The 141,120-nt window shown below is 40.8% G+C and overlaps 1 protein-coding gene across 1 annotated transcript; it reads right to left on the bottom strand.

The window, feature by feature from the left end:
* Positions 1–35,447: 35,447 nt before the first annotated feature.
* Positions 35,448–96,563, bottom strand: CNKSR3 (CNKSR family member 3). The gene is made up of 13 exons (XM_035538841.2): positions 96,387–96,563; positions 63,755–63,918; positions 56,958–57,160; positions 55,447–55,534; positions 52,857–52,898; positions 50,846–50,965; positions 49,525–49,584; positions 46,682–46,750; positions 45,797–45,943; positions 44,023–44,147; positions 41,360–41,568; positions 40,826–40,915; positions 35,448–39,360 (listed from the first exon to the last, which is right to left on the bottom strand). The coding sequence occupies exons 1-13, from the start codon at positions 96,436–96,438 to the stop codon at positions 39,062–39,064; spliced, it is 1,668 nt and encodes a 555-aa protein (XP_035394734.1). The 5' UTR covers positions 96,439–96,563; the 3' UTR covers positions 35,448–39,061.
* Between the last annotated feature and the right edge of the window lie 44,557 nt (positions 96,564–141,120).

Genomic DNA, 141,120 nt, shown 5'->3' with positions numbered 1-141,120 from the left:
TTACTACCCTATGAGCGGTGCTTTTGGGGCACACCAGCACGACCAGAAACACCTCAGCAAACTCACACAGCTCTGAGGGGAGCATATGAATGTGGAAGTCCTTTGAAACACCAGTAAACACCTTGTCTTTCTGGAGGAGATCCGTTACTGTCTGTTCCTTAACATCAAAAAGTATGCTCATTTTTTTCAGTGATGAGAATTACATTGAAGAAAGTCTAAATGTGACCATTGCACTTAGGTGGCTTTAGCACACCAAGATGACAAACTTAAATCCTATCAGCCAGTGCAAGAGTTTTATTATGAACTTTATAGAAAATTTCTCATCTTAAGTTATCATTAGTCCTATCTTGTACTTCTTTTCTATAGAGAATCTCAGAGAATACAATGTTCTCATTAAATAAAATACAAAAATAAAATAAATAAAATAAAATGGAATAAAATAAGCTTCCTGCCCTAAACAAGAAAACTTAAAAGACAAAATGCAACAAAGTTTGTTAAGAAAATATACGGCTTTGGAAAAAAGTCTTTCCTTCTTACAGTGAAAAAATTAGGGGAATTGTTTTATCTAAAAACACAGATAAGATAAATGATCTAATGACTAAACGACTAACTAGACAAAAATAATAATTTCACATTTATATTTTCTCACATGCGTATTTCCTTTTTTTTCCCCCCATTTATCTTTCCTTTTGTTGAAACCTGTACCCCAATATAAGGTGACAAAACACAAAGTGAAATCAAACCATATCATTACTAAAGCTCATTATGTCCTAGTTTAAAGATATTTATATTTCAAAATCTATTGCAGTCTTTACATTTAATTTTATAATTCACATACAGTTGAGCATTAATATGAAACACAGACAAACTCATAAGAAGGTTAGCACAAGAAACCCACCTCTCATGAAGTGGATAAAGTTTTGACCATCAATATGTGATTTGATGAGATTTAAGGAAGAAAAAATACATGTTCCTCCAAAATAAATAAATAAATTAACTACTCCAAAGAGAAGAACTTACTCTTTTTTTTTTTTTTAAAGTGTCTTCCACTTCAGGATTTAAACACCAGTTCTTAGCAGAAGAAAGCTAGCTGACCACAAATATTAGGATAAAGGAATGCTGAAAGGTTGAATTCAAGGTAGCCAAGGCTGAAACTCCACAGGGCTTTGTAAGGCAGGTCAGTAGGTCAAACAGCTGTTCAGACTGGATGTCAGTCAAGTTTTTGGCACATTTTGTAAAGCGTTGCATGTGTAGCCCATATTTTCATACTGTATGACTTCATTAAAAGTAAAAGAAGGGGTGAGAAACAGTGGAGAAATGGTACAGATTTTAACTGAGTGCCCAATGTCCTTGCACATCTACAGACAGCAATATAGGGCCCAAATATAATGCAACAGAATATAGCATAAAGCAGTGTAATGGACCAAAGTAGGAGCAAAGTTAAGCATGCTGAGTAGCTCTCTCTAAAGCTGTCCAAAGGTTTCCATCAGGAGACAAACAAGCTATCATGCAACCCCGATCTGAAAGCTGATCTCATCAGAAAACAACCATGTGGGGGAACTGCAGTAAATTCTATGGACTCAGGAATTAATTGACATAAGACCAAGATGTCTCTTCTGCAGTTACAGAAACCCAAGATCGGGGTCCCGTTGCTGTCATCCACTGTTCTAGAACCGCATCTCCACTACGCATCTTCACTGGCAACTCAGTTTATGCCAGGTACAAACAACATATCAGGAAGACAGACAGCTTATGGAGAATCTTGCATCCCCCTGCAACAGCACATGCTATGTGGCACTTTAGGGTATGTTTTCAATCTTAGCCTCTGCAGGAGGGAAAGTGTTTTAAGTGCACCGATTGTGCATTTGGGTGCAATCCACAAGATCCCAGGTGGAGACACAAGACAAAAATCACACCTGAAAAGAACCCCTCTAGTGCACTAAATTGCTAATACATAATCATAATAATAATACTTTCTGCTTCTCAATGCCACCCCCTTTCCTTCCCCTCTCAATTCCCTAATTGCTCTTAAACGAAGAGGTGTTCAACAACAAATTTTGGAAGTGCAGATTCCTGCTTGCTGCAAGAATCTTCACACTGTTGCTTTCTGAGAAAACCTGACGATTTGACATCATCTCCACTCTCCTTGAGCTTTGTGAGATCCACACAAATAATTTAGGTATTAGGGAGATATAGAAAGCTCAGACACTCAAGCAAGTTACTCTATGTTAGGTGAGACATACTAACTATGGAAGAGATTTGAGCTAAACTGAATTGCCTGGCAGTTGCATTTGCTTTAGATTAAGAGAAAATAAGCACAATTAATATGACTCAGCTGATGCGGTATTTGATGATGCTTGTACCCAGCAGCTATTCCTAGAAGAATCTCATAGACTTGGATATACCAAAGAGTAAGAGCATGAGTTCTCCTGAGACCTTGCAAGAAGGAATGAGGATAACAAAGCAGCTACACAATGTACCAAAGCAGAGAAATATGTAAAATGATTCACAGCTTTATCACACATAATAGTTATAGGAACTTTTCTGAAGTATTAGCAATGGAGATTGCAACTTATTTATTTCCATTGTAACACACCATGTGTGACGTACTGTAGGAACATAGAAAAAAAGAGAAGGTAACTCTGCTCCTGACAGCTTCCAGTTTAAGGCAGGTTACAGCAGGAGGATGTAGATGGGAAGCAGGACGCCAAGATAATGGTGAAACAGTCACCAGAATCATCTGTTGGGTCTCAGACAGCATCAAGGTTACTGTTAATGTCGTAGCAACTGACTTAGAAAAATAATGAAGCATTTTTAGGAAACTGTGAAACATATGAAAGTGTTATAAGAGAGAAAGGGAAGATGCCAGAGAATTCAAAATCGAAGTTAAAGCTCAGTTATGTTTGACGCTGCACAGAAGTGTAAATAGGCTGAGATTTCAACAAAACAGCAGGGTAAGAAAATTATCTTTCTAGTGATTGTCTGAATTGATTTGAGGAGGTGAAATTGCTTTTGTGAAGGCCAGAGAATTGGAGATTTCAATAACTGGGACATGAAATAATGACAACTTAGATGACAGTTTATTTGTGTGTATGGAGAATGAAGACATTTGAAAGCATGTGCAAAATATAAACATAGCTTGGAAGCAAAGATGTAGAAAATTGAAAAAGGCACTTGGACCACAGTTTAACTGTCAGTAGTGAGAGAAGATGACTTATGAAAGGCAGCAATTAATCTTGTTGAGTCCAGCTAAAGGCTGAGCCACAAAATATCAGAGATACAGGTCAAATCCTACATTTGGTCAGGAAAATAAATAGATAAATAAATAAATAAATAGGTAAACAAATAAATAAATAAATTCTGTGTTACAGGAGTAGATCTTCCCTTCGTAGATGGAGAAGCTAAACTGATGTTTGTGAATGAAATAATGCAGGCATGAAGTGTAGAGGAAAAATGAATCAGAGGACAGGATCTTTTGGTAGAGCAAAGACAGCATTTTGGGGTGTACCAGGATCTTCTGAAAGGCAATTTTTAAGTGTCTCAGAAAACAGGTGGAGAACCATTGGCAGACAGAATCACAGAAAATAAGATTTTAAGAAGAGATTTTCAGACAAAATCAAGGATTAAATTATGGCAGAGAGCAGAGGCTTTTGTTGATTTGTTGCATTCAACAGAAGAAAAAAAAATGCTAGTTGAGGAAAGGGAGAAAGACTAGAGGAGGATCTGGGGAAAAGGAAGGTAAGGAAGGTGAGCTCTACCCAGATGAGGAAGCTGTATCTGCAGGAGAAGCAGTTAAATCGCTTCGTTGATTTTTTCCCCTTGGAAGCAATCAGCAAGACCTGTTCGGAGATGAAAGAGACGAGCACAGGGATAACTGAAGGTATCTCCACAGAGAAAGCATGACTTGGCTATGCCAGAGGCAGGGGATGGAGCTCAAGGAGGGCAGACATACTCATCGTAGCTGAAGAATTCGGTTTATTCATGGGACTTATGCCAGAGATGCCCCACAGCAAAAGCAAAAGAAGCAGACACTGGAGGGCAGACAGGCTGAAACTTGATGATAGGAAAGAGAAGTGAACAATTAGAGGGTAGAGGAGGCTGCAGAAGGAAAATATTTTTAGAAATGCATGTCACTAAGGCATAAACACAGTACACACGCATATAGGTACTTTGAGAACAACAGCTAGATGAGCTATGCCTTTAATTGCGTGCATTGCTTTTCAGAAAAATCCTTAAAAGACAGAAATGTGTCCTAGCCAAGAGGGAAATTGAGATGCAGAAATAGGTAATAAATATTACTTCAGTGCCCGTCTCCCTGTTCAGTAATTGTGTAACCACACGCAGCATGATTTCATTAGCAGTAAGCGATGTGGCAGGCAGGGAGGGCCCATTCTCTAGGCCCATAAATAGTACCAGCCACATTGGCCCATAAATAGTACCAGCTACATTAGCAGATGGGTGAATGATCCTCTGAATACATCTCCACACACAAAAATGAAACAATTGAAAACTTATTCACCTGTCATGTAGCAGCACGGCCCCCCACGACATGCTCTGGGTGACTACTCCTATCTCCAGAGCCAACAGCAAGAGAGAATCTGCTCGGACCTCCACATGGCACACTGACTCACAGCTGGGTGGACGGCCATACCATTTAACAGAGGGAGCTGCCAACACTTCTGTCTGTACAGTTTCTTGGTGTGCTACCACTGTCTCTCTACCCAAACAAATCCTCACTTCATTCACTCACAACCATGCCACTATTTTTTTTAGTCAGAGCACATACAGTAGCATGAAGGAGATGGATTTGGGGGGCAGGTGGGAACACTTTGCTATCTGGAATTAACCAGGATGAAATAGAGCAGAGTATCTTAACCACCACTGAAGCTTTTCAGTCCTTGTCAGCTCAATGTGTTCCCCAGCAGCCTTGTGGCAAATGCACAAATGCAGGTGGAGAGCATGCCCTGAGCATGCAGCAGCAAGGTGCTGCACCCATTAGCGGAAACACATTCAACAGTGAGAAGCACATGCTGCTGTCTGGCCACTGGACAGCCCCACAAGAAGTCAGATCTCCCAGTATGCATGGGAACAAAGAGCAGACAGCTTGTACGAGAAGTTCATGAGAACATTAGCAGCCTGGCATAAATGGCTGTCACCCTATTTCTTCCAGCATCCCATGCTGATGCAGTCCTGGAGCACGCACTTGCTGACAGTATACACTTTAATGTGCCATTTCACCTTTCCCACCTATGAAATCAGGCTGACTTGCAAGTGGAAAGCAGCTGTTGGAGCACTGTGTGGGAGTACCTACTCCCCCTGCTTTAAGGAGTGAACTGCTCTCTCAGAGGTGGCAGTGAGGCAGCAAGTGGGCAAGGTCACAGGGATGAAGCATTTGAAAGCAGAAAGCTTCAAAATCCCTGACCTGAGGCACACAGCCCCAGAAATACCACGGGACGGGCACCTGCTCAAATGGTGTGCAGCTGTGTCACCAGTCAGCACCAAGAGAGTGGCACTGTGGAAGCCTCTCCTTCCCACAGAGGCAATTTTTATCTCCAAAAAGTGTAAAAATGTCACCACAGGGGAAGGTAGAGAAAGGATATTCATGCAAAGGAACCAAGCAATTTCTCTCCCCTTTAGGAATTGTCTCAAATCATTGAAGACTGGCATAACTAGCAGACAAGAAAATCCTATTGACCTGAATTGCAGTCCCTGAGCAGAGATAATGAGCCTTCCAAGAACTTCAATTAATATAACTGCCCCCAGTAAAGAAAGGTATTGCCCTACTGCCCAAAAAGGACTTACTGGAAGCAAGCGGGTAAGGAGATGATAAAACAAGCTGTTAATCTCAGCTTTCACTGGAAGAAAACTTGAGTCCAGAAATGTAGTCGGTGTTTTAAGTTTTGTATTTCAGGGCAAAGGACAGAAGATTCTAATTCCAGATGTCCTATTTTTCAAGGTGAGGATGGGCCCATTCACATTGTACTTTTGCTGTGTCTCTACCAATACAACTTCATGACTATGAGAAAAACATTAAAATTAATGTATTCCAAAATTTTCATATTAAAAACAGAAATCAGTCTGCCCAGTGCTGTCACCACAAGACATTACATTCTACCCCCATATTGCACATTAAATACTTTTTACATGATCCTAGATTTGTACACTTCCAAAACCCTAAATCAGTAAAGGAACTGCTTCTGTTTCCATATTACATGCCTCTCTTCACAAAGATCTGATTTACCCAATGCATGTACCTACACTGTCACCCTGTCCTTTGCTGGATCTTGCTGAAACATTGAACACATTGAAACATTGAATTGAACTTGTTCAGAATAGAAATTGTTCACATACATGCCGACACTTGTCCTCACTCCACAAACAAGCCTCATTATTTCTAATGAATTCATAATTTCTAAGTAACATATTTGCATTTTTTTAAACAAAATGGAGGAAAAAGGGAAGCATAAGATCTTTTACACTGTCATGTAGAAAAAAATAGCAGTTATGTGCCAGTGTGAACTTCCTTCACTGTACCAAGTGCCACTTCTCATCAATTAAAACCACTGTTTGCTTGTTTAAAAAAAAAAATGGAAAGAAAGAAAGTAGATATCACCAGACAGCAACACCTACATCTGTCACTTAAAAGGAAAGAAAGGAGCCACAGCCTTACCAGCACGGAATTTTGACGAAGAGCCACACTTGTCCTGTCAACTCCTATACCTCGCAGAGCAGAGAGGAAACTCTTACAGAAATTGGTTGCAAAGCTTAAATTGCCCAAGAGGAAACTGGTGTGTCTTTTACAAGTCATGACTATGCAAATCACAAGCCAGGCATCAAAGTGCTAAAAGCCATGCCTGCCAGAGCCATTAATACTGGAACCGAGCTAAGTAGAAATAGGATGAAGGATGGAAATAAAAAAATAGAAATATTCTCAGCTAGTTTTTTAATTTTTGTTTCACAAATGGAAAGTGGTTTAAAAAACTTGTATTGCGTAATTCTGAGAAAAGGCTCTGAGTGCATGGTGGGAGACAGGAGCAAACACAGTATAGGTGCCCTGCAACAAATCCCACTGCACAAGCCTCAGTATAGTCTCAGTTGCAGACCCACTCCCCAGGGTGCCCCTTCAGCCTTGGTCTCCTTGGTCCTCAAGGGTCCAACCGTGTACCTGGTGGTGCAGGAGGACTCCAGGCAGCCCAAGACCAGCCATGCTGAGTGAAGCCCTCGGGACAACAGGAAGGATGGGGCATGAAGCACAACCGGTTTGTTTTTTCTGGGTCACCTACAAGGTGTGTCCCAGGAAACAGCATCCCAAGCAGGGATGAGGCTGACAGCATGGTCTGCACCTTGGTCACATCAACAATCTTTATTTCCCATTTTTCCTTTTTGACTAACTGGTACACTGATAAATCAAAATCAACAGCCCTATTCAAAATATGAAATAGATGTTTTTATAAAGTTATATTTTTACTAAGTCTGGTAGACAAAAAAAGAAAAATAAATTGTATCTTTGTGTACTTTTTTTTGGCCTGTGCATTCAACAGTTTCATTCACAGGCATGTAGACTTTGAGAATGAATCAACAATTAACTACAGTATAAAAAAAAAAAAATATTTGCACTCTCTACACAATTCTTTACCTATTCCACATACTGCATAGAACAGACAGAGCGCACACTCTGATAAACCTCTCTCTTCTTCAAAGTGATGGACACTGTCAAAAATAAGGCACATTGTTTTGTGCTTTGAAGTGATTTTTCTTTTTACTCACTGGAATATTACAGACGTTTCTTCAAAGCAGCACGGAGTTGTGCTGTCTAGGGATGATCCTGTGTTTCCTCAGATCTCCCTCTGCTGTGGCAGGGAAATTCCAGGGTCCACAGGGAGGTACGGGAACCATCCAGAGATCTGACTGCTTTACTATGCATGACGCTGAAATTACAGTGCCACCTGTAGGACACCCGGAAGAAATTTAATTTGGGCTTTGCTGATGCCAGGAATGTCAGTTGTTATAATTATAAGGCTTTCTAGTAGTCTTGGCAGAAGCATAAGTACATAGAAAACAAATGAGTCATGTCAGCCTATAGGGAGTAACTTGAAAGCCTAGTTCACACTGAGCAACAAGGCATTGCTTTCAGTACATCAGTGCACCCAGATGAAGATATTTTGCTGTGAAAATGAATCTTTTGTGGGTTAAAGATGTACCAGAACAATGAACTCATTGACCATCCACCCTAGAGCTTGCACCTCTGTAGCCAGGAGAGAACCATCACATCCCCAACAGCATCCAGCCAATGCAGAGATCACCCTCAAGCACACAAATCTGAGGAAAACTACCATTATGGTTGCAAGACCTCTTTCTTTTTTTCATCTTCTTTAAGAATAATAAAAAAATAATAATAATAAATAATAATAATAAAGTATTAAACTTTACTTTTTAGCTGTCAATCATCTATGCATTACATTTTGGAGATTGGTATTTGCATTACGTGCATATGGTACTTTGCATCAGCATTAGGAAGCACTAGTAAATACTTCAGAACATAACAATAAACTTTTTTATGTTGTTTTCTCTCTTATTTTCCACCTTTTCTAACACATTACATCTAAGGTGATGATTGTAAAAATTTCTCTCCAATATATCATTTGAAGATACACGGTAAGACAAAGGTAAGTGCACGAACCTTTGTTGTTAGATTTCCATTAATAACATCTGAAGTGGAAAATACTCAACTGATTAACTTAATGGCTCTGTTGCTGCAAACATCAACATAAAAGAGAAGGTGTACAACATGTTCAAAGACAGCTTCTGCTTAATGTGCAGCTGTAGTCAAAAAAAAAAAAAAAGAACAGAATGTTCAGACAAATAAGGAAGGGAATAGTGAATAATATCATGGGGGTAAGAATGTTTTTGTGTGAATCGATGACACAGCTTTGTGTAGAATATTCTGTAAAATAATCATCACCAAGAAAGAATGGGAAGAACATTCTGAGACTAAATAATAGTGAAAAGTGAAGAGTGAGAAGACTGATCAAGAATTGCCAGGGGGAAAAAAAAATCTCTTGTATCAAAATAAATTAAAAAAATAACAATGTTTTGTAACATGGCATATCTGATAGGGGATTGTACATAAATTTGAACATAAATATTTAAAAATATGAGATAGGGGAATAAATCTCTCAGTCATATAAAACAAAAACTGGAGGAGGCAGGAGGAAGGAACAAATAATGAAAGGTGATGAACAAAACAGACAGAAGGAAGTGGATTTTAGCGTAGTATTTGGAACTCACTGCTGCAATAAATTGACTGCAAAAGTTTGGGCAGAACTGAAATTACTTTATGAAGCAGAGCAAATAGTGAATCACTGTGTACAGAGAGCAGTAAATAAAGTAATTTCCAGGAACATTAGGTTGAAATATACATGGCAAATTTCACAGCATAAGAAAATGATTTTGTTTCTAGCTTCTTCTCATGGCCACAGCAGTGCTGAGAAATAAGAGACCTTCACTAAGTTTTGAGGTAGATGATGATCATCACAGGAATAAAAAATCCAGTAGGGTGAGTGATGCAAGGAGTTAAAAAAAAATGATGCTGACAATTGTGCACATGCATATTGTAGAAATCCCTAGGCTTCCATCGGGGTAGAGGGGACAGGGGAGACTGGAGCAGAAGAGATTTCTGGAACCCATGGGACTTCCAAGTCCTTGACAGTTTGCCAATATGGCTATAAGGACACATGAAAATTTGGAAAAAAGAAAAAAAAAAAGTAGGAATTCTCAATTCCCATTCTGGCAAACTTCCTGTGAGGAAGCAGAGGACTGTAGAAGCCAAATAACCAACACAATATGTGCCGGGAACATGAGGGCAGCTCACAGAGATGAGCTATGTAAGACCTGGTGAAAGCAGGCACGTTAAACTACTTTTCCATTCTGTTCCTACAGCAAGCTTCAAATCTGTTGGATCAGGGTATCGTGCAGGGGAAAACATATCTGCCTGCCTGAGAATTTGAGACATAGTAGCTCTATTTTCTCATTGAGCAGACCAGCAGTTGTCACAGGAATCAGAAAAAAAAAAAAAAGTAAAAAAAAAAAAGTGCCCCAGGTCACAGATTATTTGCAATAGAATCTCATTAGATACCACATCTTTTTACTCAAATTTGCTCTGAGTTTGTTTTTTACCAGGTAGGAAAGTGAGGTATCGTTTTAGCCTTCCTTTGCCTATTCAGCCAAATAAGTAACTGATGAATGTACAAAAAGGTATGGGAAAGCCACTGAAAGCAGATTACTTATCGCTTATCAAAAAAAAATTCTGTTGGTTGTGTGATTTCTGCCACAGGCTGCAGAGACCGCAAGTGGGATGAGATGAGTCTCTGTCAACCAGTATGATTCATATTTGCCATACCCAACTGTTACATGCAAACCAGTAGTTGCTGGTACTTAACATTTATGATAGAAAGCTACCGACTCCCACTACCGAAAAGTTTTCCTCCGAAGCAGTAAAGATGTTCCAGCTTCCTATGAGGTTTGCTTTCTGTTTCAACTTGTTTCACAACACAGTGAGAGCAGTGAGCCAGCCCTCAAACACCCTCGTGTTGAGTGAGCAGAGGGATTTCATACACATCGCTTCAGCTTTGTGTCCCTCCCTCTCCGGGATCTAGTCAACATCACGGGGGTACAGTTTGCAAAATCACAGGGAAAATTAGCCTTATTTTTACCTCTTACATTGAGAATAAAATGCTGATGGCCTCCACAGGACTGGCTGCCTCTGAGGGGGAATGAGCCTTCGGAGGCTCCAGCCCCAGCTCTGGCACTCACTCACCTCTTGGTTTTTGACCCACCACTTCCACAGCTTTACTTTCACCCTTTTATAGGATGTACACAGTAACTACTCACATCAGAGGAAAATACAAAAATTCACTTATTAATACCTCTAAAGTGTCTGGAGTTCCCCAAAACAGTCATTTCACAGGAGGGCAGCATATTAGCCATCTTTTTAATGACAGTGTTATTGGCAAAGAAAAACAGAACATCTATAAAGTGAGCAGAGAATTGCCTAAGTGACTTGAAAACAAATGGTTGCCAAAGTTAAACATTAGACAGTGGTTTTATTGCAGCACTATACTAATCAAGGAGTTTAACATATGCACAGAATCCTAAATCCCACTATTTGCTTCAGTCATTTCTTGCACAACTTTATGCCACCACTTTCCTTTCATCTTTGATAAAAAGCCTTCTGCAGCTCCAGTTGTATTAATACTACAGATGTTTGTTGCAGCTGCATACATTCAAAAAGCACTGATCTGTCAGAGATCCTGCACTGACTTTCTACCATAACTTTCCACACAGACAATTTCGTCATTAACCAAATGACAGGAACTGGGTGTTCCTGATACACTGGAAGCCTCGTGGGTTTGTGAGAAGGCCATCAGCATCCTGGGCTGGTACTGATAGGAGCACAGCCAGGAGATTGAGGGACATGATTATCCCCCTTTGCTCAGTTTGAAATACATCTAAACATTGCATCCAGTTTGGGAGCCCCCCAAAATAGGAAAGGCATTAACAAACTGGAACAAGCTCAGGAGGGGCCACCATGATGGTTGAGTTGTCTTGCAAGAAGAAGCTGAGGGACTGGAATTTGTCCAGCCTGGGTGAGGAACAGCTTCAGGGGACACCTAAGAGCAGACCCCAAGCACCTAAGAGGGAGTCAGGAAGGTAATGGAGACAGATTCTTCACAGAGAGTACTGCAGGAGGAGGAGAGACTAAAGGCAAAACTTTAAAAAGGAGAGCTTCAGACAAAGAAAACTTCTTTCCCCATGAAAACATCAGGACAGCTACCCAGAGAGGTTGTGCAGTCTCCATCCTCAAAGTTGTGCAAGCCCTGACATGACAAAGTTGTGAGTAACCTGGTCTGAGCTCACAGCTGGAGTGAGACCTCCTGAGCTTCCCTGGTGGTGCAATGAGCCTGATGCCCTGATTGATCCAACCTACCTCTGACGAGCAGAGGTCATCACACAGATGGTGATCATCCACAGAACTGCAGTATAGATATTAAAAGAGAGAGAGACGTAGAAATACCCTGTGTATTTTCAAAGAGCAGGAGATAGATGAATAAAAATATACGTTTAGGAGTGCTTGTGTATTTGTGTACATTTGTAAAAATCTATGCTAAAATCCAACCACAAAATATCACTATGTGGGAGCTGGCAATTACCTGAGATTATACACCTTCAAAACTATATTCCTTCAGAAGTTTTCTTTTCTCATAGGCCAACACATCATCCTCTGTCATTCATACATTTCAGCTGTTTTTCCAAGTCATTCAAAATTAAAGTTTTTTAAAAATGTTTTCTCACAGACAGGAAAAGGAACACTGATCTTTATACAACTTTTCATATTAGAAAAAAAAAAAATGTTTGGGAGAAGAGGGGAGTTGCTGGTTGTAATGCTTTTATTGAAAAGCAAGAAAAAAAGGTAAATGGGAAAAACCAAACAATAAAACACACACCATATTTTTTGCATTCTCATTTGACAGTCTATTTCAAACAGGGTGATTCTGAAAAAAAAAAAAAAAAAGAAAGAAAATTTAAAAAAAAAATACTGGTACATATCTTGAGCTGGAAACATTTTTAAATGTTTTAAAGTCTTTTGAAAAAAAATATTTTCACATATCTCAAATTTATTTTTTCAAATAATTCTAAAGATGTTCTCTGAGCTTCCCAGGGCTAGCCCACCTAGTTACCTGTAAAGAACCCAGAAGGATGTCCTATCCCAAATGTAAGATAAATAAATAGATAAAAAGCTAATCCAGATGTATTGATTTGTATCATCAATATCAATAATCCATCAAAAATTGATGAATTGAATCATCATCAAAAAACAATGATTGCCTTATATGCAACTCACTTAGAGTGCACTGAATTTGGTCAACATTTAGAGTCACCTGAGTTGCATTTAAATTCAGATACTGTACCTTAAACAGCTATCTGAAACACAGAGCTTAATTATTGCCTTCAAAAATATTTAATTTTAAAAAGTCCATTTATGAAACAGCAGTAAGAAAAGGCTGACCTACTGCTGTCTTTTTGTTTGCACATCTATTTCTCAAGTAATGGCTTTTTAAAAGTGGTACCATCACCAGATGTATAGTCATCATATCTATCATTGAGTTTAATTGAATTTCCTCAAATCTAATTCCCTCCCAGCTTGCTTCCTTCGTGTGGGTGCTTTGGATGCAAGCAGCCAGCCGCTGAGCTCCCAGACCTCCAGGCAGAAGGGTTCATGTGGCAACGCCGATACGTTCACCGGGAAGAGCACAGACCTCATCTGCCTGCTTGTTGTTTCTCACCAGTGTTTTCTGCTGAGGTTGCAGAGCAGCCACGTTTGCTACTTCCTCTTTCTATCTTCTGCTCCCCCACAGCACTCATCCCCAGAACAGCAAGGCGTCTGTCAGCACAAGGAGGGTGAAGGATGCTCTCCAGTCACTCTTTCTACCTAGCTACGACTTGTACTTGTCCTCCACTCTCCCACCCTATTTGTATTTTGCATCATCAACAGTCAGCCATAAGGTGAGATAAGGGAATAAAAGTATTTTGTGAAACATCTTTTTAAACGTTTGAGTTAGTGTGGTCTAGTGGTTAAAATCTTTCTATTTCAAATAGGCTTCTATACTATTACCTAAGCACTAGGTTTCAAGAAATATAGGTGGGAGTCTGTTCTTTTTTACCAAGCCATTTTTCTCTAGGTTCACGTGTCCCTCAACATGGCACTTCACCTTGATATTACATCTCGAGATCTCCAAACATCTTGAGGAAGACAGCTCCGCGTTAAGCCAATTGTATAGATGAGGAAAGTGAAATGTTATGACTAGATTGTACCCCAGTTAAACAAAACAAGCAAGGAGGGGAAAAAAAAGAAAAAGAGAAAAAAAAAAAAAAAGAACTTGAATTACAACTCTCCCAACACTTCTTCATTGCTAATGATAGCAAGTCTGTGCAAAAGCACAGAAAGCTTCCTGTGCAAGCACACTGAGAATATCCCACTGGTTTTTGCTTAGGAATAGGGCACAACTGCTTAACCAGCTCTCAGAAAAGTCCTCCAAATCTTCCTTGATTAAAGGGACAATGTTATCTATGCTACAGCCAGCTCATTAACTTTCAAGCTTATCACCACTAGCAGAAGTTTATTTTCCTTTTAAACCAGAAGTGACCGTTCTTCGGGCAAGCTCCTCCAAAAGCAGCAACTCAAAACGCTGGAAATGAAGCGAGGAGCCCGCCCGCTGCTCTCCACCCCCACAGCCAGGGTGACTCAGTGGCGTTCCCATACACCAGCAGGGCTCAGAGCTCCCCCATCCCACCACCCCACTCCTACAGAGCTGTTCCACCACCATCAGCAGCTGCCGAGGCCCAAACACCTCCTTACACAAGGCTTTGGGCCTAGCAGCACTGCAGCAAACACTTCAGGCTCACAGTATATATTTTGGTTCCAGTAGCTCCTGTTGCATAGGAGTTTCTTGTCTAATCAGAAGAGAGATGCTGGGGACAAGAGCTGAATGATTATAGAAAAAGGGGAAATGGGAAAGCAAGAAACTATATATTAAACACATGATTAGACAAGCCCCTGGTACAGATTCCTGCTTTGCCACACGTCTTTTCTCCAGGAGCCTGCACCACTTCTTTGCTGAAGAGTTCAAAGGCTCTTTGAACCATAGAGGATCACAGTATCTCTTGAGGAGCTTTCCGTTGCCCCTTAGGCAGTCTCTGCTTGCCAGGACACCCTCGCACCTGGTGTGCCAAATTCAGCTCTGTATGTTTTCCCCAGTGCCATCATTTTAAAGTAATTCCTGTCTTGTGTATGTGCTGCCTGCTTCAAACAATTGTGACCCCAGCCACAAAGCCCCTCGTGCTCCTCACAGTCAGAAGGTACCCAGGTACCCTCTGGCTGTTCTTGTTCACCTTGGTCCTTGGACACAACAGCAGGACTCTGCACAGGGGATTACAGGCAGTGCAGGAAGGCAGAGAGGCCCTTGGACAAGTCTTTACAGCATCAGCAGGATCTCCACAATTAAAACAAGCTTCCTGGACCATTGCAAGATAATGCAATGTTGTTTGAGAAGAAGGTATGCATGCAGATTTCATTCTGAACACTTTCTGTCTCAGGTGCTTTGCCCAAGACTGCTAATGTAAAAAGAAGTATGGATAATCTGGGTGCCAGATGAAGAGGTGAAGTATCTGTATCTTTTATAACAAATTGAAGAAAATAGATCTTGTGGTGTTTTGTTTTCATGGGATGCATGTGTATGTTTTGTTGACATTGTTTTCTTCCTTCCTGAATTGCTTACATGCCAAGTTTGAAAGGGAAATAAAAATGGATTTTTTATTCAGTGTTCTGATTGAATCAAAATCAAAGTCATCCCAAACCCTGTCTCTGACAGTGGCCAACAGCAGGTGCCAAAGCAGAGAGCAAAGGAACACAGAAAATGCGAAGGGAGGACCTCTATGGGGACATTTGGCCTTCCACAGTTTGGGGACACCCTGAATGAAGTTTGGCACAGCTTCATTGTGCGTGTTAGCTCTCAACACCTACTCTTTCCACTAATTTTATCCTTTCTCTTTTTAAACAGATTTCTGCTTTTACCAAAACAAAATCCATATCAAGCCCCCCAATTTAATTGTGTGATGCATGAAAACGTACTTACTTTTTGTTCAAATTTTCTGTCTGGTCTTTTTTTTTTTTTTTTAATTGTATGGTGCATGTTATTTTTTGTATGTAAAAAAGCGAGCATTCATTGCCCTGTAATGATCTCTGTGCCAGTCATAACTGGCAGACCTTTATCACATTACCTCTCAGTCCTCTTTTTCAAACTGAGGAGTCCCAATGCACTGAAACTCTAGCTCCTCTTTTCCATATCTGGTTTCTGTCCTTTGTTCCCCATCTTTTAATTAGCTGCTATCCCATGAAAGACACTTCTCTTATCTTGTGGCTGCCAAGCCATCACAAGCCTTTGACACTGGCTCTGCCAAAAGATTTCTGGAAATCCAAGTCCACTGTGTTTATGTGTGCATAAGCAAGCAGGGCAATAGGCCAGTGAATCTGTAGAACGAAACAGGTGGTGCCAAGCATCTGATGAGTATTGCAGATGAGTAACCATAGTCTCATGGAGTAATTAGCACTGCACTCCTGCAGCACATCTGGTTTAATTTTATTCAAAGGACACTAATTTTGTGTGATATGGTATCGGTCTACTGTGTGAACCATCGCAAGGCAAGTGGGGATAATCAGATGATAAGATGACCAGATGCTTCATTAAGTGCACTCCTAATCCATATTAACCCACCTATGGCACCACATCCTCTGTCAACTGGATGCACCTTCACTTCACTCACAAATCCAAGGAATTCCAGGTTTGTGAAGAATGTCTTCTTTACTCCCCAAAAAACAACACTAGGATTACTCTCCCTTGATATGTGTAAATACAGCTGGTTATTAGTTTGCTACTTTCCATTCCTTTGGCACCCTGCAACTAATTAAGCAAATAAATTACATACCATAGTACATAATTTAGTATTTTCTTTTCCCACTTGATTTAGAACTCTGCATGAATGCTGCCAAGTCCTGGTGCTCCATCAGCCTTTTTTACTTCTGTTCTAAAAGATCCTCTGGTAATATTTCACTTTGAGACAGTTCCAGAGATTTCTCCCACACAAAAAGGCACTCCTCTAGAAAAAATTAGTACAAGGGCTCATTTAGCATTGTTTCTTATGGCCTTGTCATCTCTTTCCCCCCCACACCACCTTTTTAATTTTTTATTTTTTTTTTTACCTACTCAAACCGTATCAATATCTTTCTCTGTTTTTTGTTTCTAATGGTCTGACAGGATTTTGATTTTTTTTTCCTAGTCCATTTTTATGATTTTACCAATCAAACCAAAAAGACTTTGACTAAAAAACTTTATTTACTGGAATTTATGTTCTTTTCCATTTTACTCTAGTGAATATGATTTTCATTTTTGGAAGGTTGCCTTGTTATTTCTAATAGGCTCTTGTAATTTGCTGTTTACACACACAGTCTTTTTCATTTTATTATTGGCATTTTTTAAAATCTCCCTTGATATATGATAAGCATTTATTCTTAGCTTCTAATAATGGCATGTTTAAAGTCTTGATGCCACTTCAAGCAGTTTATCCTTTTAGCTCCTCTTCTTATTTTTCTCTCAAGAAACTTGTTCATATCATTTAGCTCCACTTCTTTAAAGTTACTTTATTTTCTTTCTTAACTACCAGATAGATAATGAATTTGGGGTTTCTATAGTTTGTATTAAAAATATGGTTCTTACATTTTATACCAACACCACACATTGTTCAGACTCCCCTGAAAACACATCATATGGGTTGCCTTCTTAATCATTTCAGGAAGGTGTCATTTATGGTGTCTACAGTAATAGATCCATACTTGTTTAACCCAATGAAGATGAGAGATGTGATGCTTTCTTTGGTATTCTCCCTAAACATCCTTTTTTGTTGTTGTTTCTGACATCTGGAATTCAAATGTTATCCAGGGTGTTTTCTTTCTTTTTGATAAGCACTTCTTCTTAAACTGTCCATATAAAATTGAGAGTGTCCTCAGAAGGAAAATCCCTATTGATTTAGTGCTGATGTTTGCTCTCTCAGAAATCTTCAACTGAACAATTAATAACAATAATAAACAAGAACAACAACATCCTGCAGCAGCAGGGCTCTGTCTGGGGCTGCCTGGCAGGAGAGGGCAGGGGAAGCAGCACCGTGCCCCAGCCGCACGCAGAACAGCTGCTTGCCTCTCCTGCTATGCAAAGCTCCTTGTTTATTAAAACGTATGCGTGCACATATTAAGCATACATTTGTGCAGCAGTGTTTTTACAAAAGTCTTTCCACCCCTTCCCTCAGGCTGTCTGCCAGAAATACTCAACTGCAGCAGTTGAAGATTTCTCTCTAGCCTAAGCCCACGTAAAAATGTTGAACCGGCATATGACCCAGCCTCCTCCAGCCATAGAGCATTTAACTATTAACTACTCTCTGGACCGTGGAAGATTTATAACAACAGCACACGTCCTGTTCTAGCCACTGTGTTATGGCTGGATGAAGTGCTACTTTAAAGGACATCAGTCCTAGGACATGACAGCTTGCAGAGTGACCTCCTGGAGCAGAGGAAGAGGGAGACCAGGGACCTATGCTTGCAAGCAGCGCTCGCGCTGTGGAAAGCTGAGGTTTCAGTGGGAGGCTCCCTTAAACCTCTGGTGCTCTGAGCAGAGATAAGGACAGGCACGGGCCTTAACAAGACATCTAGTTTCTGTGCACAAGTCCATCAGATCCATGTAACCGAAGCACAGTAGAAGCAGGTTATGGTGGAACAGTATTCAGTTGTGTAAAATGTTAGAGTTTATGGTTATACAAAGAATTCAAAAAAGCACTAGTTATAGACAGCTTTAAATCCCATGAACAGTAGTCAGATTAAATATTAAGATGTCTTTCCCCAATCCTGATCTATCATATACAGGGAAAAGCAAAAGGAACAACACCACACACAGCTAAAAGCCTTTTCAGAAATAAGAAGAAAGTTATTTTGAAAGAAGTGCCACATACAAGTCAAAGACCCTTCCAAAAGCTGTAGAAGACAAAGGGTTGTTTCAGTGATTACAAGCCAGAAGCCCTTTCCTGAGTCCTGCAGACTCAGCCTCTGCAGCAGCAGCAGATAGCTGTAAGCATATCTTGTCCTCAGAGAGACCATGCTCTATAGCCACGCAGTGGAAGCATCACAAACCACAAATATTGAACCTCTCTTTACACAACTTTTCTGTACCACAGATCAAACCATTTCTTTCCCCTTCTCCAGTAAGGGGAACTGAAAGCATTCTAATCCAGGAATTAAACAGAAATAAGATTTCGACCCTGACCATTTCTCTTACCACAGAAAGAAAATTGAATCACAAACACACTGAAATAGTGAATTAAAATCTTAGCAGAAAATTAGAAGTCATTCTGGACAGAGAAGTATCCAACCAAATGTTTTTGTGGTTTGTTTTGTTTTTTTCCTGTGTTAACTTGCAGACGTAAGTTTTTAGCGTTCTTCATTAAGTACAATTCTGATGAACTATCTGCAGGCATAGGAACCCCATCAAGCAAAGGTCATTTCAATGACCAAACAGCTGGCAGCTGCCACCACCACGTACTCCTGAATGAACATCAGCCACCGAACAGTTACTGGATTGACAGCAGGGAAGACAGCCCAGCTGTAGAAGAGCACTGGTTTAAGATTCAAGAGCTTCCATTCCCAAATTTGCTTTGCAGTGGTGAGCATCAGCTGGCCTCTATCTCAGTTCCCCATATCACCCAGGGAAAGCAACAGCAGTTCTCTCCTACACATGGAAACATTATGAGAAGAGCAGGCATAAAGCCACTAAACAGTATAAGGAACTCAGGCTCCCCAGCTGTTGGACAACAGCCCCCAGATACCACCCAAAGCAAGTATTTATTATTAGACCCCAGTCACAGTCAATCTACCTCATTAATAGCAGCAGTTAACATTTCAACTGGAGGAACTAAAAAGATGCAAAAACTAGTAATTGCTGACCAAACTCTCCTGATTTTAAGTTAGTAAAGCTCATGGCAATGCCACAGCTGCAATTAGACAGAATTCAGCTTCTGGTGTGAGACCAGAAGGCACTTTCTCACAGAAACCCCTCTGGTCCAGCTGCTTCCCGTGCTCCAGTTCCCAGGAGCTGCCATGTAACAACATTAATGCAGGCACATTCTTAACAGTCATTTCCTTAGGGTTTTATGCAGTGCCCACTTACAACCCCTGACAGCAGAGCCCAAGGACCGATCTAACCTTCCTAAACCTAGAGAATTCTTCCTCTTTAACAAGAGAGTTCTCCACACCAAGCCTCCAGCTTCCAAGCATTTACAGAATAATCTCCTCATGTTTCCTTTCCAGAGAAGCCAGGTGACACAGCCCAACCCTTGTGTTCAAATTCTAGTTTCACAACATGCTATCTCAAGAAAACACTTGCGTTTTTCCCACCACTACCACCCATTTAGCAATTTCAGGCACTGCTAGATAATAAGAGAGTTTCCCCAACTCACGTAGCGCTTTCCTTTCTTCTCTCCCCTTACATCCTCTGAGCTGATAAAGCAGAGGACACAGATGAAGCCCAAGAAGCCTGCATGAGGAAGAGCAGCGGTCCTCGCTCCATTCTCACCAGTTGTGTTGCAAAGCTCCCAGACCTGGCTGGGAGATGAGGTGAGAGCCAGACTTCCTCTACCGCCTGGGGATGCTCCGCACCAGAGGCGATTATACCTCTGCTCAGCAATTCTCTTCAGGGAGGCAGAAAGAAAAGACAACTCCAGACAGACAGAGAGAGACAGCGCTGTTCTTTCTCTCTTGAGACCTAGTGATGTGCCCTTTCCTACTCTTCAGTTTAAAGTATTGCGTTTTACCTGCTGTTCTTCCTCCAACTCCAGGAAATACTGGATCTGAGAAGCAACTGAGTGTCCCAGGCAGCCACTTTTTCTGAGCCCAGAGCAGTCCAGCAGCAGCCCAGTCCAAGTTGCAAGTGTAACAGATTAGCAGGGAGTTTGCACTAGGAGTTTGCTCTGGCATAGGCTAAGGGTGGGAGGACTGGAAGAGGACTGACGTACCAATGCCTGTATAAGGCCTTGTGACAACTAGCAGTTGTCTCGGTGGTTTTACAAGTATCAGTTGTATTTACTCTAGCTCAAGTGTTGCAGACTGCAATAGAAATTCAGGTTTCCTGTGACTGCTTCCCAATTCAGCATTCATCAAACAGCCAACACCCTCAGCCAGGATCAAGGCCTCATCATGGTAGATACTAGATAGATACAGAAGATGACATCATCCCAGCCCAAATACCTGGCGAAGATAAAGAGGGAGTTAGATGATCACAATGTGCCTGGAAGGGAGAAAAACAGACCCAACCATGCCCCCTCTCGGCCTCTATCAAAATAATGATTATGTGAAGGGGAATGCTTAAAGCCCTGAATGTGAGCATACATGTAAACAAAAATCAAGACTTAGAACCGGGAATACGTTTAGCTGAAGTCTCTAAGCTTCTGTCTATAATAATTATCCTGCCTTCTGATTAGAGCCAAGAAAATGGCTTAGCATTTTTCCTCTTCTCTAATCAAATGTTATTTGTAAATGCATTTTTCGTTCCTCCTATCTTTCCAGTTGGTTTTATTTAGGTAGACATGCCAGGGTGGTAAATTTCAGACCTATAATTTGTGGCTTCCTGACTTGTGGATCATTCCGAAGGAGTTCTCATGTGGCTGTTCCTCCAACTAAATATTTACACACATATACCGTGTACATAGCTTTTACTTATGTGCATGGGCAAAGGCTCTGCATAGTTCACATAATTTTTCAGAGTCTACATGTGTTTCCAATCATGACAGCACATTGAAAATATGTGCCTACAAAACACATTTTAAATGTACTTATACAAAACAGTATGTGCTTACCCTTGAGGTGTTTGCTATATATAGAAAAGCTGAAGCTTAGACTTCCTGTTCTCATTTTCTCCCTTCGCTTGGTATTCATTGTATCCAGACTTCCATTACGATTCAGCTGTACATTATTTTTCAATGGCAGTGAACCAACTCAGAGACGAATGCTGATAATACACATGTATGTGATAAAGCACAAGACTATCCCCTAAAGAGTCATCTGGACTCCCATATTTCACTCGGTTCAACAGCAATGGTGGTACAGGAGTGAGCTTCATTCTTCTGCTCAGTGTCTTACTGAGAGACCACACTTACATGTCTTCAATGTATCAAAAAGGTGCGTAGTTATAAACGGCTATCAAAGTTTGTTGTCGTCACATTTATTTTCTCATGCCATAAACACCTTTTTTTTTAAAAAAAAAAAAGAAAAAAAACCTATTGATTTAGATCTTATCTACTTAAGTGCTTTTAACAGTTGTTTAAGTCCAAAGCCTCTTTAACTTGGTTGTTTTAGTTTGTGGATGAGGCCAAAAATAATTATATGAATTATTCCTGATGGCAAGCCCAAAGATATTTCTTTATAAAGTTTCCTATCCCAACCCTGCAATAAGCTACACGCACCAGACTGTCTGTCAAAAGACAGTCAAGCTTTCAACCACAAACAGGAACATAAAGAGCCATGGCTAGTTCTCGACTGTTCCACAGTTTTGAAAGCATTAGTTCCCAGTTAACAGATACTCACCTCTGGGATAGCCTTCCCCTTCCTAGGAAATACAAAATACATATGACCACAGCCTGAAGACACCAACACATTAAACGTATTAAAAATAGATGAGATTTAATAAAATTACTTTGGATATAGCCTTTAGACTAATCTTACGAACTCTAGCAGTCCTCTAGAAGTCAACACTGCTATATAAATGTATTCACACGCTGAGAAACACTTCCAGGACTAGGGGCTTAAGGAGATTCCACAAGCCTTACTATTATCCAGATTGACAGATGATCTATTCAACTTCACATGGTTATGTTCCTTTTTCATTTTTATTACCATTTTTTTGTAGTGATTTGTATTGATGTGCATGACTGAAGAGTCTGTGTTTTGTATGAATGCATGCATTCATCCACAGGGGACAATAAGTCATCTTTCTCCCACTGTAGAAGTTTGTCAGGGAGCAGAGAGAGTCCCACCGAGCTTAGCCAGGCAGTCAAACACCACAAAAAACAAATAGAAAACAATAGAAGCAAACAGTTTCTGAAGGACTCGTAAACTAGGCCTTTCTGTATGAGCTGCTTGTTAAACAGTTACAAACAACAAGTCAATTTATAAGATTCGGAAACTTCATGCAATCTATTTGAGATAAAATACAAGAGGGCTGAGCAGACCAGCAAATCCAAGCAGCGCTGTCACCACATCCTAAAAAGCTGAACTAGCTCAATAATTGTTATTGTGCCTTCTTACAGCAGAGTTGTAGATAAAGCCCTAATTGCCCAACCGGTGAGACAGCAAACACCATCTGCTCACACAGTGATATTTGAAAAAAACTTAAACAACACAGCAACAAAATATTGTCAGAAATTCTGGATGAGGGATAGCTTCTTGCATGGATCTCTTTGAAATGAAGTTATAGGAAGTGAAATGAAAGTATGCTGTATAAGTAATACATGCTTAGGTGGTCACTTGCTGCATGCTCACATAATAACTCCCATCTTGGCCACAACCAACAGGGATTGACAGAGGGTTTCTGCCAGGGTTACAAACACAAGATGCTGCCATTTGCAGAAAAGCACTAGATCTTTCCGGGTGGACCTCCAACATCCTCATATGGTCTCCAAAGGGAGCAGGGAAAGGATGCTCCAGCAGGCAAGCACCAAAAGAGCATTGCATCCAACAGAAAGACCCTCCTCAGGCCTGCTGGGACTCCAGCCTAGCACCATGGGGCCTGAGGGCAGCAGTGCTGGGAAGATCACCCGGTGCTGATCTCAGAAGTGAGGAGGCGTGAGTTTCAACCACCACACTGCCGCGCTGGCTTTCACCTCACACGATGACAGTGCTGCGTGGATGAACTGTGCTGACATCAAACATGCTTTGCTGTGGGGTATCCTCCTCTTTCCTCTAATCTACTGCCCTCATCAGGGATCTTCAGCAACAGCCAGTGTTCCTGGCACAGCATCGCACCCAAGGTTACTGAATAACCCCACAAATGCTCCAGCTCCTCCCAGCCACAGCCCAGTCCCTACCATGGCAAAAAGCAGGGCCACAAAGATGATCAAGGGACTGGAGCACCTCTCCTTTGAGGTAATGCTGAGAGAGCTGGGAATTTTTAGCCTAGACAAGTGCAGGTTCAGGGGAATCTTATCAATGTATATAAATACCTGTAGGGAGGGTGCAATGAAGACAGAACCAGTCTCTTTTCAGTGGTGTCCAGTGCCAGAACAAGACACAGTGGACACAAACACAGGAAGTTCCCTCTGAACATGAGGAGGCACTTCTCAACTGTGCAGGAGGCTGAACACTGGCACAGGTTGCCCAGAGAGATTGTGGAGTCTCCCTCCTTGGAGATCTTCCAAAGCCACCTGGATGTGTTGCTGGGCAGCCTGCTTGGGGTGTCCTTGCTTGAGCTGGGGTTGGACCTCCAGAGGTCCCTGCCAACCTCAGCCAGTCTATGACCATTCCTGCTTCACCTCCACGCTTGCAACCAGGGCCTGGCAGCTGCTGCAGCCATTCGCCAGGGTTGGAGGACCCCAGCAAAGACCCATGGACATGGGAGGACAAGCAACTCGCTCAGGAGTTTTCCTATAGCCAAACTCTGAATGAGACCATCTCTTACCCACCAACTATCTCCCATGGCAGACCCAAACAAGGACCCATTTGGGGTAAGGGTTTTGTTCCCTTAAATATTTACGACGTCTGAGACTTGTTTTAAGCTTGGCATGGAAATTCAGAACACTGTTTTACCCAAGTTTTTATCAAAATCTGCAAATTCATAGGAAAAATAAACAGGAATTTTAAGTCAAGTTCGCTGCTAATAAATCTGAACACAGCTCTGTCTAGTTTAGCCCATTCTTGTAAACCCATAACTTGACTCACTCTGGTATTATAATTTTAATCCATAATCATCAACTTTTTCTATTCATTCTGATGAGGATTTCTTGAGAGGATAAATGGATCTTTCAGACAAAAGGAACTGAAATAAAACATTTTTTAAAAAGGTTAAGTGGCGCCTGATAGTCTACAATCTGTCAAGTTAAGCAAACAAGGGGGAAAAAAGAAACCCTACCTTGTAAATATGGCAATTACAAGTCTAGTTTCTACAATCTGGAACCAAGCCAGGACCTAAGTGTGAAGGATTGAGAGGAAAATTTGTTGTAAATTCCTTCAAGTGAAAGTTTTTATCTAAAAGGCAAAGAATATCAGTTTTAGAAAGGTCATGAAGTCACAACACTTTTTTTTGAAGCCCAACTTGAAACATCAATTTGACCGCTCTTTAAAAACAGAGACAGACACAGCTGCATTTGGTGTGCAAGCCTTACACTAGAAAAAGAATAGCAATGATTAACAAGATGTTTTGCACTGAACTTTGTGTAGACAGGCATGAAAAATATTATTTCAAAATTCCTAGCAGACATCATAATCTCAACAACTGAAAAAAATGTTGTACATTCTCAGTTTAAAGGGAGGAAAAATAAAAAGCAAGAGAAACAGACCTTTCATACAGGCATAAAGTTGCAAGTTACACATAAGCTGTATCAAGAGATTTCACTTGAGCCTGGCTTTTTTCCCTTTCTTGTTGAGGGGACTTGCTGCGATGACAGGGAAACATGGCAACTGGCAGACCTGTGCTTTGACTTTACAAGTCCAAGCTGTCTGGGAGGGGTTATAGAAAGGGTGAAACAGTGACGCAGAGACAGAGCCGACAAGTCCTGCAACTCCATCTCTGAGAAATCTTACAGAAGGGTAGTTTAAATTTGGGTAGGATTCAAAAACACATGGGTATACAAACATATACCCACAAACGTACACATGTAAATGCACTCATACAGAGCTCAGCAAGTTCCACTGAAACCAGGAAGCCGGACTGGAAGATTCACTTTATATCGATCCTTTGCATTTTATTCATAAATTAAATAGACTGTGGGCGTTGTGACTAACTAGCAGACAGTGGCTACACGGTGTTTATAAACCATGAGGCAAACTGTTCCTTCTCCTGATTTTTAATTGGAGGTTAACTGAACTCTGGCACGCTCTATTTTAAACAAGCTCTGGCACCAGAAACAAGAAGACTAAGAATAATTTCATTAATGTATTCCCGCAGTCCATTACACATTCATCACTTGCATTGCCCAGATATATTGTCGAAGGTGATGAACACACACGTATCAATAACAATATTCTGATGCTCTTCTCTATTCTCTGTCAGTGGTGCCTAATCCTGCTTTCCAAGGGAAGTAAAATGATAGGAACATTCAAGAACATCTAAGATCTAACCCTCCAAAGCTTCCTGAACATCTGCAGCATAATACAAATGCCTTGATTCTGGTCCTCCGTTTCTGCTCACCTAACACATAATTGTATACAGATGTAAAAGTGGCTGTGAATTTTATATAAAATAACTTGGCAATGTTTTACATGTATGCCCTACGTAGCACCAGAAGGCCTTGCGTCAAATGTCCTGTCTTTCTGTTACTCCCAGGCAGAAGGCTGACAGAGCATCCACAAAAAGACCTTGCAAGAAAGAAGGGTCCTGACAGAAAAGTGGTAGTAAATCCTAGCACAAAACCACTATGGCACCATAGGACATGTAGGTAGACTCAAACCAGCTGGCAAAGCTGCCCCATTTCAGGAAGTACATGTCTGAGCACCTCCAAGGTAGCCTGAGTTGTAGCATGGCTCAAATAGAGAGGAGAAGCCAAAAATATCCCATGTGGGGTTTTCTGCAGACTTTGAAAAATGGAGGTTGTTAGTTACTGCTGTGTTGTTTTGTTTTTAATTTATCAGATTATTATTTTCTTGTATTACTACCTTGCTATGTATATTACCCCCCCCCAAAAAAAAAAAAATTTAAATGCAACACCCTTAAATCAAAGCTTGTACCCACTAATAAGTTACCCATTTAATATATTTATATAGTTTCTTTTCCACAGTACAGGTCATGTTGAAATTGGTCTAATTAAAATACTTTCACTTATTTGCATGACTAATCAGCGTTTGTCAGTAACATGGCACCTCACAACTTCAAAGCAATTTAACTGCATATAAAATGGGTTATCTGAAAACTTGCCCAAGAACATATCTTGGAATCTGATGCATAAACTCAGGGAGCTATTGCTCCCTGAAATAACTGATGCCTTCCCATGTGCATCGGATCACAGTGAGGGTAATAGTCACTGGCCTGAAGAAGCATGCATGGTACTTATGGAAAAAATGAATGGTCCACAGAGAAGATGAAGACAGCATTCAGTGACACTGGAAAGCAGATGGCTCATTCCTTTGAGAGATAGATAAGACAGTCCATCCCATGCTTTTTGCTGAAGAGAGCTGTCGCACTCATGTGCAAATGAAGTCCCACATCTCTAAAATTGCTTGCAGGAGACTTGCCACCGTTCTTTCACTTCCTTCTCTTTGGAGCTTTTGACAGACTCGCATGCCAAAATATACAGGACATCTGGTGCTGCTTTCTGAAGACTCTGGCCATTGGTGTTTTGCACTGTACAGGGAATTCATTTCTCAGTATAACACCATCGCTGTGTCTCCCCACACATCCTGCACCCCTGAGCCACCCGTTGGCTGATAGAACATGAAAGTGATTGCTTCTCAGTTTGTTGGAACAAGGAACTTATCATACACAGAAACAAGCTACTTCCATAAGTGCTGAGCTATCTCTGTAACTCTGCAAGTTTTCTTTTCAAAAAATTAAGGATTAAAATAGCAATGGAAAAAATGTCATTTCAATTCTATCAAAGAAAGTGATGAAAAGAACAGATCTATAAAACCTATTATTTTATTTTTGTTCACTTTTAAAGATAAAAAAACTGTCAATATGCTCTTACTTGAAGAATACAGTCATCCATAATACTTTCATTTTGTTTAGGGTGTGGAGGGGGAAACAGTCTTTCAAATTAAATGGCTTTTTTAAAAATGATTGACAGGTGCCTTGACAGAAAGAACAACAGTGGCAATTGCAGAAGATTAAAATTTTATTCTAGAAAACTGCAAAAGTATTGATAATATATACAACTGTTTCCTGGCCTTTTTTCTTGTTGGTGCCACTGAGCTAAATCTTCAAATCACTATAACTATAGTAAGTTTTGAGGTTTAAAGGAGCACGAGGCAATGGAGCAACTGTATTTGAAGTGCACATGGTGGCTTTCACCTAGAATGACCAGAAAGTTCTTGATGAACTGTACCAGGATGCAATTACATAGAGCCAACTCATATCTCTGCAAATTCATAAGGCTGGAAAGAGACTTCAAGAGATCACTAAGTCTGTCCCTCCCATCAGGATCAATTAGATTTGGCTACTGCTGACAGAGGGCTGTCTAACCTGTTTTTAAAGACAACAAGCAATGGAGATGCCACAGCTTCCTTCAGCTCTCTAAACCAGTGCTTAACTCTCCTGGTAGACATTTTTCTACTAGCTTTTTGCTCCATGCTGTACTTTAAGCCTATTACCTCTTGTCCTATAAAAATCGGTCCCGTCATTTTTATTTACAGAAAACCTCATCATATTTGCTCTTATGACATCAAATCAGTTGCCCCTTCTTAAGACTATGCAACAGCCAGGAAAATCTCTGAGCAAAGCAGCTCTGACATTGCTTTTTCCGTTCCAAACCAAGACACTTAGTTCTGCCCTTTAGGTCTTTTGAATTATATTATTTAGTACCATAGTGCCTAGAAGCCAATTAAATCATGGACCCAGTGTGCTCTGGACATTACACCTTTAAAGGTATTGCTTGCTACAAAATGCATGTGATCTAAATAAGATACACAGAGCGTAAGAAAGGGTTAGAACATTAAAAAAAAAAAACAGCTTGCTTGCCAGTGCCAACAAAATATCCCACGAAAACTAGATGTATCCTATCAGTTGGAAAGCTAAAACTGTTTTATGAGTAGGATGGAGGGTGCCTGTAAATTACTGTCCCCCCCACCCTCCCCAAACCAACACAATTATCTGTGTTTTTATCTCGTTAATAATGTATGATCATTTCTCATTACTTTCTCCTATATTAAACAACCCTTCACTACCCCTGAGCTTAGATAGTAAACATTTATAATGCAGTATTAAGTTTATAGCATGGTCAGCATAAGGCAGAGGTCAAGCTTCCATTTCCTGGCTGGTGGCCGAGAAGCTCCAAATTTCCTGACTTTGAGAGGGGAGCAGGAGACAAAATCTATCCAGTCCAAAGCATCCCCAGCCCTAGCACAACTCCCATGTCCTCCCCAGGAAGCACTGCTTGAAACATAACCTGCACTAAGAAAATCGTGCCTGAAAAAAAATGTATAAAATCTTATTACTTTAAAACAAAAACACTTTATAACTTAGTTGTAACATACATTGCCTCTTCAATCCTCTGAATATAGTTTTAACTTACCACAAGTCTAGAGATGGCTCAGGAAAATCATAAAGTTTGCATGTATGAACGACAAGGGCTCCCCCCACCCCGGAGACTCCTTCCCCTCTTCCTTTTCTTACCACCCCCCCTCCAGCCGCCCCATGAATACAGGAAGAGAGATCACCAGCTGCCTGCTGAAGAAAAACAACCACCGAATAGTGTGCATCATTCAGATGACTTGGATGATTCAGTTTTTCCACGTGAACTTTGCTGAAGATGCACACAAACGGTGCCTTGTGCGTTTCTGAATCAAAATGGGTAATTAATAGTCCAAGTACGTATCAACAAAACTTCTATCTGAAGAACTTTTCGTCTGAAATGCAGCAGTGTCTGTTACCTTACAACACAGTTCCAGTTCTCAAGCCTATTAATAACTAGATCCACCTGTGCCTATACACTCCACTATCTCCAGGCTTTAAATATCCATTTAAAATTGTTCTCAAAAGTTGCATTGAACAGGGCAGTGAAAAGAGGATCTAGTGGCAAGCTCATCATTTTGAAAGCCACCTGATGTGATGTGCATTGGTTTTAGAGTGGGAGGGCTGGGAAGGAACAGAAAAGCCAGATGTTGCAAGCACCCTGCTCTCCCAGATTATCACAGCACAATAAGCAGCTGCTTGTTCTCAGGTGTTCCACAGGGTTAGCTGCAGCTACGTTTTGAAAGTTCAAGATGCTCTCACTGTCTAGTAACTTGTAGGAGAATTATATTTAAAAATTCCAGACAGTAGGCTAAGAGCAAAGGAACACACAAATGCAAAGTGCATACACGTTTACTTAGTGTATTTTTGTTTTAACAATGCCCAAAGATGAAGAAATAGCGCCTGTTTTTACTTCTCTAATTTCCTTTTCTCATTTGTTCAAAAAGTTCACTTGATTCCTCTTCATCAACAAGATCCTATTTTATTTCACCCCTACAGCCATAAGTCAAGAGCCAAACAGATTAAAAGTAAACCCATTAAACCAAACAGATTTGACACAAAAACTAAAAAGAAGATTCAGTCCTAATGCTGCCTTGGAAAGAACCTCCTGCCAGACCAGCCCTATTTATTTACCAGGAGAAACACTTACTTATCCTAGAGAACAAAAGCAGCACAAGCATGTTGAACACAACACTGCCTTCCACAGGGGCACAAGCGTGACAATGCAGGAACAGCCCCAGGGGCTCTGCAGGGGCAGCCAACTGAAGCCATCTAGGGGAGCACGCAATTGCTGCTGAGTGCACCCAGGAGTGCACGTGCAGCACCATGACACCGCACTTCAGCCAAGGGAGAAGGTGGCAACAGATCAAATGGACTGGTCATCACTGGAAGTAGCTCAAGACCCAGAAGAAAATAGCAGAAATGCTACTTGGCCTGGTGCTTTTATCAGCAAAAGGAAGCCTTTGGGGTCACCTCATTTGTCCCTTTCCACCAGGGCACCACATGGGATTCTGTCTTAGGGATGCAAGGTAGGTAAGAGTACCAGAAAGCCACCATAGAACCATGCTTAGGTAGCATCTGATAGCATCTTTTCTTCCACCAATGGGCTTGTAACCTACGCTTTTTTTTTCTTTATAACTGATTTTCACTTCATTTTAGGATGTAGATGTTAATGTGCATGCAACCTGAAGAGCTCGTGTCAAACTAGTCAGGCTGGTGCCACTCTCATTTTGCAGCTCCTGCCCTGAGTCAACACTGCCAGGCTCACCCACCCTCCCCCAAACATCTCTGATCTCACCCAGCTACGTGAGCAGCAAGCACTGTGTGAGACCAGAGGGTGCCCAAAATTTTGAAATTGTGTCAAACATTTCACTGGAAACTTGATGAGAAATTCACAGTCACAGGAACGAACTCAGGGAGATTTCACACATCAGTCACAAGAGCTGGTTCAGGATTTCTGAACTTCAGAATTCTGATAACTTTTTTTCCCCTGCCATTTCTTGGTAGTAACGGGAGTAACTTTTCATCATGGCTTCCCATCATACTCCCTCCTTTGGTCAACCACTAGGGAAATAAGCCATGATGTTGAAACTTGAGCCTCTTCCACATCCTACTAGAGGATTCCCCCACACAGACCATATCCATCAAAAGCACGACAGCAAACTTCAGTCAGAAGCAACTCAAGTGTTTTTCCTGTGGCCGGGTCCACCCCTATGTGAGTACCCCCGGTGTCTGCCTCATTTTGCAATGTCTCACTTATCCAATTCCAGCTTCCGTGTCTTCAATAAAGGCCTTTCTGCCTTTTCTTAAAACCTTTTGTATGACCCAGCTTATCACACCCATCTCTCCCCCTCTCTTACTGCTAGCAGGGCATGAGGCTCACCTTGCTGCCAGCTCACAAAACAGAAGCACCAGGGCAGGAAGGAAATACCCTACTTGACCACAGGGCAGCAGGAAGCTCTCAGAGCAGATGCTGCTAGTAAAAAGTCAAACTCATTCCTTAAAAAGCCACAGAGCTGCTTCACAGAGCAGCCCCTGCATGCCAGCAAAGAGAGCACCACCGAGCTCACCAGTGGCCTGCTGCTTCAAGGGTTAATGCCCAGCCACAGTCTGGCAGCATCCCAGGCAAGCATTCCCCACTGGGAAATAATTAGATGGGCTCGATCCTAAATGTTTGCGCTTCCTGTTTCTTCTGCAGCCGAAAGCTTTCTAGATTTGTATTTTGGGAGCTGAGCCAGGTCCATTGCTCAGCTGCTGAGCAGCAGAAGGAGAGAGGGGCTTGCTGCTGTAGCTGGTAGGCTCCTACTTGCCTTTTCTTCTCTCTCTGCTGCAAAGTAAATTAACAGGCAGCAGGGGAGGAACAGGCTGGAAAAGGGAGGGGGCCTGTGGGGCAGGTCCACACCCATCTTCCCAACAGGACCTGCAAATTCAGGGTTAAGAAATTCAGAGCTAGGAGAAAAAGCAGGCCTTTCTTACCGTCCAGCAGTAGAGAGCTGCGTGCTTGCAGTTCAAGAGCCAACTACTGCTTGGGGTGGTCTAAGCAGCTTCAAAGAGAAGCCGAAGTTGGCAGCTAAATAAGCAGAGAAAAATTCTTAGATGAACCAATAGCTTGCAGGCAGAGCTATTTTCACTGGAGAGCTTGGACAATGAAACAAGCTAGATCATGCTATAAATATTAAAAGTTTTATAGCTGTTTGTTCGTGCGATAAATTCCTGGAAAGTCCCTTGGCTTTAAGTTAGGGAGGAGAGGGCAAACAGGAAGATGGAAGGGAAACAAATTTTGGAGATTTGCTATCATCCTCAGTTAAACCACCTCCCACCAAAACACAAACCGTGAAGACCCATGCCAGAATATTTCAAAACTTCTGCAACTTCAATGGGATATTCAGGGGGCTTGGGACAGCCTCAGCTAGAGCCATGTTATGCCTAAGACTGTGTTCAAGTTCTGTGGAGGGACATTTAAAACCCCACAATTGCTCTGCAAGAATCTACCACATCCAAACCACTGGCCATTCAATAAAAACAAATAGTCATCCAAGACGCAGCCACTAATGTTTGGTTGATCATCTTCAGCAGGTCAAAGAGCCTTGGTTTCATTATTACTCATTATTCATGAAGTTATTATCCATAACAGAGAAAAAGGGGGTTCTTTGGGGTTGCTTTTTTCCCTGTTTACACATAAAGCTTTACACCCCATTTGTGACTATTATTAACTTTCATTGGAAACATGTGAGAACTTTTTAGAAATATTTGCACTGGAAACAGCTAATGGGAGATAGATGAGGGAAACATGTTAATAAGTAGCACTGAGAAGCATGCAGTTACTTGGAAAAGCCATTAAATGCACATATCAATTTAGACTACGGCATTTTCTGTCTCTTAGTAAGTATTTTCCAAACGAAAAAGCCTCTAAGGGCAGGTCACAAGGGTCTGAGGCTCATTACCTGCAAGGGCACTGCCAGAGTAGCTCCAAAGGCACTAGGCTGAGAGCCAGCAGCAAGCACGGCCTGCTGCCACCTTGGGCCTTCTTCAGGCTTCCTCCGCATGTTGGGCCCAGCAGTTCACCCTCTGACCCATCCATCCTGAGGGAGGGCTATGCTGACAGCATGAAAAATAAGCAAAACGGGTTATTTGCTTGTTACAGTGGCACTGTGCGCCGGAGCTGGTCATCTCCCCTTCCTTGGCGGCTGCCTAGCTGCCATCACGCCTGGGGAGCTCTCATCCTCACCAGAGGCCGAGGAGCAAGCAGGAATTTTAGTCATAAACCAACCTTGGGGATTTTCCCTGAAAATCAGCACTGTACCTCATTTCTCCTGTGGTTAATTCTTCCAATTCCAACCCCAGTTTAACAAAACATGTAGTACCTATAAGATAGCTTTGCCCTCTCCCAAAACAATACATTAGATTAATTCCACTTAAGGGGGAAAGTCAGTGGCTTACATTATCCTGAGCAATGACTGAGGTGGCCACACAAGGAGGTTTAAGAAATGTTTACATCCATTCCACATCGTGCTAAAACAAACACATCTCTCCCACCAGCAGGAACTGGAGGACACCCAAGGGTCTCATTTTTTCCTTCACAGAATATGTTATTCTCATTTTTCTTCCTACTGGCAAAGCACATGCAACAGACAACTCCTGCCTGTTTCATATTTAGTATGTATAAAACAAACAGCTCTTTAACTGATATCAGCCCGGCAATATGGTTTTCAAATTTGACTTCATACTTCTGGACTGACTCCAGAGAAACCCAAACTAGCTAATCTTTTGGACCATTATGTGAGGCCCAGCAAAAAGTGACACAAAGCTGCCAGCAGTCACTGACTATCACAGAAGAAAAAACTGTTGGCTACACATTTCCAAGGGACCTGGGCCCGCATTGTGTAGGTAAGAGGATAGACAAGGGTTACTATTTTAAACTAAAACAGCAGCAGCGTAGGCAGCAGAATTGGAGAAAATTATATTTTGACAGTGGCTCTTGACTGCTTATGTCATGCATCTTACAGCTTGAGCGCTGTGCATAGCTATATATATCTATGCTGAGTGACTGCCCTTGTTTCATACTCCACCACCACACAAATGCAGCAGTAGAAACAAATGGGCATGGAGCACTTGTGTGGGTTGTTTTCTCTGTGGAGCTACTGCCATGCTGCTGACAGGGTGTTTGACAAGAACATGGACCTACACATTCAGCTTAGCTTTGCTCCTTTCTTCATTCTCTAAACCTCATCTTTTTAGATTGCTCTTTCTACATTTTAGTTCAAGGCTTTAAGAGCTCTTGTCCTTTATAAAACCTTATTGCCCGCAAGACAGCAAAAGTATGTTTATGTGATGACCCAAATCTTAGGAACATGTGCTCCATATGCACAGCAAGTGCAAAGGAAAATTCAGACTAAAGAGAAGAAAAGTCACATTCTTCTCAGTTGTACAGCAGGACAAAATCAATTTACTCCAAAGGATCCAGTACTTCCTTCCATTTAAACATAAGCCTTTTTAAGTCATGCTCTGAGGTGGTGCACAAGGACTTATGGTGGAAACTGGAGGGGGGTATACTTGGCAAACTGCATAAATCACAAGCACAGGGAGCAAAGCCAGCACCCACCCTCTTGCATGACATCAATCCTGTGCTTGCAAAGACAGCTCTGCGTACAAGTTTTGCTGCCCAGATCACGCATAAGAAACTCAGAAAATCGATGAATGTTGAAAAACTCCTGAGAAAGTAAATCCTACAGAAAAAGTTTAAGCTGGATTTAGTATCAAGGTCTGAGTTACAGTCTGATGAGAAGTTTAACTTGGTCTATTCAGGATGTGACTACACGTACAGAGCAGTTTGTGAAGACTACCTGCTGTCAACCTGTGATAAAACAGGAAATAAGATTTAAACAAATTATTTTCATAAAATGAAAATTCTTTGCCCTCTCCATTGATAAAGCTAATCGACTTCACCCTCTGTTTCCTGGTTTGGAAAAGTTTTAATTTTTTTCTTCTTCTTTCAGCTCAATGTACACCCGGATTATGTAGAATGTTTTTAACTATTTATCTGCAAGCCATTAGTATTCATTTTTATATTTTATTTCCTCTTGAACATCAGTATCTAGAATAATATTTTCTTGCAATGTTTATATACGGAACACCCAAGATATTGGCTTGCAAGAACTCTGCAGGCTAAAATAGAAGCCCACACAATATTTTTGAGGTGTATGTTCCTGAAACATCACTATACATATATGCAAAAGTACCAATTAGTCATTTTCATTTCTGTGTCCTTTATGATCTTTTCCAACAAATCATGTCATTTGGCCACCAAGCTATAGCACTCAGACCAGAGTACTGTGGGGTAGTGTATGATGGCAGGATATCTGCATACTCACGTTGTGCTCATTAGGAAAGTCAACCTAGGCACAGCTTTTTTTTTTTTTTTTTAATATAGCAGATGCACGTACCTTCGATACCAAGAGACAAGCCAAGTTTCTGCACAGTAACAGTTCCTAACTTGTTGCCTACGTTTTTCTGAGATTAAGCCAGCAGTTATTCTTAGCTCTTTATCTTTTATTTTTCCCCTCCAAAACTACAGTGCACCCTCTATATTCACTATACAGAGTAAGAAGTTAAGTGATTGCCATCTTTCAAGTTTAATCTCTTGGACAAGGACAGTGCACTAGTCTTTTGGATTTGAGAGTTTTCAGATACTTCGCCTCACTTTTAAGTTAACATGGTACAAAGAGGGAGAGCAGAGCAAGTGGGTAGAAAAAAATATTTCACAAACAGAACAGATTTCACCTTCTCCATATGATATCAAAATGAAAAAGGAATTATTTGAAAAAGTTGAATTTTTAACATTTCTCAATACACTAGATCTTCTAATAGGAACCACTACTGTAAAGAAGAAAGATAATCACACTCAGGAACATTATGACAGTCACTGCCATGGGTCTTTGCTGCATTTTAAACCATTCTCTCAATCAACAGCAGCACTTCTATATGGTAATGGTAAATGATCTGTGCCATGTTGTTACATGAACAAGAACATCAACTCATTATTTCCTGTTGTGCACAAAAATAGAGAAGATTGGGTATTTTAATCTTTATTCTTTGCTATGGAAGACAGGTCACATAGGAAAGTAAACCATCTGAAGTAGTGCGTTTTTCATAGAATACTAAAACTTGCTCTTAAATATCTGCTTTCTACTAGTTCCTTGCTTTTTACTTTATTTGTCTTCCTACACTGGTACTTGTATTTTCCCTCTCATTTGGTAGTAAGGGGCTTCGATACCTCTTTGAAACAAAACACACGACTTGATTAGCTGACACTATGCATCTGAAGCGGCTTATTCAACTGTTTGAGTCATCATGCAGTGGCAACAACACACTGGTTCTCTTCACAACACCAACCGTCTTTGTATCACAGCCTGATTCCACCATCTACTTCCTCAGTTCTCTTGGAAAAAAAAAAACATTTCTGGTATTATGGTAATTTTGTAACAAATAAATAAAAGGAAATAAGAGCAACATGCTTCCTTCTTTGGTAAAGAAAATAATTTGGACACTATTTGTACATACCTGACTAAGAAACACCCTGGCTCAGCAGTCTCCTCTCAGAGACATATACAACCACCCCAAATAGTAAGAGACTCCACGAGATGGAGGAGAAAAGTTTTGGTGTGCCTTACATAGGCAGAGCAGCTGCCAGAAAGCCCTTCAAGAGTTTAAGTGAAGTTCCTTCTGCTATAGAACCTGCTATCAACTGTTGGACACCCTTGACGATTGACAAAAGATCACATTCAGTACTTTAACTCATCATGGTTATGACACTGGAGAGGACACCGGTTAGGTTTTTCTTTTCTGTTTGTTGCTATCCTTTAAGCTTGTATTTAAGGTAACAAGACATTTTGAAAAGTGTCACTCTACCTAAATATTTACAAATTCATCTTTCCTCATAGCTGAATTGATTGAAAGCTACCTGTTAAATTAGGGCAAGCTCCTTTCACTGCTCTTAGATCAAACTGCAAGAGAACTTAACTGAACAAAGGAATCAAACGTCTGAGTTTTCCCTGTCTTAAAAACATGCTGGCAGGACCTAAAGAAATCACGTAGAACTATGGTTTCTTCCACATCGACATGCACAAACACATATACCAAAGTATATCATTCCCCAGTCATTTTTAAACCATGGAGAACGCAACATTAAAGATGAGCAAAAAGTCAGTTTTAGAGCTTCATTTAGATAACATGCCTAAGTCACAGTTACTGAACTGAATGAGCATCACTTATTTCAAATGGTTCAGCCAATTTGGGGATGGACTTTGCTACAACACAGTGCCTACAACATGGCAGTTTGAGCCTTCTTTTCAGAGGCAGGACCAAACTGGTCTAGACACTGCAGCTGTGTTTGCCAATGTCTCTACTACCGATGCCAGGTCTGGGGAGTGGAGAAGACTTGCACGAGACAGACTTACTATAATCTGCTAGGATTAAAAAGGTCCATAACAGCCCCCACTTAAATCACCAACGAATAACAAGTAAATTTAATTAACTGAGAACTGAATTTAACACCATGTCGCTACAAGGGCTGTAGCACACTTCAAGAACCTGTTGCAGCAGAAAGGTTACATCTTCACAGCGAGAATTATGGTATGTTTTTAACACTCATGTTATCACATACAATTCCTGCCCCAGTTCAAAGTGCAAACTACTATTTCACCTCCCCCTTTCCCACAAACTATTAAATACAAGTTTGTTTTTCCTTTTCTTCAGAAAGACCAAAGGAGTAAAGGCTGTTGGCAACGCAACATTCATGAAAATAGTCTTAAAATTAGTGGGGAATATAAAAGACTTTGTTTTCATTTGACTAATTTGTGCCCAGTACCACAGACATGAAGGTACAAACTCCATCAGTTTAAGAGTGAAAAATATGTACAACTATATTTAACATTTAAATTACTTTAAACACAACTGTTTGCATACTAACAATCTTATGTACATTCAGTTTTAAACAATACCTCTTTAATATCTTCTTTTGTTAAACAAGTTTTATTTTCCTCCCAAAAAACCCAACGCTATTCTAAAATTCTGGAGGGGGCGGGGGGGGGGGGGAAATCGAGCTATATATAAAATAGCAAGATGTCTTACAATTGTAATGTATCATAGCACATATTTTTCATAAAAACAACACATCATTCAAAAACTGAACCACTGTAAAGTTCTCATAAGTCCTACAGGACTGTCTTTAAAAGATTACTTTGGTTAACAGCAAATCAATCCTAAACAATTAAGGAAAAAATATGTATTCTTTTATCACCTCTACAGATGCATTTCCTTGACATGTTGTAGCAATCCATACTTCTTTACGGATGAGCACTGCAGCCGTTCAATGCACTTTATTTGTGCTGTGATTTCAATAAAATAGATGATGAACCAGGTTGAATTGATTTATAATTAAATTAGTCCAACTTCCTAAAATCTCTGGATAAAAGATCTCTCTTCCTAAGATCTCTGGATATCAGAGAAAGAATGGAAATGCTACTTCACCCTCACAAGGTTGACCTCATGCAGTACTTGCAACAGTACCACTAACAGTTGCATCAAACTGCTGTTTCCCTGCTTGCCTTTCCTGATCAGGAGGGTAACAAAATTTTTGCTGATCCCTATGTATCCTGACACCCAGACAGTCACAACAGCCTCTGAGCATTTGGACAGATGAAGTGCCACTGGAATTTACTGTAATGCAAAGATTTCTTCTGAGTAGTTATGCAGATTTCAGGTCATGTGTGGTTTCTATATCACTTAAAGTTTACTCATTTTGATGGGAATAAATGCTCCCAACTTTCGGCCATTAAGAGGAACTTGATCTTTATCTTTCTTCCCTCCTTGCACTACAAAACCCTCTGACACATCAAAAAATCACAAACAAAAAGGCAAGAATAAAAGATTCTCCAGGAAAAGAACACTGCATTAGTCACTATGCGTCAGTTAAGCTGAAAAGCAGAGAAGTCTGACCGATGAACAAAGGCACTTGGTAACCATCCCGTGAACAACAGTCAATGAGTCAACAATTTAAGTCTCGTGATCCAACTGACCAGCAGCGAGGGCTCTGCAGAGGAAGATTTTGTGGATGATGTAACAGAAGATTTTTTAGCGCCTTCCTCTTGAAAAGGAATTGTTGCACTGTTGTGGAGGTCTGTATTCATAAAACACCTGCTGCCTCGAATATAATCCGTTCCCCTCACTAACTGTTTCTCAGACATTGGCCTTGAAAAGGGGTGTTGTGTGGAGGGACTTTCTTCAATGATCGGGGGTATCCTTTCATTACTGAAGTACCTGCAGAGGACATCTTCACCTGTAGGAGTGGAAGGAGGAAAATCCATTATTTCTGGTTTCAAAAAAAAATTTTGCCCCTCAGGACTGCTAACGGCACTTCCCAGATTCTGGTTACCTTTCATAACACACCTAGACATTAGCAGCTGTCAATAAATTTATGGCTTTTTGGCATCTTGTTTTTTTGAGTAGCAAAAGAACAATAAAGTAAATTCACACACACGGAGGATACTGTTTGACTGTTAAATTCCAAATTCTCACACATACAAACCAAAACAGCCAATGTAGACCATCTTCATGCAAATCATTACCATATGTCAGACCTAACACACATCCTTGTGATGTTTCATTCAAGCTGCTGTAGACCAGAGTTGAAACCATATTTATACACGTGTAACTCACGACTACCTTAAAAGCGCTACTCTGGACAAAAGAAATTAATTTTACAGATAAAAATGTAAGTATTTCCCTGGGTTTGATCGTTGATTTGTGATGCTTGCTCTTCTTTTATTCTTCCCCAGACAACTGAACGTGGCTGCTGCTAGAAACATCCTACCATGCTAGATGGACATTTATTCTGATCCAGTGTAGATTACATACAAGCCTGGAGGACTTAGATTCATGCTAAGGGTTAAAAACAAACAAGCAAAAAAAACAAACAAAATTAAAATCTACCAGCCCTGCCACCTGGTGATCATTCTGTGAGACTTGTTACTTACTCTGTTTCTAATATCCCTCCAGGTCGATGCTTGTTGTTATCAACTTCTACTTTTGTGATAGAAAAATAGAATTCAGCTTCTATTTTTCCTGGAACTACACATTAGCTTTCACAACCGATTTCAAGAACAAACTAAATAGTCACCTTCTCTCATTTCCCGCTCTAGCAGGCCCTGTATCTTTTCAGATACAAAGGGGGAGTATGTTAAAGAGAAGGGCAGTGCAGGAAGGAAAAAAAGCCACCCCAACCTGACAGCTAACATCATCAGCCTTTGTCTCTTCCATTCTGTGACAACTTCAGAATATGTTGTTTTCTAACAGCAACTGCAGAAAAAAACAACTCCTGAAGCATCCTACATTTTATTTGAGAACAAATTTACTTCTGTAACAGCCTCCACAGTAAGCTAAACAAAGACTGATCAAAAAAGCAGTTTCAAAATCAATATTAAATACAGAAGACAGAGGAAGGTGTGTAAAAGCAAAATGGCAAACTTGCTATAAGGAGACAAGTCTGTCGTAGTCAGTTCAGACTACTTTTAAACGCTCACATGAATTCTAAGACAGAGCAATAAAGTTTGAGCCCCAGCACTGAATAGGCTCACAAATTCACAACTATCATCTGGCATTTCTGTTAAAACCAACAATCATCTTGGATTAGTTCAGCAGTATGCAAACACTTCATTCTTAATTTAGGCACTTTCATGCAGTTCACCCTAATAAAATCCTGGAGAGGAAGAGAAGAGAAAGAGGGACAAGACTTAAAATCTTGCCTTTTCTCCCTGGTGCTCGTGGCCTTGAGAAAGGTTCTGCAGCTCCTATCCAGCTCCCATCAGCAGGCATTGACAAGGGACGAGGTTTTCCTAAAGGCAACAGAGCAAAGGTTACGCGGAATTGCATTAAGTTTAAGAGACCCATGTTTAAATGGATTCTTTTCACAGTTAAACCAAGGGAGAGATACCACAATAAGCAGCTAAAAATGCAGAAAAAATATTTTAAGATACTTCTACCAGTAAAATACAAGACAGCATTCTGCTGAGATTGAACAGCTACACTCTTGCTCGTTTACAGTGGACTTAATGACCACAAGCTACAACCAATACATGCATGGAAATGGACAGCAATGGCATCAATGCCCAGCTGAATGACATCCATTAAAGAAATAACAGCATTTAAGTTAAATTATTTCAGATGTGGAATTTCATTCACATTCACAGTTCCTACAGACTGTCCTTAATGTCTACCAAATCTAACAAGCAGTTTCCTAACACAAGCTACTCCAAACCAACTGAAGTGCATGAACTCACCGTAGGACTGTGTTTTTTCCCTCATCTTGGCTGGCAGTATATTTGCTTCCATGGAATACCCAGGCAACTGATCAGAATCAGCAATAGTAAATCTTCGCCTTCGACTTTCCTGATCCAGAAAAGAATTGGGAGACTCAGCACCCTTGGACCCAAGTAGTGGCTGACTGAGTTTGTTGCCTCCTCCATAGACAAAACTCCCCTTTTCATCTCTGAAAGGACAGTTCACTTCAATTAGCAGCTTAAAAGGAATTTCACGCTATAGACATGAGTAAGTTTGAAAGATATTTCTAGCCCACAGTCATGCTCCTGACAACTGGCATTGTGCTGCAAACATGCTGAAGAAAAAACAAGTCAGGTGATGGAAGACTTCATTAAACATATTCATCAAGAAGAAAAGAAAGTTACTCCCCTTCACACTAATTCACTTTTAATGAGCCTGTAATTTAACAGAAGTTTAGAGGTTCCTTTAGGTACCAGTTCTACAAAAGCTTTTGAGAAATGAGACCTTTCTGCCCTAAGGGTATCAAAGCTCCCAACTCACTGCCTGTTCAGCACACAGTTCTGGCAGAGGAGTGCATTCATAGGTTTCCCAACTCTATGTAGTAGCAATACCTACTGCCTGCTTTTGATGGGCTACGCTTTTCAGCCATTTTAAGAGGCCAATAACTGGCACTGTATATTCATCACTTTCTCTCCATCCAGAAGCGAGACCCCCTTGAAATATTCACTAATAAATTTATAGCATATATAAATACAATTTTGAGCAATTTCTGCAGGAACTGCCTTCCTAGAGCTATCCTTTATTCCCAAATAACATCCATTTTCAGAACCAGTCCTTGTTAGTATTTTTAGAAGAAAAGCCACCCTCTATGTTACGCTTTGTAACTTTTTTTTTTAAATCCCCTTTCCTGTACATGCTACAGTCATTGCTTGAAGCAACCAGTCAAGTCAGGCATAAAAATACACAGCTGACTCTAAGCATGGACATACCCCAATATTTACATTTTTTTCCAGCTAGCCATCAAGAACAATGCTAGAACTCAGTAAGTGGTAAGGAGCTATTTATGGAGATTTGGAGACCGAAGATTGAACGGAAGTGTTACACCACAACTACATGTGAGCAGACAGCTCTCCTACAACACCACCATGTGGAGAATGCACCCTGGGGTAGACAAACAGCCAATGCTATCCCTGCCTCTCCTCAGTGCCAGCAGTAAGTACTGGACCAGAAAAGGTCCATATCAGGAAGTGAGAACAGGATGACGAGGAGCAGAGGGCAAAAGTGATCACACACATGCATCACAGTTTCAAGAGATGAGCAAAACACACACAAGCAAAATTAAATAGCCAAACAAAAGTGGGAGAAATGCCCTTTTCCCTCTTGCTGGCTGCCACTGCTTCCCACATTTGTTTTATTTAAGGGTATTCAAGCATTTCTTGTGAGCCACTACCCTTCCCTGCATCATCCAAAACAAGTTTCCCAGCTCATATTGCTGTATCCTTCCCTGTCAAAAGGGATTCAGATCTGAAGGCATTTGAACTTTATTAGTTTTGTGACTCCTTAGAAAAGGCATGCACAAGCAAACCAAGTACATGAACCTAATTCACCAGTGTACTTGAAATTAAATGACTTAAAAGACCAAAACGATATCAATTCAGCAGTTAAATCTATATACATTTTACATTTCAGCTAAGAGACTTGTTGGTGTGTGGGGGGTTGTTTTGTTTTAGTTAAGAACTGAGCATGCATGAACATGAAAAACAGGGAAACAGCAAGTCAAGATGGGTCTACTTCAGTAGAGACCCTGACATTATAGACAGCCTCCACCTGCTCCATACTGCCCTGAAGACTGCAGTTAATACAACCTCTGACTCTGTATCAGGCCTTAAATGACAGGAGGCCAGCATTCCTCCCATAGGAGTCTTGTAGCAAAAGGTCAGCCAAGTTTCTGGGCTGCATCTACGTGTACGTTAAAGTGTCAGGGCAGGTCAGGAAGCATTCACTGCCTGGAAACCCTTTCATCCACTGCCTTCTCAGGTCAGCTGGCAGGGTTCTGGCATTAGTCAACAAGGACTTGAGAACAAACAAGAGCTAGCCATACCATAACCTCCCCCCTTTGTACACACAGGTCTGCATTTTTATAGTTTACACTGCAGGAAATAATAAGTGAGGCTGAGTGAACTGACTCTCCCTTCCCTTCAGTGGGAAAATTCCCGTATTACATAATTTGCAAGTTCAATAGTTTAGAATAGGTTCTTTTCAATCCTAACTATCTCAACAGTTACTAAACTTGCTAAAAACAGAGGTGGAAAAAGTTACAGACAAAAAAGACTTCTTCCTACGCACAGTTGGATTTAAACAAAAGCAAATACATAACCCAACAACCAAACAAGGAATGACATCCATTCATGTTTGGGGAAAAACTCTAATCTATACAGCACACAAAAAACTTCCAACAATAAAAATCTAGTACAATACTGGTAGTTTATGCATTTAAGCATACGCTTAAGTAATTTTACACATTTACGAAACTAGAAGAAAGTCTGATATCTGCTATTTCCCCAAGATAATTTACACAGAGCTCTAAGTGAAAACCAGCTCAGAAACAAATGTAATAAAGGAGTTTTTGTTCAGTATGTTCAGTGCATGTCTATTTGCATACCGAGGAGAATACGGAACAGCTGGTGGAGGTGGTATGTACAAATCCAAAATGGCTGGCTTCTCTTTTTTCAGTGAGGTATCCGTGGTGCTTTCTGGTGACTGGGTTGAAGTTAACAGGGGACTGGTCTGAAATGTTAGATAACTATCAAACATCTGAGCATTTATCATTCACAAAAAATATAAGTCAATGATCAATAGTACCATTTCATACTCATATGCTTAATAAACATGTAAAAAAAAAGTGTCTTAGCATTTACAATTTTCTTCACTCCCAGTTTTGGTTTGCTCTACAGTCTTTCTACAGAAATCCTACCACATTGCTTAAACAGTTCTAATAATGCTTTCCAGTTCTATTTTTTTGTGCAAATTCCATACATAGAAAATGTAACAGGCAAACCCCCTTATTTTTAGATCCATTAAAATAATGTGATTTGTTAAATATACACATGATCTGCAGTATTTACAAAGTCAGCACTCACTAACTTTATTCCATACAATCCAATGCCTGGTGCATGGACTGCCAATGTCCATGCACCAGGCACTGTAATGTCATGCAGGAAAGTTCACCAAAAATTACATCAAGTAATATAACTATGGTAAGGGAAGCAAAGGAAAAATATATTTAGTATAGCTCATGAGAGCAAGTTTGCCATTTGGTCTTTGTGACTCATGTCCATATCCCCCGTGTCTTCACAGAATCACAGAACTGAAGGGGTTGGAAGGGACCTCAAAAGATCATCGGGTCCAACCCCCCTGCCAAAGCAGGTTCCTTAGAACAGGCTGCCCAGGTAGGCATCCAGACGGGCCTTGAATATGTCCAGAGAAGGAGACTCCACAACCTCCCTGGGCAGCCTGTTCCAGTGCTCCGTCACCCTCACTGTGGGTCAGGCTCCTGTCTATCTCGAGCAGAGCAAAGGCTCTGTGTGTGGGTGAGGCAGGCTCTGATTAAATGACAGACACTATGCCACAGGCATTAGGGAAAGGAAAGGGGGGAAGGGGAAGGCGCAGCAGGGAAAAGGCATACATCCTGTACCCAGTCTGAAAAAATCTGCCTGCCTTGAGACTTGAGATATCCACTGACATTTCACAGGTTGATAAATTATCCTCACAGTTGTGGGGAGATCTATGTCATAACAGAAGAATAGGAATTCTCTCAAGTTTTCTTTGAATCTAAACTGATCACCTAAAATAATTATTTCCTTCTCTAAGCATTTAGCCCTAAACTTCCTCTTACAACACACCATTTCTCAAAATGGTTAATTAAAGAATTACTAACATCATTTTCTCTGTCCGCTTAATACCCAACCTGTGAATTGTCCAACAAACAAATCCTATTTTAATCTTATTAGTTTAAACAACTTGTTGAAAAGAAAAACTCAATCTTTCCCCACCCTTCACTAGGCTAAAAAGAAGAGGAATATAGTGAATAATCAAAGTTATTTCAGCAAAAAAACTTTATTCTGCTAAATAGAGGAAGCCTTCATTACTCCATGCTGATGAATTCCATACGTATCAGCAGTTTCGCCTCAGATAAGTTCTTCCAGTGCCATACTGATTAAAAAGCTCAACACACCTAGTCCCTTTGTGAATCAAGAGGGCATTATCTGGGTAAGAACATTTTCCCTTTTATCTAGGAACCAGAAGAGGACAGCCATTTCACAAAAACTTCCTCGACCTACACTCAAACATGAGTAACTGGGAGCACTTCTCGTATCTCTCTTTCAAGTTAAAAACCAAGGCATTCGCAGCCAGACATTAGAGGTCTGTCTATTCACCTGCACTAAAGGTGGCTTCCAACGCAGGTTCTTCAGTGGAGCGGGGGTGAAATGGAAAGAGCCAGTTGGACGTTTCTTGAGAAGCAGCCTAACTCCAGCAGGGTTCTCTCGCAACTTTGCCACCAGATTTTTTAGTTGCCATCCAACCTTGAAGAGAATAATGACATCTTTTATTTGGTATCGCTTTTCTGAAAGTGAACAAACAACCCCCCTGCTAAGTCAAACTGTCTATTTTTCCATGAACTTCAAGAGAGAAAAGAGATTCAAAAAAAGATATAATGAAGAAAAAATTGTAATGCACCTTTTTTTGGAAGGGTTTTCTGTATTTTATGTTGAAGAGATCCACTTAAGCAGTAAATTAAACACTGAGATATCAAGCAATACTCTTTATACCTCAGCTCTGGTCCTAGATGGATGCAAGGATGTGCAACAATTTGAGTAACCCAAGTATTCACAGTGAACTCCTTTAGTGATGTTTCTTTCTAACACTGAAGGGACTTAATTACCTGTGTTAAGTAAAAGTGTAATCATTTTATCTAATCATTTTATCTGATTTCCCAGATGCAAATGATTTGAGAAATAGTTTTTAAAAAAGTTTATCTGCATCCCAGTAGACTGTAATAAAGCATTTTAAAACAGGCCTTAACACAATATGAAAGATTTTAATAACGATGCATATAGTATTTGAACGCAAAATATTGCGAGTCTTAAAAAAATAAAGAACAAATTCTAAGTAAAATTTGTCTTCATAAAAAGACATTTAAAACCAAACAGAAAAACACCAGAAGAACTCACATGCAACAAGACTGCTATCCATTAATAACCTGTGCAGAGAACATGTAGAACAAGTGTAAGGGCAAGTGGGTAAGGCTGTTTGTTACTCACCACAGTTTGACGATTAACCTGGATCACTTCATCACCAGCATGAATCTTCTGAGATCGATCAGCAGGGGACTACGAAGAGGAAAACAGGAGGCACATGCTTCAGCAGGCTTTCTTTCCTCCCATAACAATCCCCACCAGGCTAAGTTGCATACACAATAGAGAGCAGCACTGAAAACTTCCATACACTTAGATCACACATTACAACCACCGATGACTTGAGAAATGTAAATTCACTTATCTTATGGCTTATTTTTGATACTGGGGGAACTAGAGGGAAAGGAAGAAGGCATAACCTTCAATTGTGGGACTCTCTCCACTGTCCTTTTGTCTCCAGGTTGTACTACACCAGACAATAGTGGGAGAGGACTGAAGAGATTATGCCTGTCCTAACACAGGTGCCATCTAAAACAGAGCTTTGAAGCGTATATTGATTTAAAAGTGAAAGAAAAAATGACCAAACAACAAAAAAGTAAGATTTTGAATATATAGGCCAGAGGCCTAGAAAACCTCCAACCCACAAAATAGGCCTGTCCCACTTTTCTATTTCCTAATGTGAATAAGAGCTACCAACTTCAATGTGAAATTACCTGCCTGCATCATCAAGGTCAACAGATAAAATATATGCCTGTATACATCCAAGTGTGTGCTTAGATAGATATTTGAAAAACATTAAAATACCTTTTGCTTGGGACAAAAACCAAGTTCCGGGTACCCATTAGCAAGGAACAGCTAAGTGGGCCAATATTTACTTAGATTTATCTAGGGCTGGTGCCATGCACCACCTATTGCTGCAGTTACTAAAACCGGTCTCGTTGCCATAATGTACCAGCTCTGAACAGCCCTGGCAACACCCAGAGTACACAGGTGTACTGGCCTGGTGCACTGCAGGGCTTCTGCAGCCTACTCTCAGCAAAAGCTCTCCTCCCATTTCCCCCCTCCAGGCGTAACCAGCTGGCAGCGGGCAGGCTCTTCACAGCAACTCCAGAATTCAGCATTTGGATTAAGGATTCCCTCTCCTCGTTACCACACCTTCAGAGCTCAAGTACGTTTTTATTAGAAGGAACTGTAGGAATAAACTAGGCAACAAGGGAAGACAACACAGGGGAATTTATGGGAGGCTCCAGTTATCATGAGTAACCCCATTTCTTCATTGTCTTCTCGCTTCCTCTGAAAGGAAATGTCTCAGTGGAAAGGCCATGTATACACGATTCAACCAAGCACATGAAAACTTCTGGGCCACAGTTACGTTGTGGAAAACAAAGCTCATTTCAAGCTGTCCTTTGGGCAATCAACGGCCTGGCTGGGTGAGGGTGGGGGACTCACACAGAGGACTTCTATGACAAGTGCCAGCAAGCACAGTCAATGCTGCCATCACATTGTGAGACTGGAGGAAAGAGCAAAGTTTAGACTGAGGCCAAAATGACACGGAAAGTCACAAGTAAGGTAGCATGACTCAGGAATCCTCTTGGCTAACATTATCAAATGCGTGGACTTTCCCAAACATTTTAACATACAGTACTGATGACTTTGGGGTGCAATGCCACTGCATTCCAATAAGCTGGCTTTTGGGGATAGCTACTAAAATACCACTCCAAACCTAGCAAGAAAATTGAGCTAAGACACAGCCTAATCTAAAAGGTCCCGTGTCACCAGAAAGACATCAGTTGTGTGCAGCTCTCTCAGTTGCTTCTCAAGTTTTGTTGTTCCAAAGGAAAGAGCTCCCCCAAGGAAAAACCAGCGTTCATGAAGCAGAAGTTTAGGTCAACACTCAAAGCTATGCTAATACAGCAGCTTTATATACAGCTAGTAATAGGAGTAATACAGCCCCAGTCACAGCCTCTAGAACGTGATCTAGATGTATAGGCAGCTTGGCAGCAGACACCATTACATTCTTTTATACCTATCAGATGTTGAAATTGCTGTCAAAGTGGACTTGATCTATATTTCACAGCCTTTGCAGAGTTATGCCAGGACAATAGCATTGTCAACTGGCAGCTAGGAAAGCTTTCAGTTTTCACTCTGAACTGCAAGCGCAGATTTCCACCCACTCCTCCCAGGCCCCTGGACTTGGCAGCGGTACAACTAGAACCACTGGTTCTTTCCTATTCACAAAAAAAGGGCATCATTTCAAAGGCCAAGTTCCTCAGCTCCCTTTTTTGTTTCTCTCCAGTTTTTGCCCTTGTAGGGAGGCATTGATGACAATACCACAGCATCAGCCACCAGCTACACTTGCTGACCAAAGGTTCACTGTGCTGACTTCCTGAAGGCCTTCAATAAAGTCTCAGCTACAGAGAATTCAGTGCAAGAGTAAAACAAACAACCATCTGCAGTAAAAAGCACAGTTGTCTATCATGCTTGACCATATCCTTCCAGCAGACTGCTCTTGAAATCTTACTTTTTTGTAGTCTTTTTATTCTGCAAAGTAATTAAATCAATGAGCTGTCTAATGACTAAATTGTTCATTGTTGAATTTAGGACAGAACCACCAAAGTTTTCTCATTAGGAGAGATTTCCTTTGCAAGCAGTGAGCAAACATACCTCCAAGACTTTGTTAAGTAAAATACCAGAAGCTCTCAGTGACTTAAATAAGCTGCTGTTCTATTCTAATGCCAAGCATTTGAAGTACCTCACCTACTTGCAGGAACTGGTTTAATTAGGCTAACAGTGAAATATGAGGACAAAAATATTTACAAGTGCTGGATACACAAATGATGCATCACACAGTATTTAAAGCAGTAATATGAAAGTTACAGGTAAAACAGGAAAAAGCAGTGGAAAAAAAGTCAGACTAAATCAAAGCTACATTCAGATAGTCTGAGTTAATCTACATTTACTTCACTTACATTTTCTGTAGTGCCAGTAATTACATGTAATCCATCATAAGTTGATTTGATGTACATTCCCTAAATATAAGTAGAAAATGAAAAACATGTTCAAAGGTAAAACAACACTGTGTAACATATTTGATTAAATAAGTGTTGGCAACAGACTCAAAACATCATTAACGACGCTTAAAGATTCACACATTTTCCCTAGAAAACTGTGCAATCCAATATCACTAATACCACAACATTCTCAACCTCTTCACAGATGACTTTCACTGTAATTATAGTATTTTTAATTACTTAGAAAAACTAGCACATGGAATGCAATTCAGAAATACTGTTTGGATGGTAACACCAAACGCTGTCAGTTTTGCCTTTTTTTTTTTTTCTCCAGTCTTTGGCCTTGAACTAAACTTTATTTCTCTACTGCTCTGTCTACACTAGAGAATTGCAAGCTTGACTAAATGGCCACTAGCTCTCTCCATACAAAGCACACTTACACAGGTGGGCTACAAATATCATACATCTGTTCTTTTACAGTTTCTCTTGGCAAGTCAAAATACAAACTACCTTGTAAACACAATGCTGACAAAAGCAATAAAAGCCCTGGCAGAACTAAGTATTTCTGACTCTGTTAATGCTGAGTGTAAATACAAGAATAAACACAGATGAAATTGGTGTTGACCATATGGAAAAAGTATAATTCACCTACAGGCTATTAACTAATAATTACATAGATTTCCGCACAGGAGGTGACCAGTACATTGGTTTCACCACTTATAAACAAAACCACGTCTCTTTACTATTCCCGCCTACACCTGTTGTTAGAAGTACTCACATTGAGTTCTACAGAACTTGAGTGTTATTCAGGGGTCATATGCAGCTTATCTGCCTGAAGTTACCATGCTTGCTTAGAAGTGCAGGAAAACACACAAAGATGGGGGTTTTTTTGCCCGGTCCTCTCCAGCTAACTTCCTTCCCTGCTTGCCTGTTAGTACTCGGTTTTGTGAACCTGCCTCCTCATTGCTGGCTTAGTGCAAGCTTCAAGGTAGCTTAAGCAATAAGAGAGCTCCTCATAGTTTCACAAATTCATGACTGATTCAGTCAAATCCACCGGCCGAGGTAAAAATATGTATCACAGTCAGACTGTAAAACTTCCTTTAGGTGTTCATTTCTTTCGTCTTTTCATGGAGGAATAGAAATGCACTTAGGAATTTAAATTCCCTCCAACTCACTCTGACATGAGTATTTCCCAGCCAGAAAATCCAACAAGATTTCAAATTCAGTTTTCATAACCAGTACTCAGCTGAGTGGAATACACTTAATGAACTGTTCTTACCAGACCTTCCCCAGGTTTAATGTTGGTTAAATGAACCTCCTCCAGACACGCACACTGGCTCATCAATGGATCCGTAGTTGATCGGATGGCTTTATCGCAAATTCCATTTAAAGTCTTGGACTATGAAGAGAACATAAAAAACAAAAGTTACAAAAATTCTCTCCTGGCTGCTGCTTCTTTCAGTTTTTGTTTCCTTTGGAGAGGAAATTAGTTCTAAAACTTGGTCCACTAATAAAGCATAGTCAAGAATTACCAAAACAGAAGACTGAGATTAATTTGCACAGATCTAACCTGCAGCATGTTTATCTCCCTAGAGTAACCTAGTACAGATGATCTGCTTCCATTAGTGCCACCTCATCATCACTAACAGATGCCAGTACACCCTCTGTTTAAAAAGAAAATAAACACATAAAATGCTGAAAAATGGGGTTCATGTTCATTCATTTTTAACAAAAGTTAACCTATTAAATAATGAAACACTTCCACAATTCCTTGTGCGAACAATCGACCATTTTTCATATTGTTCTTTATTTCTGCTATAAAAATAAAATTGGCCATGGCAGTGTGGCTATTTAAAAAAAAAAAAGGTGCAGGCCACTGACTTATCTATGCAAGGCTTTACAGAAGGTAGGACATCTAGCATTAGTGTTTCAGCATTACTTCTCTCCACCATGCCTCTGAGCTGACCTCTTCTGGAATGCTTATGCAGGCAAGGTTCATATTTCCTTTTGACCAAAACATAATTGATCTGAAGCCAACATTGTAACTAAAGGCAAACTCTGACCTTGTGCATGTCAGAAAGGCAGAATGCCTTTGTCTTTTACAACTTTTAAGTAACAGAATGGCTAATTAATCATTAAAAATATCATAGAAAATGTGCACCCTCCCTGCACACTCATGAATTTCTCTAATGCCCCACATTGTGTTTTGAGTATCGTTGTTAGCTGAAGCAGTGCTGAAACTCTAAGTAGGTTACAGAAGCTTAAAGGAGAGAAGGGAGGATTAGTACATAGCACAGTAGTTATTTGTACACTATTTGGGAACCAGCAAGGTAAGCCACCTTTCACAGGGGGAGTTGAATCCTTCAATCAAAGCAGACATAAGAAATTAAGGTGGAAGAAGCTACCTTGTAAGAAGACAGTTCTTTGAAATTACAATGGTCTCTGGAAACAATAGTTCCAACATTTTTTGTTTTGTTTTACATCGGATTTATAGAACAGCAATAAAATAGATCAAAACAATGCTTAAGTGTGAATACGAGGAACTGGTCAAACAAGGGAATTCCAAACAATACCCACTCCAGAGTGGGTGTGCATAAACGGAAGAAGAAAGAAGCAAAAAACTCCCTTTTACGTGGTCTCATTATTTACAGACAAAATTATTTTTAGTTATTGTGCTACTAAATTCCTAAGCATCCATGAGCTAGCGGAAGGCCTTATCAAAGAGCACAGCCTGGTTCATGTCAAAAGCAGGAAGCGATGATTAACTGTTAGAAAATATAAAAAGCATTCCATTACGTTCCTCATGTGGTCACAAGGCTGCTTCAAATCATTTTGAAAAATCCAATCTTTCAAGCTCAAGTACATTTAGACAAAACCTCAGTTCTGTTGCAAAGCAGTTCTTTTACATGAAGAAGCTTAATAAGGCATAGTATCTATTAATTAAGGCACTAAGCATCTCATGATGCACATCATAGGCATAATTGGTTTATTTAGCCTATTCTACAGTACTACCACTTCCCTCTAGAATTTGTGGTCCAAGTTCTCTTGAAGAATAGCTACGCAATGAAACTTTAAATACTTGACTTAGTGCTATTACACACACTATCAGTCTAGTCACAAATTTCATTGATTTCCTCTACAGCAAAGAGTATTATTAAAATGGCCCATAAGAACATTTCATTTGCATGATTTGCTGGGCTTGGAAAGTTGTTGTCAGTACAATTGGTGCAGAAACCACCAAACTAAACGTGACAGCAAGCAGCTGAGTTTCAGTAGAAATGTGTACTTACTACAGTCTGAACTTTATCTTCCATGTCAGCGACAGTACAGTCCTGAAAACAAAACAAGAACAAAAACAATATGTTAACCATAAATACGTAAACACATCATCTACAAAAACTCTGCAGAACTGCCACCTTAACCTTGAACTGAAATAGAGTTATTCATGCTGCAGGGATTAATCAGATTAATTTCATCCAGTAGGGCTCAAATGTACTGTTAAACAACTATTTTCTGGGCCTGGTAAAAAAGCAATAATAAACCTTTAAAACTAAGAACACGGGATTCAATTACAGCAACAGACTCTTCCAGAAAGGCAGAACCTTGCACAATAAAACTAGCCTCTCAGAAGGCACGCAAACTTGCCTTCACACTGCTGAACAGTGATTCAGGCATTCCCCTGTTCTAGCCATCAAACAGTTATAAAACAGATTGTTACAAATGGCATGAAAAGCAATTTTTAAAAACATGCTACTGATTACATTCATGAGGGCCACAGGACTGCATACAAGGCATTATTTACACAGCCTAGGTACAAGTCTTTGAACTGAAACAAGTTCATGTAACAGACTACAGGAGTCTTCATTGTTTTCTGCAAGAACAGCTGAACCAGAGAATGGTACTAGACTCTCAGATTAAAAAGTAAAAACAGCAAGTAAATAAAGAAACGATTTAAAACAATCTTAAATTCTAAGATACTTGTTACTCACATCTCACTGTGCATAGCTAGCACATAATGCCCAAAAGATGCATTCAGGAGCTGTGAACTGAAGCCATTGCATATTTTTGTTCGTCTTCAACAGTTTCATTCCTTCCTAGCTCTTTTCTGTGCTTTTTAAGATACAAGTCCAAAAAAGCATACAATCCTCCAAATATGAAGGTACCAGAGATATATAAAATAGCCCACCTATGTTGTCTTTTATGTTTTCGTAGTAACTCTTAACACCCTATTCAGTGTTCTGATGATCACTGAGGACTGAAGTTACCTTTTTTTTTTTTTTTACAACCTGTCACCAAAAGCTTCAAGATCTTTCCTGAATGCTACTACCAAATGTAGACTCTAGCATTGTGCATCAGCATCGTTTTTCTGTTACATACATCTTCACTCCTATATGCTATTATTCTATAAACTCTAATACATCCCTATACTCTATTTCGTAATAAGAAAGGCTTTTGACATCTAAAAACTCACCTAAAATTTCATCTTACTCTCTCTCTTCTCCACTTGGCAGTGAACTTTTTCAGATCATACTAATACATCTTCAATGTCCCACTACAAAATAGGATTGATTCTTCACTACTAATGTGTTTTTTTTTTCCTTATACATACCGATTGCAGTCTTTATTATAGCTCCTATTAAATTGGCAGAGAGGTACTCTGACATTAAGAGGCTTGGGCTGTATTTGCCAACTTCCATTCTACTGCCATCAAAGGCTGATTTAACTGACAGATTAGACACCATTTTTAGTAGTTTAATTAATACAGCTCAGCAATCTCATATCTCAGTTCCTGTAGCACTCTTGGGTGAACACCATCTGCTGCTAGAAATGCTTACTGTTCTACTTCACAATCTGCAGATCTGTATCTGTAAATCACTAACTTGCTGCAACTGCACACACAGTGCCCAAACAAGAAGGACATTGAGCAGTAAGCCAAACTTGTGTACTTTTGAAGGTATAATATCCAGATGCTCTTCTTTTACAGATAAAATTGGGTGTTATCACAGCTTGACATCTCACAGGACTTGGGCAGCATCCTCCCCAAAATGGAGAGGGAATCACGAATTTCACAGGACATGGTTCTGCAGAGTTCTAACAACATACAGCTACAGACTACACAACTACAAGCAAATTTTGCAGAAGCTAAAGTTTGTGTGTAATGCTTCACAGTCAAAGCAGTGGCATGCTGTCAGAACAGTTTAGAAGACAGGCAATATTATTCAGAGAATCAAATGATGTAACTTACCAAGACTCCCGCAGTTGCTAAGCATCGTTTTAGCTATTACCAATGTAAATGCTCACCCCACAGCTGATAAATAGAAAGTTTTGAAACAAAACACTGCCATCTCATGCTACTGTCAGCAGAAGCCTGACTAGAGGAATTGGCATCATAAAGGTAGCAGTTCCTTCTGTTATATGGAGCATTTCCCATCTGATGGCTAAAATACTATGTATGGGACAACAAGACCCAAGAAGTCTTCATGTGTGGGCATATTAGCTAATGTAGTATACTTTATTACGTTTTTCACACTGGTAACTTTTTTCAACACATTGTGTGGAACTTGATAATTTTCAAATGCAGACCAACTATTTTAAAAACTAACCCTACTCCCATTAAAGCTCAAGAAAACATGAGTAGCTTTTAAATGGTAGCCACTTATAACAAAACCAACAATAGCAAAACTGGAAATTAACAAAACAAACCACCTCAGAAAAATGGACAACAAACTAACCTTCATGGACTTCTTCAAGCTTTGAAGAAAGATCACAGTTCCACACCTGCCTTCCAATTAGCACTCAGCACACAGCAAACACATTACTTCCCCAAACACCCACTTTCCCTCCCTTTTGGAAAGCAAAGAGGAAAAGAAATCAGCTGACCTTCTGAACAGTAGTAGTGAGATCCAAGCATAACTGAATGATTCTGTTCTTCATTGATGAGAAGTCAGCAATACCAGTAAATGGGGTCCTGTAACAAGAGAAAATTCTTCTTAGACTGAAGGGACAAGTCTTCTCCTGTCCTACCATAGCATTGAAGAACGGCATATAAGGATCAGAGCTGTGACTCTGACATTCACAGAAGTGCAAGGACAGTTTTATGATATAAATATTCCTGCTTCCGTATTTCCACTTCATCCTTGCACCAAAATAGTGTATGCCTAGCCCTGTGGCGAGCGGACATCAAAACCTGTAGAAAGCTTTTCAGTCAGTTTTCCAAACTACAGTTGTCTCAGCGGCATGTCCACACTGACTCTGCTGTAGAAATCACAACCTTTGGTTTGCCAGTGCATAGTTTTCTACCTTCCAGTCTTTGATTACTGAACTCAGACCTGAGAGAATAACGAAGTGTGGGAGTTGAGAGAAAGTTCTATTAAATATATTCTTTTCATTCAGTGAAAAACACTGCACAACGTTTACCTTGCGCAATAACTTCCTTCTAGAGAAAAAAAAACGAACACACAAGTTCAGTAAGGCTCAATTTTCTAAGAGACTTATTATGGGTAAGCCAGATTTAGAGCCTACAGAGACTCACCTCAGACACTCCAGATAGCTTGAAGGGTTTGAAAGCTACCCCACCTTGTTTGGAAATGGAAAAGGCAGTTGTCTTGCTCACAGAGAGCTGAAGAAGAAATTTAGGGCAAGGTGCAAGCACCAAGGTGAAAGGAGAGGAGTAGGTGAGAGGCACAAGCTGTTAATGTCACTGTAGGGATATTCAAGAATAAAGGCTCTCCTTGCTGACAATCCTCATGCAGCTCTCCTTCTAACCTTCCTTCTCAGGAAAGCTGGCAAGGGTCGCTGGCAAGGGTCTTGGGACTTCACGTCCATCTATTATCCTGTCCAGCACTACGGCCAGAACACTATCATTTCTGTTGCCTGTTCGCTTCCGCTGCAGCTGTCACAAAACAACTAACTCTTGCCAGGAAAATTAAAGAAAAAAATATTCTCTCTTCTGCTCCTCTGTTTTTCAAATCACAGAGCTAAGGACAAAATTTCAGCAGAACATTAGATTTTTATTATTACTATATATTTATTTAAGAAAAAAAAAGGACCTGCCAATGACAGTTGATGTAGATGGTGAGAAGAGGAGAGGAGGAAGTCACGTATATGTGAAAATCTGGGACTGAAAACAAGTCATTTCCCCTGAACAGCAAAACTCATTACTTTTATAAATACTAGTTTGGATGCAATGTTACTAGTTTCATTGGTTTTGACAGAAATGGAAATGCAAGAGTAGATGTCCTAGGTAATTAAATTTGTCCACCAGAGATCTTCTGGAAAAATCAAAAAAAAAGGTGACTGAAATCAAGAAGATCTTTACCACAAACATCTACTGCTATAATGAATTATTTCTCCTTGTAGGGTAAATGAAAATATAAGGCTTTTATTCTTACCTGTCCAACCACGCAAGCAAGGCTTTAGCAGCACCAATAAGCTCTACCACAGAAGTAAGGAATTCATTGGGGGGTTTTCGCGAGGTATTCCCATCATAAGTTGAACTTTTCCTACGGCTGCAGATGTAGTTTTGCAGATTGTTGGATGATGCTCGCAGCTTGAGAACTAAGTTCTTCATATTGTCTGTTTCAAGGCCATAGTTCTGCAAGAAATATTATGAAGTTCAATAAATCTCCCTATCAAGATCCTGCTATTTATTATATCCCACACTCCAAACTCAGACATATTGAAAGGTCTAAGGGTTTACCCTTTAAGTGGGGCGGGGGGCAAAAAGGCAAGTTGAGATGTTTAAAAGTGATCTCATCAAGCATAATGTAGTTTACTCAAACATGTAGTTTGAATAACGGAGCTGCGTTATTTTTGTTAAAGGAAAATAAATGTTTTCTCTTTTTTTTTTTTAATGATGTGATACACAAACAGTGAAGGAACATTTCATTCACAACTACGGATAGTTTAAGCTGGCATGCGATAAAAACATCTACAGGAAGCAAATGTAACTTCATAGTTAGAAGATAGAATAAATATTTCAATCATAAGTTTTCAGTAATGATGTTTCTTGATTATAACAGTGCAATTATTTACAAGTTTGAGGACTGCATTAACACTATGCTTAGGAATTGAATCCACAACATATTTTTCATTCAACACCATTCAAAAGTTTTGAAATGTAACAAATCTGCAAGTCCTGCCTGTAACTTAAACTTTACAGATTCAAATACAACCACACCACACTCCATAAGATTAAAATACAATTGTTCGAAGCAAAACATTGATTGTCTCATTCCAAACATGTCAGAAATGCTACACTATATATCTATTCCGAAGGCAACTCACTCAATTTTATAACAAGGATTTTTTTTCTTCTTGCTGTCAGTGTGCAGATGCATGAGTTACAAGCAATACTGGTTACCATTTGCTTTCGAGTTATCCTACAAAGGTGGGCATCCTCTGTGGGTATCTTCTGAAAGTTATGCCCCACACAATGCTCAGGTCTTTTAGACTAGATTCCTTCTTCCTTTCCTTCAGAAAGACTAAAGCAACTAAAGCAAACCTTAATGTCATTCAACTCCAAGCCTCTAGGAGTTCCCAACTCGTCCACCTAGGATCACATCACCACCCAGGCTGGTGGGAAGCTCAGAAGATCTCAGTCCAGCCTCCTGCTCACAAGAGGCTCAGCTGTGAGCTCAGACCAGGTTGCTATGGGCTTCATCCATATGAGCTTAAAAATTTCCAAGATCTGAGACTGCACAGACCTCCTGGGCCACCTGATCCATGGTCTGATTCTCCTCAGAGTGAGAAACTGTTTCCTTAAACCAGCTTGAATCTCATTTCAATTTTTTTTAATTTTAGATTAGGAAAGTTGAAAGAGACGAAACACAATCTTTGCTCAAAAATAGGCCAGTGGAAGGAGAAGTTTCAGCTACACAGCTGCCTTTAAAATACCCACCACCTCCTATAGAGAACATCCCAATGAAAGCAATTTACACGTTCCCCTCCTACCCATGAGGCCTCTTGGCAAGGAAGCACTGTGAAAGTACAGCCAGGAGTAGGGGTCGAGAGGATATATCCAACAAAACAAAACAAAAAAAAAGACAATAACAACAACAATGTTGTTGCAACAGCAAAGGATATCCTTAAATTTTCCAGGATCACAGAGAGGGAAAGATTCAGATTAGTAAACAATGTTAAAGTACTTGCATACTGTCGTTTGTAAACTTTTGATTTTAATGAAATATACAAGACCATCCTTTAGGTGCATTTCTTGCAACCAGTTTCCCCAACAGTCTCTCATAAGCACATCACAGCCAAGATGTCCAGTCACTGCACTAAACTTTCCTACATCTCCCAGAGACTACCTATGGAGGGCACCTGAGATACCTAAATCACCAATTCATGCTCTAGGAAAAGTCATGACTAAAAATTGTGTCTATCTAGAACAACAAAACATTACAGCTCATCAGTACAGGGAACTGAATTCTCCAACTTCAGATCAGCCCGAGGAATGAACTTCTTAAGAACAAAGGGTCATCACAACCCAAACCACCTTTGTTCCAAAGGCATGCTGCTGTCCTGACCTGTTTTCTCTAATGCACAGAAAACATTTTGCTCCTTCACCAGATATAGCTTTGCCATAGCACACATCTTTCTTTTCACTGAAAGAGTGGGAAAACAAACAGTATTAACAGAATTTGTGTACTCTGGCTGTAATTCTATCCCAGTTGACACTATTCTTGACCAACTCACACATAATCACCTATTTCTACTCCTTTGCTTGCAATGCCACTCTTGCTTGTCCCATCTGTTGGATTGTTGGTTTGAGGAACCAAACCATTTAAAAAAATATTCCCTTTTTTTTATTGTAGGGTGTTCTCAGCTGGTTTAGTTCCCTGAGGTAACTCACCTCAGGGTCATTTGAGTGCAAGCACAAAGAATAAATAACCGGGGGGGGGGGGGGGGGGGAGCACCTGACTTAAATTAATTTAAATTGTCACAGAGCTGGAGCCTCAATTCAGGACAGATAGGAATGCCGATAGTGTGGGCAGCACACCAAAAAGCCCATGAGCCCTCATAGTGACACACACTTCTACTGAAAAAACTCAGCAGGCTTTTCTGAAGCATTCTACAGAACTGAGGTTATAATATCTAACAGATTATGACTTAAGCAACCAGGAAGTTTTAGATGTTGCTCACAAACCACAGAACACGTTACATTTTCTTATCGCTCCAGAGTGAAAATATCAAAGTTACTTTCATCAAAACAGCGGCTGAAGCCAGCGGTCAAGAACACCTCATGTCAAACATTCCCAGCTCATTACTCATTAACCTGGGCAGCCCCACACAGCACTAGAGCAAGAGAGAGCGTGCACGTGTGCATGAGAGGGCATGCGCACAAAAGCGCACCCTTTCCAAACTCTTAATGAGAAATAGTACACTGACCAAATAATTGCTCAAGGTCAGGCTGCTGAAATAAAAGAAAAAATAAAGCGTAGTTAACCGAAGTCAAAAGAGCACAGGAGTCGTGTCCCAGCTTGACTCGGGCTGATCTAGAGCTCAGCTATTGCCAAGGGGCACTATCACCTTCCCTTTCACAGCCATCCTCACATGCTGCAGTGTGAACAGCTGGCTCTGCTGGCTGATCCAACTGAAAACTAGCTCTGTGAAAAGAAATGAATAAAAATGGACTGAACGCCTGTTCAACAGCAGATTCAACTCACTGTATGCCTACATAAGCACTGGACTTAACTCAAGGTTACAGCCACCATTCTTGCTCTCTCCCTTTTAACAAAAATGTTTCCTAAAGAATCCTCCCGAGCCCCAAACTTCTTAATAAAAATTGAAGTTGAGACCTCTAGAAAATTGTAATCTTTTCAGGTGATGCATAGGTGTGGTGCTTTCGATAAGAAATAACCACGTGAGTCTTCAGGTATGTAAACTATTCAGCTTGGGATTTAAAGGGCAATTGTACTTTCCAGGTCAATTTTGCAACACCTTTTACAAGGATGACAGCAGTAAGATCTCTATAAAAATGCTATCCTGGAGTTACTTGGTACAATGACCTTGTTGTACAAGGTTATATTTTGATGCACTGCTAATGTGCTGGCATAATATTACTACTAGTAATATATATATATATATATGTATGTATGTATGTATGTATGTATAAGTTTTAAGCAATTAAAAAAATCTCTTCATTCTAACCTCAGGAAAAGTCAGCTGCTTTTTTGTTTCCAAACTCTACCATCATAGAGCGTAGTTAAAGATTCAGAAATCTAATCCAAATAATACATTAGAAGTGAATCTGTTCTCATATAATTTCCTGTTAATGCCTGCATTATTTTATATTTATTAAGCCCAAACAGGCAAGTCTACTCAACAGGGAATGATGAGTAAGCACTCAGATTCATAACCATTCTGTATGATTTTGGTCCTACATATTTGACTGGGAAAGCTTATTTTCTGGATCCTTGCCCCTGCTGTTGTGGTTTTGCATGAGTTTAAAAAGCGCATTTATGTATGCTTGTTGCCCTTTCCCCAAACACTTCAGTCAACTAAGAAGTATCTTCCTCCCATCCCTTTTCTCACCCAAGCAAATATTGTCATCCAGAAAAGATGGAGGTACTCAAGTTGATGTGTTTGTGGTTTTCTTTGTTTATTCCACCCACCCATCCCCTCCAGGGAATTCAGTTTCTTTGATACGTCCTCTAAACTCCCTAGATAGGATTTTTCTGAACAGGTGTTGAAGACGCTATCGCATCAGCTCAAGAGCAACAGAAATGCATGTTCACAAGAAACCTTCACCTTTTATCCTCTTTCTTAATGCCTCTTTGGTTGCTGCTTTGTTGCATCTGTTGGTGCTAAGGTAAGATCAGGAAACACTGCCTAACAACCAGAACAGCTAAGGAAGATTCACTTTTCTTTTAGCTATATTCATTCTGGAGTTTGTTTACCGCAGCAGTAAACATCGTAACTTCCAGACATTTTCAGTTTGACAGCGTAGAATTCACGCGCAAGAGGGCCCTATCCCTACAAAAATCTAAGAAAAAGTATATTTGGTGTCATTTCTCAAGGAACATACTACCTTCACACTGTATTTTTTCTCCATTAGCCGAACAAGGCTGGAAAGTCCTGTAAAACAAATGCTTGAAAAGAATTACCACAAGAGAAAGACGCTCCAAAGACAGCTACTTCACTGCCTTTGGAGACTCGAGCGTTCTTGCAGTGTGAGGGAACCAAAGCATCAATCTGAAGGAAGGTCAGCTGGAAACCCGCCAAGGCAAAACTAGACAAAGGGGTAAATTCTTCTCAAGAACTCCGGGACTGGGGAACCTCCGAAACAACACAGAATTTCCACCTATTGCCAAGAACAACAACTTGCAAAGCCTGACCTCAGGCCAGCCCAGTCAATGCCACATATCCACAGTATGAGTTAAAAGCGTAGTGGAAAAGTCACAAGGCAGGTTCTTCATAATGCCTTTGCTTCTTAATTCAAGTTCCCAAAAATTAGGGAAACGTCATCACATGTATGCAGACAAAAAAGAAAGCACTAGATCATAGCAGTACCTCAACCCATTTTCAAAGAACTAATACAGGTGGAACAGAGAAATCTCTGTTCTCTCACACAGAAAGAAAACAGACCAACACGGAAAACTGGCTGTCACCAGAATCCAAGACACACCACCCTCTTGGAAACAAAAATCAACACTGGACTTTCCACCACTATCCCAAAAACTTAAGGGAAGGGGCACGCAGAAGGTGAGAAAGGGCATAGATAAAATACAGGAATTCTTCCTCCACTTCTTAAAAGGGAACAGGGACATTTTGGCTATGCTATGTGAACTCTGTCTAATGCATTAACTTGAACTGCATTTCACAAAGGATTTCCAGAAACGACTTTGAGGTCAAAACTTTTGTCTACAAAGGAAATTAGAAGGAAATTGTAGGAGATAAAACACAGCTTTAGGTTCTGGCGGTCATCCAGCTTTGTTCATTTTATTCTAATATTTTAAGTAAGGAAAAAAAGTGCCTTCAGGGGCTGCCACATCTAGTACTTTAGTCAAGACTGTATACAGTACACAGTACATTTACTAACTCGTCAGACCCCTCACTTGTCCAAGAGATTATCCCCTCCCACATGAACTGGATTTCAGGCTAATTCAGTTCCTCTATTAGATTTTCACCTTACAAGTTAAAAAAGGTGCTATATCAAATACTGAAACAAACAAAAAAGTTCTGCAAATGTAAGAGCAACTCTTTGGGAGTTTCCTTGAAACACTTCCCAAGAGTTTCAAGTTATAAACAGCTATTTTATTAAACACATTTCTTTGAGCCTGGACTACGCAATTTGTTCCTGATTATGGAGGACAAACAACCCTGGTAGCACCTCCAATAGTAGCACCTCCAATAGTAGCACCAGCCAATAATGCACGTGCCACACAGGCCATAAAGACTCTCCATTTTAAGAAGAGTATGCTGTGTGCTGCGAGCCTTGCCTAATGAACAGAAGGCAGGCCAACACTGGCCGAGGAATCGCAGGGCACCCTTTCCCAGCCCTCACGGCTGATCTCATTGTGTATAACTCTGGTGCTTGCTCACTGCATTACATCAAACACGTCTTCAAGACCATGTCCAAAGTACTGCTTTTAAATAAATCCTGCACTGATGATGCTGCACAGCAAAACAATCTGAAATATATTAATTATTTTTGGAGTATGTTGCTTTAAAAGCATCTGCGCTTTCAGGGTAAAACAGAGGAACAACTTATGATCTGAATCCCGTGAGTTGAACTCACACTGTAACTGAGTAATCCAAACATTCCTTATTTTAATAACATCTTCGTTTTGTATGGAGACTGAAAAATTTTGCTCTAAACTCATTTCAGCCGATGTGAGGAGCCATTAACAGCTGTCATTTCATTCCATCCTCTACAACAAATTCACCCTACTCGGTAGCAATTTTAACCACTGTTCACTAACAGGACCCACATGACCTAAAAACGCAGCTCAGCCAACACGTATCTTTAGAAGAGCAACTGAATCAGCACTGCCTCTTATCAGGAAAACGTTAGAGTTATTTACACAAAGTTTGTGAGAATTAAACAAATTCTTACAGTTTTCTTTTGCTATGATGTGCAACAGAAAGCAAGTGTGACAGGTATTCTGATTTCATTATTTGCCTTTGATATTCAGAAGAAAAGCACTTTAAGAAATTGTGTGTGTCTGTTCACCACTTGACTAACCAGTGCACACAGGAGATCCACAGCTTCTAAAACCAGTTCTTGGTGTCCGATCCGTGTGATACCCAACTCTTCAAGATCCTGGTGAGAGATCTGTAACAGCTGTTCACCATTTATCTTCTCCCGTTCAAACTTATGGACATACTGCTGCAGGCAATCATCCAGGCCTAACAAAGCACAAGAGAGAGAAAGAGTGTGAAGGGGACGTGATTACACTTCCTGTGTTTTCTTTCCCTTCCCCACCCCCTTAAAAAAATACAAACGGTGCAAACAGAACTGCAGACAATACGTGGTGCCAAACCATGAAATAAATGAAAGAAACTTGGAGTGAGACTGAAGATTGGAAGTTGTACCACAACAGCGCAGCAATGCAGAGTGCAGGTTTTGTGGATGTTGGGGTCACCTGAGTCAAGGCGCAACGCATTTTGCTCTCTGTGGATCAGGATGAGGTAAGAACATCCCTTTGGTGTCAGCACACGCAAAGCTATCAGAAGTGCATAGACAGACTCAACCCTCACAGTTACCCAAAACCCTGAAGAGCAACCACAACAACAACGAGAAATAACCAACCAAAATAAGTACAAGGCAAGGAAAGAGCTCGCCCAGAGCCCTAGCAAACAAAAAAAGAGTAAAACCCCACAGTCCCCCATCCACTTAAATATAAAAGGGCTGAACGATGAGAGGAAAATGGAACAATCAAAGGCAAAGCAATCAAAACGATGTTTGGCTCAAGTCTCATTACTCCCTTGATTTATGAGCCCCTACAGCTTCCTGAATCAGCCGTTCTCGCCCCCTTGATAAGTCAGCAGCATACATCAGCAAGAAACCTAACTTATTTTTATAGTAATAAAGTATTTTTAAAGCATTTTAGAGCATTTTTGTCTGTCACACCAATATACTTGCTTTAAATTATGACTATATGATCCCATTTTCTACAGTATCTTTTCCCCTCTTTTGTTGCTTAAACTGATTAGAGAAATGATTTTTCTGTTTCATTTGCTTTAATTAAACTTTGTGTTAACCCCTTTTTCTTCTGCTCCTTTTGTCTGTTCTTAAATATCTTGTGGGCGACACAAGCAGAAAACATTTGAAAGCACAGGAGAAAACATTTGGATGGATGTGTTATTTGAAAGATGCAATGCCCTTGATGTCCTATTCCACTACAACATATTAGCTAGAGCAAAAGGAACAGATTCAATTAGATTTGCTTTGTAGCAGTAAATCACATTCACTGAAAATAGTTAACACAAACAAAATTCAGATTACATACTTGGCATCTACTTTGTAGCATCCACAATAGCTATGCTGTTTGACAGTTCAGTTTTAAACATTTGAACTTGTCGGTGTAGAAAGGATGTTTATCCATTATGTTGGCTCACAAGGAAGCCACGGAGATGGACAGGATGTTGCCTGCTGCAGATGAGAAACACCAACAGCCCCCTGAACTACACAGAAACTGAGGACAGCGGACAAGCGCTCAGTTCAAGTCGTCAAGCTGCAGTAGCAGCCTGGAAAAGAAGCACTCCCGGCACATGCCAAGAAAACCATCCAGACAAATCACCTGGGGGGGCTCCAGGACTCACACCATACGTGCTCGCTTCCTAACAGCAGCCCGAGCTGTCACTGCTGCCATGCAATGCCTGCTCACAGGAGGTCTGCAGATTACGAGCTCTCAGAGGTACAGGCTTACTTAGCACACATCACCTGCCTTTGTAACTCTCACCAAGAAATTAATAAGGACAGACAGCCTGGCACTTAAGTCACCCCTTTATAATATGACTTGTGCGAGCTGAATTTTTATTGCAACACATCAAAATCTGGCTGGACAAGCTCGACTCCTCCACGTGCAGAGCTACTCGTGTGTACAGCTTGATTTTTAAGCATAATTATGAATGTGAAATCCCGCATGCAAGATGAGCACAGTCTCCCAGGGCTACAGTTGTTTGGGGCGCACTCTTTTTTCTTCCCATCTGTCTTGGCAAGGCCTCATAAATTTTGAAAATTGAGCCCAGTGTTCTGTTTCCCACAGGCACCAATTTCTCCCTTAGGCTATACAAACTCTTTTCCCAGGAAAAATAATAAAACGATCTGGCCTTCATTGTTTAACAATTTATTTTTTTAAAACAAATTCTCAACCGAGGCTGACATACAGAGCACATATTTGGCATTCCCAATTTTTAATGCTGTCTTGCAGACCACTGCTTCCCATCGCTTGCCACTGAAAGTCCCCGTTACATATTGCACAAACGCCTAAAACGAAACACTATTTAGCATGCAGTATTTTTGTATTTTTCAAGTTTCTTGGACACGTTGAAGCTTTTGCCTGCTATCCTTTGTGTGTGTTGACTAACTTTCTGGACCCTCATTCTGTGCTAAAACATGAGACTTGTATTTGTATATATCCCCCCCCAAAAAATACAACTGTGGTTTTCAGCTTGCCTGCGGTTTTTTGTTTTGTCTTTCTTTTAATTCATGCTTGTCTGTTCTTGAAGGTCTATTACATCTTGACCGGCTACTTCTAAAACACATTTTTAATAGGTGTACTTAATAACAATACTTCTCTGATCACACAATAGGACTATTTTGTAAAGTAAAATATTACAGAATCATACAAGTGTTAATTCAGAACGGTCAATACAGAGGCACAGCTGCTCAGACAGAAACATATTTAAGTGACCGAACCTATAAAAAGCAGGAAGTGAAGACAAACCCACACACTTATGGCAAGCATTCGCTAATGGTTTAAGATGATCTTACTAATATTAGTGTTACTACTTCTTCTAAGAAACATATGGAAAAATATTAAACATTTTAATTGAGATTAGAACCACATTTATAGCATACTGTTTAATTTTCTGTCATATGAATGTAATGTTTAAACACCACATGCAAACAAAAAAAATCCTATTTCCCCAAGAGGGAAAGGAGAAAGGAGGAAAAGTGACTCATAAATCAGTTCCATAAAATAAGCTAAATAATATTTAAGTAAAGTTTAAAAGTCAGCATTGAAATGTCATTGGGAATCTAAATGTACTGCTCATTGTTCCCTTCTTCCAGACATCTTAATTTTTTTCCCTTATTTTCATTGTGAACTTCAGCATATCATTTAGACTTTGTATTACCCATTAGTGAAATCTAGATATTTTTGAGAAACTTAGATGAATTATAAGCTACAGAAGCAGCCTACATTACTTAGAAATACACTTTCCTAGTTGCCAGGTCTTTTTCAATAGGTATCTCATAACCGACAGGGACACCCAAGTTGCACAGGAAATTTCTACCTTCTTATATGTACAGAACTTACTGTTTGCTCATAGGTTACACAGACAAGGCAAACAAAAACCTGCTGTAAGTCAAGCTGCCTCACTTTGTAACAGTCCGGGGCATATTTGCTGGGATATGAGTGGTTGGAAAGCTGCCTGGCCGAGAAGGACCTGGGAGTACTGGTTGATAGGCAGCTGAATATGAGCCAGCAGGGTGCTCAGGTGGCCAAGAAGGCCAACAGCATCCTGGCTTGTGTAAGAAGCAGCGTGGCCAGCAGGTCTAGGGAGGTGATTGTCCCCCTGTACTCGGCTCTGGTGAGGCCGCACCTCGAGTACTGTGTTCAGTTTTGGGCCCCTCGCTACAAGAAGGACACGGAGGTGCTCGAGAGAGTCCAGAGAAGGGCAACGAAGCTGGTGAGGGGTCTGGAGAACAAGTCTTACGAGCAGCACCTGAGGGAGCTGGGGTTGTTTAGCCTGGAGAAGAGGAGGCTCAGGGGAGACCTCATCGCTCTCTATAGGTACCTTAAAGGAGGCTGTAGAGAGGTGGGGGTTGGTCTATTCTCCCACGTGTCTGGTGACAGGACGAGAGGGAATGGGCTAAAGAATGGGCTAAAGTTGCGCCAGGGGAGGTTTATGTTGGATATTAGGAAGAACTTCTTTACTGAAAGGGTTGTTAGGCATTGGAATGGGCTGCCCAGGGAGGTGGTTGAGTCGCCATCCCTGGAGGTCTTTAAAAGACGTTTAGATGTAGCCCTTAGTGATATGGTTTAGTGGAGATTTTGTTAGTGTTAGGACAGAGGTTGGACTAGATTTTCTTGGAGGTCTCTTCCAACCTAGACGATTCTGTGATTCTGTGATATTCTGAAATGTTATCAATAAGGTGGCTGAGAAATAAATTCAGCTAGTTCAGCAGTGTAAATTCAGACATATCCAAATAAATCAGTGCAACATTAGCAGGCTCAAGCAGAAAAATAGGTTTTAGTATTTCCACAAAAATACAATTAAGACTGACATTGGAAAGACATCTACATTCTCCTTTACCCACTCAAAAGCCCTGCTGTTGTCTAAACTATTCATTTTATGCTCTACATATGTTTAAAAAGCATGTCTCAACCGCACGTGAGAAATCTTTGTATCATTTGATGCACATAAATGAACACCATACATGAAAGATAGCATCCTTCCTATTTAGGAAGGGATGCTAGAGAATGAGGGCAGATGAAAATAGAAATACCAGCTGCAATAGTACCCACATTTTACCATAACAGTAGCAGTGATTTTGACTCAAAAGGAAAAAAAGAAAAAGTACAATACAATGGTATTTGTATCTTGAAAACCCTTTCAGGAAGAGGACTGTAATTTGCACAAAACTCCCTCCCAAATTTTGGCAGGTGTAGAGGTGTGCAATAGATCATAAGAACTGTCTAGACTTTTCTGTCTAAAATAACCTTCTACCACCATGCAAAGCATCCCAGAAGATATTCAATACCTTGCATTCATGCAAAAACATTAGAACAGGACTTACACTTACAGATTTGCACTGATAGCAATCTCAGTCTGTTTCCAAGACTAAGAAAGTTATTTTGAATAAGAATTGAGGGGAGAAAATAACCTTGAGGAGGATAAAAAGGGGGGCTTGGGTCCAAGCCATAACTATCAGTTTACTATTCAGAGAGAATTAACATTTCTACTGTTGATAGAAATCAGCCATTCAGCAGTGACATATCTGATTACCAAAATACTACAGACACTACTAGTACGGTCATTGAGTAGTTTCATGCTTTTACTCAACTTCTGTGCTGGACATCAGCAACAAGTTTACCTACAATAAGTCAATAAAACCAGTTAACTAATGTATTATGGCCACAGGCCAAAAAACAACTGACCCTCCTTTTCTCTTCTTTCTTCCCTCCATCCCACTCTCTCTTACTTTCTTCTCTGGTAGGACTATGGACAGTCGATATACTTAAACATGACTTGGGGGAGAGGAGGTGCTGATAGACTGGGCAAGGGGATGGATAAGGAGGGGGAAGAGAAGGGAAGTAAAACCTGGAAGGTGACTGCGACCATTTGCTCTAAGTTCATGAACTTGAATAGATTCTCAGGGTAACTCAAAATGTGAAAGCTGACATAAGGGAGCTGGCAGAACACAAGCCACTTGAACAGAGGAAGGACAAGACCTTCCCCTCCACACAGCACCACAATGCCAATCATCACTCATCACCTGAAGGAAATACAGCCTCATTACTGTGAATACGTACTCAATCCCTTGTTTGCTGTGGGACTCTTTACCGAATTGACAGCAGCTGATGTCCCAGCATAGCTGTAGGATTCAGCTATGCCCCTCAGCCCATTGAGGGGCTCCCAAGGACCTTGGATAGCAGCCTAGGTGGGACTGCCAAAATCTTTTTTTGCCCCGTCCCTTTAAATAAAGATAAAAAACAAGTGTTGTAAGAAACTGACCTTTCCCAATAAGAAAGTCACTCTCATTCTAGTTCTCCCTCTTCAGGGTCTCCTCAGTTGCTAACTTTGGTCTCAAAAGACTCCTTGCACACACCAATCCGTGCTTTCTAGCTTTGAAAGGCCATCAATTCTATGAGAATCTTTGGCGTACCCCAAGAAACATGCCATTATATCATCATTTATATTCCACTTCCTTTTATTACTTACTGTGACAGCTTCCTTCCTTCATTTCCTTCACCTATTTCCATGACTGGAATTAAAGAAAAAGTAGAAGGGGAAATCAAGTCAGCAAATGAACATTAGAAAGAGGAAAGAACCAATTCATCATAAGCACATCAACCAGCACCTGAGAAGACAGATAAAATTAAAGAAAAAGAGTCTGCAGGACAACTGTGAAAAGCTAAAGTAGCTCAGTGAAACAGGTACAGAGTAAAGAGGAACAAACTGAAAAGAAGCTCCAGGAGAAAGAAAACAGACTTAACACAGTTTTCTTTAATATTAAATTTGTTCAATGTAGTGGGAACGCTGTTTCACTGTAACACTGTGGGTGCCATTTTCCTCTGCAGACAAACAGAGCCAGTGGTAACTTTAACAAGGAGTTCAAGGTCCTTTAAAACAATGATAAAAGATAAACCTAGAGCAGGCAACGGAAACTTGATTTGATAATAAATTGAGCCCTAGGTAAGACCTGACTTTCTAGGATCCATATCCCTGGATTGTTTCTCAGCTATCATGAATGTTTTAGCATTTATCTTTCCACAGGTTTTCAAAACAAAAGTCTAGTTATCATTTGGTGTGAGCCATTTACAAGGGACAGAGCTCAAACACCTCAGTTTACCAAGAAAAAAAAAAAAAAGGCCTTCATGAGAGATTTGGAATACTGTCTAGTGTACAAAGGTAAAAGAACCTCATCTTCCAATTTTTAATCCAAATAGCTTCACAACCACTCATAGCACCATCACCATCGAAAGTATCAATGACTTAGGAAAAGAAGCAACACCAGAACTGAAGAGCAAGAACAGCTTATTACCAGCATCACATCTCCTGCATAAAATAGCTCATCTATAAAGTAAATCCTCCTTACATAGCCAGTTGAAAGTACCTCTTCCACATTTCTGTTTAACCACCTGCATCCTAACCAAGCAGGAATGCCCAATGCCTCACCAGGAGTTAGGCCTAGTTTTGCTGGGCACAGACATTGCCTAGAGCAGTGAGAATGGTTCAAAAGCTTCCTGCCCCTTCCCTCCCATTAAGCGGGGATGGAGCCAGATGAATTGCTGGCCTCCCCCCACCAGCAGGGATGCAAAGGGCAACGCTATCACGAAGGTCACACCAGGACAGAAGAAAGGGCAAAGCCTTCAGCTTTGATAATGAATGCCTTACTGTCCCCTCTATAATCCTCTATGACTGACAGTTGCACAGAAAGACTTCTGCAACATGTTCCTATTGTATTTCCAACTAACATATTTGGCATATAAAAAGACTACTTATACACGTGTTCATATCATCTCGAAATAAATCCATTCATTAGATTCCAATCCATCCATAAATCCCTGGGCGTCTCTTGAATCCAAAACTGAAAGCTCCGCCTTGTAATAGAAGAACTCATGATTAAATTTGGGTTGTAAACCATCCTGACCAGGACTGTAGAGACTGTTTTTAACCTTCAGTCGCTCCAGTACAGATTATAATCTCAGAAAACAGAGTAGAAGGCCTATCAATACTATTTTCAGTCCTCTCTACAAAGTTAACAATTGAGACCATCCCAGCAGTCCCCATTATCATGCTCCAGACTGTACACTGAAGCACAACTACATGCTTCAACGCTTCACATGATAGATAGATAGATAGATAAAGGAAGAATGAAAATTGCTTTTGTCCACACACCTGCTGAACCCTTCAAAGTACTCTAGCAAGTTTGCAAAGCAAGACCTCTCTCTACAAAAAAAAAAAAAAACAAAACACCACACGAACAAAGAAAGAAAAGCATAACCTACTTAGAATTCCTTCACAAAATATTTTCAGGAAATTAAGCAGACATAGGTAAGAGCAGGGTCTTTAGAGAAGAAAAAATAGTAGGGAGGAGAAGGATACGATAAATATAATAAAGGGCTATAAAAAAACACAAATGGCAGAGTAATACAAAGTAGACCTGACTGTACATTGTCTCTTCCAGTACAGGAGTTAGGGAAAGCAAACGAAGCTAGCACATAACAGGCCCAAACAAGCCATGAAGAGTGATTCTTCATACAGCAGCATGCAGTGAATGATCAAAATCCACATGGGTTCAGGGGAAGGTGAACAGGTGCATGACAGAAAATGCCACAGAAATCATGTCTGACTCTGAAAGACAAACAGAAACAGTTGAAGGCTGGAGGGAGACTACTGAGGGGAACACACACTACATCTTTCCTACAATCCTCCTAAATACATCCCTTTCTGGCAAAGGCACAAGATGGGATACTGAGCTAGACAGAACAGGACTTCCACAGCTGTGCTACGTGCAGCACCAAATGTAAGTGGCAGCTTGCTTTTAATTATTTCTACCCAAAGGCTTAAGAAAATTGTTATGTCTTCACTATTCAAAGCCACTACTCATGTTAGTATTTACAGTAACAGTGGCATAAGATTTTCCCCAAAGTGCAAAAACTCTCAAAAACAGAGAAGCAGAAGAATCAAAAAAGGGGCCAAACGCCTATTACTGAATTGTGATATCAACTTCACCCAAAGTTATATGCAAAGCTTTTACACCTTTTTTTTTGTTTGTTTTGTTTGTTTGTTTGTTTAAGAAAAGAAACCCAAGTAATACTAGGACAAAGACCACAGAGAATCTTATGGGTTGTAATCCATCTTGAGACATTAACAGTGAGGGGGGAATGGCAAGAGTGAATTAGTTTAGAAATTGTTGAAAATGAGTGAACTTGCACCAGGACTGCAAAAACCTATTTCACCTGAGTGGATGGTACCAAACAATAAACTGAGGTAAAGGCAATTCTGTAGTAAATGAGAACTCTGAAGGTGGTCTCTACTTGCAAAGGTATCTCAGCTAAAACTCAAAGCCGAGTTTTCTTTCTTTTTAATGACTTTTTTTCAGCGAACTCATGAAAAAACTGAGGTGAGGGGAGAGAGAGTTATTTCTACTATTTTCCTTTGGGGTCTTCTTATTATGACATAGTTTTAAGGATTCAAATTAAAGACAAAATTAAAATGGAACACTATAGAAACTGAACAGTGAATTGTGCTGGCACGCCATGTTTTTTAAAAAAAATTAAAAATCCATACATCCAGGCACAGCATGATGAAATACAGGTTTAACCAGAAAAAATCTCTTTATAAAAGAGATAAAAGCGTGAAGACATAAGCCAATCATGTCATACTTTAATACACTGAAAAATAAATCACTATGCCACAACCACAGACAGAGAGAAATTACAGGCTTTTTCAATTTGGCAGGCCATTCCCGCTAGACACGAAGTAGACAATACCAAGAAAAAAAAATCTTTTGCACTATATTCCCACCCATTTGAATGCAGATGGGTCAGAATACACAGTCATGTTTTCCACCAGCAGAGCTCGACTGGACGTCTGCATGCAGCTGTGGGTCCCTGTTGCACATACTAGGCCCCAGCCTGGACAGGCTTTACTGAATCACGCTAATCTCTGTGACTTTTTAGATAACGGAACTGACTTCACCTCTGAAATTATGAGGTGACTGAAAGAAAGAAGGAAGAGATGAGAGACCCTCTCGTTAAGGACTCAGCCCTAGGCAGCCAGGCTCTACAGCGCAACAGCAAATGCTCATCTGAGCATTAGTCTGAAGGCAAGCTAAGGGAGTTGGGGTTGTTCAGCCTGGAGAAGAGAAGGCTCCAGTCAGACCTTACAGCGGCCTTACAGTGCCTAACAGGGGCCTACAGGAAAGCTGGGGAGGGACTCTTTGTCAGGGAGTGGAGCAATAGGGCAAGGGGGAATGGCTTTAAACTAAAAGAGCATAGGTTTAGATTAGATATTAGGAGGAAATTCTTCACTCAGAGGGTGGTGAGGCCCTGGCACAGGCTGCCCAGAGAACCTGTGGATGCCCCATCCCTGGAGGTGCTCAAGGCCAGGCTGGATGGGGCTTTGGGCAACCTGGTCTGGTGGGAGGTGTCCCTGCCCATGGCAGGGGTGCTGGAGTTAGATGGTCTTTAAGGTCCTTTCCAATTGAAACCATTCCACGACTCTACTATCTTGAGGAAATGTGTTTCCAGGAAGGAAGAATGGGAACCACAACCAAGGGCTCACATTCAGACCTCAAACAGCTGGCAGCATCTCAGCTCTAACTCTTCATTAATCCCAACTACCACCAGAAGAGAACTATTGACCGGAAAATGTTGGATGAAGAATAAACAAAGAAGAAAAAACATTATGTACATACACCATTTTTTTTCTGCTCACTTCAGTGTATATTTTCTGCCTGCATCAACGCTTCATGTCTGCAAAGTTTTGTGTGATGAAGTAGCTTCACACAATACATCTCATGCTTTGGTTTTCTTTTTTAAGAATCAACTACATCACTTGCTGACCAGCTACATTTGGCAAAAGCAGTCTTTCTGTGCTATAACAGATTTTGTTTGGCAAACCACATAAATCAGATGAAAGCAGAGCATATCCATATGTTCTCTGCAGATAGACCTGGCACTCTAAGTTTCAACAAAATATGCTGTGAAAGCCAACATTCAGCAAATGCATGCAAAACACATTAAAATAGAGACCATACCTGCCCTGGACAGACAAACCCAAATAGTTTCCTAGCCAACACCACAAGATGTCTTCAGGGACACTGCTGACAACATTCTTCCTGACTTCACAGTAAAAACAACATCCTACTTGTGGCAAGATGCAACTCACATTTGTTCCTTGGGTATAATACATTACAGCACGAGCAAGGCAACACAAATCAAATAAAACAGCAGTATACTGTAGCTGTAACAAGACACTTCTAGAGCTTTTACTTAATCAACGTTTATTGCTCAAGTAGCAACTAAGAACTACTATAAACTCCAAACTGAAACAAGATTTGCCCAATATAGCAATACATGCAAACATGTGCCTGTTTGTTTGTTGGTTGCACTTAAAATAGCTGCAATTAAATGGGTTTAGAATGGCTCTCCACTGAAATAGAAGCAGTCCCAACAAGTACAACCAAATTTTGTTGCCTCTTCCCATCAAGGTTTTAGTATTATATCTAGCAATCAACTTATCCTCCCAGAAAAATGATTTTAAACCAACAGAGCTTAAATATGAGGGCTTGGCATATTGTAGTAGACTACTGCAATTGCAGAAAAATTCACACGTAATTGTTACTAAAAACTACTATTCTCATACAATTTCAGTTCAACTCCTCTGACAGCAATCACACCCAGTGAACGTACCTTAGTGTTTGTTACAACCTAATAAAACCATTTTCCTTGTAAATACATGATTGACAGTGTCTGCAAATATGAAGCTTTTAGTGTGGTAAAGAACAATCACTCAATGAGGCTTTAAAGTCACGTGCATGCATTAGTGGAGGCAAGAAAGCTGACTCTAAATGGCTGTGCCGAGTGATAGATGCAGCAGGATTTAAGAGATCTAAAACAGGTGTCAGATCCTTCCCACACCCTTGAAAATTCTTTTATCCTATTTTGTTGCTTACAACTGATGTCCACGACTAATCTAAAAGTGTTGTTTAAATATGGCATCAATGAGAGTTAATTTATTTACACCGGTTTAGAATAGTTTCATTAATTCCACTCAAGCTGCGAGTTAGAACTGTTCCACGTACATCAGGATAAACAAATGCATCTTACAAGCTATTGATGACATAAAACATCGTCCTCACGTACTCTATCAGAGCTTTGGCAATGAAATATTCACTGAGGTTAAAATGTGGGGACTCTGTTCCACCCAGGACTTGAAAAAACTTATCTGGATGCTCAAAAGTTGTTCCCCAATACACCCGGACTCACAGAACCACTAAATCTTCCTCCAGCAGGAAACAAAAGCAAGCGATTGAAGCAAAAGCAAGAAGTGGAGGAAACTCACTGACGGTTCCAGGATGCCTTTTTCTCACCCCAGTAAGGCCCGTTTTGGTTTGCTATTTCTTCATATTAAGTACACTTCAAAACATGCTGGCCAACACATTTTAAATTATATTCCAATGTGAATTTACAACTTCTGTAAATCGGGGTAAGTCTGCTGCTTGCTTCCACTGAAAAATTGTTCATTCTATTGATCCAAATAACAGTTTTGTCTAGGAATAGTATGGTTTGGTCAGGAATGAAAGCAGAGTGGTATGTGACCACTGAGAGCTGCAGTTAAAAACCTACAGATGAGATCTTTGTCCATCCCTCCACACAGCACTAGGCTTTGTAGGGAATCAACCTACTTCACTGCATGCTCCCCCCAAACACAGAATATTTGGGATGACTATCTCAAAAATGACCCACCAATAACATCCCACAGCATTTGGCTCTTCTGCAGCTAGGCGGCAACAATAACTGAGGCAAGAGACCCATCACCATTTCAGCATCTGATCCAACCGCCTGACTCACTTTCTTGGTCAGAAGGCCACACAAGAGAGGACAACCTGACCTCACTAAATTGATTTCATCTAACCCAGCAAAGCTCATCTGTCAAAGCCCTGAATCATGCCACATCAGACCCGCAACACCGCTCACCACCAGACCCTGTTGCGGACCCCACATACAGGGAGGTGCATTTCCTCACACCCATTACAACTCCAAAAGGAAGCTTGAAAGAAATCTTATGTCTGCTACTGACAGATACAGATGTTTTCCACTAAATCAATGCAACCACAAAGAAAAATTTCTCAGAATTTTCCAACTCGCACAACCATGTTGATTTTTTTTCCCCACATTTTGTTTTGGTTTTATACCACTACTCTAAGACACTTTACACAGGAGAACTTGTACTCAAAACAAGCCTTTAAATACTTTACCATTTCACTTACGGAAGTATAATTGCATTGAACCTAAAACACGGTCCCAGTGCTAGCTGTAAAGCCTTCCACAAGATTACAGGAACCAGATTTCTTTTTTAATGGAAACAATTTAATTTTGTTTTATTGTTTTAGTGTAATTCGTATTGTAGCTTCACCCACAGCAGGAATATGGAATCATTTATGCCCCCAGAGGCAAAGGGCTCTGGAAGCTGCGGAAATGACAGAATTAGAACAGTCTGTAAGTCGTGTTGCATAGCTGAAGACTGCCTAGCTAGTCTCAGCATTTCCCATTGCCCATCCCACCCCTCTCTCCAACATCCTTGATCTTCTTGTTTCTCATAGAAAGTCAAACTAGGGGTGATGAGTGGCCCCACCAGGTGGTCTGGCCACGTTTGAGCATCTTCTGGGAGGCATGCCAGTGCACCAGAAAAATGCTGCAGACAGCAGGCTAGAAAAGCTCTATTGTGGAACAAAAACCGCCACCCCCAAGACACAAGTGCACAGCCTAGCAGCGAGTGACAGAGTGCAAGGCACAGGTTTTAGGAAATATATGGGTACCGTACAAGAGGAACCAGTGACGTGCTGCAGGACTGCATCTGGCACCATGGACTTGATGAATATAAGAAGGCACATTAACAGCTGGAGGGATGTTGGACAAGGGGCAATGCATGCCATAAGACATAGGAGACTGTGAGGAGTACAGTGTGGTGCGGGATTTGGGGGAACATGGCTAACACTGCAATGCACAGCCCTGGAAGGTACAGCTGACAATCCTTTAAGTACTATGGCAGGGGAAAGAGAGGGGAAGGAGACGGGACACAGACAGACAGGGTCTCTGCAGAGCTGGTGCTTGACAAATCAACAAGTCCTTCCTGTATGACACTACTCTCACCCTGTCCTCAGATACAAAATACAGAAGTCACACTAAGTACATTTACTGCCTACGTGTATCAAAGCTGGCTGTGCTGCATCACATCAGCATCTCAGTTTGCTGGTCAGACTGGTCTTTTGGGACCCAGATGTTACCATCTGTGATTTTGTGTAATATCACTTCAAGTGAAGCAACATTTCACTCCTCGTTGAGGGGTATGTCCTTCAGCAGATTGCTCCCCGTCTTTCACAACATCTTCGTGCTCCAGTTTTCCAAGAAATACGTATGAAGTTAAACTTACCAAGAGGCACTTCCTTACTACTGTACTTTTCTAGCTCGCCTCACTTTGTTCTTAATATGCTTTAATGTCATTCACAGCTAATTTTAAAAATAATCTTCACAACAGCACGAGAGATGGGAGCACTCCTGTACAATTTAAAAGTCGTTCCCCTGACAAATTCCTGCAATCTCAATCGTACGTTACTGTTGTTAATGGTTTAACATTATACCAGCACCATCCCAAGACAAAACTTCAATGCGTCAAAAATTTAAAACTGTCTGAAAGAGGAAAAAAAATTCCTGCTTCATGGGGAAAAAGAGTTAACTCAGTAAAATGTAACTACCTGTGTTTCAACCTGCATCACTTTTTGCCTGCTGACACTACAAAGCAATGCTTCTTCAGCTCATTACTATCACACATTTAACAATTCTCTTTGTCTACATTGCATCAGTGATTTCTCATATATAGTAAATATTTCCTCATACTGAGTTTTTTTCTATGCCACTATCCATTATTAATATTGCCACTATGACACTTTAAAAAAAAAAATGTTACTCGAAGTATCAAAATATCTTTTTCTTCATATGTTAACTTTTTTTTTTTTAATTGGGCTTTCTTTCCTATAAAATAAGTTAATCAATTTTCCCCAAAAAATCACCTACCCATTTCAGATTGAGTTGAGCACAATTCGGACAACTGAAAGGACAAACTGTTACATAAAATCAACACTTAGAAGAGGCAAGAATAGGCAGATACTTCCTAAAAGCTGACAATGCACCCATGGAGAAAGTGTCTATTAACCCAGTGGCTGATGCACCTTGTAAGTAGTGCATTTCTTCCTCATCCCAAGTGCAACTTCCTCTAATTCCAGTTACAGCAAACCAGATCAGCCCTGCCTACAGCTATACACCATCCCAGGGGGAGGAACCTCTAAACTGGATTTTAAATAAGCAGTTAACATTTATGAAAGTGATAATCAAACTAATCACTACACAGCCTGACTGCTACCATCGCGTGTTGTGTACAATCTCCCCTTAAGGCTCTGAGTTCTTCGTTTGCAAAAGAGATGCACGAAGGCATGAAAATCCCATAAATGGTTTGAATTCTTGAAGTCTGACACAATTTTGTCCTTTTAGGTCCATGTGCGCGTGTGTAATCTTCTACAGAGAGGACCTGATCCTGAACCTCTAACATCACGTTAAGCACTAAAAATAACCTATAGTTCTGCTGCTGTATTAAGAGCAGTGACAAAAAGGTCACCTACTAACTTCTGCATCACTCTGTTAGGTCTTTGTTCCTGCTTCATGTCAAATCCAGTTGCTCTTCCTTGTGTTTGTACTTTAAAAAAATAAAACGGATACTCCTTGTACGCTGTTGGTAAATCAGAGCATCTTCCAGCTTCCAGAACGTATACGCTGCTCTAGTTACCCCTGGTACATAAATCACAAGGGTATGGCTGATTAGTTGGACACTAATAACATGAGATACCTGTTAACGAAGTTTTACAGACAAAACTGTTCAGTGTAATGTCCCTTCCTGGGGATATTGATACACATGAGAGAAGTGGCAATGGCAGGGGAGGGAAAAACATACTTGTTCTTAACGCAGTATCTAATAACAAATTAACTAAATCCAGAAGTCTCTGAAACAAGTCAAAACCAGGCTAGAAACAAAAGGATGTAAATGCTGTCATAAAAACAATGGGTACATTTTTGTACCTTTTTCTGTTTTAATCCAATATGCTACCCTTCTCAGTTTTGATTTTTACAGTAACCTAGTAGTTCATTTGTCATTTTTCTTCTACTTACTGTTCCTCTACCTTTTAAGTTACATTTTTAAGTTTTCAAACAAATTAGCAACAATTAAGTGCTCAGAGGCCTCCAGTTATTACAAGTTTCAGTCATTTTTTGCAAATTGGTACAGAGTACCAGAGAGTAGAAATAATCAGGAGGAGTAAATGCAAGGTTTCATGTGAAATTGAGTACCATTTTAGGTCTGTGACCAAGATTACACTTGATAAGAGGAATGGGGTAGAAAGAAAAAACAAGCTGTATTTCATGTCGATTGTAAAATACTCTAAGCTTTGCTAATCCTTGAAACACAAGATTTGGAAGAAGCCGAGCCACGTTATTCTAACAAGAACATTTTGTCTTCAATATAACTTTCCAGATGAAAGCTGAAATCACAGAATGGACTTACAAGACCATTCAGACAGACTGAAAACTGCTAACAGAATTAATAATTATTTTTTGTCTCCTGGTTTCCCACCTATAAAAGTTGCATCCTTTTTGTAAAAGTGACTTCTGATGGTTATAAATAAAGACTGTATAAGACTGAATAGCACGTTAACTTAAAATCATGGAATCATAAAATATCCCGAGTTGGAAGGGACACACTTAGAAGTGATTTGCCCACTCATAACAAGGTATTAGTCAATCCAGAAATATCATGAACTTTACTGAAAAACACTGATTTATTTGCTTCAACCAACCTAAATCTGCCTGGGCAGCCTCTCCTGAATGCATACTTTAACTCAAGTATTACAGAGTTGTATTGCCAAACTACTTAGAGATCAAAAACCTTCAAACTAGAGTCTATTTTCACAAAAAATAAGTTGATCTGCCACATGGTTTGTACTGTGTAGTGATCTCCAGCTAGAGATCAAATTTTCAAACTTCACAATCATGAGAAATGGCTCGCTGTGTCCAAAGATGTATTTGGAAACGTAAACTCAAGTGCAATATTTTGGTGCGCTACTTTGTAAGGGAAAAACACACACCCAGATGGATTTGGTTTAACTTGTGAGAGTACCCCTGTTTGTTAATTATGCAGTGATGGACTTTTATTTAAAACGGATTTATGGAAGCCTGTTTGATCACTGTTCATCCTGTTCTTCACTTACAGGCACCACAGCGACCTTGTTTACACCCAAGTTAATCATTAGGTTTTACAGAGGGTGGGGAACAGCACAGAAAGGTGAGAAATGGGGAAAGGGAAAGCAGAGTTTCTTTTTCTAAAATGAAGACATGAAAAATGTCAAGAAGGTGTAGGAAAAGCAACAAGACAACAACAAGGGTCTCTCACAGATATTTTATCCTTATGCAAACATGGCTTCGTGTTCCCCAACCAAGACCGCTACTGAGAGGGTGACAGCAGCCTCCACGTGCTCTCTGTCAAAACTTGCAGAAATTGTTGACTCCAGCAGTGCCTTCAGCACAAATAATGGAGACCCATAAGCGGAAAGCTGTGAAGTGCCAACTTGTTTCCAAGCAGTCACCACAGAGGCTACCAGGAAATTGTAGCCTCTGGAGGACAAAAAAAAAAAAAAAAAAAAAAAAAACAATCCAAGGACTAATGAGGTCCCTCAAAACACGTCCTGCTCTTTCTCACTTCTATAAGCACCTTCTCTACTGAAGAAAAAAAGTCGAGAATCCTCTGAAAGCTGTTATAAAACAGGAGACGGTGAGACTGCTCCTACTCAAGTTAAGGCCAACATGACAAAATAGTACCTAAGAAAAAAAAACAACTGAAAAACACAAGGAATAGATGGAAATACAGCCACAGGAGATAAGATGAGAAGGGAAAAAAAAAAGTTGGCAACAAGTATACCTATGGGAGGAGGAAGAGGAGAATTAGGTTATGGTACAAGCATGACTAGGGGAGGAGCAAGGACTGTAAAAAAAAAAATCATACAAGCAGGAAAAGGGGAAGATCCAAGCAGTGCACTTCTAACTGGGAAATGACTACTCAAAATTTCCACTTGAGAAATTTGCCCAGAGCCCGTCTAACTTACCCTTAAATAGTCACACTGCTCCAACCACAGCAAACACACAAACTTTTTACATTACTTTACTATCTTGGTGTTTATTTTAAATTGACAGAAGTATCAATATCTCAAAAGCAAGCAATCCACAGAAGAGCACTGTGGGCGTATAATCAGGGCAACATGGAAGCCTTTATAACACCAAGTTAATCTCTTGAGGTATCCCACCCAGCTCATGTGAAATAAGAAACACATTCCTTTTAACCCCAATGTTTTTGACTCTAATAGATATAAAACTGTCATCAACCTCTCTGTCTGCAGACACTAAGCTTCATCGACTGTTTTGCCTCTCACGTGCACATGCCTACAGACTAATCCTGGTGAAAGATGCTGGAATGAGAGACACAGAAGGCAAAAACATGTATTTACTTGCACAACTGCGCTGAGAGCAGCAGTACACATCCCCTTCCCAGAGGGAGGATCAGCTAAGGCTGACAAACCCTGGGACAAAAGGGAGAGCGCAGACCCCCACCACATCACACTCTCCATCCCCGTGCTGAAACCACCAGGAAGGGAAGCCTCTGGAGACAACTGTAGAGCAAAACTGCCTAGCAAAGCCACAGCCCAACTCAAAAAACAACCAAACCATTCCACTACGAGACAAAAATCATGATTTCTGTCCACTTTATCTCAACCTGGACTTATATCACCCTATGCATCTCCCACCTGGGAGCCTCTGCACATCTGGTTTAATATTGCGAACAGCTTTGTCATCACAGCATGGATAAGTACTCTTTAAAGGGAAGAAAATGGAAACAAGTGTGAGCACAGAATTCAATCACATGCAATATTAATCACAGTAATTATACACTGACCACAGGCAACACAAAAAACACTGTCCTCTCTGAAGCACAGTAAGGTGGCTGCCTCCATGGCTTGTCAACTGGTACTTTCATGGTTTAAGTCCTTTCCACATGGAAACTGGGTCAACACCTTTTCAGTACGAGTAATTTTTATACTCCTTAGCAAGTACAAAAAGGCCTCTGTTGACCCTAAAAATAAATCCTGTACTTTAACAGGTCAAGCCCAAAGTCACTTCTTTTTCTAAAAGCCATAACAGTACACTCCACATTGCTTGTTTGTATCTCCAGCGCATGAAACCTGTGTCTGATAATTTTGTGTGGTTAATACAGCGCAACAACCCCCTGCCCTAGGGCCTTCATCCCCAGCGTGCAATTAAGAGCTTGCTGTTTTAAAGTTTCAAGGTTTTTGTGGTTGAAGGAGTAGTTCATTAGTCACAAGAGCTCCTTTTCTTGAACCCTTGCTAATTAACACTCTGATGTCTGTTCCCACAGTGGAAACAAGAGCGAACATTGCAAAACTGACCGCCTCTTGGCTCACAAGAAGAAACAGGGTGATCCCTTTAATTTGGTTTGGCTGCTGCTCGCACCACCGTGTGGAACTGCTTTGGCTGATTGCAACAAAGTCCATTACTCACGTTTGTCTCTCCTGCCTGCATGCACCCTCACGAACACTGTGATTATTGCTACACCCATGAGCTACTCAAAGAGCAGTTTCTTGTAAGGCAACAGCTGATGCAGCTGCCAGCCTTTTATACGGCCATCTTCTATGCTGTTACGAAACACTTATGACTAGCACCTTACCCTAACAGTCACCGAGGAGGCATAAGTACAGGCACCTGGGAATCACCAGACATCAGCACCAGCTAATCACAGGAATATGTCAAACTGCATGGCATTAGCAGGAATGCTGACGGTGCATACCTCTTCATCATGGACAAATCCACAGGAGGCCCTTCTGGATTGTCCTAGGATATACTTCCTTTGTTTGCATGTCTCCATTATTCCATGTTAATAATCCCCAAAATACTACTTCTGCTTAGAAGTTGCTGTTTGTATGAGCCAGGACACACAAGGAGTCTCAAGATCAAAGAGCAAAAATCCTTATCCAAAGGGAGCTTGAAACACATTGAAAAGCACCAAAACAACAACGCCCGTCCCACTGGACGGGCAGTCATTTTGCTGTGCCACCACACTTTGCCTGCAAAGGCTGATGCCATCACAGCTGAAGACTTCGTGAAGAGCTTCGCAGGAACTCAAAAAGGATCAGAAAAAGCTTAAAGGTCTTCAATGAAAGTAGCAGGAGGTTTCTCAGCAACATGTTGTGGTTTAACCTGGCCAGCAGCTAAACACCACACAGCCGTTCGCTCACCCTCCCCCCTCCCTCTCCGGGATGGGGGAGAGAAACGGGAAAGTGAAGCCTGTGAGTTGAGATAAAGACAGTTTATTAAGACAGGAAAAATAATAACAATAATATAATGATAATAGTATTACTAATAATAATGTGTACGAAACAAGTGATGCACAATGCAATTGCTCACCACCCGCTGACCGATGCCCAGCCTATCCCCGAGCAGCCGGCCCCCCCACCCCGGCTAGCCACCCCTATATATTGTTCAGCATGACGTCAGATGGTATGGAATACCCCTTTGGCCAGTTTGGGTCAGCTGTCCTGGGTCTGTCCCCTCCCAGCTCCTGCTGCATCCCTAGCCTGCTCGCTAGCAGGACAGAGCGAGAAGCTGAAAAGTCCTTGGCTTGGTGTAAGCATTGCTCTACAACAATTAAAACATCAGCATGTTATCAGCGCTCTTCTCATTCTAATCCAAAACATAGCACCCTGCCAGCTACTAGGAGGAAAATTAACTCTGTCCTACCTGAAACCAGGACAAATGCACAAGGGAAGACATGCAGAGCAAGAAGCTCCTCAACCATGAAGAGCTCCAAGAGTGAAAGCAGCTAGCGCACATTCATAGCAGTAGGGGAGGCAGCAGAGAGGGGGAAAGGCAGATCCAATTAGCTAGACAAAAAAGACTTTGCAGGAGTGAAACACACTGATAACATCATCCCTGTGACAGGAGAGACCTGCCTTGAAGCACCCAACAAAATAGGCACTTTAAAGCACATCACTGAAGCATCTCAGCTTCCTTTAAACAGACTGTGTCAAAAAGCAAGATTTATCAATTGAGCAGTCAATCACCAAACCTCTCCACTTCTCCCTTCCCCCCCCCCTTTTTTTCTTTTTTTATAACTGCATTAAAGATTTAAAGGAATCACTTCAAACAGTTTGCTGCCTGACGCGTTTTCGTTATTCCATGCTGTTTTACAGCCCTGGTCAGGCACGCAGTGATAATGCTGCTTCCTAAAATAGCTGAGACCTCACCGGACTGCAAGTGCAACGCCCTAAATGTAAGGAAGCCAACTGTAAAATGTAACAATAATAGAGCCAGAGAGATCTAAGATCAGCAGCAGCAAAGCCAACCAGGAGCTCTGAATCATACACGAGTCCAAAATACCACCGGCCTGACCAGGAGCTCTACCTCGTTCCCAGAAGTGAGGTATGGAGTGGAGCAGAGGAGGGCAGGAGAGAGCCCTGTGCCTGCCTCAGCCACTCTGACATCTTCACCCAGCATTTTTTGTGATTATTAAGAGGAAAGAGTGAGAGCAAATGCTCCAAATACTCCACCTACTCCTAACAGGATGGTAACAAGATATTTCTGACCCTCTGCCAAAGCTTCAAACAAGTCTTAAAGATACTTTTAGATACTTACAACAAAGCACCATCAAATTTTTTTTTTAAGAAAGTCAGCCAATTTAATTGATGGCTACTTGCTTCTTTCTCATAGCACTTCAGATAAATTGGATGTTGGTTCTTATGGGTCATGTTGGTGGTTTTGTGTGTGTGTGTGTGTGTGTGTGTGTGTGTTTTTTTTGGAAAGATCTGTTCCAGGACACAACTTCCTTGGTGCTGCTTCCAGGCATAATTCCTAGGCAATGGAAGCATCTCTAGGGAAGGCCCTCTTGTGTACAGCTAACAAAACTGCTAGAAGGGTGCTATAAGCAGAACGCAAGTTGTTTAAACCTTGATAGAAAACCATTCTCAGAAGTTACCAGATTTTTTAGAATACCCACTGCCAGTGAGGAATATTAAATGGCAAAATGTGTTTCAGTAAAGACACAAGAGACAAATAACTGTTGAGTTTCCAGCTATCATTTCAACCCACGCTTAATCCTTGGAAAATCAAGGATGATACTGGCCAGTAAAATTACACGCATTATGCTCAATTACACATGGGTTAGAAACCACACAGTCCATTCAGTACTCTACAGCAACCAAGCCATATTAATTTGAGCAAAACCCGTATGCATCCATGCAAGCTCACAAGCTGGGAAATGAGTACTTCTGCAAATGACAGCTGAATGAGTCTCCAGGCCTGTCTGGCACATGACTCCTCTGCTGGGAGCTGGAAGTCCTCTCCAGTCATTCTGCCTTGAGATGCCAGTACAGATTTTACTATGCTAAAAGAACATATTCAACGTTGCTGCTGGTCCTATGGCCGCATCACAGAATATAATTGTCAACCACCTTGTTTCAAGAGAGAATAATTTTATACGTCCAAGATTCTCATTACCTTGGTATCTACGCACTGTGATGTGGTCTAAGAAGGTACAATACTAAACGATATTAAGCTTACCAAAATCCTAAATCAAGGTACTTCACCAAAGGTTGACTTCTAGCAACATCAATGGAAATCATCGTTTTGCCGCTGGCTTCCCATCACGGCTAGCACCATAAGATAGGATGGTTACTGCTGTAAAAAGAACCCAAACTAGCCCCAGATGACTGCTCCAAGTGTTTCTAACTATACCACAAGGATCTAAAATGTATCAGCTACACCTGACTCAATTACAATTGTTGAAAGCTACCCTTCCATGAAGAAACAGGCGGTCCTGCTCATCTTTCTGCATAGCTTTACAAGGTAGTTCACCCAGCAGATACCGGGCAGGAGGGAGCTAGACAAAGCAAAAAGGATGGAAGAGGCTAGTGATTATCACACACGCATACGTTATTACTCTCTCATGCCATACTTTAAGAACTTGGTGTTGTAACATCCCGAATTTTTCAACAGATGCTAAATAGCATAAGATATAATTACAACTCTCCCACATACAGATCGTGTTTGACTACATTCAACAACTTCTCTATACAGCAGATGCCTATTGATTAGTAGTATTTGGACAACCCTACATGAAGCCATGCTTTCTTTTCATATGCCTGCACACCCTTTCTAAATAGGCACGCCTCATTTTCTGTTGTCACTTCCTGCACTACAGCAGCTCTGGGTGACTTATGGCAAAGGGAGCATCCAGGAACCAACAGCATTGAGCCACACTGAAGACATCATGGGATGGACCCAGCTGGGGACTGACATGCTTACTCTACCAGGATACCCCACAGAGACCTTCTCGGTACTCAGTGGAGCCCAGAGCATCATTCAGCTCGCCCCAAAATAGACACGAGATCTTCTGAACTATTCTCTAGGCTCCGGTGACCACAACAAGAGTACAGACATATAAATTAATCACATCTTAATCCCAATTTGAATGCCACCCACGGTATGACCAGAGGCAAATCACTTTCCTTTACCACATGCTCCACATGCAGTGCCATATGTTGACACCTGAAGCAGGCCAGAGTGTTGAGGAGTTTAGAAGCAATGTAACTGCATCCAGGGATGGAAATAGCCAAGCCAACCACATTCATGCTGTTTCTTGTACATAGATAACCTACTTCTGGTTAGTTAAAACTGCACTGTGTAACAGAGGCACATCCTGAACTCCTCGCAGGTTTAACTCCCGACCTTTAAAATAACAGCAGCTTCCTACTGCGAGGGGTACAGGAAGAATAAAATAAAGACTAAAGTACCTGGGATACTGTCATACATAAAGTACTGGGATACTGGGATGTATTACAGTTAAATCAAGATAAAAATTGCACAAGGCACAGAGCGTACGCTCATCACACCTAGAGTCTTTGTTTCTCAAAGCTCTGTTCCAGCCATCTTCCCTTAATACTGTTAAAATCTTTATAAAAGTACCTCAGCTACCCAGAATCTTGCCAGCCACCATCAGCCTAATAAAGCAGTAGGCAGCAAATCACTGAAGAAACATGAAACTGTCCTAAGTGCAACCGTAGGAATAGGTTCTCTGCTAGTGAGAGCCCCACACCAGCCAGTACCTCCTGGAGAAGCACAGGTTTGTGTCAGCCCATTGCAGTGCTCCAGCTCGGGCACTGCTGCATCTACAAACACACGTCCACCCTCCTGAATGATGAAGGAATCTCATCCTCAAAGGCCAGTACTACACCTTCCTCCAATATACCTGTTAAATCCTAAGCGTAACTGAAGGCAAACCACGTTGTTTTTGTTTTTTTTTTTTTAAATCAGTTCCAGCTACATAACACACACATGGTACCATGAGATACAACCAAAACTGGTAAGAATAAAAAAATTACTGACAGGTTTCATTTTCAAGTTCTTGTTTTCCTCACATATGGATTTATTTATCCCGTGCTGTTCTCTCAAGTAGCATCATGTATGTTAGAGGAAAGAAAAAGGATTGTTTTAAAATACAAATAAATAACTATGATACTTTTATGTTTACACAGGCATTGTATTTGACAAGAGGTATAATGTTACTTCCTCTGGTGAACACAGCTGAAGTCCAAATACTATGTGTACTATATTTATAAGAAAATTTCTAAGAAAAAAACACATACAAGGACACAATTTATAGCATATTTATCTTTTGTCTCCTCTTTCAACTGAAGTTTCCATTATAGCTTGCATCAGGAATGCCAACAATTACTAGGTTATGCTTTGCCATAATCCTCTCAAAACTCTGCTTGGTGGAGCCCACAAGAATCCCGCACCTTGCTGAGGACGGGCAAGCGAAGCGGTGAATACAGATCTCCTGAGGGGGAAAGGGGCTGGAGGAGCAGCACCCTCGTGTCGGAGCAGGTACCTGTGCATTTCACCAGGCTTCCACTGTTTCCCTACAGGGCTCTCTGGGCACAGCTCCATCCCTGGACCTTCACGTGTTTTTCAGTCCGCATTCTTCAGGCATGCCTGAACTGGCTCTCACAGCCCTCCGTCCTACGCAGGAGGACAGGAAAAAAAGTCTTCAGTCCCTGCTGCTCCGTCTCCCTGCAGCCTTGCACCAACACGCACACCTACAATCCCTGCTGAGGTACAGCGCCCTTCCTCCTGGAGCAGCGTGACAGAAGCCATCTCAAAACGACGTCTTTTCAGACACCAAAGCTGTGGTATTGGTACCCCAATGGAGAAGATCAGCAGAGCTTCACTCTTCTGCTTGCACGTCCAGCTGTCACCACTGGCTGCCTTCTAGCCGTCACGGCGAGGACGCAGCTACTTCACCACGCCATGGCACAGAAGAGGAGAAAACACACTGCTGCTCAGGACAGAGCATCACCTCTGGAACTGGCAACAGCAGCAGCATCACAACAGAAGGCAGAAGATCCCTTTGGTTACACACAGGGGCCTTTTACAAGCTACAAAAGTGAGAAAGCCCAGCTGAAGCCCTTAACCAGCCTGCCTCACGATATAGACAAAGGAAGCAATACCTTGAGCCCTGCCCTTCTGTTCAGGCTGGGAAAGCATCTGTATCAGACAAGATATCGTCTATTTAATGACAAAATAGGCATATTACAGAGCTTTTCATAAAGCATTCACCTGGCAAACTTCATTCCAGTAATACAAGACTTGGTGAGATAAGGAAAGATATTATTAGCATTAACGATAAAAGGATGGCAACCTAAGCAACATTCATTTTGCACACACAAGGCAGAGACATCAGGATCATATTAGCCTAGAAGCGTGTACCAACACTTGCTTTAGCAGAAGCCTTAGCCCTTGATGAACATCAATTAAGTTCTAAATGGAGTTCTTTCCTTTGATCAAGAAGCAAGATAAGATCACATTTACACCACAGAGCTTTGATTGCAACACCACACCAGACACTTGGCTTACCTACACCTAACTACTAATATAAGAAAGTCAAAAAAAAAAAAAAAAGAGATTTTGGTATTGCAGTGACAGAGAGCTGTCTTTATGTAAAAGGGCAGGAGAAGCATGTATAAGAAACTATACGAACTCAGCACTAATGCAATATTACAATACAAGTCGGTCAGATACTGAATGAAAGTCTGTAGACCAAAGTTGCAAAGGTCAGTGATTTGATCTCACCAAATCAAATACAGATGCTTGGTTTTATCCAGCACATGCAACATTTGATGAAAAGTGGCTACTTTTCATAATATCATAAATATATATTCTAATAGCTAATGAATGTTTAAAACTAGTAAAAAAAAAAAAAAAAACAATCAGGCAGATTCTATGTACCTTCTGCAGATCCTCCAAGCTGTAAAATATTATTGCTTGTATTCTAAAAGGATGGAAGCAGGCATATGGAAATCTGCAGGCAATCTTCTTATGCAAAGCAAGCATGGCCCAGGGATATGAATGATACCTCAGACTCAGAAGTCATCTCACGCTAGAAATTAGAGCCCTAATGACAAAAGGACTATATACCCTGCCTAACTTCAGACAGAGAGACAAAGTCAAACAGCATTTCATTTGAATTTCCTACCTCTTATTGCAGCCCTGTGAAGTAACATTAAAATCTGTGAACAATCCTGTGACCACAAGAAACTGAGTCCTAAAGAACTACTTGTAAATATATAAGAGGTTGCTACAGAGGTCCCATCTCCATTAATTTCTATCCACCCTTCCTTTCCCCTCTGTAAGTTAGCCCTGAAAACATCAGTACCTCACTACCTTCTCCTTTAAACAGGACTTACATATTTGGAGTATCTGGAGGACAGAAAGAAGAGACTCCCAAAACAACAAACCTGTAATGAGGTGAGATCTAAGTATGTGATGATGTCAGGAAAACGTAAGGTACAAATTAAGACTAACGACATCATGAGTACAGAAAAGATGCAATGGAAACCAAATTTTACCATTTAATTCACAGAGGCACTGATGTTTGGACTTATGCACTGACATAGCTTCTGTATGAAGCTTCCCTGCAAAGGAGAATCTTGTTCTAAGATGATGCAGCAGAGAACTGAGCAGTCTCAACACCTCTTAACACTTCTTAACCGTTGCAAGTCATCAGCTGCTTGCCGTGCCTGGAAGGAGCTTAACTGATAGAACAGGACTTAGATCAGGCAATCCAGAAGCTTAGATTTAAGAAATCAAAAGGAAAGAACAAACACCACCCGAAGAAAACCCCACATGCTTCTGAACACTTCCTGACAGGCTGTCTGCACGCATCACTCATAACTGCAATTCATCTAGTAGCATCTGTTGGGTAACAACCTTTTGTCAGGCTCTTTCACTTAAGAAAATAAAAGATCATGACAAAATTCAACATGCATTTTATCTAGTGCCCTGTACTTTGTCTTCCATTAGCTCTTGCAGTGTGCTAGACAGTGTACAAACAGACAGGCATGATCCTTGGCCAAAGGGACTTATATGCTGAAAACAAAGAGTCCAGAGCAGAAAGAAGCAGAAGGAACAAGCACATAAGTAACCAGAATTATTTAAGTCTGACACACACAAATGAGGATTTTGCTCCAGAAGTCTCAAACAATGGAAACAAAAGACTTCTGATCACTGAAGGAAAGGCATTTAAGAAAAAAATGCAACCAATTCATTGGCCAGTTTCTACCACTAAGCAGTTAGAAGAAACTTCACCTAATAACTGTACCACCACCATAGCTCTAATTGATTAGTACAGAGCATTTAACACTACTACCAATGTTTAGGTACTACCTAAATATACTTTTTACCCACTACCCACCCACCTGTATCCCTATCCAGAGTTGCATTACATTTCTTTATAAAGATTACAATCAACTTTCCAGTAAAGCCCGTGGAGATTTTAGCATTTAAAATGTTGCTTTTCAAGACATTATGATGACAGCACTCTACTTCTAGACTTGTGATGTTTGGTTAAAACAGTTTGAACAGCCTCTTAATGGCAAAGCAAACAGAGCTGACTGTGAACACTGAAAGATCATAAAAAAAAATAAAAAACACCACGGAACCCACAAGCAGCTCAAGAAACTGCAACACAGCAGAAAAACATGAAAACGTGATCTAAACACACGAACACAGAGGCCAACTCCTCTGTTTTATTTTTTCATACACACTCACTTATCTTTGCAACAGCAAATGAATAATTTTAAACCAGCATTCGTACAAACTGGTTGTGCAGCTTTTTCACTTGAAGTTTCATCCCACAGACAAGCACTAAATAGATTTATTTAGTATTTTCACCTTCTGCTGGCAAGACATTATGGGCCGGCTACAGTCAGAATTTCAGTTCAAATACCTGAAAAGAGAAAGTGTTCATTCAGTGCCATTTCCTGATCTGTTTAATAAGGCAGTTTAAATATATGTTTAAGTAACCAAGCAAACACAGAAACTCCTCTGCAGTTATGGTCAGCTCTCTCTACTACTCTTCATTGAAAGCAAAATACTCTCTTAAGAACTAAGTAGCAGTTTATTAGTGTTAGATTTTTTTTTCCACAAAACTTGAACACAACAGTGTTCAGAATACTTAAAAAGAAAAAAAAAAGCTAAAAAACAACCTCAGTGCTATGTGTCACTCATAACTGCTGCTGAAATCCAGCTTCGGTTTGCGGCTCCCGACACACACAGTTAACACGGCTGACCTTGCTGAAATCTCCCTGGGTAAGCGAGATAGCTCTAAAAAAAGAACACCAGGTCCTCACGATTAATTGCTAACTATTAATAAATTAGCATATTTGTCTTCCTCCTTCCAGGCATACCTATAAATAAATGCGCTTTCCCTCAAGATTTACCAGGAATGGAAATCAGAGTATTTTGTGACATAACAGCCACAGGAATAAATGACACCCATGAACTATTGGGTAATGGAATAACTGAACCTAGAGCGCAATAAAAAGACCGAAGTGCCAGCTCGATCCAGAGCTAGCTGAGCCCACAGCTACAGGAACAAAGGCCAGATTGTGATGGAGACTCACAACAACGACGGCATCTAACCACAAGCATGTCAAACTGTCTTTACCGTGTAAAATTTGGCTTGAAATCACAAGTCACAGAAGTATGCTAGGCCTGGGGGCAGCGGGGAAGAAGGAAATCAGGCTACTGAAAACAAAGAGGAGATACAACGATGTTGTCTAGTAAGACAGTGACATTTTTCACAGAGGAGAATCCCCCTTACACAACTTTTTCCTCTCACATCTTTTGAGGAATGACCCTAGCTGCAAGGTTTTCAGTAGCCAGGGGCTTCTGGGACTACAGAAAGTTTCTGAACATGATCACATTATTACATTTTCTTCAAATTGCTCCTCTGCCAGAAGAGTTACGCTACTTCTGTGCCGGAGATTTTTCCACTCTATGTCAATGGGTTCATGAGATTTTTCCACACACATGGCCCTATGTCAATGGGTTCTTGATGGCTTCTGCATCCAGGAGAGCCAAAGCCCAGAAAACTACAAGCCCACAGTCAAATGGTACCATCAGCAGTACAGCAGATGTGCTGTGATCTCTATGGCTGTCAGCCTGTCCCAACACTGAACTGAATTACAATACAACACAACTGAATTACTCCAGGACTCCCTTCTTTAAAAGCTCTGGGGAGGGGAGGAGTAGTACAAGAGCAGTGTGAGAATGAAGTGAGGACTCTGAGCCTATGAACATCTTGGCCCACACAGGAGCAAGGCTGCAGGTCAGCTGCAATGCCAGGCAGGTGTTAACTTCTCTCCCATAAAGGATCAACATCTGGGTTCAGTCAGTTCCAAGAAAACAGTGAAGGTCAAATCATTAAACAAGCTCCACAACCACCTGCAAGCAAGTCAATTCAACACAACAACCTAGAAGAAAGAAAAAAAAAAAGTACCTTTCCACTGCTGAAGAAAGCCCCCAAATACTGCTCAAGTCCATGTTACACTGTAAGAGAAGCCCGTAACTACACCAGAACCTCTTCTGCACAGAAATCAAAGAGGTGACCACACAGTTATCAGGTTCCGAATATCGATGCGGCAGCTGAAGATTCATCATATCCTTGCTAAAAGCTTGAGAAATGCTTCACCTACAAAGCTGCTAGTGAGCAAAAGTACAACTCCTTCAGCAGCAGCTTCAATTTCACTGGACCCACTCTTCGCGATTCTACTACTGTCAGTACAGTCTCTTTGCCAGAAATACACCCTTCTTCACACAAAAACAGCAGCATTCTAGTCCGAATTAACAAGAGAACACAAGCGACAGCTTCTTGTATCACCTATTGTTGCTAGAGATAAACAAAGCTCTTTTCATTTAAAATCTGGCTACAAAAATCTAAAAATATTCACTTTTCTGTAACTAATTCAAAATAGGTTCTGTTTTAAATTACAGATAAAGCCTATTTACAGAATCTGCATAGAAGCGAATAGCTCAAAAATCATAGAAGGGGACTATTCAGGATAAGAGTTGTCCTGTTAAAAAAAAAAAAGTTAGAGTTTTTTCTGTTTGTTTTTTAAAGGAAGCCAGGTTCACAAAAAACAAATAAGCAGACTGTCCAGAAGTAGTTATACAGCTTACTTTTGGACTTGGCTTTTTGGTAATTGCTTCCTGGAATAGGGGAAAGTTTCTATGTTTCTTTTAGTTGGGAAAAGGTGGGGTTTTGTTGTCCTTTTTTTTTTTTGTAGTTGCTGTTTTTGTTTGTTTTGTTTTCGATTTAAAAGTATCAGTTAATAGATGCTTGGTTGTGAACAAATTCAAAATAGAAAAACAGTTCCTGGAGAAAACTTCTCCGTTTTCCATTGAACATTAAAAATGGACTAAATCAGACCATTTATTTACACTACTCCCTTAACTTTTTCCAAGATACTTTTATCGTTGTATGACATGCATGCATCATTATCTGCAAAACCAATCTCCCCACTGCAAGTTGGCAACTCCCATCATAGTTATTTATGTCATTCTCCTAGAATACATCTCCACGGCACCACAGCACTAACTACAGGCAGCAAACATCACCAGCCAAAGCATTTTCTCCCATAGCTTGACCAGTTGAGTGAAGATCATGGTATTACGTCCCTAGATGGACAGTGATAGTCAAACAAAAGGCATAAGCTCCTCTCCAAACATTCTGTTAATCAGTGTATTTATAAAACTAGCCTCGAGAATTGAAGATAATATTCATAAGTTAAAATACAGACTATTGGTCTCTGCTCAAACATAAAATGCAGTGGTTGTGAACTACATAGTAGTTAAGCATTTTGGCTTAAAAATAAGCCATGAAACATAGTATTAATAAGGCTACTATTAAAGTGTCAATTTTAATGAGCAGAGATGAATGTCTAACCAAAAAATAAAGTTTTCCACATCTCATTTCTTTATTACAATCTTGTCATGCAGGGAGTGACGTAAAAAGACGCCATGCAATGAAGAAGTCAAATGCTTACCTGGAAACTGAAAAACAACAGCAGAAACAAAAGTCACTGGCAGTCTTTAATTTATTCCTTTGCATTTCAAAGGACACGCGTTAGCATTAGTCAGAAGATCCACCTTCCAACTACAGCCAGGCCTCAAATTATTCTGCATAACACTAATTGAGGGTCCCACTAAAGAGTTACCTGTTCAAGGAACCTGCAAGTAAAATAAATTATGCAAGAAAGCAAGCCAAGCATGCTCAAGTATAATAAAGCCTTTTAAAATGATTAGCAGGTTTACTCTTTAATCTGGCAAGGTAACAAACTTTCAGTGCCCAAGAGAAAAAACACAATGAGGGAACAGCATTATATAAATATTCCACATGCCAAAGCAAAAGGCTTATTTCATTGTAACAATGCACTCCTGTTTAAACCAATACCAATAGGAGAAAGAGAGGTCTTTCTGGGGAAGTTATTTAGATGTTAACGCATAACTTCGCAGCACGTCTGTGCGGACTCCTCTCCTTCCAGAGGCTGCGCACACAGTCCATCATTGGCACCGGCACGCCCGGACACATGTTCACACTCAGGAGGGCTGGGAGTATCCATTTTGCTCTCTGTACGAAAACATTAGCCTGCTTTCCAAATTTGACTCAGTCTCGAACCAAACTCCTGCCAAGTGCTGACCACAAGCATGCAGTCTAATCAGCATTATGGTCCCGAGACATCGAAGTAATGGCTGCTATAAGTGAGTGCCGCTGCTAATCCAGGGGAGCTTTCAACTCTCAAAGCATTCGTAATTTCGCATCAACTTCAAATCAAGCAAAGCCTGGGAAAACGCTTTATATAACAAAGGGTGATGGCCCTAAAACACAGTCCTGTGAGACAACAGCAGTCCATCCCACAAGTCACAAGCCTCTCACCTAATTCAGAGCTATTTCCCTTTTGATTTTCGCACTGCAGAGCAGGAACTGCGAGAGCAGTCCTCTAATTGCCATTCAGAAAGCACTGGCAGCGTCCGACCAAGTTTGACACAGTTGAAGCCAACACTGCCTTCACAAAAAAAAAAAAAAAGCCACCGAGCACGGCAGGTGTCCCCCCCAGAGGGGGGTGGGACACCTGGGGGCACAGCTCGCAGCCCCCACCTCCCTTCTCTCAGGAAACAGCTTCCCACAGCTGCACCAGCGGACGGGCTTTGCGAACGCCTTGCTTAACTCGAGCTCTCCTCCTTAACTTAACTTTGCTTAACTTACAAACCAAGGTGTTTTTGGCCAGCGGGCGGGTTTCGCCCGAAAAGCTGCAAGCCAACTCGCGTGGCCTACCGACCGGCCGGCAGGAGGGGAGCTGCCCCCGCCGGGCACGGCCGCAGGGGGACGGGAGCGAGCTCTAGGGGTGCTCTGCCGGAGCCGCCCGCCCTGCCGACGGGGCTCGCCTCGTCCCCGCGCCCCGGAGAGGGAGGAAAAAGCGCCCGGGGCTCACGGGCACGGAGAGGGAACCGGCCTGGAAGCCGCCCGCTCCTGGGACGGGGCTGCGACTGGGGCTGGCACCGCCGCGGCGGCGCTGGAGGCGCCGGCCCCGCTCGCCCACGGGGCCGCCGAGCCCGGCACCAGAAAGTTCCCGCGGGCCGTGCCGAGCCGTGCCGAGCCGTGCCGGGCAGCGCAGGCGCCCTTACCCTTGGTCCAGTCCACCACTTGCTTCGGGCTCCACCTGGTCACCGGCTCCATGGCGGGCTCGGCCCCGCCGGGACCTGCCCCTGCGGGACACCGGCACCACCGCTGCCGCCGCCCGCCGCGCTCCTCCGGCCGCGAGCTCGCCCCCTCTCAGGCTCCCATCCCCGCGGCCCCGCTCCCCGCCCGCCCCGCGCCGGCCGGGCCGTCCCCCCGGGCCGGCTCCTCCCGCGGGCCGCGGTCGGGCCCGCCCCGCCGCCGCTCCGCCCCCAGGTGCTGCAGCCCGGCTGCCCTCGGCCGAACCGGCGGGTTTCGGCCCGAGGGCCCAGCGGGAGCCGGCCGCCTCCGGCCCGGCGCCGTATGTGGAAAAGCGCCGAGGAGAAAGTCCCTGTGGGGGCTCGGGGTCTGAGCTGCCGTCCAAATGGCAACCCCCAGGCGGCCCGGCCCGGCCCGGGCAGGAAATGGCCGCGGCGGGGCAGGGAGGCTGCTCTGGGAGGGATCGAGCGTTTGAGTAAAATAATAAATAAATACACAAAACCAACACGCGGAAAGTAAAGTTTTCAAGATCCCGGCTTCGAAAAGAAAACTCTGTGGTTTTCTGTGCCAGTACCAAGAAGCCTGCGATCACCTAGCTTGTCCCCACCTTGGCTGTAGCCTTCCAAAGAACAGCTGTGTCGTGGTTGCTTCAGTTTACTCTGCACATTTTGGATTAGAAAACTTTTATATACACGTACCAGACAGTGTGTTTCAAAACATGCTGAACACAGCCCCTGTAACATATGTGTCATGATGCATGGCATTATACTTTGATAATTAACACTTTTACATAAACATGAATGAAATCTCTACATGGTGTTTCTGCACAGCACGCTAAAGGAGAGTGAAGTGGGGTCAAAAAGAGATACAGATCCTCCTTTCTTCTACAAAGCAATTAAATGTTGTCCTTTACACTGGCATTTCTTGTGCAGACCTCCAAAGTTCAGCACTATGACAAATGTGGCTGCTACATGAATGACTCCAATAAAGCCAATAGTCAACAGACTGTAGAGACTTTAACAAAGGGATGATTTCCAGAATTACAACAGTTTGTTTCTTTTGAAACTACTAAGTGTTATTTGTGCCTTTCACAGTCACAGTTGCTTTGTAGTGTTTATAGTTTTATATAAAACATTGTAGGGGTTGGCGTATTAACGCACTGTGTACAAAAAAGGCAAATTAAATTTCAATATATGCTGTGCGTATGTGAAAAAAAAGCAATGTTTCTGAACTCTCAGAAACATATTTTTTTAAAACTAACATATTTTATAGGCTCAGGATTTCTGTGTGCAAGAGGGGGGCTGCTGTTGAGGTAGCTTTGTGCTGTGTGGAAGGGAAGGACGGACGGAAACGTGGGACATTTCTCCTCGCTGTGGTTTCTGAAGGGGTGGGTTGACCGTGGCCGGGCGGACAGAAGGGTGGCGATTAGGGGGCCGCCCGCTGTCCTGCCCCACAACCAGGACCTGCCCAAGGGTGGCGTGGTGGCCAGGCACTTCAGTGACGGCTCCATGTGAGTCACAGCCCTGTGGAAATTTTAGCAGCCGCTGCAGGCTGCCATCAACCGCTCTTCTCCCAATATTGGTATTTGGTTTATTTCTGAATCCTGCACTTAGAAGAGCCCTTGGGTGTGGTGGCCATTTCACCATAACAGATTATTTCTGTTTTCCTGTTCTCACTTGGGAGCTACAGTGAGCCATCCAGTGTACCTCAGTCTCACTTTCCTCACAGGCAATATTTCACTTTTGCCCTGGCCACCTCCTGAGGGCTGTGTAAACCCTGGGAGTGTCAGCCTCTACTTAGAGGTTTAAGTGCTGACCTCCATAGCTTCATGCTCAGCATACTGACCTCCACTGCTCCGCTCCCTTCTCCTAAATGCACCCTAAGATCATTTTCCATCAGTGATGCAGCAGGGAGACATGGAGAAAACACGTATTTTTATTACGTGCTTCACTTAGTGGAGCTGGCTCAGCAACAAAATCCAGCACGAAGTCCTTTTGCAACATGCAGAAGGGTCTCACTGTTCCTCAGTGAAGAAGAGCAGAGTGAACTCTTCTGTGACAGGAACGCTGTGAAATTTTCACTAGGCAGTGTCTGAGAGTGAGTAAGCAGCTGGGATTTCAGACTGTCCAGCACCTCAGTTTTCAGAGGCTCCCTTCTCCATCCATCTGCTGTCCCTAGACATATACTTGAAGTGTAGGGACGGGCAGTTCTGTGTATGGTTGTGCAGTGCCCGATGGGACTGACATTCCTGCCGCGGCAGAGTGAGCCTGCCCTGCTGCAGAGCCTGGCCACGGAGTCAAGAAGTGGCACCTCACAGGTTCTAGGTTTGGGAAGCAGTGGTGAAAAACAGAAAGGCCTTTTTGCATATGTTCCTAAAAACTAGTCATTTACTCATCCTGTTTGCTACATGGTGGCTTAAGGTGTATTTCTAGTGCTTGATTGTAAAGGCAATTTGTTAAAGCTAAATTGTTTATTTGCTTTTTGGTGTGTGAAATACTATGCTTGTCAGTTCACCTCTCTGCATATTTGAAAGATTAAAATGCAATTCACCACAACTTTAATATTGGTGGAGCAACCCAAAATTTCTTGGTTCCCCATTGAAACGTGTGTCATTCACACTTCAAAAACAACAAAGCAGCAGCTCCCAACCCTTGCAGAAGCCCGAATGAACAGATGGGCCTTGCAATGTGCCCTTTTAATGGTTTCACAACAGTTAGCATCACAATGCTTCCGTCTTAACTACACAGATGCTTCCCAAGGTTGCAGGAAGGAAAGCAAATGTCTCTCACTGTTGGCGTTTGGAGCAGTCATCTGCTGTCATCCTTCTCTGTCACATGTCTTGGGCCAGTCCCCGTGTCTTATTTGGATAGGATGAGCACCAGTTTTTGTGAGTCAGACATGCAGATCTGGTCACTTGCTAACAGATTGCCAATCTGATAAATCCATTATTCATTGTTATCATTTTCTATAATTTTCAAGATGACAAATCTACTTTTTTTGATTGCTGTGTTTTGTTTGTTTGTTTGTTTGTTTTTGTCAGCAGGACAATATTGTAGTGACTCTGGGTTCTTTGATTACATTATTATATCCCTTAACACTAACTGCTTTACAGCCTGCTCTGGTCAAACGAAGTGAGGCTGAAAGGGGAAAGAAGCACATATTCAGTTTCTCAGATGGGTTCCTAGCCAAGTTGCGTACCTGTGCTCTTTTAAAGCCCAGATTGCAACTGTTCTTTTGAGTTGATTTTTCTCATAGTCGCATCATCTCAATGCCTGTTGTATTTGAGATGAGATTAACTAGTAGTCAGTTGACATGATGCAATTAGAAGTTCTGTTTGTAGAATAAGGTAGTTTTGTTCAAGAAAATACTCATTGCCTGCAGAAATTAAAAATAAATAAATAAATCCCTCTCTCTCTGATGTCTATGGATCAAAAAATTACATGCACATCTTCAGATGCTCTATGGATTAGTTTACAAGTTTTGTGCCAGTATGGAGTATCAGGAAACATGTTGGTTCCCTTTCCATGCTTGCAGCCACATGTGGAGTTCATAGTATGTTGCTGTGGCAAGGCCCAATACCAGCTCTCCAGAAGTGCACATTTTTTCATTAGTTGTAATTTTCCAGTGATAACAGTGCTTTGATTTAAAAGAGCATTCAGACCAACTGTTTGTTGATTCCCTGTTTTCTTCATTTTCTCTTTTATTTATTTTTTTTTCTTTTCTTTCTTCTCCCCATACCCAGACCAGATGTTCAAAGGGACAACAGCTTAGTTCACATGGATGGTCTGGCAGCACGCAGCTCAGTGTAGACCAGATCATGGCTCTACAGTCATGACAGGTCATGGCACTGTGCACTGTCACATCACCCATCAGGAAAGACTTACGAAACAGTCTTAATCCCACAACTGCATCCCTGTCAAGTTAGCAGAGGATGCTACAGTGTTTATGTCACCTTCAGGATTTTATCCTAGCAACTGGCCAGCAGAAGCAGCACATGTGATTCTTTTACAACATAAAGTCTACTGGGAAAAAATTCCCTTTCCAAGACTATATATATATATATATATATATGTATGAATCATTGGAAAGTTTGCATCATTTCAGCAGTATGTTGGCTTTAGCCTGGTTTAACATCAGATTTACCATTTTATCTAAACACAGCCTGATTGACGTGCCTCTTAGACACAGATTTCAATACCAAACCTGCTTGCTACCAGGTCACCAGCTTGGATTTGAGTCATGCATGGCAGATAGATATCACATTTCTCACAAAGTAGCCAAAGTGTACAATATGGATTGTATTCAAATTTTAAGCTGTCTTCAGGGTGACAGACAATGGTTGATCTAGCACACACGCACACACACCAAAAACAAACAAACAAACAAACAAAAACAGTTGCATAAGGATAACACATCAAAACACATTGAACATTTTTGAGTTGTGTGAGTTTGGAACCGATTATCACTTTACATCATGTGGCTGCAGCATGTTTTTGGAGGAGTTTCTGGCTCCAGTATCCATGTACCAGGTAGTAGCAAAGCTGTCAAGAACTGCAAGGACAGAATTTTCCCTTTTTGCATTTTTCAGCCCCAGTTGCCATTCCTAGCCAGTCTTTTAACAGACAGCTCCTGCTGCCTCACTGGTCCTGCTTGGCCCTGGCTTCAGGGCATGCAGCTACTGGTGTCCTCCAGTAGCTCAGTCAGACTTGGGCAGAAGGTCCCTTGGCCTCAGAGGTAACCACTGTCACTTATCTCTAGAGGGATGAATAAACAAGTTTTTAGCCAAAGGTAGCATACCAAGTTTTAAAAGTTGATCTTCTGTTCAAGGCCACAAAAAGTTATTTTTCTTCCTAATCCAATTTTTAGAGGGGTCAGCATATTGCAACGTCTGAAAGCTGTGAAAATGGACAAATTTAAAATATTAGGAATAAAAGCCAGTATATGGGTAAAAGATTCACTGTTTGCATCTATTGACAATCCACAGATGGTCATTAGGGAAATGGTCATTCCCTGACCTCACTCATAATATTTCAGAGTACATCACAGCTACTGCCACTACTAAAAAATTAGTGTTTGCATATGACTTTCCAAGCATTACCTTACACACATGGTCCACAGAAGTCAGTAGGACTTTTTTCCATGACAGCAAGAGAATCTGACACTACCTGACTAGAATTTAGAGCTTCCCGGTAAGGTCAGTGAGTATTTAAAGTTCATTGGGAAGTTGCAACAGCTGTAAATTAAATGACTCAGAGTGAGTCAGGTACAGAACTGGGTTTGGTTCCATTAAGCATGTAATTTTAAAAAGTCACACTAATGGAGCAACTTGTTACACAAGAATCAACATCCTACTTCTCACCTTGATAACAGAACTGTTAGTGATGGATCTCCTTTCTATACATGACCATATGGAAGATTTTGGTGTACCCTGGTATGACAAATAGGTCTGCGTAGTCCTCACTTGAATACTAGGTATACAAAGAGAATCTCTTTTGGCTGGATGGAGTAAAGAGGACAGCCTGAGGAACTTCCTGGCTTCATTGCTTTGGAAAAACAACGTCCTGGCTGTGCCTTCCCTGTGCCTTGGAGAGAACTGAGTGACCAAGCTGTACTGTCATTTCATGTATTACTTTCATGAATTCAGATTGATTTGAATAAAGCTATTAAGTTTTCTCTTCAATAAAACAAAAACAGGCATTTCAGATCAGACTGAAAGATCGTATGAAAGGTTTTGCTGTAAATGAAATACTGTATTACGAGGAAAAGGAAACATCAAAAATATATAAATTCTGATCTCAGTGCTGTCACCATGTCTCTTGGTGACCTGGACCAAATCATTTCATCTCTATAGTTCCATCTCCTCACCACTTAAAGGTTAATAATATGAATTGTTGAGAAATACCATATTTTTTTCTTTATCCAGTATATTATTTCCTTTCTAAATATCTGAAATAACTATTGAAATAAAAATAAATTGCTAACTCCAGTTAATGGAAAAATTTCTAAGCCATGAAATGTTTCTGAGTACAATGGAGTAAGAAAAAATAGATGAAGAGATGGATGCCAGAGTGGTTCTAACGATTTTGCTAAATTCATTTAATTTTATGTGTATTTATAGTTGGCCTTAGCACAATATGTATGGTATAAAGAGGGCTATGCTTATGGTTGGTTTATCAGTAACCAAAGTAAAGTTAGTAAGATCCACATTTATCAATGACTATCGGATTGCTTACAGAATATACATATACATATATATATATATATTTTTTTTTTTCCAATATAAGGTTCCTGCACTACTTATTTCCTTAGGATAGGAGCTGCATTGAATCCTATGCTTGGATTGTCCTTCCCTTTTTCCATTCAGGTTTAAAACAATCTTCACGGGTTTCTAGCTATATGAAAGTTGCTTGCCACTGCCTGCTGCTATAGGTGTATATATGTCCACATATAAAGATGCAGATATACATGTATGCTGATGATGCTGTGCTAAACCGAGATAAGCAGTAAGTAAAAAGGTCTTCTCCTGAAGTTTTTACTCAAAGAAAAATCCTCTAAACTTTACTGAGTAATTTATTTTAATTCAAGCATGTGGGAATAGGCCTTGAGTTACTACTGTATGCTTACATTTTCAGTCCACAAGGTGGTTTTATTAAATGAGTCTCAAATTACTGCACAGAAATCATTTCCTCCACTGCACCTTGTGCTGAGGTAGCATATGTTTTAGAAGAGGATCACAAAACTGTTTTGCAAGATATAAATGTATTATAAATATATGTCATAGTTAATAGAAATTGGATTATAAATTTACATTGACCTCCCTTGGGTCCCTTTGCCTGGCTGTGAAGCTGACTCTCATGTAAACTGAGCACAAACATGATTTGTGTAAAATTACAAAACTCACCAGTGTCAATGCTTAAATAGAAACTTAAAGTAAACGGCAAGATTTTTATGTACATTAATAGAAGATTTTACCTGGCCCTTATTTCCCCACCCAAATAAAGGTGGGGAAAAATCCATAAGGAGAAAGATTTGGCTGGAATACACCCCACCAGTCCGTGTGATCAGATACAGAAGAACTATGTTCCCAAATGGAAAGCAACTGCTGGGAGTTTAACACAAGCAAAGAAAAGGTGTAGTGGGGAAGGCACTTTGAGAAATTAGCAGGAACAGCATCTGCTCCATCTGTTACGGCTGTTTCCAGCCATCATTTATCAAAGGCACACAAACGTGGACTCGTACCCAGACCCAGATTCAAGAAGCCCATGTCCTACCTAAATCACTTTAACTCCTGTTCACCCGCTGACTTAGGTCTTCAGGCACCAGGAAACACCAGACAAAAGGACTTGAAGCCAGCCTCGCTGAATCTGTGCTCCTGTGCCTATGCAGAACTTTCTGAAAAGCTGTGTGGCCTCAAAAGGAGACAGAATGCTCTCACTGCATCTTTTAAAGGATGTAAGATGCACAAATGTTTTAATTCAACCATTTTTCTTCATAGCCTAAAATTATCTGCAGACTCTGAAATACAAGAAAGGAGCATTAACCACATTTGCTAGACCTTTACATGCAAACAGAAGGTTTTTATGGAAGGGTGGAAAAGAATAATAGGACATACACATTTATTTTTTTGTAATATTTGCTCAGCTTTATAAATAACACCCAGTAGCTGGACAGGAGCTTTGATTTTTTTTTCCACTAATTGTCATGTGTTTAAATGTTTCAAGTAGATAGGCAGCAGTATCGCAACTGTAGAGAAAAACAGCTTCATTGGAACCAAAAACTCCATTACCTTCAGCATAAGTTTCTCTAGAAAGCTGGAAAACAAGCTAGTGCTACAGTATCTTCTGTAGCATTGTCAAATTTTCGGGCCTTAAAACATGTTGCAAACATTAATGAGAAGTCTCACAAAATACCTGTGGTCTTGTGGTTGAGACAGCCTAACTCAGTTTCAAAAGAAAGAGGTTCAAAGCCTTGCTCTGTCAGAAGCAGCTCATGCAACGCTAAGAAAATTACTAAGACTGATGCTGAAGTGCTTTAAATTTAGCCATGGGAGTAATGCTGTTACATTCAATGGGAAGAACATGCTTAAATGTTTTCAGATTAGGGTATTTAACAGTAACTTTGGGTGTGCAGCCCAAATGAACCTCCTTCTAACAGTGTCGTCACCAATTGATTGTGCACAGGAGCGGCTGAGGGGCTTCTGGAAACGATTCCGCTTAATTCCCCTGGCACGGCAGTCATCAGTGGCAGGGGGGCTGCAGAAGGAGCCAGGAAGGGGTAAGAGGGAGGGCAATAAATTGGCAAACCACAGCTGGTTTGCTATGGCCACAGCTGCCCCAGGGCCTCAGGCCAGGCTCGGTCAAGCTCTGCAGAGCAGTGACTGCCTCCTGGACAAGGCGTTTTTGGGATTCACGTGCTAACTTTGCTCACTTCCCCAGCCTAGCCCTAGTGGAATGGCTCAGCTACTTCCTTCTAAGCCTTTTAGGTTTTATGACTCATACCCTTACGTCTACACATGGACATAATCTGGAGGAGACAGCCTCAACTCTGTGGCACTTGCCATCGCAGCAACACTGTTGGTACCAGTGAAGTACCACTATGGTAAAACACAGCTTGAAAATGAAATGATAAATCACGCTCAACAGTTTGCTTTGCACGTTACAGCTTTTTTATCTTCATTGCTGAGAATTTCATATCTGCCATTCCTTCATCAAGGATCAGCATTGATATATTTCCTGTATGTTCCTCACAAGCTTTTTTCCTCTAATGAATTACTACATTTTACATGATGCTTCCTTAGACTGTATATTACTCTTGCTTCTAAGAGAAGTTGGCTCTTTGGTCATGCTGAGCCTGGGATGCAAAGTGAAGCCCTAGGGAGAGGAGCTCAGGGGAGTGGAGAGGAAAAAGGGCCTATTTAGTTGCCTGAAAATATAGCTTTGCACAGACCAAAGAACAGCTCTGTCATTTGAATCAGTGACTGCCCTGAGAGCAATAAAAGTCACAAACAAATGTTGGTACCACAAGTGTTGGAAGAGCTTATAAATCATATGTAAAGGGTAAAACAATTATCTGAAGTACAATAGTCCTTCTTAAAACAAACTGATCTTCAAAAATAGGTTTACAGCCTCCTTTCAGGACAATAATTTTCATAGCAGAAATCTGCCAAAAAAAACTTTGGAAACCACAATCAGTAAGTATTCTTTGTCTCCACTGCAAGGATAATTATATTGCCTTTCCCCCTCTTTCAGGACTTTTGCCCCAAAAATTGATAATGTAATTAAAAAGTATCATGACAATCAAGGAGTTCACCAGGTTGGAATTGCAAATTTCTGCAAAAATCATTTCTACAGTGGTCTTTTAGTATAAAAATAGCACGTTGGTTACCTCTTCTTCAGAATAGCGTCCTAAATGGGAAACTGTAGGACTTCAGAAAGGTACAGAGAAAGATCACGGGGCATATAAAGAACTTAAGTTAAAAAATAAATAAAATAAAAAGGATGCAAATAGCTTCAAAATGGCAGATTTGCCAGATAGAAATTAGGCCAACACATCAAATATACATTGTTTATTGTTGATGCCCCAGGCCACAAAATTATTTGGAGTCTTTGGCTTTCTGTGTGTACAAGATGACGGCAGAAGCCAAACAATGGACTGATGCTTGCTCTTTCAACTGCAGCCAGCAGATGAGTGGAGTTGTTGATTTTAAATATTTAGTGTTTCGTTGGAAGGCTGGCACCTCTCACATGCTCCTTGAAAGAGAAAAGGCACAGGTATCCGGCTAGGGTTCAAGACTGTAATCCAGCCCTCAATTTTCTGTCCCTCCCACACATGCAGAGCTGTATTTGCAACTTATTAGTTTGGGGCCTACTTTTTTATTGTGTTTTTTTTTGTTTGTTTGTTTAGTTTATGACGTTATATGCTTTTAGCGTTTGTTCTTCAGTTTTAAAGTGGATTTTCATGGTCATGGGAGGACACAGAGACAAAAAACTCCAGCACAGGAAGGCATAAAAGATACGATACGCTGAGCAACTCAGCAGCAATGGCCTTTGGATCAGGCTCCATACCCGTGCCAAAGCAATTCTGCCCTTCTATATACAGCAAATTATTTGTAAGGACCTCCAGTGGTATTTTCACAAAATGACTTGTTTTGAAAAACAGAGGTGACCCTGGGCCTGGCCACTGGAAGATGCTTGTTTTTATACTAAGTCCTGCTTGGTTTATTATTTATAATGAGTCCGAGAGAAAGCTTGGGGTCCCCTGAGGTCAGTGTTGCCTAGTGGCTCCCCAACTACAATAGCCACGGGAACAGATCAGCAGAGGGTAAATGTACCCACAGAAGTGGGTGGGATGAGATGCTCATCCACCAATTTCCATGCAATGTTCCTGATAAACATTAGCAAGATCTGAACACTGAAGTCCTTCCAGTAGTCTTGAAATATCTCTCTTTAATTTACACGTTCATTTGGGACATTTTCTGGGCATTTCAAGTGAGATCTAAGGAGATTTTACTCAAATTTGTTCAAAAAGCCCTGAGAACTGGGGTTCCTCTAAGCTCTTGCATAGCTTAATTTGTCCCCACTGTCTGCACAAGGGAGGAGGAGGCAGTTTTTTCAAAGCTGAGCACCTGCAGCTCCCATGGGACCACATCCAAGGTAATTTTAGCCATGACTGAAAATGATGCTACAAGATTTTGACATAAGGAGTGGAAACGGTATACCCCCATTCAGGAATGCTGGCAGATTTCTGGGCGAATTTTGGCTCTGGAGGCCAGTAGCAGCTCTTCCATTCACTGCCCCTTGGCATGGTCAAGATTTGGTCTAGAACGGCTTAATTGACAGTAAAGTGAATGAGACCCTTCATATACTTACTGCCTATGGTAAGTCTGCATGAAGCCTAGCTCCTTTCGCTCCCCAGCAACTTCCTCTGCAGTGTTTGTGTCAAAATGCAAACCTCTTCTTAACAAAACCAGTGAACACATAGATGTCACATTAAAGTGATCAACAGAAATCCTTTTGCCTGGAGAAGCAGCGGAAAGACAGAAAGCACTGTGAACCCTTTGTTTATGCTCTGAAAGGAGCCAAATGCAATGGAAAAATAATATATATATATCCCAAAGGCTTCACAATTCTCTTTTCATTCAGTGTTACTGTATTGGAAAAATCTTTTATATAGCAATATTTTGCTATCTTTTGATAAAATTCTAGCTTTTTTGTGATCAGTGTTGGGTAGCTGGGTTTTTACTGCACTAGTGTATGCTCAGTAACGCAGTCTGTAGGTCAGGCTGCTAGTATGTTTGAACAAAATAGGTTTAGAAATGGATGACTTGCCTGGTGAAGCATGAATCTTTTTTCTGTCTTTGGGAGTAATTATCTACTAACGGGCATGGTTTCACAGGACTGTATGTTTGACTATAATTGCTATGTCCTCTGTGAAATGCCAGTTGAATCATGGATTTTTCCCACTGTTTTTCTTGTTTATAAGACCTATGCTTTAAAAAAAAAAAAAAAAAAAAAAAAAAAAGCAACTAAATATGATCCAGAGAAATGTAGCTTTGCCAATTTTGCTGAAGCTGCTGATTCAACAAGGTTTTTCAGCATTTGTAAATGCACAGGCATGAGCCATCCTTTGAAACAGTACCACTAGTCATATGTTTAAAGTTACACTTGTGTTTAAGGACTTTATGGAATGAAACCTTAATGCTGTGGGCTAAGCTGAGATGACTCATTTAAGGGAAAAATCATATATGTGAAAAAATATTTCCACTTCCTGATAAATGATAGAGTAGCTGTTTTTATTAAAAATCCAAAGATGAGCTCCTCTTAGTCAAATATACCATTGTAAGTCAGGAAGCATAAAACTCAGTACTATAATAATATGTAATTTAAGAGGATTCAGCCCCATAAGAAACAATAAAAATAGTCAAAGTAAATAAGAGAAACTTTGTTAGCTTCTTCAGGGAAATCTTGCGTGGAAAATATAGCTGATCAGTGCATTTAGCTTACTTCAAGTGAAGAAACAGTTCTGAAAATGTAGGTTCATGTGTTTAAGCAGTGTGGAAGGCCAAACAGAAACTACTGGTGCCAGATAGCTTGCCTCTAAGTCTGTATCTTGTGTAAACATCATGTAGTGCTGGGTGTTAAGTGTTAAATGTCCTTCACCAGCAGTTTGTCCATCGGCAGGCATATTTTCCAGATGGTCTTTAGATGATCAGTTATGTTGTTCATAATTGCAAGTTCCTCCCCATGTGTCTCCTTCCCTGCTGCTTTAATGTGAAGAAAGGTAAAGTCTTTAACCACTAAGCAGCTGGCACAACTAGCGCAAACAATTCTTAGCACTGAGTTTGAGAATAGTTACAAAATAGGGAAGGCTCAAGTGGGCATTTTACTTTTAGTTTTTGTTTTTTTGTTTTTTAAAGGAAAAATCTCAGAAATAAAAACAGGTAGTGCATTCCCAGCTCTTTCTGATTCCATATGTTTTTCTCATGAATACCATTTACAATGGCTAGCTCCTCCAAACATTGCAGCTGCAGGAACAAAAAGTGCAGATGAACAAACAAAAACAAACAAACAAACAAAGACATGTTTGAGTAATACAGTCTTCCTCTGCCAAGTAAACCAAAGTCTCTAATGGCTGGAGTTTGGGGCTATTTTTCACACATCTCTGTGAAAAATATGTGCATCCTGATCCTGCTGTCACTGAAGCCAAGAAGAGTAAGAATTCAATGGGAGTAGGATTAAACTCATAATGTTTTGAAGTGGGACAGATTCTTCTTTGTTGTAACAAAAAATGCTATCATCATTATCATGCCATTGCTGTAATAGTGTAATGATGGGAGGGTCAACAGTGTAAGTTCTAATTTGGAGAGTTGAAATCGGCCATAAAGAAATAGAAATGCATTCATGGAGCTACTGGGATTTTGCATTGCATTTATCCAGATGAGTGGTCTTTGGGGTACTGGAACCTTTGAATGACTTCTTTTTGAAATACTGAACTGTTCACTCCAATGGAGATAAAATCAAGCCTCAGATGAATCTTCCACTAGACATAAAAAGCAGTTACTACCTCACTACATTCATTTTTCCCATTGTCTCTAATGCACAAATGTTCTTGTACTTATAAAGATAATTTTGAGATATACGTGCAGTTTATGACAACTTCTTTGTAGACTCTTCTAGGTATACAGTACCTTTTCAAAATATTAAGCAACTACTGTTTCTAAAGACCAATGGTCTTCATTGGACCATTTATTAAATGAAATAAACCACATTTGGTGGTAATCGCAGACATCACATGTTGGTTTTATTCTTTGTCAAAGTCTGTTAAAACTTTCTTGTGAGCACGGACTGTGACATTTGCTGTGTACATCTCTTTTTCAAATGCTGAAGTGAGGCACAATGCTGGCACACAAAAAGTTTTTGTACAGAAAATCAGTGAATAATCTCTCACCAACTTCAATACAAACAGAATTAGGTTCAGCATTCTGCACTTCAAAAGATAGCTACAGATAAATAGCCAAGTTATTAAGAGCATATCATCTGAACTAAATGAAAACTCTGCGCCTTTTGGGAAACATCCTTCTATAGCTATGCTTAATTATCCTTATGGAATTCACATCTATTTATACTCCCTATTTAACTCTTTAGTCTTTTCATACCTGTCTAATAGCTGATATCAAAAGCTTCCAAATTGGTTGAAGTGGGTTTTGTTTGTTTGCGTGTTTATTTTTGTTTCATTTTGAATGTGATATATTATTTTGCAGTTTTAATTGTGCTATAGAGTTTGCATAAAACAGGAGATGGCAATAATTACCTCAGTCTTCTTGGTGGCTTCAGCAGTGACTTGGCAGACCTTTTTTAGGAAGTTTAGGTAGGTGATAGTATCTCTAAGCAGAAAGTTCTTGTGCAGTCCTGATGTGTTCAGCATATCCAGAAGTCTACAAGAGGATTCATCTTTTTTTTTTATTTGTCCAAATATCTGGTTATTTACACACCTGTGGAAAGGAAAAAGAAACAACTCAAGCCAGCCAAAATGTTCCAATGAATCAGTCAGGACAAGCTATGTATATTTTGTCTATACTCAGCTTTGAGATGCTGGATGAAGTTATTTTAATTCTGAAACTATTTTCTCCATACACATTAGTAACCCTTTAACTTGACTTATTCCTCCTCCTTCAATATGACTCAGAAGTCCTTAAGCACTTTACTTTTGAAACCTGCACCTTGGAAAGTGTTTAACAGCATAACAGCTCTTGATTTTTGTGGGCTGGTATTACATGTGTTCCTACGAGCTATGTGCCAAAGGTGCAGTCGGGCTGATACAAACAATAGCCTAGGGTTTAGCTGTGCCTCAAGGAGCTTGTCTTCTAACCAGCCTGAGATAACCACCAAACAGCAGGCACGTGCCTGGCGTTGTGGTGTAGGAATCATGTTTTCCTGAGGGCAGAGGTGTCCGAAGAAGAAGGCAGGATTGTTTAGTTTTAGTTACTGGCGTGTTGGTGCTGGTAATGGCCTTGCAACAGCATTCAGGGATGTGTTTCAGGGAAGGAGCTGAAGGCTAGAGGGGTGGCAGTAGCTGCAGTAGGGTGGTCTGAGTGCCAAGGAGAGCGTGATAGGGGATGGAGAAAATCTAGGGACAGGGGCTGGCAGGCCCTACACATCAAAAAGTAGGAAGGCAAAGAGCGTTAACAAAAACACAGATACTGCAGAAGCAAGTAATAATACATAATACAGTACTGAGGCAGTTAACCTTCAATGCCTGCTCTTCGACATCTGAAAGGGCCATGTCTCCCAATAACCACCCTTCTTCAGGATGGTGGTAGTGTAAAAGTCAGTCCCCAGAAAGACTCCACTCAAGCATGTTAGATATATAAATAATGAATGAGACAGCTATTTGGATTACATCACACATTTCTGGAAACGTGTGAAAAATACTCCACAGAAAAGAGAAGAATCAAAAGAAGTTGCTCTTTGATAAAGCAGATATTACAAATTAGATACCAGCCATGATTTTGTCTGCATTCAGTTTTATCTCAAAGGTCATTTTGGTCATACTGGGCTCAGCAATCCTGTGAAGTATGAAGTGTATTTAACCCTGTCATTTGATGTAAGACAGAATGTGATCCAGGTTCAAATAGAAAGATAATGGTTTTCACACATTTTTTTCCTCCCAAAATGCTTTGGTAGTGCTGCCAGAGATCAAAATCCATGCTGCCAAATAAATGCATGCTATTCCTCATGCTACTGGAAATTGAAGTTCAAAATTCTCACGCAACAAGTTGAGATGGTTATCTCTATCACACAATGTCACGTGCATATTAGGTGTTCATCCCTTATATCATGCTGTTGCAATCATGAGGAGCGTTGTGGTTATACAGCATCTCCAGTGATGCAAACCAGGCATCACCTGACTGTATGATATGGTGCATCACAGGATTTGTTTTAATAGAGTTTGAAGACAATCCTTTCAGTAGAATAGCAACATTATTTTTGTTACTAACAGACAGTCCCAAAACAACATTGCGAAAGGCGCTTTGAGGTCTCACTAACTTTAGTGAAAGTCAAACTTCAAAAGAAAAGGGGAAAAAAATGTAATATTGAGCTTATCAGGCAAAGCTAAGCAGAAGGAATATTTTCCTTTCACTGAATTATGTCACAGTACAGTATTTTGATTTGTCCTTGCATGGTCATTCACAAATCAATATTGGAGAAGGGCCAGGGCTCACATCATTTGGCTGCAGTACTGCTGAGCAGAGGAACACTTACTCCTAATAGCTGAAATACTGGTCTGTGCGGTGGGAGAAAAGACATTCTCTCTCTTTGAGTTGATGAACCAGTTTCTCCAGAGATGAAACACAGGCTTGTAGGGAGGAAGAGAGACTTTCTTTGTACTGGCAGAATTGGCCAGCCAATTCATCCACCGTTTGTCCCTTTTGGTCTTTCTAGGTCATTACTGCCAATTAGCTGGCATACGATGATGGTGCGCTCCATACAGACTTCCACCACATGGGTTGCAGTTGCATGCACCTGACTTCATCTGGATCTTTGGATATCTGGTTATTGTCCAGGTCATCATAAATCACCTCCAGCATGGCTAACTCCCTGCATACCCCCCTCCATGGTGGTCCATTTGCCTGGGTAACGTACAACATCTTCCTTGAAGGGATACCTTTCCTTCACACCTGACAGGACCCGCCTCCAGAGGTGAAGGCCTTGTGCCCCTTTTCCAATCACTTTGTCAATGCCCCCTTCCCTAGCAAGGGATCCCAGCTGCTTGGCTTGCTTGCCCTCTTACTCCATTTCTGTTGGCCCCATTATCCCAGCAAGGGAGCAGCTAGGTGGCAAGATACTTGCCAGGATGGTGGCTGAAATCTTGCAGCTCACCCATGGACAGGGATAGGGTAGTTACTGCTGTGTTTATGAGACCTGTCCCTTCCTCCTCCTGATGTCATGATGGACCCATTTTGGAATAGCCTGCCTCATCCACTCCTTCCTCCTTCCCCCTTCTAGCAGAAGTTCCTTTTCTTCCTAAACAAATTGGCTTCTGCTCCCATTGTTTCTTCTTGAATGTGGGGAAGACTGATACTGCCACAGGTTGGTTCTCTGGTTCAGCCACAGTGTCTGTCATCGGAGCTGCATTAGCCACAGTGCCTATTGCAGGATTTGGATCAGATCCAGAGGTATTTTCTTCCTCTTGACAGCGCTGAATAGTGTTGGATAGTGTTAGGTGTAGGTCAGGCCCCAGCACAGTGTGGTGAGCTGTAATTCTCTGGCATTTCCAGGGTCAGGACATACCTTTTTTAAACTTTCTGTCAGATTTTTAGGATTCCGCACTTATTCAGGTGTGAAGTACAAAGCCATCAGAGGTGACAACCATGATAGATACCTGCCCATATGTTCCCACACCCCTTGCCACCCATAACCATCCTGACAGAGGGTGGATCTCAGGGTGGTATTCCTAAATAGTTGTTTAACCTTAGACAAAATCAAAAGCACATGCAGAAGACATAGCAATAGGTTCATGTTAGTTTGAGCATCCCAAGAATATTCAAAAATTTCAAGAGCTATTGTAACTAGTTTGGAGGAGAAAAGGTAAAGAGTGTACTTGTTAATAGTTTCCATGATAGGATTCCTGAAGTGCAAGAATGACGGCAATACTGAGTACAAACACCAGATTAAATTCACAGTCAGTGTAACATGAGCTCGTACAAACTGGCAAAAACATAAACAAACTTAGGCCAGCCCTCAGAGGTGATAAACAAGAAAGGGATTAAGAAAAACAACCCTTGGAGCAAATAAGTCAACACTGTAAACAAATAAATCAGTGTTGTGACCAGCAACTATTAAATGGATATCATGTTTATAACAAATTTGTTAAATGACTGTTGTAGCTTTACCCAGCAGGCAGCTCAGCACCACATGGATGTTCACTCACTCTGCACCCTCAGTGGGATGGGGGGAGAACTGAAAAGAAGAGTGCAAGAACTTGGGAGTGGGATGAGATAAGGGAAGTTTAATAAGAAAGACAGGAAGAAAGAAAAAAAAAAAGAGGAAGAATAAACAAAGTGATGTACAACTGCTCACCACCTGCTGACTGATGCCCAGCCAGACACTAAGCAGCAGCAGCTCCCCCAGCCAACCCTCCCAGTTTTGTTGCTGAGCACGATGCCACATGGCATGGGACATCCCTCTGGCCAGCCTGGGCCAGCTGTCCTGGCTGTGTCCCCCCCAGGCTCCCAGTGCGCACCCAGCCTCCTTGCTGGCAGGGCAGCATGAGGAGCCGGAAAGTCCTTGGCTCTGTGTAAGCACTGCTCTGCAACAACTAAAACATCAGCCTGTTATCAGCATTATTGTCATCCTAAATCCAAACACAGCACCATACCAGCTACTAGGAAGAAAATTAACTCTATCCCAGCCAAAACCATGACAAACAGCCATGCCCCTGATTCAGTCACACACTAGAGATCATGCCTGGATTTAAGCACACAGGTTCATGTTGGAATTAAACCTGAGCTACTCAAGTACCCAAAGCAGAGGACATACCTAAGTACATTTCTGAATTGTGATCTAACTTTGTAAGGGGGCTTGGTGAGGCTTCCACTGCATCTGACTTCTGTACCCATTCGGTTGGCAATTGTCTAAATTTCACAAAAGTGGCTACCATCTGCTGACGAATATAGATAGGATGGTTTAAATTAGGATATTGAAACGCCTCTCAGCCCCAGCTGAAGTCTTATTTATTTGTGTGCACTGGATCAGCCTCAGTACAAGCAATTGGGCTGTGTGGCAACTTGGCAGCAGAGATCAGCTCTGGTAGAAGGGTGCAGTGGACACTGTTGGGGAGCATGGGTTGATTCAGCACAAGGCATCTCTCAGATCCACAAGTGAAGATTTGAAACTTGGAAAATAATAATAGTGTCAATACCATGAGTGCCAGGCACAAGGTGCTATGCAGATTAAAAAATAATAATAATAAAATAAAAGATGGAATAAATAGTGCTCTGGGTTTCTAGAACCCCATACAACTTTCCTGTTTTAAACTTGTCTAAAACTTCTACTTTTGCTGTTTTTATCAAAATGTTTTGACAATGATGTATGCAACACAGCTTGTTTAAATCAGAGATCGGTTGACAGCAAAAGTCATGAATGCCAGTTTCTCGTGGCTCTATATGCAATGTGATTTATTTCCTTCCTAACCAAGTACGGTGTCTGATCAGGGTGATTTTCTAGATTGCCATTGTCTTTCTCCCACGTGGCATTTTCTAGTGGCTGGTATTACAGTTGAGCTCACTTCTAGAAATTTCCCTCAGTAAGGGCACAAACTTTCCTCTGCTGCACTAAATAACTTCAGTGAGCCTTAGCACCTTGATGAGAAGTTTATAACAGTGAGTTACATTTACAAAAGTTCTTAGATGTCATGGTCTATATTTTATTGTCATACATCTGGAGTAAAAATAAGTTGATTTTTTTAAGCAACATCTGGAATAAATTCATGCAATTCTCTGCTGCTGTGACCTTACATCACTACACTACAATATTAATGAAACACACATTTAAAAAAACAAAACAAAAAAAAAAAAACAAAAAAAAACCAACACTGTATTCTGTTAAGCATTGCCTATTTATGAGAACAAGCTAATTTTGTGAAGACAAAGCAGGGCTTTGCATGTCATAGAAGACTTACTTTAAAACTTGTCCAGTTACACAGATCAGTTTACACCCTTTTCCATCAACAAACAATTGAAAAGTATCACCAGCCAATTTGTCCCAGATTTGTAGGCTCTAGGGAACTAGCTTTCAAGGGAAAAGAGAGAAAATGGAAGGAAATAATATTACAGATTACACAGAACCATGTCTGTTTCCACTCTGCTTCCAAATCTGCAAGTTGAGGAGAAAGTAAAGATATTTAATTCAACAATTTGTTAAATCCTATATAATTTCAGAAGCGTAGGGAAGAAAGTAAACTAAAATCCTAACCATAGATGAATTTTTGTGGACATTTTCTCTAAGTTTTCTAAAAAACAGGAGTAAGCACTGGAGGAAATGAGATATTTGTGTGATGTAGGTAGGAGACAGAAAAGTGAGACTGCTCTCTCCTATCCGTCAGCCACCACAGCGAGAGGAATGCTGCAGCTACTCCTCACATACTAACAGTGTTGGCAATACATTGTATTATCCCTTGAGAAGGCAGTTATTATGCTTGTTTGGAAAAGACATCTCAGCACCCTGTAGTGAGGAAATCAGAACACAGCCCAACATACTTTATAAAGCATGGAGACAGGAATAGAAGACAAGGTAAGTGCATCCACATGTGAAATAACATCAGGCCCTGATGGCACAGCCGTGTCAGCACTGTTTTTTACTGCCAAGTCAAATCATGTCTGCATAACTTCTGTTTCTGCAAAAGAAGTTTTTTCTTGTATTTATCTTTGCTGTAAGAGGCAAAAAAAAAAAAAAAAAAATCCAATGGAGGCCATGAATGGCTTGCTGACTGAGGTAGGCAGCAAGAACCCCTAACCATGAAGCCAATGGCATTGCACAGGTATGTTTATGCCTCTATGCCCATCCTGAATCCATCTTGCATTATTCCCAGAGGTGAACAAAACCGTAAAGCTTGGAAGTAAAATTAGGGTCAAAGTACCACACAGTTGTTCTTATCTGGATCCAAGTTTCACAGCATGGAAATCCCAGCTGGTTTGAAAGCAAGCTGTAAATATGATGAGAACAGATTCTTTTCTGGCTGCTGGGAGTGTTTGTTTTATCTCCCCAGGGAGAATGTGGGTTCCCTAACCCACACTCTGTGTTTAGGCTCTCTGCTGGGAAACCCTAGAGAGGAAATTCTAAATCATAGCTTTCTGCACACTCTATTTGACAGCAGGGTCCTGGAAACTCACAGTGTCTCTGCTGCTCCCTTGGCTGAAATCAACAGAATTTCTATAGGGGATTTAATGGATTTCCCACTGGTGACTAATGAAGGTGTAACTAGTATCGGTGATGATGGGGAATTCTTCTAAGAGGTATTTCTCAGTTACAAAGAGAAAAAACAACAAACAAAAACATGTAGCTCATTTCAGGGAGCGTAATGACATTGATACAGGTTTGTGTACACCCGATCAGACCAATTACAGACATGAAAGGCTTTAGATAGGTACCATTGTTTCCCTAAGTGATTTTGCAACCTTTTTATACGCTTTTCACCAAATGCAATAAAAATCAGAAATATTTTAACACTACACCTTCCCTTCAGCAGTTTAAAAAAAAAAAAACACTTTTTTTTTTTTTAAAGGGACTTTGGATAATTAAGCACAAAATTCCAGTTAATTTAGAAGTGGTCTGACATGCTATCTCAGTTTTCAGCATGTCAGGAGAGAAGATTTAATGTTCACTGGCAACCACAACACGCTACCACCCCTGTACTCTATTATGTCATGTGATTTGATCCTTTAAAACTCACATTTTTAGGCAGCTTATTTACCTATGTTTCTTCATAAGATGTGTATACCAAGAGGCCCTGCCTTTCCTCCAGGACTATGCAATCTTTTGAACTACTCATGAGAAATCAGGAGCGTGACCTACTGCATCTGCTGGAGAATATCCAAGAATAATTGTATATATCAGTACAATCATCAAGCAACATCACCTACTTCGAATTCAAGCCAGGCTTAGTAGTCACAGCTGGAGATGAGAGTTTGGAAAGGAAAAAGTTGGAGGTAAGAGAAAGAATGAAGATTTCAAGGTGGAAGTTTGCTTCACCTGAGCTCATTTCTGCCCCTTGGGAGTGGGGCTGTCACCCTGGCTATCTTTTGTGTTCTTCTGAAGTTTCTGGGTCTTCTCCGTGGTGTGACCTGCTGAAGCCGAGCCTCCCGTGGTGCTGCAGGGATGCTCCTGCAGTAGTACATACATCCCCGGTGAGATTTAGACTGGGCTTTTACCTGACAGCTGCTGCCATGGGATGATCTGTATTTCTACTTGTGGGAAAGAAAGATCCGTGGGTCTCATTTGTGGCAGAAATCTTATTTGTTTGAACACAGATGAAAAGCTGAATGAAGCTAAGCTGTGTTTAGGAACATTCATATAACAGGAAAATCAATCAATGAAAACATACAGGAGTCAACTTTTACTTAGAAAGACTAGTTTGAAGTTAGTGAATAGATCAAAGCAGTTAAAACAAAAATAATGACTTACAAAGACTAATGATAGAGAATAAGAACCTGCACAAAAACAAATAAAACACCTGCCTGAACTTGAGGGTGGCAAGGGAATTATCCACAATGAAACATATTTCCTGAAACATGTTTACATGAAAATTGCTTGGGGGTTGGGAGCACAAGTTAATTAGCTGAAAAATGACTGGATGGGTGAGGTTAGATGATCTGTTTGTCTAGTCAGCATTTTAAGGCCAATGCAGACTAAAGGAAGCAGAGAAAGGGAAAGGAGGACACCACAGGTTAAAAACGGAGCAAAGGACCCAGCACTGTATTGTTTATTTGATAGAGTAAATAATACCCCATAAAGTTACAGTGTTTAAAGCTGATCGAGGATAACTCAGTACAATGCCTTCCCAACAGCAAATGCAGTTCCCATAAAGTTGTTGTTTTCCACAGGAAAATTATATTTATATATCTTTTTCTGGGAAAAAAGGGTATTTTTAGTTGTTGAATTGACTCAAGATGTTTCATTTTAAGTCAGTTAGCTAAGTTGTTTTTCTTTCCTATGGCCAATTGCCTCATAGGAGCTCTAGACCAAGTACCTTGCTCTCTTTGGGCTGGGCTGAGCATTGTGGTTATACAACATCTCCACTGATGCAAAATAGCCATCACCTGACTTTATGACATGGTGCATCACAGGATTCACTTGAACAGAGTTTGAACAACAAATGTAATCTAACCGGAATACTTGGCCCTTAACACATGATGAATATTGACTAACACGAGCCAAACACAAGGTTCAGCTGCACTGAGTATTTATATATTGGAATATTATAGGAACTACGATCAGAGCACATGCAACACTCAGAAGAAAGCCACCCACAGTTTCTGAGGTTCAAACACAGGCTGTCACATGCACAAGTAATACTCACAAAACAGACTGCACATTTAAGGCTAGGATGAAGCTTATCCTTTGAAAATTTTTCAAATAAACAACTTTACACAAAAAAGCATTATCCCAAAAAAGTGCAAAGAAGTAGCTGACTAATCACTTGTGAACATGTAGCCCTGATAAAAGCATAGATGGCATTTTAATGAACACTTACGGCAGCCTTTTTAATCCCAGGAGACTGTCACGCTATATTAGAATCACAGAACCATAGAATCATCTAGGATGGAAAAGATCATCAAGTTCAACCACCATCTAATACTACCAGGTCCACCACCAAACCATGTCCCTGAGTGCCACATCCACACGTCTCTCAAATACCTTCAGGGATGGGGACTCCACCAGTTCCCTGGGCAGCCCGCTCCAATGCCTGACCACCCTTTCTGTGAAGAAATTCTTCCTGATATCCAATCTAAACCTCCCCTGGCAGAACTTGAGGCCTTTTCCTTGTGTCCTATCACTGGTCACCTGGGAAAAGGGACCGACACCCTCCTCACTGCAGCCTCCTTTCAGGTAGCTGTAGAGAGCTGTGGTGCAGTCTGCCCTCAGCCTTCTCTTCTCCAGACCAAACAACCCCAGTTCCCTCAGCTGCTCCTCATAAGCCTTAATTTCTGGTCCATTCACCGTTTCGTTTCTCTGTACACACTCAACTCAAGTTCCTTCTTGTAGCGAGGGGCCCAAAACTGAGCACAGTAATCGAGGTGGGGCCTCACCAGCGCCACATACCAGGGGACAAATATTTCCCTGGAAACACTATTTCCAATGCAGGCCAGGATGCCACCTGGGCACACTGCTGGCTCGTGTTCAGACAGCTGCCAACCAGCACCCCCAGGTCCTTGTCTGCTGGGCAGCTTTCCAGCCACTCCTCCCCAGGCCTATACTTCCGCATGGGGCTGTTGTGAACCAAGTGCAGCACCCATCTTCTGAGCAATGCTGGAGCTCAGATGTGCTGTTGTATGTGCTCTGCTTTCCTAGAGTGTCATAAGTTTGCAAGCACTGGAACAATTTCAAATAATGTCATAGCAGGGAAAATAATGGGTCTGCCTTACTTAAAGTCTGTGATTTAGATATCACATCCAGTTATTGACTTTAAGGCCCAGCTGTATGATCCTTACTCACACCACGAGAGCTTCTTTTGCGTGTTGTACTATGTATATAAATAGCCTAGTCTTTACATAAATACGCTCTTTATTCTTATAATCTTTACTAAACCATACACTTACTCTTACATTGAAGTATGTGTTTGGCAAAACATAACTTGATATAACATCAAGTCTTTTTCATCCACTGGTGACCATACTGTTAGCATTTATTCCAGCAAACACGATAGAAACAGCATCCTTTTACCCCGTGTTTTTGGCCATTTTCAAATGCAATTGCAACCTGCTTGGAAACCCAGTGACTCTGGATGCAAGAGCTCATCTCAGTGGAAATGTTGACCTTCCAGCTGCATCTTCTCTCTGAAGAATAGACAGCAGTCCTTCAGCTTAGCTGGAAAGAATGAAATCTAGCAAACTCCAACTTCAGGAAACAAGTACATGCTTAAATCCCACTCACTTAAACTTAAATCCTTCATACTAGCCTTGAAGGAAAACTTTTCCTGAGCCGGGGTTTTATACTTTAACTGACTTATGTTGTTGAACTGGGTTGATAGGCTGCATAGGCTGCATGGAGTCAAGACAGATGACTGTAGGCTGTGAGTTTAACACCCTTCTATCCTAATGGAGATCTTAGAAGCTGATCTCCTTCATCACTATTCATGGGTATTTTCCCCCATTACCATAATGACATGTGTAGGCAGAGTGCACGGTTAAAGAAAAATAGACAAATGATATTGCCAACCACTGGCAAGTGCCCAAAGCCGTGCCACCATCTGCCAACCCCACTCACTGATAAAATAAATTCTTTTCCTCCTGGCATTTTGCCTAAGCTCAGGAATGTTAAATTAAATAAGTATTCCTAGTTGTGCACACTGAAAGTCAGAAAATCTGGATCCTAATGGAAAAAAGAGGAAATGGATCAACATCCCAGGGACTTTCCACCAAAAGCCTTTCATTACCTGGACCTAGAAACTCAGACCTAGTGAGTTAGCATAACATCATCCCAGGAAATATTACTGGCTACACCAGGTCATAAGAGGAGGGGAGAACCCTGAATCCCTGAGGCTGACCCCCCAAAATATTGTCACATCTTTATGGAGTACCTAGAGGAAATCAGTTAGACTCTGGGGCACTCAGTAGTTTACATAAGTAGAGCCCCTGGGGGTGAAGGCAGAATAAAGGCCCATTGTAGGAGTTTGTGCTGGGCAAGGTCATCCAGTTCTCTTTCCACCTTTAGGGTAGATTCTACCCTCAGACGAAGCACAGATACCAAGTCCGTCTCAACCTGCAAAGGCAACAGCTGTGTCACAGTGGAGATGGGAGCTAAAACTCCAACGTAATGGTCTGCAGGGACAGTGGCAGCACCCCCTTTCCAGCAGATCTTACCTTACCCACCTAGGTCAAAGCAAACTCCATTAATGCTTCATTAATGTGCTGCAGGGTCAGCTCTGGCTCCTTCAGGAGAGGAAAGCTGTGAATGACCTCATCATTGCTTTCTCATCCAAGTAGCCTTTCCACAAAGAGGCACAAGATACCATTTTGAGCCCATGAAGGCTCAGGGTCTCCCTGTTTCTCTGTCACATACTTCTTTTGATAGACAGGGACCAAATATGAATGGATCCACAGAATCATTTTCCTATCCAATGCCTTGCAACCAACCACTGCTGATTTACACCATTGCAAATAAAAGAGGAATCATACCTCACATTTCTACTCTATGTACATCTCTTAGATCAGCATCTAAACAGAAAATGTACTTGATAAAGTGCTCGATTATCAGCTTTCAGCTTTAATTTTTTACTAAGAAAAGAAACTTTTAATTGTTACCAGGAATGTGTGTTAAAGGGGAAGGAACCAAAAATAGCTCTGGATGGGGAAAAACAAAACAAAACAAAAAACTATAGCTTCTATTCTAACTGCACATGTATGTCTGTTAACCTTAAGGATTTGCCAATAGTAAGGGTGCATGTTTTAACTTGCTATGAAATGAATGTGCCTATGGGCCAGATTCATATCTTAGTTATAACTATGTAAAGCAGAAATACATTTCTTTGAAGTTGTTAGATTTATTTTGGATTTATAGTACTCTGAGATCAAAATCAGAACTGTGTTTTAAATTGAGATGAGCAGAACAATGAAAGAGGCTAAAGATTCATATGGCAATGAATACAACAAGTTCTTTAATATAAAACTAAATTTTTCTGTGCACAGTGTAATGAAGCAGGGGAACGTTGCTGTCTAGATGTTTTGTATTACTGTGTAATGAAGTTAGTATATAAATTATTGCATGCAGACACGCTCTCACACGCTATTTCTTTGGCTCGTGTTTTAGTGAGTTTCTTTGCCTTCTTTGTTCTGGGACCCAAGTCATAAAATAAAATACAAAAGTGAATACATTTTATCCAAATGTATACATATTTAATATGTTTAGAAGCATAATGATTACTTTTAAAATGTTTTCCTTATTACATGCTTCCTAGAATAAAGAAGACAAACAAATACACATTTTTACTTCAACTGAAAAAAAAAAAAACCCTTCATATTCTAGGAAGAACCCAAGGAAATATGTAATGTTCTGGTATAGGTAAGGGAATGCCTTGAGACTGCATTCTGTAGCTTTTTAGAACATCATAAGACAAACATGGTGTATGCTTCTCCTCTTTCCCATTAAAATAAAAAAAAATGTAATTAATAGTTAATAAAAACACAAAGTGAAGCATCCCACGTAATACACTGACTTTGTTAATCTTCTGTGATCAATACAGAAGCTAAGACGAATGCATAAACCAAAGCCGTAATTAATGATAGCTGAAATGGATTTTAAAGTCTTTTTTTTTTTTTTAATACATATATTTATGTGCCTAAAAGCACCCAAATGCAAACAGCTTGTTAACAAAATATACCTCTTAAGCTGAAATTACCACTTCTGGTTGTTCTGACTTTTCAGAAAGAGTTAGTGGAGATGCTGAGTAAGTTAATTGATTAAATATGACCTGAATATATGCAGTCCCTCCAAAAGTCAATTTTACTCTGCCAAGGAAATATGGCCCCAGAAAAGTATCTTCCCTACCAATAAATGTGCCTGACCCCCAGAAAACTGAGTTTTTGCTCAGCTTCCTAAACACGAAGCCTTGCATACAGAACTAATGGCACCACAGTTGCACTTTTATCCCATACCTAGTGTATATGAGGATGCTTTTTGGCATGTTATTTTGTGAATTCTCAGTGCAAATTTTGGTGGTCTTCAAAAAAATCTATCGAGCAGATATAAAAACACTCCAGCAACAGGGGTGGGTTTTTTGCTCAAACAGCTGCTGTAGCCTTACGTTCTGCCAGGAAACTGCTTTTGGTGGGGACAGTTACTAGTTTGGAGAAACCTGACCACAAAACATGTATTGTTTTGAAAAGTTCATATTTATGCAGTTCAAATGTACCTGGCCATGGCACACACTGTTCATTAGGAAACATCTGGCTATGAGTTTTCACAGTTGCAAGCATTTTAAAGCACAATAATGATTCTGAGAGTACATAACTCTGAAACAGTTATATGCAGGCAGGTTTTAATAACTAAATAAAAGTCACACGGAAAATTCATGTCACCAATTAAATGTCAACATGCTGATGTACAGGAAGACAAAGAGGCACATCTAGTCCTGTAACTGCAATGGATTTTGGAGTCTGAAGGCCAGAAAGGTACTCAAATGTTTGTGCAGCAAAGTTTCCAGCTCTATTTTACAGAGAAGAAATCAGAAATAATAAACTGTTAGAAAAGATAAATAATTTGCAGCAAGATGAATTTTGTGAACATTGGCCTAAACAGTTTTTGATCCAGAAGGGGTACAGAAAGAAAGGTAATTGCTCAGCCCAATTCTTTTTGTATCACTTATCCAGAATTTATAAATTCTGTGTGAATGTGAGTCCATGAAAGCTCACTTTCAGGTAATAGTGATTTGGTTGCATTAGAGTCATAAAACATAAAGAGTTCTCAAAAATGTATTTTAAGGAAGACTGCTTATGCCAGATTCTGACACAAAGAAACTAGTTTTAGGGACAAATATTGCTTAGTCTGTAGACACATGGATGCTATAACCCATAGAAGTGAATGGAAAAGGAATTCTCTTGTTTTGGTGTGTGAGACACACAGTGCAGCAAACATTCAGCTTCTGCAGTCATCTTGTAGTCAGACACTGAAAATGGACAAATGGTCAGCAGTGTCCCCATTTTTTAGCTGCACGTCACCTATGAGAGACTAGCAACACTATCACCTACCCTTCAGCCCATAAACCCATTGAGGGAAACAGAGTTCAGTTCTAAAAGATGCGAAACATTCATTTTATATGTGCATATTCCCTCTGAGGTCTAAAGCAGTCCACAGCACACAACACTTCACAGGACTGAGCCTCTAAATAGAAGCTTCCTCCAGCCTGATCACTAGAATTTATGCATCTAATATTGCTATCTTGAACAATTATTCTACCTAGAAGAAGTCACTATAGAAGAGCTGTGTAGTAAGAAGAATATCTCTATTATTAAAAAAAAATATATGTTGATCGTATGCACCAAGGAAATCCAGAAAAGAAAAAAAAAAAAAAGAAAACCTCTGCGTGTCTTATGCTACATTCTTTATAAATACATACAAAGGGCTTAGATGCTAATTAAAGATAAAGAAAGAAAAGATGTAATTCTTCATCACCAAAGTTTACATACTTACGTAGTATCTTATATCACAGAATAAGACTGAGTTACATCATTTTGCTCCCTGCATCCCTATTATACCTTTATAGTTCTTGAAGATTTTCAATACTGTCCCTAAGGAATATGAACATGTAGGTCATTTCTCAAAGAGAACTTGATGGTGCAGTATCGTTTCCACAAGCAGGCCGAGCTAAGCTGTTTGCAGCAGGAGTGCTGCAGCTGCACAGCAGAGGCACAAGCACAGCCAGAGGAGGGACAGGAGCCTTCTGGAGCCATCTGATACTGAGATGTCTGAGTGTGTACAGCGAGAATATATAATTTACTGTAACGGCCTATTTCACCATACGCTACAACTGGACTGTGTCTGTAGTAATAATCACCATGTTTTGAATGCCAAAACAGAGGGATGGACAACTGGGACAGACAATAACACAGGACATTAAGGTTCTGTGAGTGCATTTCTCTCACGGTCTAAGCATAGTCTTGATCATTTAGAGGAGCTTTGAATGAAATTGTCAAAGAGCAAGGGTCTTGCTAAAGTACTTCGGTGTAGGTACTCAAAAGGGAGAAAGTAAGAATTCTTCAACACCCAGAACAACTAAACAGGCAAATCAATCATCACCAAGGTTTGGCCTAAAATTAAATCCCCAAAAGTTTAGCTACATTTAAAAACTGTTCTTACAGCTAAGGAGTTTCTTCAGTGTACACTTCTGACAGGGACAGAGAGTAGCACATTCTGATGTTTGCCCAGTGTAGCTCACCTCTTTGTAAACCTTGGAAAACTGACACCCGTTTGGTGACAACTGAATTCAGTTTAACAATGCCAGTACAATATCCTGCCCCTCTCAGATACATACATCTTACTTCCATGGTCTGCTATTTGTTAAGAGTTCACGAGAAATGAATTTTGGGGTTATACAATGAATTAGATAAAGACAAGATCATAAAAAAACTTTATGACAAGATTATTTCAAAGCTAATGCACACTTTCGTTTAAACACTGCAACTCAGGGGAGATGCTTTTTCGTTGTTTTTAAATAGAATAGCTCAAACAGGTAAGCATCCAAAATTTAGCAGGAATTTAGTTGTTGTAGATAGAATACATAGCAAAAGATGTGAAAAAGGTTAATTATTTCTACCCATCATACAGTTCGCATGCATTAACTCAGAAGAGAATATAAACTATTTCTGAAATAAAAATCTAAATATAACCTCAGCTCACACTTGTTATTATAAATATATAACAAGACAATGACCTGATGAACAAAGAAAGGTAAAAATAGTGAAAATTAATTCTACTTTACACATTTTCTCAACTTTATTGAATATATTCTTATTTTCTGCTATCAGCTGTGATAATGCTCCAAGCCAAAAACAAGCTCCTCCTGTCCTTTTTCTGTGATTTACTGTTTGGACATATGTGTTCTTAATCCTTAAGGATTTATAGAACAAGCTGTCATTTTAATCCTCCCTGATGCTACTTGCCTAGTATCTGCAGAAACTTCATCCGTTTCCTTCTAGGTGAGAGCAAGAAAATGTGCTGGCTGTCACATGGGATTGGAATCATTGCTTACTTCTGTTACAAGAAAGTTCAGGCATGGATAACAAACCATCTTTTGCTATCTTTTCCTGTATATACTAAAAAGGACAGTGCAGTCTCAGCAGGTTTGTCAGTAGCCAAACCCTGAACACAGACTTCTTTTTAAGACTTTTCCAACAACTGTAAGGATCAAGCAATAGTCAGAGTTGTGATCCCTTGCACCGGCTTTCACCAGAAGATAAACACAGGATGCAGAAACAGAAGCCCAGTGTCTCAATGCCTCTGCTTACATAGGGCCACTACCCTGACACATCATCCCCATTGTATCTGTAGTGATTTCTCTGAAATGTTCTCATACAATTCCTACTAAAAAAATAATAGTTATCTGTGTCACCATACAAATTAAATTGATTTTTTTGTTCCTCATCGTTACACTAATCTTTTTTTTTTTTTTTTTTTTTTTTTTGCTAGTAAGTGAAACAGATTGGAAATCTGCTACATTTTGTATATTTGTTGCACAGCAAGCTGAGTACTATACCCAGTTCTGTCACTGCACTTTGAGCAACTTGCATAATCTCTGTTCCGGTTCTTGCAGACATCAAATGATGACAGTAACACTTACCTGTCTGACAAGATGGTTGTGAAATGTTTTTCATTAATGTTTGTAAGAAGGCTTTAGAATTTCATACAGAAGCTCTACAGACATTTTCCAGGTCAATATTATTACAACATCAGAGTCATTCTCCATTGTAGAACCTGTCTAATCGGTAGACAGGCAAAAAATGACATCCAGATGTTTACAGTTGCTTTGGAGGGGTTAGAGAGGATGATACAAACAGCACAGTATTTGCGCTTGCCCTTTCAAATTATGATGCTACAACATCATTTCTTGTCTCATTCACTGAAGGGAGTGTCTGCCTACAGAAGCAAACAAAGCAAAAAGAGAACAGTAAATTCTTCCCTTGGTGCTATGAGTGAGAACAACTGAGTGTCCTCCCATTATGCTGTGGTAACTGTTCATGCCAAGGACTCGGGAAGAGTCCTGGAAAATTTAGATGAAAAAAGTAACAATCCTCTGTCATATCTTCTTCTTTTCCCACTTCCAAGCACTGACTGAATTATGTATCCCATCACGTGCAGAACAATGAGGCTCTAGTTATTCTCAGGACAATTTTCCTGTGTTACTAATTGAGCTTGTTGTACGACAAAAGTTCTCAGCATTGAGAAGGCCGTGTGTTCTTCACATGCCTGACTCATGGCCAAGCTGAGTCTTTGGGTTCAGTGGCCACAGAGGACTACAACCATTCGAAGCAATGAGGTGCTTCCAGAAAAAAGGAACACAGCTGAAGCTGGAAGTGCTGTGCCTGAACCCACAGTTTCCATACTCCCTGAATGCTGCTGCATGCAGCCTGGCAGTCATATCACAGATCTGTTGCTGAATGTAAATAATAAGATTTATCTCTTTTTATATATTTATATAAGTATATATATATATATTAACCCTGCAAGCATCAAGGGACAATTAGAAGGATAAGCTGGGAAAATGTTATGGAGGACTTGTTCTTAAATGTAATTTCTATCTGTCTCTTTTCTTTATTATTTTTTTAAAGGTTTTATAAACTATGATGACATCTGTCAATGATAACAGGCCAGTGGAAAAAGCATGGAAGCGAAATTTGGATGATCATGTTTTTTCTTATCAGAACTGCCAGCCATGTGGTACTTCTGACTCAGCAGTGCCTTTCAGCTCCTTGTGTTTTTGTTTCATTTGGCTGTTCAGATGGCAAGTTAGTTGGAGATATTGTAAGTATCCTACACTGTCAAGCACAATATAGCACAGTTCTCTAGTGTCTTCAGGAAATGCTGTGTAATAAATAATCATTCTTTTGATAGCAGTTCCCAAATCCCACCTAGAGAAACAGACAGAAGACCCGCTATTGGATATGAGGGTATATCACTTCAGGTAGGATAATCTGAGTGAATATGGTCTTTGCTTTCATTTTTCAAAGGGCCAGCTAGGAGAAAAAAAATATCTGTTTGATAGATGGAGGGTGGGGATAATAGAAAATCCTTTCCTCCATTGTAGAAAAATAATATCAAATGTAGCAACCTTGTATCCTGTTTTCCAGGAGGTATCTGGCGCCACACAGGCACTGCAACCAGACAGGAAGCAAATTGGAGCCTCCCACGGTTGACCCAATATGATGAAGACACATACAAACTATCCCTGTTTCTTCATGCTCTGACTCTCCAAGCTGCATTAATTAAGAAAATCAGAGTCAATAAAATTGACTAGATTCTGAAAAATGAGAATTCTCAACATTAGCTGTCAACATGCATATGCAGCTCAGAAAGTCAACCATACCCTGGGCTGCATCAAAAGCAGCATGACCAACAGGTTGAGGGAGGTGATTGTTCCCTCTGCTGTGCTCTTGTGAGACCACACCTGGAGTGCTACGTTCAGCTCTGAGACCCCCAACTGCTGGAGTAGGTCCAGAGGAGGGCCACAAAGATGATCAGAGGGCTGGAGCACCCTTCCTATGAAGACAGGCTGAAGGAGTTGGGGTTACTCAGCCTGGAGGAGAGAAGGCTCTGGGGAGACCTCACTGCAGGCTTTCAGTACTTAAAGAGGGCCTAAAAGAAAGCAGGATAGGGACTCTTCGTCAGGGAGTATACTGATAGGACAAGGAGTAATGGCTTTAAACTAAGAAAGCGTGGGTTTAGATTGACATTAGGAAGAAATTCTTTACTCAGAGGGTTGTGAGGCACTGGCATAGGCTGCCCAGAGAACCTGTGGATGCCCCGTCCCTGGAGGTGTTCAAGGCCAGGCTGGATGGGGCTTTGGGCAACCTGGTCTGGTGGGAGGTGTCCCTGCCCGTGGCAGGGGGGTTGGAACTGGGTGGTCTTTAAGGTCCCTTCCAACCCAAACCATTTTGTGATCCTATGAAAAATGAACAAGCAATAAACTTGATTAGAATCATAGAACCATAGAATATCCCAACTTGGAAGGGACCCACAAGGATCAGTTAATCCAACTCCTCGCACCACACAGGTCTACCCAAAAATTCAGACCATATGACTAAGTGCACAGTCCAAACACTTCTTAAATTCCGACAGGCTTGGTGCACTGACTACTTCCCTGGGGAGACTGTTCCAGTGCACAACCACCCTCTCAGCGAAGAACCTCTTCCTGATGTCTAGCCTGAGCCTCCCCTGCCGCAGCTTGACACCATTCCCTCGGGTCCTATTCTGGTCACTAAAGAGAATAGGTCGGTACCTGCTCCTCCACTCCCCCTCATGAGGAAGCTGTAGGCTATGATGAGGTCTCTCCTCAGCCTCCTCTTTTCCATGCTGAACAGGCCAAGTGACCTCAGCCGCTCCTCATACGTCTTCCTCTATAAGCCCTTCAGCATCTTTGTAGCCCTTCTCTTAGACTCCCTTCTCACCTGACAGTGGGAGGACGGGACAGTGCTAGTGCCTATAACTAACACAGCTACTTGTGCACCCACAGGCTTTACAGATAGTACAAATGTATTTCTCGTACACAGACCTAAAGAACCTGCAATAACCAAGATAAAAATTAGTCATAAGATGAATCAAGCTGGTGGCAGCAGGAATGGATTTCAGGGCTGTTATGAAGCTATGTGACCTGGCTGGATCCCAGGTGGTTGATGAAGGAAGGCAGGCAGAGTAGGTTTGATTTAAGAAGACACCAGTGACATGTCCAGCGTTATATATGAAAGCGAGAAAGGTTGGAAATAGATTTTCGGAGACCTTGTCACAAAGGTGACAGTTAAATCTATGGGAATAACTAAAGTAATCTCACTTATTCATTTAGCTACCCACACACATACACACCCTTGCTGACTTCCTAATTGACACTGTGGTCAGAGAAGAAACACTGAATTCAGAGAGAGGCTATTTGTATTTTATTTCTGATCCAGCTGGACCCAAGTGGTGCCAGGAATCCTCTGAGAAAGGCTCCTTTCAGAAAGAAATTGAGCTGTATTTCAGTCAGTGTAAATTACAGTTCTCTGAAACTTCAAGTCATTTGAAAAATACTTTTGCTTGTTAAGCCAGCACGGTAACTTAACATGATAATGTTGCTACATTATCAGATAGAGAGCTTTTTTATATTTTTTAATAATTTCTGAACTGTGATGTTTTAAAATACAAGCAAAACAAGTCATTCCATGAAGAGAAACCTGATGAATCGTTTTTTCTTCCTTTTGAATTTGCATTTTTCCTTGGCATCTTCATACAGGCAGCCCCTTCTGTCAACACTTGACAGAACCCTTCCACCCCCCCTCCAAAAAAAAAAAAAGACCCCTGACTCCACACGGTGCACTCCCAGTCCCACATGGAGGGGACAGGATGTACCGTGGCTGGCTCCGGGTCTGTGTTGGCTGCGTAGCTGGTACTCATGTCTCTGAGTCAATGGACTGCCTTATACTGCAGCCTTTTCCTCAGCAGGGACACCTCTCTGGGTCTTATTCCACTATTCAGGCACTAATTCTTCTTAAATGTGTGGGAGCTTCATATCTCTTTATGCCTGTGTCTAAAGTAAATGAAATGGTTCAAAAGTTTTAGAAGGGCATAGGCAAATACAGCAGAAAAGAAAGAGAAATTAGTTTTGTTGAATTTGAAAGATTTGAGTTTAAATTTCCAACTCATTCCAAGTTCTTAGTTTATAAGTTTATATTAACTTGTAGTTCTTAAGATAAACAAATTTTGGTTACATCTCTTTTTTAATGAAATGTAGTTAACACTCTTTGTGCATCCTAGACAGCTACACCATAACACATAGCCCAGCACCTATGCTGTGCCTTCAGTAACACCAAGGAGTAGTGCTGTGTGATTTCAATACTAGTTTAACCAATATACCAATATATGGGTTAACCCATCTTCTGTGAGGCAGGTGTGAACATTAAATTAAAAATAAATAAATAAAAATAAAAAATAGGATATCCAATAGTGGATAAAGTCACTGATCCTCTTTGCCTAATAACTTGTCTTTCTCAATCTGCTTTAGGGGAAGTCAAGCCCTCTCTCACCCTCCCAGTGCCAAATGTTCACTCATGTGTGTAAACAAGAGTGTATCCATTCCCTGTCCATCACTGACAACTGATTTAGGATCCAAAATGGTCAGCTCACGCTTGCCTGCTATGCTCTCTCTGTTTTCCTCCTCCCAAGGGTCATTAACTGGCTGATTAAGCAACCAAATAAAATGCTGTTTTTTATTGTCATACCTTCTCAAACACTACATTTTCTTTGAAAAATTTCCATATTCAGCACAAGAGGATAATTGGAAGAATCAAGTAGAGTGTAGTCAATGCCACTGAAGCAGAGAACAGCTGTCAGACTGTAGATAGTGGACACAGGTGGTTAGCTGTCTGAGGTTGGGAACCCACTAGTAGGTTTTCATCTCAAACACTTTTGGTGTCTTGTGCTAGGTTATTTTGTTCCTTTCCTACATGGTGGAAGTGCTTATTGTAGCAGTACTCCAGCACCCACAGGTCTCCTGGGTGCTGGGGGTCAGGGACCATGGTGGGTCCCCATAGCGGGGCTGGGCCAGTTTCCCAGTTTGTTGCCATTAGTCTCTACAGAAGATTCCCCCAGATTTGATCACTTTGGAGAATATAGGGTATAATTGATAAAAACAAGCTTTGCCAAGTTAGTTTGGCACTCTGACCCACAATAGTCATTATTTATTTTAATCTATCTTAAACTATCAAAATGTAGAGGTAATTAGGCATGGACAAAACATTCTAAAAAGGTTCTGCCTTGCTAATCTCTGCTATTGAATCTAGAACAAAAAAAAATGTAAATTACTTCATTACTTCCTGACTTATGGGGTTAACATAGCCTGTGCCAATATATTCAGATCCAAAGATACCCTCCTTGTTCATAGATATCCTGCAGCTGTTTTCATTAAAAAGCTCAATATTTATACTCTGGGAGGTGGTGAAGTGAAGTCTTGCTTAACAGCAGCAATGTAAACAGCATTATACCTCCCTTCAGCAGGAGCTATTCGCACACCTGTCTTTTTTGGAAGAGTTTCAGTTTGCTATTTTTATTTCCATATGCTTATGGACTCAGTAGGTTAAGGGCTCTTCTTTATTTTTTTTTTGGGGGGGGGAGGGGGGGAGGGGGGAGTATGTGTGCCAGTTACACCTTTTGTCTAATCCTTACTTGATCTGAAGGTGGGCATATCTAATCACGGGAGTGTTTGAAGACCTCAGGGTATAGTGAGTATTTTGCATGTTCAACCCACTTCCCCTGTGCTAGCTGCTGTTATCTTACGCATAAGCATTACCTCAGACACGCCAAGTATAATGTATGTGACATGACACATATTTTCCCACAATGTCTTGCGCTTCCCCACAGGACTTAATATCTCACTCAACCGTGGGAAATATTTCTTTGGGCATTGGCACATGGAGGACAGCAGTGAATATCGTAAAATGGGCAGCTCCCATTGCCTGGAGTCTCCACATTTCACCACAGCACAGGTATGTCTGACTCACCATGGTTTGCATTGTCCTTAAAGGATTCACAAGTGTCAGTATGTGCTCCCCAACATTATTTGTAGCACAGTGATGAAGACACATCATAAGTGGTGGGGTGAGGCTGGTGGTCCACTCCACCACCCTTGAATTGGACTTGTTTTAATGGTAGGGGTCACAAATTATGATAGCCCTTATTCAAAAATGCTTTCAGTAGCTGAATTTCTCTTGGCAGTACAGTTAAGTGCTACCATAAGCACAAAGCCATATCCCCTCCTTCTGGAGGATGGCTTGGAGCCACCAAATGGCTGAAAGCACTCTTAGTCTTCTCAGGCGTGTGGAGTTTCCCACCATCACTAATGCTGGTGCACCTGAACTACAGGGAGGGACAAGGGCAGTGCTCGTGCAATAATGATACACTGGAGTATTTCATAAAGGTTGTAACACATCTTTTGCAATATATTTTCAAGCTCCCATAAAGACAGCAGGACATAAACATGCTTTGCCATTAATGTTTAACCTTAGAAACAAAACATTTATAGAACAAACAGCCTGTGGCACATGGATGGATCCCACCTATGTTATATCTGTTAACAGAAATAGTGAGGCATGTCAGTAACAACCGTAGTGTTATCAGAAATGGAAATATCACCTTTGTGGTATTATAGGTGCTTAAACATCAGAATAGCCTCTGTACCTTAAAGCTGAAGCCACAGGAAGACAACTTCATTCACATCTCACAGAGACAGTCCAACTGCTCTCTCTGCCCTGCAAATGTTTCCCTATACCTTTGCTAGTTACCTAATCTTATAGTGAAGGATTACTGCGGTTAATCTGTAATAATCTCGTTAATCTACACTTAAGAACACTACACAATCACCAGTATGTTTAATATAGCACAGTGTTTGTGGTACCTCCTGAATTCCTCCCATACTTGTCAAAATCTATACATTGGCGAGTGACATAAACGAGGCTTTGGATATGACCCATACGACAAATGCACAGGCCAGGCACAAATGGAAGATGTAAAATTTCATTGCAGAGAAATATTCTGTAGCCATGTTGGATTAAGATCTAAAATGCTCTGAATTCTGTCACTGAAAATGTCATAATGAAGCATAACCGGACTTCCAGGCTTAGATTGTTACGACATGGATATACTTACAACATACAAATCTGTTACTTAAAAGGCATGAAGGAAGAACTGTTCTCAAATGGTGACCTGCCCATCCAGACAACATATTAGAAGGGAAGGGAAGGGAAGGGAAGGGAAGGGAAGGGAAGGGAAGGGAAGGGAAGGGAAGGGAAGGGAAGGGAAGGGAAGGGAAGGGAAGGGAAGGGAAGGGAAGGGAAGGGAAGGGAAGGGAAGGGAAGGGAAGGGAAGGGAAGGGAAGGGAAGGGAAGGGAAGGGAAGGGAAGGGAAGGGAAGGGAAGGGAAGGGAAGGGAAGGGAAGGGAAGGGAAGGGAAGGGAAGGGAAGGGAAGGGAAGGGAAGGGAAGGAAGGGAAGGGAAGGGAAGGAAAGGAAAGGAAAGGAAAGGAAAGGAAAGGAAAGGAAAGGAAAGGAAAGGAAAGGAAAGGAAAGGAAAGGAAAGGAAAGGAAAGGAAAGGAAAGGAAAGGAAAGGAAAGGAAAGGAAAGGAAAGGAAAGGAAAGGAAAGGAAAGGGAGAAAGCTATTTCTGATATAATCCTTAGTTTAGAATTTTAGTATGTTAGAAAAACAATATTTCTCATAATACTTCTAAAGTAATGAAGGGCAGCTCTTACACACTTGTTTTGACATACCATTGTTGAAAGACCAGTAAACTTAACCAGTTTTCTGGCAACTTTTTCATATGGAATAAGTAATTTCTAAAGGCGTATCTACTAATTACTGGTGTCTATTTTTAAATCATAATGAATTAATTTATTTTATCTCTGTAGTGACAAGGAAAAATCTATATAATTATTTGCTTTACATTATATTCCCCGATATAATTTCACTGTATTTTTTTTTCTGTACAGAGAAAGGAGTTAAAAAAACAACAACAAAACTAACTAACCTGGAATGTCACTGAGATGGTTGTATGGTTGTCTCAGTGGTATCTGAAAGAAAGAGAATGTGAAATTGGCAAACAAAAAAGTTTAATAAGAGTAAGATTGTGTTTCATCAAACATATCTGCTCTGATTAACTATTCAAGTCTAGTACTGCTAACAAAACATTTTGTTTACATTTTATTTCAGCAATGGTTTTTAAAATGACTAACAGAGAAGTTTCCCAACAAATGGAGGGAAAGAAGCCTTTAAAAAACTGTTACTGTCTGACATGTAAATTAATATTGAGTGATTAAGTGCATCATTTAGCTGTGGGACCATATCCATAACCATAACAACTTTAATATACTGCAGGCTGTAAAGGACAACTGTAAGGAATGGGATAATGACATCTTCCTCCAATTACCATTAATGGTTTCAGAACAGCAATAAATTCTGGAAAAATAAAAAATAAAACTCTGTACTGTACTCATTTGGGACGTAATATGAGAATTATTTAATACATAAATAATATATAAATTATAAATATATATGCACACATGAACACACATGCACATTCTTATGTGCACACATTGAGTACCTCTCATCACTAATACTTGGGAAGCATATTCGAAAAGAGCTTCAGTCACTGCTGCATGTCTCTATCTTACATCATGAATTTCTTTTGTCTAAGCATAGGCCCCCATGTCAGAGTGGAATTGCACAGAAATGACTCTGTACAAAGTTTAAATCAAACTGTCTTTGCTACAAGCCTGCAGATAGCATGTGGGGAACCAGGAAGCATGAATGCTTGCGAAGCTGATCAGGAGCAGGGATGCTCCTATAGTGGTAGACTTGGCAGTGCTAGGTTGACTGTTGGACTTGATGAACTTAGAGGTCTTTGCCAACCTAAATGACTGTATGATTCTACGTTGCAAAAACAGGGGTCGGGATATCTCAGCCTTAAAGAAATGTAGATACATTCCTTATTTTGCTGTTAGATGGTTTTTTTGAATATACAAAGTCTGTTAGCTTAACTGAATCTTAATACATGCTGAGCAAAATACGTAAGCTTTAAGCTGACTTGTAGAGCAAAGCTGCCATGATGTGAAACGTGTACACAGGATACTGAGAAAGGGAGTCTTCTTTCCTTACTAGAAAGATAAACTGAATTTTAATCACTTGAAGATAAAATGTGAATTGATAACATCAAAAAAAGCCCTGACAGGTCTAGCTCTGACTTAGCATTCAAAGCTACTTCTGCTTTTTTTATTGGAGGGGAGGGAAGGTTCCTTAAGGAATCAGTCTTTCCTGATCGCCATATCCAGTAGTATTCAATTCTATGCTTAGTTTCCAGGAAAGCTATTTCTGACAAGCTACAGTATAAATAATATTCTTTGTTTTTTCTTTCTTGTTTCTTTTTTCTTTTTTTTTTTTTTTGAAATCAACATGAAAATAATGTCCATATATAAAAAAATACAGTTTTCCAGGACCAGCACTATTCATGCTACATTTCAGGTAAGAATTATTTTTTACTCAGACAAATTACATCACCTCATAAAGGATTTATAATGCCAACAGATTCCTGAGCTATAGATAAAAAAAAAAAAAAAAAAAAAAAAAAAAAGAACAGAACTACAAGATATTTCTTTAGAACCAGAGGGGAATAAAGAGCAAATATTCAAGAGCACTACCTTAGGGTACAAAGTTCAGTTAGTTTCAGTTAGTAGGAAAGTAAGTTGTAAAAAATATTTCAACACATATTCCAACACCTACAATCTTCAGCTCAAAGAAACCAATTCCTTTAAGCCTTGCTTAAAAAAATGAGGCTGAAACAAGCCCATGGTCCTGCAACGCCCTCCATTTCCCCAAACTCAGAGACTCCAGTGAGGTTCCAGTCAGACACCATAACCTTGACAGAGAGTAGGTGCTGTCTACAAATCAATTTATACAACTTCTTTTGTAGCCCCAAATGATTATTCTGATGTTTTTTTCTTCATCTTAAACCTCTCTGTTCTGAGTGGTACCATGTCCCAAAAGGGCCTGCATTGCCAAGGGGGCTCAATGAGATTCTGAACATCACCTAACACCTCAATAAAGTAGGGATATTCAGACTTTCGATGGAAGTATGGGAAACAGAATCATGATTCAAGGACTACCAGTGCTACAACTTGAGTAGAGTAGTGACTGTGAATGACACAAAACCCAATTGTTTTTAACAGCATGCATACAGAATTAACAGCTCGATAAGGAATACAAAAATGCCTGAGATACTCAAGTAAAAGTTGTCATACACTCTGTGCCCCAAACAGAAGGCAATGAAAATAAAATAAAACAGAAATGAAAAGAAGGTAAATAAACAGCATTTATTAACAGACCAAATATAAAAAGTACATTTGTTCTTGCAACCTGGCATTAGAACTTGAAAACCAAAAAAGTTGAAGCAATGAAAATACACCAAGAACAGTAAAAATAAATAAATAAATTTATTTATTTATTTATTAGGTAAACGTTGAAAAAACAACCCTGTTTTTCCTTTTAATAACTAAAGTAAAGTTTTTAATATGGGTAGAGCATTCCCTCCACACATATATGAGACAACTATCCAAGGAAAATATGTAGGAGAAGGACCAAAAAAAAAAAAAGTTCTTTAATAATTTATTATTTCTTTAACATGAAGCAATCATCTGTTAAACATAAAACTAGTCTTGGGACCTCAAATGAAGTATCACCAGTAAATGATACCTGTCTGTAGTGTTTCTTTTCCACTGAACTGAGGTATCTTGTTCTAGCTATTAGTTCTGTTTCTACTTCCTTCATGCATCACATTCGGTTATCACACCAAATAAACAGGCACAAAATACAAGCCTTACTGCTTCCTTTTATATGTCCAGAAGTATTTCTAAATTTTGGTCCTCCAGATTTGTGTCCCTAAACTTCACGAGACTACACAGACACTGCAAGATCTTTAATCTGCTTTTTCTTCAGCTCAGGAATATTTGTTTTAAGACACAGCCTCTGACCTGCTTGCTTCACCATGGGTGGAAGTTCAACTATCAAAGCACTTTCAGTAATATGCGCATCAGGTTTCAGAGCGAATTTCTACATCTGGAGGAGAAATCATGCAGGAAATGATATGTTTTCTTTTGGCTACTGCCTTTTTTGTACTACGATTACTTTTATTTGTGCAGCGATTAGGGATGGTACCTTATTTTCATAATCAGAGTGGATGTTTCTTTTCAGTTCCTGTGCTTACATGTGACAGGCGAAACTGTGGCAGTCAAATACCCATCAGTAATGTTAATATATTTTAGAGAAACCTTAAATACAGAAGGCTGATATTTGTCTTACCAGCAGCCCTGAATAATTCCGCTCTCCTTGCTGACGGATTTGGTACCATGCTTCCAATTGCGGTCCCCCTGGTACCTGTGCCGTGTGAGGGGAAACACCTCTTGCTCACTGGGAATTTCCCATGCACAGCAGTGCTGCCAGAATCACACAGGCCTTTCACAGATATTTCTAAAGGACCGCACAAAGTCAGAGTCCATCTGGCTCAATGACATTTAAGTGAATATAAGTGGAAGGAGACTTTGTTTCAGGATATTTTTTTTTTGCTTGCATGATGCTTTTTATACTAGAATATGCCTTTCCATATAGTCCTAAAAAATAATAAGTATCTCCTTTTTCCTGCCATATCTCAGTTGAGTAATAAAAATATGTACTGTTTGGCATATGTAGGTCTCATTTCGTCTGTGATGTCTTATTCTTCCTGAGAAACAGAAGTGAAAATATGATTAAACTGTTAATGGGAAGAGAGCAAGAAAGGAGAAGGGTGAAGAATGTGAATGTTCCTGAAGAACAGAGGTCTACTCTTGGCCCACTCCTCTCAGGTGGGAAGTGCTGATCCTTCTTAAGGCCAAGAGCTGAGGTCAAGGAGGAATTTGCACATTAAAGGTTCTGGCTTGGCAAGGAGCAGGGATGAACAGCTACCCACAGAGAACAGAGGAGCTTTTGGCAGACAGACAACATAGCAGGTAGCAGGCTTCTCTACCGAGCTGGGGCAGAGCCAGACCTACAAGCAGGTCAAGAGAAGCTACAGGCTCTTGGCTGTTGTGGACACTTCTGTGGATGCTCCTTTGGCAAATAAACATGGCATTGTTTGGGAGAAGCTGTTTTCTGAGTCACTTCAATTAAATGCTGTCACAACAGAGATAAAGGGTGTGTATGTGCCAAATCCAGTTAGTCCTGTCATGTTAACCCTGCCAGTAAACATGTAAGTCTTGAGATCTAATCTGAAATTGGGAGCATGAAGGATTCCCCTGAGAGGGACAAGGGAGCCAGACTCACCTGTCTCCCAAAGGGGGACATTAATGGCAGATAAAAATAGGTCACCTTTCTGGATGACCACAACTGTGCAAGGTAACACAGGGTGAGGCCTCTCACTGTGTCCTTTAGGCAGCAGAAGAAAAAGATGCTTCCTCTTCCTAAAGGGTGGGAAGTGGAAGAGAAGCTTATGTCTTCTCCTACCAGCCAGAAAAGGAAAAGATGAAGAAGTGTTTCTATTCACCTGTCACTCAGTTATTAAAATGGCAGTCAATTATGGATTACTGTCCTATAAAAGAAGCATTTGCAGCTATCAGTGACACTGGACGCATGAAGAGGAACCAACACAGTGTGAGCCAATGCACTATCGGCAGGGTCAGGTGGCACAAGAAGAAGGCAAGTCTCTGGCTGGCTCCACTGCTACCACCTATTAGGGTTGGTGAGGTTTGACTTGAAAAATAAATTAAATAAATAAATAAAAACTGTATTCCAAAGATGAAGAGGTCAAGATTAACTACTCTAGAGAGCTGGCTATGGTTGTGCGTAATGTCAGAGGGACAAGTCATGTCTTCTCTCTTCATTTTACCTTCCTCTGTCCCATTAGTGACGCATATTTGCGTTTTCCCAGAATCTGAGAACTGCAGTTAATGCCCTGTGCAGCACAGTGGGACCATCAGAGCCATTTGATTTATATGCAGATTATTTCTTACAGGCAGTGGTACAAGGAGTACCAAGACCTTTGCCAACTCCATCGAAGTCAGTGACATGCATGAATGCTCAACGTCCCTCCCAAGGAGACTGATGCCCCTGCTTCAACATTTTCACTTTTGGAGAGGTTGCTGGTGGTTTTTTAGCCTCTTAGATTTTGTGAGGTCCTCACTACTCAATCCTATGGAAAGTTAGTCCTCCATCTGGAACAGAAACAGAATGAAGCTTTTCAGAAATTTAGGTAAAACTGAATTTTGCAACTCGAGGTGGGAGGGACCAAAGCTACTTTTATGGGAAGAGGAGAGAGGTGAGGAAAGACACAGGAAACTGAGGGAAACTAGGAAAGGGAAATTAGGGGAGAACCTCAGAAAGCCAGGATTTCTGCTCCTGCTGCCATGAAACATTTGGAGTGACTGGAGGGGGGTTTGCCCTTTTGGCATTACAGCTTCCCTACACTCCCAGCATTTGCCAGTGCCAGCCTGGTGTTAAGGGCTCTGTGCCAGGCACAGTCCCTCAGAAGCCTGCAAACATGATTGCCTCACCCGCTTTTGCCCATACCTCAAACCAGCCTGATCCCTGCCCTCCCACAGAGAACAGCTGAAGGTCTGCACGAGCTGCTCGTACCACAGCACCCATCGGTTTGCTCCTGGCTGCAGGGGAGGGAAGGGCGCTGCTCCAACCCTCCTGGCGCTGGGTGTAAGGGGCTCCGCACCATGGGAAATGGCAGAGCTAACGTTCATTTCTGATTAACCTGCTCCCATTCCAGAAGCCAGGGCTTTTAGTAGAAGCCAATAGCATGAGATTTACCAGAAAACATAGTGGGGATGGCAAATTTGCTTAGACCTTGGAGTTTAATCCTATGTAGATGGTTCCTGTCGGGCCTAAGAAGAGATTTTCTTTGATCTGGATTTTGGGATGGGTTAAAACTTTCTTTCTGCGAAATGGCATTAACTATAAATGTTGATTGGTGCTGCTAATTGTCACCAAATTGCCATATGTAACTATATCCAAACATCAGTCTCTAATTGTCCAACCCCATGCTCCTGCAAATTTGTGTTGTTTTGCTAATTAAGATTTGTATTTATTTGGCTCAAACTTGTTGTGACTGGAACTGTTACTCCGTGATTGTACAGAAGCCAAATGTAGGGAGGCTTGATTCCAGATGGAAACTATAATTGATATTATTATCTACAATGCAAATAATTATAACTCAGTGTACTTCCTCTT

Source organism: Cygnus atratus, chromosome 3, assembly GCF_013377495.2.
Source record: "Cygnus atratus isolate AKBS03 ecotype Queensland, Australia chromosome 3, CAtr_DNAZoo_HiC_assembly, whole genome shotgun sequence".
NCBI lineage: Eukaryota > Metazoa > Chordata > Aves > Anseriformes > Anatidae > Cygnus > Cygnus atratus.
This window is presented reverse-complemented; position numbering and strand designations above follow the sequence as displayed.

Bases quoted from the DNA above. Each gene is read 5' to 3' on its own strand.
- CNKSR3 (XM_035538841.2), bottom strand. From the start codon at position 96,438: ATGGAGCCGGTGACCAGGTGGAGCCCGAAGCAAGTGGTGGACTGGACC. The intron at 57,161-63,754 runs GTTAGTCAAGTG...TATTTCTTGCAG, and splicing joins TGGATCTCCTGTGTGCACTG to AACTATGGCCTTGAAACAGA. The intron at 44,148-45,796 runs GTGAATAGACAG...CTAACATTTCAG, and splicing joins GGAAGCCACCTTTAGTGCAG to ACCAGTCCCCTGTTAACTTC.